The sequence below is a fragment of the Scleropages formosus genome, chromosome 3 (assembly GCF_900964775.1).
Source record: "Scleropages formosus chromosome 3, fSclFor1.1, whole genome shotgun sequence".
Taxonomy (NCBI): Eukaryota; Metazoa; Chordata; class Actinopteri; order Osteoglossiformes; family Osteoglossidae; genus Scleropages; species Scleropages formosus.
In genome coordinates, this window is record NC_041808.1 from 32962802 (window position 1) to 33082891 (window position 120090).

Below are 120090 nucleotides of genomic sequence, written 5' to 3' on the forward strand. Positions count from 1 at the left end.
TACCAGAGAGCAGGACCCAGCCAAACCCGCTGTGCCACCACACCCGCCAATTGCATAAGCATAACTACAAATAAATCAAGGAACATCTTTTAAGCTTTTATTAATGGTGTAGATAATAAATACAGCTGAATGTGGCCCGAAGCTAATTAACCTTGGATGTGTTTGTGTGATGAATCAGTCAATAGCACTGAACGGAAAGTTGTGGAGATGGTCTTCATTTTTTATCTTCATTCATTTTAAATGAGTTTTAATTTAAATTTTCTTTGACTTTTGCAAAAAGAAAAAAAAAAAAAAGTGTTTAATTGCATTGCAGAGGCATCACATCATGCGCATACCTGCCCCCATGGTAAGCTCAGGACACCACGATCCTGCACTGGACAAGTTGTTACTGGTAATGGATGGATGGAAGTGTTACACTGAATTTTTTTTATTTATCATAGCGAATCTAAGATTTTTTAATGGAACATAATATGTCATATAGGTAGAGGGATGTATGTATTGTTCTACCTGTACTAATGGAGACTTGATAACACAAAGAAATACCTAGTATGTCATTTTAAAATAACATTCTGTAGTTACTGGTGATGCGCTAATTTGGATGTCTGTCATTACAGGAGCAAAGTCAAGACCAGGAGGCTGTTGGACCCGCATGAGTCAGGAACAGATCACCAAGAACTCCACATGTTTGGTCCATGTGGGTTCAGACAGCTCACCCCCAGACCGCGTCGCTGGAATTGTTTCCAGCTGCTGAAGCCACTCATGATGCCTTGGGCTATTGGTGCCTGTTTCAGCTCTGGAAAAGTTATGGCAGCATCCCCCACTGATAGGAACATTGCCACCTCGCACAGGTCACCTGCCCTCCTCTGTGAAAGAACCCCCGCTGCACCACACCGGTGACCCCAGAGGCACTAGCACCATCATCAGGGTCATATTGGCTCTTCCTTGTTGAGTGATACATGCCACATCAAGCAAGACCTCACTTTTTCTGCTTCCGCCTGATAAAAGATTTTATTGAGTTTGTTTGGGCGCACAGCAAGAACGTATCCGATATACATTTTCACAATTCATGAACATAAGGGTCTACTCATTCAAAGAAAGCCGTCGATGAAATTTATTGATTGCTTGAATATTTATATTTTACTATGCAACAGTTCGTAACCCACCAAGCAGTGACCTAACAACCTTGACAATGAAAATGTGGATAGGATTGGTGTAATAAATTGCATAACCTGCTATGGCTATTTATAATGTTGTGTTATCCCCTAAGAATACAAATAGAAGGCGTTCAATTTAGGAAAAGACCGGTTCATCTCTTCTAGTGTTTTATAGAATAGGTTTTTTTCCACGATAACGTGTGTGTCCTAGATTTGGCGCATAGCCTACGCTGAAATGCTTTTCTGCTTCTCCATCAAAAGCAGCTCTGAGTCCTGCCAGGAGGATACTAATTGCCTGTCACTCCCATCCTCGAACCTTCCCCTCTCCCCAAGAGAGATCCTGTCTCTGCACTCCTGCCAGGGCTGGACTGAACAGAAGCAGGGAGTAGCGTTGTCATCCGTCAGCACGACACGGCGCCCGTCCTGAGGACCTGTGCGCCAGGTAATCCCAGTTCCAGGATGGGGAAGAAATTTTTAAAAAGGTCTCATTTTCTTCCCAATATGTTAGCTCTCCAAGCCCCACCCCCTCCAAGCCCCCGCTGTGGACCTTGGCAGGGACACCACTCATCAGAAGCTGGAACCAAAGAGCATTACTCTTGTACAGCAAGTTCAAATTCACTGCTGGATGAGGAGCTGTATTCTACAGCACGATAGTATGGGGACCGTTGCGGGAGCTCTGTGATGGAGAGGGGGGGGCCTATGAAACATTGTCCCCCTATCATGTCTCCAGTCACCAGGGCTTAAGTTGACATAACAAGTGGGGCTACTTTTTAGAGGGCTGTCTCTCAAATCATTGTGTATGCAGTTTATTCCACATGGATAGAGGGGTGTCCCTCACCGTCTATGAATGACATCTGTAGAGGATGATAAAAGGAGGGTGGTTGGTACTGATGTTAGAGATAATGGAGTAGAACTGATTGACCCATCAACCGTCCTGACACCTGATTGACATTGTTCTGTCACTTGTCGCAGGGTTCGCAAGGCCTCGGAACACTTATGCTTTCCAGCCCTCAGACTAAGGGCCGCACCTTCGTCGTAGGCCAGGGTTCAATTTCTGATGGGCTCCTGGTGTATCCTGTCCAGTGATTTATTGTGGAATTTCTTCCGTCAGAATGAGCCCCCCGCCCCGCTACTGTCTCGCCGCTTTTGCCCAGACCTGTGCTCCTTCGTACGTCACCAGGTTGCCAAGGAGTTACCGTTCGGCCGTCGGATGAGTGTGTCAAACAAGCACTAACGTGTGTGTGTGTGCCCGTAATATAATCCCTGTTTATGTGGACTGGTTGTAAGCAGCAGGGCCTTTAATTGTTTTGACAAGATTCTATTACCGGGCCCTGAGCGCTGAAAATGTGAGTTTAGCGGTTTGATTTATGTTAGATGTTCCCATTGTCCTGTAGCTAGTTGGTAAAATTAAAGGAAATACAAATAACATATCACCTACCAATAATACGAAATCATCTGAAAGACTCGTGTACCATTTAAGTGCCTTTGAAGATTTGAAAGGCCGCTTGTTTTTGAGCGCGATCTTTACGTCACGATTTTGAGTTTTGCTGAAAAGTTTTCAAATTCAGTTTGAAAGTAAGTTGGAAACTTTTCCTCCTCGACACTTTCCCGTTAGTTTTATGCATGTTCTTTTTGATACTTTCAATACACTTTCTGCTCCCAAAACCGCACTGTAAACATATGGCATCCCTCTCTTCTAACAGCATTCTGAGCTACCAGCTAGAAACCTGGCACACCTTTAAAAACGCGATGCTTCCCCCACATGGGCCTGTCGTACGTGTAGTTTAGCAGGCATGGCGTACTTGGCAGAGCTGTGAAACATTTTCTTTTCTCGGCACCAGATGCCATCGCCACAGATTAAACATACCAGAAACTCCTGGGATACAGTTGTCGCCATAGTTTTCGTATACCATCCAGATGGACAAAACAAGTTCATTTCAGTTTATTACACGTGTGCAAAATACCGTCCGGTTTCTGTGTTAAATGGTTGCTTGTTGAATCACAGCCAGTCACTTTGAAATAATGGCAAAAAGATGTACACCCCTCAGCCTTGCACCCAGGGATCCCAGGATAGGCTCCAGTCCACCGCAACCCTGATAAAGAGAAGCAGTTAATGAAAATGGATGGATGGATGGATGGATGGATGGATGGATGGAAAGCAATGGCTGAATTTTAAGCACGTGGACACGGCTGGCCATAATTTAATTCATGATGATACTCATTAGTCTTCACACTCTAAATTAATCTTTCATCAGTAAGTACATGTGATGCATTGTAATTGCAATGTTGTATTTACTGGCTCACTAGGGAGACCGGTGTGCAGCGACCCTTAATTTTTGGATTCGCTTCATTTGTAAATGAATTCTATAGCTAGGATCAACTCTCACTTGTTCTGTGTGTGCATGAATGACCGAGCGTGTGCGCGTGCGCGCGCGCGTGCGTATTTTCAGTCATATCATGGCAGCCTGGAGGGAGCCGTTCAATAAGCAATTAGAGGGAAACACCTTTTGCTCGAGCGGCAGCTCTAGATGAGCACATCTGGATTCAATACAGCCTAATTACTCAGGACAGTTCTCTGTTTTCTGACCGGGATATTGTGAGAATAGACCTCCCTTAAATCAGTGACCGCCGTCTTCAGAAACTCCGTGGTGGAGCAAGACTGCCCCTACCAGGTCACCCCAAGACCTGCTCATGTAGACAAGTCATACAAAAGTGACTTTTAACCCATTGTATGCATTGTGCTTTTATTATCACCATTCATTTCACTGCCCCCTTCATCCAGGAAAATTACAATGTTAGGTTTGCATATAGAAACTTACGCAGTGTATCGATACATGGTGAGTGCCTTGAAGAAGAGTACCACAGCAGGGGGTTACGATTCAAACCAAAGACCTTCTCATCGCAGCACAAGAGCTTGTACAGCTGTGTTGCTCACTGCCACGTTTAGCGAAAATGACCTGAAACTTTGAACATTAATGCTGCATTTCAGCGTATGTTCATTGCTCAAGGACACTACAGCAGCTGCAGGGAGCGGGACTTGAACCAACAACTTTGAGTTTACAAGTCCCTGTCTTTTACTATACTATGCTACCTACCACCCTATTGAATGAAACAGGTCCTATCCAAAAACACTATTTAATGCAGTAAGATTGATGAAGGACTAAAAACTTTTCATACTTGAAGAATCTGCTTCAAGCCTTTTCAAGAAGACACAAGAAGGCACACTTTTTCTCTATGGCAGGATTTTGTGTTTGTCTTCACCATAAAGCAGTTATTACTAATTTACTGCCCTGGTGACACTTTTATTACCGTGTCCATTTGTACAACTGCTTATTTTTATGAGAGCAATTAAAAGTAAAGCACCTTGATTAAAGGTCCTGCACCTCTAACAGGGGTGGCATTTGAACCTGCGACCTTCATGCTATGCCCTTCTCCACTACAATACCAGTTGTTCCACAGTTTCTACATTCAGAGTAAAAACTTGCAAAATGGGTTTTTTGTAATAAATTATACTTTGAAGTGGTATTACTGTGGTCTTTAGCTTATACATTTATCATTAATGAGTGGGGTGCGGTGGTGCAGTGGGCTTGGCTGGGTCCCACTCTCTGGTGGGTCTGGTGTTCAAGCACTGCTTAGGGTGCCCTGCGATGGACTGGCGTCCAATCCTGGATGTGTCCCCCCCCCCTCCAGCCTTGTGCCCTGTGTCGCTGGGTTGGGCTCTGGCTCACCATGACACGGCTTGGGACAAGTGGTTTCAGCCAATGTGTGTGTGTGATTTATCATTAATAATTATATCTGGGGGGGGGGGGGGGGGGGGGGGTGCGGCGACACAGTGGGTTGGACCATCTCCTGCTCTCCAGGGGGTCAGGGGTTCGAGTCCCGCTTGGGGTGCCTTGCGACGGACTGGCATCCCATCCTGGATGTATCCCCTCCCCCTCCAGCCCTTCGCCCTACTTTGCCAGGCTAGGCTCTGGCTCCCCGCAACCCCGCTTGGGACAAGTGGTTTCAGCCAATGTGTGTGTGATTTATTATTAATGATTATATCTGGATTAGTTCTGTCCAATGAGGTGTTTTGCTAACTATTAATGTTTAACTTAATTAGTATAATCTAATAAGTTATCACATGCAATATGTTATGAGTCTTCATGTGGGTTATATAACAGAAAACATAATGATTACACTTTTCAAGGTCATCAAAGGTCCCTTTTTGCATGATTGATGTGAAGAGTGGTTGTTTTAAAATGAACATGTATATAGGACAGATATTCACGGAGATCAGAGGTCAAGCATGCGACTGGAACACATGGCTTTGTACCAGACGGAGCAGAAGGGTTTTATATGGAGGCTTTAGAAGGACACGCCAACTGTGAATTCCAGAATGTGAGATGTACAGTTCCAAAATGGCAAATAATTAAGAATGTCTCCGCCAGCAGCAATTTTTTTAACCATAACCTTTTACATAATGGGCCTGACGTTACTGACTGACGTTATTTACTGAAGTCAGGGCTGAGAGTGATGTTTAAATAGGCCTGATGATGGAACTCAGGAAGTTGTCCATCACCCGTCCGCTCTTGGCAAGCGAAATGACACTGCAAGCAGCCATTCGTAAAAATTGTACTTCTCATACCCAGCTTTGACATCGAAACCCTTCTGAAGAAAAAAAACTGCAAATCTCACAGCTTTATAATTAACAAATTTCCTGAAATGCTACCCTTGAAACAAGCCAACTCCAAATGTAATTTAGGTTTCAAAATGTCCCCAAAAACGAAGATTCCTTCTTAACACTGAGAAGGATGAAAAAACAACTTTTCCAGGTTCTGTAATGATAGAACAACTCATCAGAACTAATCCAGATATAATCATTAATGATAAATGTATACGATAAACAACACAATAAAACCACTTCTAAGTATAATTGATAATAAAAAGCCGATTTCGTAGGTTTTTACTATAAATAAAGTCTCACAGAGGTTCCTTCATAGGAACAGTGGGTGGGTTCAACAGTTCTAGAATAGAGTCTCGTTGTCTGGTGCCATTATGTGTGTTTTGTCTATGCCAAACCTTATAGGTCGGATTTCTCGGGAGGAGCTGTACCCCGTTGCTGTATCTTGCCTTATATTGTCCCATGCTGGGACTCCAAACATTTGGTCATCTCCAAAACTGGCACTGTTTGGGACAGGATGTGGCTTCGAACGCTCACAGGCTGTGCCCCCTCCCCCTCATTCTTGGGGAATGGTTGAGGTCTGTGGTCCAAGTACACTGTATATTCCATCACAAATAAAAACACAACGTTTGTATGACAATCCAGGCCTGCTGTGCTGTGATACAGTTTGTAGATTCAAGCCATTTTCCAAACATAATGGAGTTTTTATGGAAGAATCTAAGTTGGCTTTTTGAGCCTGCAAACACCAAGTGGGATGGGTTGGGGTACTTTTTACGCTGTGTTACACAGAGTGAGAATCTGTGCATGTGAATGTACACATTTTTCATCTTAGGCTGTTTTCCTACCTCTGACTTGTGTCTTCTGACTTGTATAATTATAACAATAACAAGATGCCCCAAAAATTATGACCTGCAGGTATCTAGACTAGATACCAGTGACAATTCTGAGATCGAAACCAACAACCCATTTTTATGCTTGGTTCGGTTTGTTCCTGGGTATGACCCAGAAAATGCTCTCGTTGGTCATGTACATCACACTGGAGCAGCATACACGATGCTTTTTGATAGCGTTGCACCCGATACAGGCTAGTACATATAATGCAACTGCTTGCTGTCTCCTACTGTCCCTGATGGTTTCTGCTGTGAAGGTGAGACACACTGATAACATGTCTTCAGTGTCTCACACACGGCGTATTCTCAGACTGGTCAGCAGAGTACAGTACATGGCAATGATTAGGCTGGACTGATGGGTAAAGTATTTCCATTGGACATTGAGAATTTTCCCTCATGGCCTACTGGAAGGTAGGGTCAGCTGGCCATAAATGTCTTGATTTCAATCAGAGCAGACATTTGTACGGCCTTGCAGACCACATGTCGAAGTGTACGGCTCTATGTGCATCAAGTGTAATGTGTTTGCATGGTTTTGAATGTCAAAAATGGGATTTGCAGCCAAACTGGTGATGACCCAAGTCTAGCACTACACAATCCAAAGTCAGAACCATAAGCCCTATAAGGATCACGTAGGCAGCTCTTAAACCCCCCTCTGACCTAAAAGACAATAATGCTCTCTGATTAGATGCAGATAGTACCACTACCTGTATCACTGCAAAGGATTAAGGGGTGCAGAATATAAATGAAGAGCCATCCAGGTGAGATAAATTGACATTTTAGTTTTAGACATTTTAATTTTAATTCTGCATGCCGCTTTAGAAAGACACCAGGCAGCAAATTTCAGGCTATGTTTCAAGGTCCTGTTTTTTTGTGTGGGTGTGTGTGTGTGTGTGTATGCACAGGTTTCAGAGGTTGCACGTAGGTGTTTACATGCATGAGAACTGTTTTTGTTGGTCCCCGTGCCAACACCTTCCCTGGAGATACATAGATGTTGTGTGGCAGACTGGTGGAGTCTCGTGCAAACAGCGTGGGAAGTGGTCTGAAAGCAGCTCCTTTAAGTAGGAAGTGATAAAAAGGGCCAGCTAGGTGTCATTGCTCATTCAGCATCTTGCTGGCATGACCCAGGATTCCTCAGTGTCTGATTACCTGAGATTTGTGGCAAAGAAAAACGAGCCCAGCGGAGTAATCTCAGCAGCATGCTAAAGTCATCACAACAAAATGTTGAACTTGTAAGGAATTCTCAAGGATATGAGTGCTTATTTCATTTCATTGCAAGTCATTTCCTTTCTCCTTGGATTTATAGACATTATTTTATATGGTGGGCATAATAGGACGTTATGATCTATGCAGACTGCTAGATTCAGGGGACTGAGACAGAGAATATCGGACTATATTTCGCAATATTTATTCACCTATACAGGCGTTCCTCAAGTTACAATTTGGAGCTATTAATCTGAAATTTCAGTAAAACGGCTCTTGGTATTTTGATAATCAATTATTGATTTACGGAACAATAAAATCGGCGTGACAAAATTTTTCCCAAATGGGTCCAAAAAATTTGAAATTCATGTAGTGCAGTAACATATTGTAGCTGGTACACCTAGATCCAGATCTTTCTGTCTGTGGTGTTGGCAATGTGAGAATGTTGCTTTGAGAGCATGGGGCATTAGGGGAAGTGTGTTAAACTCCACAGGAGTGTGAACCATAGTAGGTGTGTTATTCAATTGAATGACTGCTGAGACAGCAGAGAAATTAGCAGAAAAAGTTTAGCTGATGGTTTTTTTGGGTATGTGTGCACATTTTGACAACAATGCACAGTTTCGGAAAGTCCATCCATCCATCTTCCTCCGCTTTTATCCGGGGCCGGGTCGCGGGGGCAGCAGTCCGAGCAGAGTACTCCAGACCTCCCTCTCCCCGCACACCTCCTCCAGTTCCTCTGGGGGAACCCCAAGGCGTTCCCAGGACAGCCGGGAGACATAGTCTCTCCAACGTGTCCTGGGTCTGCCCCGAGGCCTCCTCCCAGTGGGACAAGCCCGGAGCACCTCCCCAGGGAGGCGTCCAGGAGGCATCCGGAACAGATGCCCGAGCCACCTCAACTGGCTCCTCTCGATGCGGAGGAGCAGCGGCTCTACTCCGAGCTCCTCCCGGGTGACTGAGCTCCTCACCCTATCCCTAAGGGTGCGCCCAGCCACTCTGCGGAGGAAACTCATTTCTGCCGCTTGTATCCGCGATCTCATTCTTTCGGTCATGATCCAGAGTTCATGACCATAGGTGAGGGTAGGAACGTAGATCGACCGGTAAATTGAGAGCTTCGCCTTACGACTCAGCTCCCTCTTCACCACAACAGACCGGTACAATGACCGCATTACTGCAGACGCCGCACCGATCCGTCTGTCGACCTGCCGCTCCATTTTTCCCTCACTCGTGAACAAGACCCCAAGATACTTAAACTCCTCCACTTGAGGGAGCAACTCCCCCCTAACCCGGAGGGAGCAATCCACCTTTTTCCGACTGAGAACCATGGCCTCAGATTTGGAGGTGCTGATTCTCATCCCCGCCGCTTCGCACTCGGCTGCAAACCTCCCCAGTGCACGCTGCAAGTCTTGACTTGATGAAGCCAACAGGACCACATCGTCCGCAAAAAGCAGAGACGAGATCTCGCGGCCACCAAAACAGACACCCTCCGTTCCCTGACTGCGCCTAGAAATTCTGTCCATAAAAATAATGAACAGAATCGGTGACAAAGGGCAGCCCTGGCGGAGTCCAACATGCACCGGGAACAGGTCTGACTTACTGCCGGCAATGCGAACCAAGCTCCTGCTCCGGTCATACAGGGAACGAACAGCCCGTAGCAACGAGCCCCGAACCCCATAATCCCGAAGCACCCCCCACAGGATGCCACGAGGGACACGGTCGAATGCCTTCTCCAGGTCCACAAAACACATATGGACTGGTTGGGCAAACTCCCACGAACCCTCCAACACCCTAGTGAGGGTATAGAGCTGGTCCAGTGTTCCACGGCCAGGGCGAAAACCGCATTGCTCCTCCTGAATCCGAGGTTCGACTATCGGTCGGATTCTCCTTTCCAGTACCCTGGCATAGACTTTCCCAGGGAGGCTAAGGAGTGTGATCCCCCTGTAGTTGGAACACAATCTCCGGTCCCCCTTCTTAAAAAGAGGGACCACCACCCCGGTCTGCCAGTCCAGAGGCACCGTTCCCGAACTCCACGCGATGCTGCAGAGGCGTGTCAGCCAAGACAGCCCCACAACATCCAGAGACTTGAGAAACTCGGGGCGGATCTCATCCACCCCCGGAGCCTTGCCACCGAGGAGTTTTTTGACTACCTCAGCAACTTCAGCCAGGGTAATGGACGAGTCCCCCTCCGAGTCCCCAGCCTCAGCTTCCTCTACGGAAGGCGTGTCGGAGGGATTGAGGAGATCCTCAAAGTACTCCTTCCACCGCCCGAGAACATCCTCAGCTGAGGTCAGCAGCGCACCACTTCCACTGTAAACAGTGTTCGTGGAACACCGCTTCCCCCCCTCTGAGTCACCGGACGGTTTGCCAGAATCTCTTTGAGGCCGACCGAAAGTCTTCCTCCATGGCCTCACCGAACTCCTCCCAAGCCCGAGTTTTTGCCGCGGCGACTGCCAGAGCCGCGCTCCGTTTGGCCCGTCGGTACCTGTCAGCTGCTTCAGGAGTCCCATGAGCCAGCCAGGCCCGATAGAACTCCTTCTTCAGCTTGACGGCATCCCTTACTTCCGGTGTCCACCACCGTGTTCGGGGATTGCCGCCGCGACAGGCACCGGAGACCTTATGGCCGCAGCTCCGAACCGCCGCCCCGACAATGGAGGCACGGAACATAGTCCATTCAGACTCAATGTCCCCCACCTCCCTCGGGACCTGGTTGAAGCTCTGTCGGAGGTGGGAGTTGAAGACCTCTCTGACAGGGGCCTCCGCCAAACGTTCCCAACAGACCCTCACTATGCGTTTGGGCCTGCCAGGTCTGTCCAGCTTTTTCCCCCGCCATCGAATCCAACTCACCACCAGGTGGTGATCAGTTGACAGCTCAGCCCCTCTCTTCACCCGAGTGTCCAAGACATATGGCCGAAGGTCAGAAGAAACGACTACAAAGTCGATCATCGACCTCCGACCTAGGGTGTCCTGGTGCCAAGTGCACTGGTGGACACCCTTATGCATGAACATGGTGTTCGTTATGGATAAACCGCGACTAGCACAGAAATCCAATAACAACTCACCGCTCGGGTTCAGATCAGGGAGGCCGTTCCTCCCAATCACGCCCCTCCAGGTATCACTGTCGCTGCCCACGTGGGCGTTAAAGTCCCCCAGTAGAACGACAGAGTCCCCAGTGGGAGCGCTTTCCAGCACGCCCCCCAGGGACTCTAAAAAGGCCGGGTACTCTACACTGCCGCTAGGCGCATAAGCACAAACGACAGTGAGAGACCGTTCCCTGACCCGAAGGCGTAGGGAGATGACCCTCTCATTCACCGGGGTAGACTCCAACACATGGCGGCTGAACTGGGGGGCTATTAATAAGCCCACACCAGCCCGCCGCCTCTCACCTTGGGCAACGCCAGAATAGTGGAGAGTCCACCCTCGATCGAGTAGAGTGGTTCCAGAACCCAAGCTGTGAGTGGAAGTGAGCCCGACTATATCTAGACGGTATCTCTCAACTTCCCGCACCAGCTCAGGCTCCTTCCCCGCCAGTGAGGTGACATTCCAAGTCCCAAAAACCAGAGTTGGCGCCCGAGGTTTGGGTCGGCCGGGCACTCGGCCCCGACCACCGCCCAAATCACAACGCACCGGCCCCTTATGGTTTCTCCGGCAGGTGGTGAGCCCACCGAAGAGCGGCTCCACGTTGTGGCTTCGGGCTGAGCCCGGCCAGGCCCCGTGGGCATAGACCTGGCCACCAGGCGCTCGCATGCGAGCCCCCCCCCCAGGCCTGGCTCCAGGGTGGGGCCCCGGTGACCCCATACCGGGCGGGGTAAACGGACGCCTTGATTTTTTTGTCATAAGGGGTTTTTGAAGGAGTTTCGGAAAGTTGTTCACAATAAACGCAACATGCTTAGTAGATACCTGCTTACAGTTACTGTACATAGGAGTTTTACAGTGATTTTGTTATTTTTCTGAAAACTGGTTTGGAGTTTACAGGGGGTGTAGTGGTGCAGTGGGTTTGGCTGGGTCCCGCTGTCTGGGGTTCGAGCCCTGCTTAGGGTGCCTTGCGATGGACTGGCGTCCCATCCTGGGTGTGTCCTCTCCAGCCTTGTGCCCTGTGTTGCCAGGTTAGGCTCTGGTTTGCCTCAAGACAACCAGTTTCAGACTGTGTGTGGGTGGTTTTGGGGTTTTCAGATGAGCTGGGAATGCATTATTTAGCAGTTTAAAATAATGGAAAATAAGACCTTTTCATCCGAAACTTTGCTTTCCGCATCATTTTCAGGAACGGATTAATTTAGTAAATGTAAGGATTTCTGTATTGCATGCAGTGCTACAGCTGTACTCATTAGTATGGGTTCACATAAAGACACTTACTGTTAGGGGTGCACTACAAAAAAAATATATAATCCTACTTGGCCAGAAGATCAATTTTTTATGAACCTGTCCCTGGTACTTACTATGATCTAGTCCCTTGACCAGTTCCCAGAACCAAAAAAAAACAGTAAAAATGTTTTTGAACCATAGTTCTGGTCTTGGGGGGGTGCGGTGGCACAGCGGGCTTGGCTGGGTCAAGCTCTCTGGTGGGTCTCGGGTTCGAGTTTTGCTCAAGGTGTCTTGTGATGGACTGACGTCCTGTCCTGGGTGTGTCCCCTTACACCCTGTGTTGCCAGGTTAGGCTCCGGCCCGCTGCGACCCCGCTCGGGACAAGCGGCTTCAGTGTGTGTGGGTTCCAGTCTTTCGACTAGCATGCAGGAAATGTGTAAAGTTTAAAGGGATAAGGAAGGGCTTGCCTTAGTTGGGGTCAGTTTCATCTGGAGTCACTATTTTGTCATCTTCATTTTGCCACAGTTTTTTCTCCATTGTTTTCTTCCAGAATAATCTGAACCCAATTTGCAAGCGGATTTCACAACAGCTCTTCCTCAGCCCGAGATGGTCAGTATTCAGGACCACTGGAGCTGGCTTCCAATACACGCAACTCTGCCTTTTTGGCTCTCTGGCAGAGTGCCCATGCAGGCGGCTGTGTCAGACCACTGCAGAATATGAATAGTGATGCTCAGCTGCGCTGGCATGGTCTCACCTCATGCTTTTCTAAGAACACCAAGGTTTCTTTTAAATCTGTTTCAGGGGGCTCTTTTTTTGACGAACACACGCTTGAAGTCATGAAAAAAAGTCAGGCAATTAGTCAGGCATCATTCAAGTCTAACACTTAGGAATCTTTTTCAAAGCAGTCCTTTATACTTGCTTGCTTCTGGAGGTCATCAATCAGTGCACTGTTTTACCATGGGATGTATAGAAAACCCTGCTTGTTTGACTCAGAGAGAAACGTCAATAGACCCCCCTGCTGTGTATATGTAAGGCTTTATATGAATATTATTTTCCTTGCTTCGCTACAGTATCTGCAGACTATATACATGTCCAAGACCTGTCTTAAAGAATAATCTAGAACAAGAATCCACACATGGAAAAATAGCAGGGTTTATTAAGATAGATTTTTAAATGCAACGCAGGATTAATTTCTTCCATTAAATCACAATGTCATTAAAACAGTCATTATGAGGGGGTTCACGAATAATCCACGATTATTTCTTAGGAAAGTATAATGTATTCCCAGACAAAAAATATAAATTTAAATTTCATTAAAATACCAAAAAAAGGTATTCTTAAAAATGACAATGACATTTACACATTTTATAATATGTCCACAAAAAAATCTACTATTCCTAGCTCATCTTTAAATGTTATATTTTTATTCAATATTGACTACCGCTTTTCCTAATATGGGGTCCTGGAGGTCTGGAATAATTAAGGACCTGAGTCTGGATCCACCATGAATAGTACAGCTGCCCATTGCAGGGCATCATTACATTTTTTCATATAAAATCTTCAGTCTTTAGAGTGAAGTTTGACAATGTGGCTTGCAGACATCCATAATATAAATAAAGTTCACGAGAGCAGTACCCATGCCTTTCATTCTACACAGGACACTGCTGTTCTTTGCATTACAATTGTAATAAAATTAGTGTGTAGAATTAATAATGAATTTTTGACATTATATGATGTTTATATGATCACGAAATTAAATGTAGCCATCACAAGATGCCATTGTTTCAAGGGTAATTTAAAAGTAAATACACTAGGTTTGGGGGGGTGTATTCAGCGGGTTTGAGCGGGTTTGACCGGGTTCTGCTCTCCGGTGGGTCTGGGGCTTGAGTCCTGCTTGGGCTGCCTTGCGACAAACTGGCGACCCGTCCTAGGTGTGTCCCCTCCCCCTCCAGCCTTACGCCCTGTGTGTGGCCAGGTTAGGCTCCGGCTCGCCGCGACCCCGCCTGGGACAAGCGGTTTCAGACAATGTGTGTGTGTGTGTGTGTGTGTTTGTGTGTACATTAGGTTTAACCAGAAGATACCCCAACTGACACCTTAGAGGAACAATAAGCTTAGTGGGTTAGTGACAGCAAGTGAAAATGGTAGTATATTGGACAGAGTGGTTGCCTTGCACTTGGAGGACCTCAGTTTGATTCCTTCCTCATGCTGTAGTACCTTTAAGCAAGGTAATTCTTCTAAACGAGTCTGGTAAAAAAAACAATCCAGCTATAAATGGCAAAATCACTGCAAGTTGCTTTGGAGAGAGGCATCAGCTAAAAATGTAAATGCATTTTATTGTTATGGTGATATGAAAATATTGCAGAGCAAACACCGCTGCATCATGAAAGGCATTAATGGAATGACACATGGTGGATATCAAATGCTTAAAAACTTTAACATATGGGTCAGGGTTTTCTTAGTCCCTGGCGTAAGTCTCCAGGCAGCAGTTATGAGTACTGCACAACTCAACCGCTTGTGTTTGCTCCTACACAGGTAGCACGGGCAGCAATATGAAAAATATTAAAAGGATATTAATTTTTATTCTCCACCTATCTATCCAGGTCTTGGTGTCACAGGAATTACACTAATTATTATTATTTTTTTTTTTTTATGCCGGGGGGAGCTATGAAAACATACAGTTTCAACAATAAAATACCCACTATTTAAATTACATTAAACATTGAACATAACCTTAAATCCTTCCCAAAAGCAGTACAGGTGTACTTTGCTTTACAGAAGGGTCCCGTTGAACGCCCTGAATAACTTTACACCATCTTTACAATTGCGTAACGTAAATTAACTGTTCATATGTTTTATATCCGTTTACTGAACGTTTACTAAAGGTGAATACCCGCATCATAGAATTGCGGTACGTGTTTAGCATATTTAAGACATTTGCTTCTGTAGACATGGATAGCAGTAATGAGGTAAGAGATGAGTTTGCAATAGGTTCTTCTAGTTTATGCACATGCTAAGATAAGCTGACATTAGATGAATTCTGTCTGGTCAGAAGCCAGAGCATATGTTCAGTTTCAGAGTATGTGCAGGAGGCAGGGAGATGAAGAAGTGACCTGTAGTTTCCATTAGATCAGATCTTGGTCTGTGGTCTATGGTCCCATCTCATGAAAGGCTGCAAACTTACCCTTTTCGTGACCGACACTTCATCCCAGATGACATCCCTTCATCGTGTCATGGAAAAGACCATCCTTTAGGAGGGACAACACACCATGGGCATCTATTTAACTTAAACCCACAACAGTGCCTTTGGAAAAGACTGTTTCCATGGTATTAAGGTTTAAAGAAAAACTGGAAAATTACATTTTTAAGGATCTGCAGAAGAGGGCTTAGCTACAACATCAATGGAAAGGCATAATGCAGTATAAACATAAAACCTGAACACTCTGACAACATATCCAGTTGCAAGATTCTGACTGTCTGCATTTCAGCTTTTCCAGAGAGGAGAAGTATTTTTATTTCGCCACATCACAAAGAAGGTATCTGGCTTCTCCCTTATGTGTAAGCGTATCGATTATTTTCCTTTTTTTTTTCCTCTGTCTTTTCCGTGCACCAAAAAGCAATATAAGAATGATTAATCTGCTGCAAGGAGAACACATTGTTCTTGAACTCGATCTAATGTCTCATCCTTGCGCAGCAGGCCGCTGGACCCTGACCTATAAGATGCAAGATTTCCTCGCACCGGAGCCTAGTAGAACCCAGCTGGTATTATTATATGGGAAATGCTAGACATATTTCTGGGCTTTTCAAACAGCAGATCATCTTACTATAACAAGCCAGTTCAATTTTTTTTCTTGTTATTATGAAGTGGAGGGGTGGGATCGTCCGCCAGCGACACATGATTTTGTGCTGAAATTCAATCGTTCTAAATCAACCATTCCATAAAAGCTCGGAATGAGTGCAAACTTTTGCAGTTTGGACTCAGGTCAGCAGCATGCAAGAACCATGATTATTCCTAACCAGACACCCACTCTAAAAACACAAAGTGCCTTGTTCTTTGCAAATGCAATAACAAAACTAAGAAGAAAAAGGCAGAGAGGCTGGTGCTCAGCAGCAAACCTTCACATGTGTCACGTGTTATTAATCACAACACATTTTCTTGGCAAACAACATTTCTTGCTCAGAAATAACAGCATCACAGTGAATATAATGAATATAATGGATATAAAATCTACACTGAGAGGAGTAGGAGATAAAATGCAGCTCATCATCAATGGGCTGGAAAAAATCTATTTAAGAAACATAAAAGAGTGAGGTTCGTGTATTGCCCTAGTGATCAATGTACTTTTTCCACTGCCAGTGAAGAACCACATTTGTTTCTCTTTCATGACTCCATTATGTATTAGGAGGGTAACGCTTCTCCATCATCTGCGCTGGAGATGTAGCGCAAGATGATGTGATTCGCAGCGCCACGTTTTCCTGCCCCTGGCGCCATCTAGTGGACGGCTTAGGGATTGCAGCTAGACGGCAGACTAATATAAATAGTAGTGTTACTAATATATAAATTTTTGTTAATATATATTAATGTTATTAATATGCGTTGTTATTAATATTAACAATGCTGTTAAGTATTTGTTATTAATATAGAGTGTTATTAATTGTTATTGATATGTATAGAGGTGTTACTAATATATGTTATTAATGTTATGTTATTAATATCACTAATATGAATAACATAACATAAAGTGTCAGACACACACTGCAGTCCAGAAATTAGGAAGCACCTTTCTAAATTATTTTAAGTAGTTATTTCAATTAAACAATTTATACAAAATGTGTTTTGTGACTTTAACAGCGTTCTCAGCCATGTCCATCCTGAACACCGACAGATTTAGCTGGATTTTGCATTAACACTGTAGGGCCAGTACTTTAGTAGGGTACAATAACTGCTCTATCCTTTGCCATGAGATCAAGTTTCAGGGCTGTTTGTATCTTTGACTAGAAAAGAGGAGATGCTTGCCTTGTTGCTTTGGTGAGGAGAATTTTGGTGACATCCAGATGATTCGCTCCCTTTCCATACAGTGACATTTAACGGAAGTGCTTTACACCATCTTTACAATTGCAATCACAATTAAGTACTTAGATTTAACTGAGGTGGGGGGAAAAAACATCAATCACACATTTTGACTGTGATGTTGGCCAGAAATCAGCCACAGGCAGGTAGCCTGCGAATTAAGGGTATTAAGAAACACTTTGAAAACACAATGGTGTGTTTACCTAAAGTGGACCAAAAAGCTGTTTTTCCATCCTGACTGCAGGGCAGAACAAGAGATACGGGGAATCCTGAGGACTGGAACAGCCCGCTTTTTTTTTTTTGTAAATATTGGAATTATTATTGGGGCGGGATGCGGTGGTGTTGCAGGTTTTAGCTGGGTCCTGCTCTCTGGTGGGTCTGGGGTTCGAGTCCCGCTGGGGGGGTGCCTTGAAACGGACTGGCGTCCCGTCTTGGGTTTGTCCAGTCTTACACCCTGTGTTGCCAGGTTAGGCTCTGGTTTGCTGCAACACTGCTCATGTAGGACGGGATACCAGTCCATCACAAGGCACCCCAAGCAGGACTCAAACCCCAGACCCACCAGAGAGCAGGACCCAGCCAAAGCTGCTGCACCACCACACCTGTGGGGAATTATTTCATTTTTATTTTTTACTGATTATCATCAGAACAAAACAGAACTGGAGCACAGCAACACAGAGACAGAGAGAGAACACCGGGAAACTGCAGCTGCACGCAGACACAAAATGCAACACGTGGGGAAGAGATTATGATATTTACCAGGGGTGCCCAAGTAGCACGAAGAACTTCCAAAAGGGTGACCAGATATTCCAGAATTAATTTGAATTGCCATCAAGTTCAAATGTTAACTTGTCAGGTGAAAGAACATTAGATACTTGTGTCAACCCTTTATCTGTAGAGGGAGCTTCTACTGCGGAACGTAAATATGAAATACGTTTCTGTGCTCAAAATGTAGCAGTTAACCTATGTTCCATAGTGTCATCAAAAGCAAAATATTGTTTATGGTTTAATGACAGTATGGAGGAGGGGCAAATCGAATGTTTTCGTGATGATCATTTGACTAGTTGAGTGAAGACCGCTCAAGCATGATAATATCCTGTTACATTCCCATAATATAATATCAAAGTGCCAGGAATGGCCTCGCATTTATAACACAGCTGAGACGTCCCTGCGAATATCCCGTTAGACATACAGGAGTAGGACAGACTGTGTGAGTGAACGTAACATTTTGTTCCCTGGATGCGGAGGGATTCGCAGACCAGAGAGGCTTTGGTACGTGGAGACAACCATTCAGTGACGCTAAAGTCAAGCCAAGGTGACGTCTCCATCATTGCATCAAAAGAGCAGGTACTAACGCTTCTTACAGTAATATATAGTGCAGAGATTGTACCCAGGGGACTGAGCAGCGCGATGAGCTGTTTCTCCACTTCATCTAGATCTGGTCGCAGTCTCTTCTCTTTTTCTAGGGCTGTGTCGTAATTGTAGGTGTACACAGAAATCAGTGTTAGACCTAAGTTATTTCTTAGTTGCTCTGGTTTCCTGCCACAGTACAAATGTGTTTCAGGTTCACAGGTGACTAAATTGCCCATAACATGTGTACTGTATGTGTATGGTCACCCTGCAATAGACTGGGGTCTCATCCAAGATGTACTGGTCCAGCACTTGTACACCATGCTTTCAGGATAGGCTCCACAGCACTGTGACCCAGATTTGGACAAGCGGTTACCTATAGTGAGCGAGCGAGCATTCACATTGTTTTTATATTCCAACACATGATCAATTTCTCCTCCTCACAGCTAAATAAATTAATAAAAATACACAAAAATGTTAATATTGTTTGTTCCAGTTCATCACTTGGTTTGTTTGCATAGGACTGACAAGGCTTTTCTTTTTTTTCTGCTTTTAATTTCACTGGATTATGTGTCTTTTTGCACTGTTTTTCCACATAATGCAATACGAATCCTTTCGATGTTACCTTACTTAAGAGTCATAATATCAATACTAAACCCACTCCACACATGCACACTTATTCAGGTCTAAAATCATTTTAGAAAGAAAAACACTTGGGTTGCAGAAAAAATTTATTAAACTTCATAACAGCATATTTTTTAAACTATGGAGTGTAGTATTGGAATGACACATAAGCAGCTGATTAATAGGTAAATCTAAAGCAAAGTGCAAAGAAAGAAAAAGAGCAGAATACGTAATATGGCATCAAGTATTTGGCTATTTCACCAGTGGACCCAAAACTTGAGTATTAAATGCATAACAAGATGCAAAGACACTTGTCAAGAGTGCCAGGAGGCAGCTGTTTTCAAGCTGGACCTGTCAGCTTGACTTAAGACAGAAGAAATCTATATATTTGGAACACTTGTCACGCCGGAACTGAATGAATTCCTGAGCATAATCTAACAACCAACAACACTTTCAAGTCTTCTAGTTACTCTTGAAAAAAACTACACAATTTATGTAAACAAAATCACTCGATTTTCTTAATCAACGGTATGCATTAGGAAGCTGTGCGTTAACACTCCTGGTGGTGTTCAGTAGAACGTGTTTAAATGACCTTAAGATTTTGTCTACCTGTCCATATAGCCATTTGAACACAGTATGTCAGGTTAATATATGGTCCAAATGAATATTCATAAGCCTAGTCTCTTACACTATTTGTTCACAGATATGTAGCTAATTGTTCTGCTTTGCAAGTGATGCCATCTACCAGATGAAGGGAGAAAAAAAAAAAAAATATATCGGCACTGAGGTGAGAGCACCAACGAGGACGTGTTTCTTTCCACGGAATTCGCGCCATGGTTCATTTCAGAATCCGCTCCTGTTTGAACGCCACAGCCAATTTCCAGGCCTCCACAAAGTGCGAGAGACAGATCTCATCCGGGAAGAACTCCTCCAGGTCGGCTGGGACGTCGCACTCTTTCCTCTCCATGTACGACACTAGCGTGTGTTTCAGACTGCAAGCGAACAAGAAGGGGAAAAAAAAAAAAAAAAACCAATTAAAAAAGCGAGCTCTTCCATTTATTCATTTATCTGACACTTTCCTCCACAGCAACTTACAACGTTAAGCTACTTACAATTTACCCATTTGTACAGCAGGGTAATTTCACTGGAGCAATTTCAGATGAGTAACCTTGCTCAAGGGTACTACAATTGGAGGTGGGATTCAAACCCATGACTTTGGGTCCAAAGGCAGCAGCACTAATCACTACACTACCAGCTCTTCCCTGGCTTTCATTCCCCTTCTTTTTAGTTATTAAACTGGAATAGTGCAGCTCCCTTTCTACATGGCTTCCTGCATCTAGCACTGTTACCTTCCAGATCGTACAGAATGCTCTGGCTTGTCTAAGGAATAAAGTTCCCGACATGATGCGCATCACACCTGTCCTCAGGTCTCTCCACAGGCTTCCCATTGCCGTGTGGATTCGGTTCCAGATTCTCACTCCGACCTGCACATATTCCTACGTGCATATTTAACTCCGCAATACCTGATCACGCCTGCACTCTTGAACACAATTGTACTTTTTCGCTGACGCATTTGCCCACAAAGACTATCTGAACAAAAGGAGCAGCGAAATCAACAAAAATAATAACGGTGTAGAAGCTGCATTCTGCTGCAGAGCTCTCATCACCAACACATCAGAGACAAGTAAAGGAATCTGCTGTCCTGTCACATGTGACCTTACGTCCAGGTGGGCTTGTACGTTTCAGCTGAACGAGGGGTCTTCAGGGCCAGCAGCAGAAACTCGTGGGATTCCAGCAGCCAGACGTCCACAGAGCCCTTGGTGAGAAAGTCTTTCAGCAGCTGCTGATCTGTGCCGCTTAGGGGCTTCTTAAAATCCTCTGGAATCCCTGAAAAAGGGTCCTGCACGCAGGAAAACACTAAGTTATTCCTCTCCCCTCAAATCAAATCATGAAAACAAGGTCTCTTGACAACCAATAACAATAACAAGCAGATCTGATCTCTATATATGTTTTTTTTTTTTTTTTTACCCTCTTAAGGTGCAACATGGTCTCTGATTTGAGTGAAGTGAGGAACTGCCACAGGGCTATGCAGTGCTTCAGGCTGCACCGACTGAGAGCCTGCCAATCGAAGAAAGAGAAACGATACCTTACAAATACTCAGCATCCAGCTACAGGCAGTGGTTATACACAAGTCTATAGAGTCCGACAGTGCACTTGGGTTACACCCCAGAACCAACAGTATAATCCTGGGTTGAGGATACACAGCAACTATTAGAGTCCACCACCTGTGTGATCTTAGTGGAAAGTGTCTAAGGATCTCAGCTGCACTGCAACCACCTTGAAGCTGCAGTTAAACGCAAACTAACGTACCGGTTACGAGAAGACAGCGTGAACAGAATTTAAAAGGGATGGTCTACTATACAGAAATAGAAGACGGATTTTGGAGGAACTGAAGAAACACTGAAATTCAATATTATCTACGGCACACAGACCTTGAGGATGTGTGGGGGTGTCTGGTCTCCCATCTGCAGAACGTCCTGCAGGTATCGAACCAGCTGCATATGGGGCTCTCCCCCCGTCATGGCCAGGAAGCCCAGGGCCACTTCTACAACTGTCAGGGCATCACAGACATCGCTGTACGATGGCAGTTCCCCAGCCAGCGCTGTGAGCACCAGGGAGGTTAAAGGCTCCTAAAACACAAAAGGTTCGGACATCAAATTTGACAGTCAGGTCAAGCCATACAATATGACAGTGTATTCCTTGCTTTGAAAGCACACTCTTACTCAAACAATTATGGGCAAATCGCAAAAAGCGATGATAGAAATTTTCAAGAGATATGACTGAGAGCGAAGGCGTTTAAAGTGGAAAATGTGCAAAAGTTTCCTGTGCGAGAGTGATTTCGGAAAGAGACTTGAAATTCAGCTCCGCTCACTCACCCAGCCAACCTTTCTTTTTATGTCTTTCAAAATGTTTTCATAGTTCCTGTCATGTCTGTTCACCAGTGTTGGGATTCCCTGTAACAAAACCAAATCCCTTGCTGTCAGAAATGACTCCACCTCCTAAAACATGGAATGACAGATATACAAGGTGATTATGACCATCTCCCCCATTACTCACACTCAGGGTGATGAGGGGCTTGCCCTGGAGGAAGCGGGTCAGTATTTTCTGCTGGATCTTGGGCAGGTCGTACTCCATCAGGATCTCCTGGCCGCGCTCCATGCTATACTGGCAGTTGGACAGGACCAGGGGGATCAGGTCACGCTCCAGCTCATAGCGGATCACATGCAGGTCGGTCAGATCCACTGGACTGACAGTGTAGCTGTTGTCACAGGACAAAAGGGTTGTGAGACAAATGCAACATGACCATGTCCACTTTCCTTCAATCTGTGTTCAGTGCAGATCATCTGTAGCCTAGTCACCTGTCTGCCTTTGGCAATAGAGTAAATGCAACCAGGAAATTAGCCTTTTGTGCACCGAGACCTTGAAAAGGTACTTCCCAAAAACAGGGCATGCTGTGGGGCTATTTCCAAATTGACTGAATATCATTTACTTTGAGCTAATAGGCAGGCTGAGGCTGGCGTCGTGTGGGGTCACCCACCTGGTCTCCTCCCCCGTGTGCTTGTTCACTGCGTAGATGAGATCGTTGTGCAGGGCAATGAGGTAGCTGACCAGGGCGGTGGAGCAGAGCCCCTTGCCCTGGCGCTGGGGCAGTAGCACCCGGAGGTCGCTGTGGAAGTCCAAGTCCTCACGGCAAAACTCTGCTGGGATCTTTAACTCACCTAAACGCAAGCACACATACAAGACAACATTGAGATGGAAGTTGGGACCGCTTGTGAGTAAAGACATCCAAACACTGAAAGGATGTATTTGGAGATCCAATGAGAAAAGATGTTCATACAGTTTGTTACCCAAGGTTTACAAATCAACATATACTTGGCTTCATCATGTTGCCCTTCACGGCACACGATACTTTGCAAAGTCTCAAGTGCCTGAGTATGTTTACCATTGGTAGCCAGTGACAGTCTCAGCTGGTTCCATGTTGTCAAGAAAACCCTAATCCTCCCCTCATACCAAGCTATCAGAGCTCCTGCGGGAGGGAAACCAAAGAAAAAGTTAAATTCCTACAGGCTTGGGCTCACGCACACTGAAACGAAAGATATTATCAAACTCTGGCACTGTATTTGACTTTATAAAATGATACCGTGAAGCAGCAGTTCCGTACTTGAAGCCGATTACCTGATTTTTGGTTCCTGACAAAGTCATCGATGGTGAGATATGTCAGATCTGTCACATTCTGGAACTTCTTCACAAGGTCCATTTGCAGTGCCAGAATGTCTGGGAGGAACTTAACCAACCGCAGTTCCGCCTCCTATAATCGACAATTCGAAATCTTCAGCACCAGTCATCAAGCACAAAATGATAAACCAACTTTGAACACAAATGACCCTGCTCGTTCGCCTGTATTACATCTCCACCTCAATCCACAACAAACATGATTAAACTGGTGCAGGGGTTCAATAAGATGGATACGTATCTGACCCCATTGCAATAATATCCCGTATAATCTTCAGATCGTACCATCTTTACATGACAATTTTATTTCCAGCCCCTTCATCAGAAAGATGATTTGCTCACGTCTCGACTGTATTTCTGTCTCACCTTCTGCAGGAATCTCCAGAGTAGAGGTACTGTTTCCTTGCCGTTGTTCTGTTCCACAATGTGAGCCAGGCTCACCAGGGACACCCTCTCCCTGCAGCTCCACACGGCCGGCCCATGAATTAGGCTGTCCTTTGGAAGACTGGCGAGGAAGATCCGGGGATCCCCGAAAATCACCTTCATGATGGGATTTGCAGAGATGCGCGAGTCTGTCCTGATGAGGGTGTTAACTTCCTTTAGCTCGTGCTCCAGGTGCTGCATCGTGTCACAAAAGGAGGGTTTGGAATGTGAACTCAAGAATGTGGATGCTGTTCACCAATGCAGAATTCCATGATTTATTCATGATAGAGAAAAGAAAATGATCCCACTAATTCTTGTCTCAGAATGCAGCATTGCTCCTCTAGTACACAGTTATCTAGTTCTAGAGCTTTTCTGTTCTCACCTTCAGCTGAGGAGTAATGATGTCAGTGGCAACAGCCATCTCCCAACCATTTCTGGCTTCTTTACTTGATAGAGTGTCGTCATAAGGTACAGGCCCTGATGACAGAATTATTCAAGTATTCAAATAACATAGAGCAGATCTGATTAGTGCTAATCATTAGCATCAATTATAAGTTGTTTGCTGTCCAGTGGAGATTGCTTACACTGACTAGGTTGGTATGGCTCCATGAGACGTCTCAGTGTGAGGTGGACAGCACTGATTGTCCCATCGACACCATTCCCCAGGGTTCTGGTCAGATGCTCCACATCCTTCAAGAGGTGGCCCATTAGGAATGTTCTTGGGTCTTGAACTTGAGGTTTGATGATGTTTATGATGTCCTAAGAGAAATGGAATGTGATATTAATGTGGGTGAATAACGTATCACCTAACCTTTTCAAAAACGCACAACCGTAGATATCCATTGCAACACAGAGAAAAATATTTTAGCACCCATCGTTAGTGCTGTTTTAGATTAACAGTAATTCTTAAACGATTAAACAGCAGATGACTTGACTCAAGTTCTGGACTTATACCTGCTGGCGGCCGTTTGCTCCCAACAGCATGGCCATATGGGTCAGGAGCCTCACGATGGTGAAGGGTCCCAGGGACATGCTCTTGGTGTCCAGCATGTCTGGGTTGTCTCTCCTCCTGGGATCTCCAAGAATGTGGCCTGTCTGAGTGCGGTCGCCCCTGTATGATGGCAAGCCCACATCTCAGACTGGTCTGCCACACTACCAACACTATCCATCAGCATAAGCATGAAGGGCAAATATTTAGAACCAGTGCTGTAGAGTAAATGGTGCCTTAGCAGGACCCATGAATCGTCCTCCTTGCCATCTAGCTTTAGGTGGACAAAAATGATGAAACACACTGCCTTCAATAAAAACTGCATTAAAACTTATCTACAGGTAATTTTGAGGCTAGGCAACTAATCCCTGCTGAACTTACTGGATATTAGCAACTCTGAAATTAGCTACAGGGTTGTGGTTTATTCCTCCAATCTCTGCACCGCAGTCCAGACAGCGGCCCACCTCCATCGGCCTACCACACTTGAGATAGAAAAGGACACATGTAAGTGAGATACACCAGTGATACAGCGGGGTAAACATAGGGTAAACATCCACATGGATGAAACTAGGGCTTACCTCACCGATGGTGCAATAGTGACCATTGGGACAAGCTTGTGGAGAGAGAAGAAAAACATCCAAAATAATTAAAAAAAATACATTTTTAAAAAAAAAAAAAAAAAAACTGTAAACTTGATACTCTCAAAGGTTCCAGGCTTATTAGAAAGTCTTCTCTAAGTTTTAGATGTATAACCATGGGGGCTAGTGACTTTAATAGTCTTTCCTACAGTCACACATTTTGTTGACTTCACATCCTTTATACACAATTGCATAAATGGTGAACTAACCAACTAATTCACTGAGGACTGTGTGAGAGACTGATCCATACACATCTGAGTAAAGAGTACTCACAATACCACTGCAACTGCCCCATCACCTGTTGTGCCACAACAAGCATGTCCTCAGGCATGGTGGGTATGAAGGCTCCCTGGACAAAACACCGCAAATTACACATCACAACATGTTCAAGAGCCTGCAAGCAATTTGGTGGTTAAGGAATTGCACTTCTGACTAAAATTTGTAAACTAAAACATTCCAGAACTTGGACGGACATCCTATTCAAGACGCGTTCCTAGATTTCAGCGTAAAGGCTAAATAAAAGGCAAACCATTTTAATTTATCTAATTTAAAACTTTTGCTAAATTATTATCTAAGAAAATATGGACATCACATTGAACGCATGTTGCCCATCCAACTGTACATAAACAAGATTGCTGGTGGAAGGTGGAGGGTTCTGAGGGCTTACCTGCATTTTTGCAGGCTCCTGGGCCAGCATCCTGAGGGGCACAAGCACCCCGTTAATACCACAGTACAACACTGCAGCCAGGTGAATGGTGAGCTCTGTGACTGCATGTCCTCCATCAGGGGCATCTGTTTGTACACTCAGACTCCCAAGCCTGTTGTGCACCAGGTCCATGGCAAAGGCCTTCAGCTCCAGACTGGCAAGGAGCCTGGAGGTCTGGATGAATGCTTCTAGAGCCTTGCATTGCTGAGAGGGGGAAAAGATATGGTTCAATGCAGTTATATGTTATGGTTAGTATGCATACATACATACATACATACTAGTACTACTATTACTAATAAAAGCAATAATAGTAACAATAACTACAATGACATGTTCACCAAGTGAATGTGCCATTACTTGTGGTTTGGGGTGGAGAGTGGGATTGGCTGCTTTGTAGAGACAAGTGACTTCTCTGAAGAGTGCCAGGAGCAGGTATAGAATTCTCTTTCCTGGGGAGCATTTACATTTCTGCAGGAAACAGGAGAAGCACTAGCTAAAACACACGGATTTCCATAAACCTGCTAGAAGAAGAATCAACAAATTGCAGCTCGGTAGCATTTTAGGAGCGACAGCATCTTTCATACACACCTTTGACAGAAAATGTTATGGACTACGGCTTCTAAAAAAGTCAAAGACCAAGTGAGATACTTACCTCACAGGCCTCATCAATTCCTTCCATTTTGGTTTCAATCACTGCCTTGGCAACGGCCTCACGGACATCCTTGTATTGCTCTCCGTGTACAAGGTACTGGTCCATCTGCCCACTGCCTTCATCCTGGAAAAAACGAGTATGTTAGATTAGACTTCTCTCTGAGCTACTGCACTCGATTGCCACATCTGTAATAAAGAGAGAATCATCCATCAAAACGACTACCTGCAGGTGCAACTCCTCCGGAAACAGCCACTTCAGATCAGGCATCTTAAGCAGCTTGTGAATGAAGTCCACGCCATGCTGGCTGCACACCTTGCGGATCAGGTAGATGCGATACCAGTCATTCCCACTCTTCCCACACAGGTCCTCCACGCTTTCCAGGAAGGGTGCGACCACAGTCTGATCCTCCGCATTTGCTGGCAAAAACATTCCATTTACAGTATAAAATTTACATAAAATAATGAAAAATGTTTCTCAGCTATCATCCTATCCTTGTAATTTTTTAATTTTGCAAACATGTTTCTTCAATAAATACACGACACTGTTCCAAATAAGGGGGGCGTGGTGGTGCAGCGGATTTAACCGGGGACTGCTCTCTGGCGGGTCAGGGGTTCGAGTCCTGCTTGGGGTGCCCTGCGGCGGACTGGCGTACCGTCCAGGGTGGGTCCCCTCCCCCTCGAGCCTTAGCCCTGTGTTGGTGGGTTAGGCTCTGGTTTGCCGCGACCCTGCTTGAGCCAAGCAGTTTCAGACAGTGTGTGTGTGTGTGTGTGTTTCAAATGATCCAAAATGAAAAATGCTAAATTTTTGTTTTATGAAGTTTAGTGAACAAAACACCGTTCCACAGCTGTGTAAAATGTCACCATAAACATATTTGCTCAGTTGTATTTCTCCCCTCAAACACTTTGTCACAAAGCACATTTCACATAGATCTGCCAACAGCCTATATATTATATGTCTTATTACCCGAGCCAGTGACCTTGTCCACCAGAAGCTGTGTTGCCAAATCCAGCGAAAGCCGCACCCTGGCAATCTGTTGCAGGTACTCAATGGTCGCTGTGGCTGGAGAACTGCACTCTATGAAGTGGCACAGGAAGCCCCTCTCATCTTGGAGATGAACCTGCTGCTCTGTGGTCGTTTGACGCTGTATTCTCTCAAACATGGAGTCCTGGGAAAAGACGGGGTGAGGAGAGGGAGAGGAGCTGGTGAGTGGGGATAAATAGGGATGCAAGGCTACAACATCACTGCATAGAGAGGAAAGCTGAGCAAATTAAACAAGTAAAAAGCAGAAGAGCAACATGCGGGTGATGAATGTATGGTACCTCAAGGCAATTTATGTAAAGACAGTAAAGCTCAGTTTTGTCCTTTTCTTCCAAAATGTTGCTCTGTTCAATCCCAGCCAGATGCCTCTGCAAGTAGTCTTTCACATTCTCAAAGCTTTAAGACACAAGAACACATCTTTATTTCAATACATGTGGCCCAAAACTCACATTTTTCATCTCACCACAAGATTCCATCATCAACAGAATAGCAGCGAAAGACAAAAAGCATGGGTTCCTAGGGAAGGTGGTGGCGTAGCGGTAAGAGCTGCCACCTTGAAGGACATGGTTTGAATCCCACCTCCTGTATCCTTGAGCAAGGTTTTGAACATTGTTTCGCAACGATAAGACCTGAGGAGGCCAGCCAGCTATGATACCAGCACCCAATGCTGACAGAAGCTCATGACTGCCTGCTGTGGTGGATGAGATGTGCTTATGTGAACTGGGACATCAAGTAACACAAGTTAACACTCAGCTACAGTGTTATTATTGGCTGTAAATTGTATTTTCAAATCTAGAATTTCCAAGAGGGATGGGCAGCCACTGGCACTTGTTCCGCAAGGTTTTTATTTCCCCTCCCTCACCTTCCAGGTGGGAATTTTTTGTTTTTTTCTTCTTCTATATGGCAAGTAGGCATACTTACAGCTTTAATAACTGCACTGATATTGCAGTAATTTAATATATAGCCAACTATCCGCCGCTTTGTCTTATGCCTTTGTTCAGCACTCTGTGTCACTGCGTGAGAAGAGCGCTCTATAAAAAACTGAATTGAAGGTACTGACCTTAAATTTCTCCAGTGAAAAATAGAAGTGAAAATTAAAAATGAATAATTTAGCAATATGACTTGCTTTGGAGAAAAGTTAAATGAATAAAAGTAAATTAGGGTCACATTATTAAATAAAAAAAAAAAAAAAATATAAAGGAAAAAAAATGTAGTGTTACAACACTGATATTGAGAAATAAGGATAAAAAATTCTGCAAAATTCAACAGCTATAAAGGAGTGATATCTAAACAAGGAAGAGGTTTGGACTGCCCAATATTGGGCAACAACAACTGAGACACCTGTAAAGAAGAATTCCCAGCATATGTTTTTTTTTTAATCCATATTAATTTTTATTATTATTATTATTTTTATTTTTTATAGAGCACTCTTCTCACGTAGTGACACAGAGCGCTTTAACACAGGCATACAGCAAGAAAAATTGATACAAACAAAGAAGGCAGTCAACTAATGACTGCCATAATGAAGAACTTATTATAGAGCTTTCCCACACTTATCCAAAATATTTGTCAAATTTTAATCCCACACAGGAGTACTCACCTGTACTTGAGAAGGAGTTTGAGGACCACTGAGCGCACCACCGGATTTTTGTCTGCAGCGTCATCAAAAGGTGAGAGAGCTTTGGTCAGCAGAAGCCGGCGTTCTGTTGAGGGAGAAAGAGAATGTGAAACCAAATCACTCTGCCACTGGACTCACCTGTAAGCAACTTTGTTTTCATAAACAAAAAAAATTTATATATTTTAAATATGGGGGCGCAGTGGGTTGGACCACGGTCCTGCTTTCCAGTGGGTCTGGGGTTCGAGTCCCGCTTGGGGTGCATTGCGACAGACTGGCGTCCCGTCCTGGGTGTGTCCCCTCCCCATCCGGCCTTACGTCCTGTGTTACCAGGTAGGCTCCGGTACCCCGTGACCCCGTATGGGCCAAGCGGTTCTGAAAATGTGTGTGTGTGTGCATTTTAAATATTTTCTAAAGAAAATTACACAAGCCAAATCGAAATACCAACATTCCTATGCAACTCTGACAAAAAAAAGAAAAAAAACACTGCAAAGCTCTTTATGTTTGACAATATTTATATAAAACACGGAAACCCCTGACAAAAATAAGAGTATTTGTCACAAAAACGCACTACTTCTGTGACTGCAGATTCATGCTGTTGGGTTGAGAGCCAACAAGAACATAATGAGTGTAAGGAGAGGACACCTGCTGACACTGCTTGCACAATGGCCTTGGGAAGGATGAATGCGTTTTGTGTAATTCAAAACTCACTTCGTACTAAGGGGATGACAGTGTTTACTTCCACCGTGAGGAAGGAGAGCAAATGTAGGATGATGTCATGGGAGGGAGGAGTGTTCTCCTTGAAGCATACGGTGGACACCAGGTCAATGAAAAAGGCATTGCATTGCTTTCTGAACTGGGCATTCAGATTGATGAGAACTCTGCCACAAGGAGAAAAGAGAATAATAAAATGTTAAAAATAAAAACAAAGGATGGGTGAATGGATTTCGCACAGAGAACTAAAATACCTGGATGTTTTGCTCCAACCTTTATATAGGAATATAGCTAATTGTTTGACGCATATAAACAAGAATCCAATCTGTGTTTTTCAACAAGAGTCCATGGGAGGAATGATCATAGTCACAATTTTGAAAAAATATAGCTATCCCCCTTACCCTATTGATCATTTGTTCTAGTTTCTTCGTAAAAGGGTCTCCCAGTGAAAAGCGGTCATAGTCGTACATTATGCAGCAAAGTAAAAAAGCCCCTTCCGAAAGAACAAATGTAGTACAATGTTCCCCACTGAAAAACTATCAAGATCCAAGTTGCTTCGGCTCATCGATTTTACGTGACATGAACTGACCAACTGTTTACTTCTGTTGTTTACTGTCCAAAATGGGAGCATAGAGAACACCACAGCTCACTGACCGAAGAAACGTAAATTTAAAGGAAAGAATAGGGTTAGAAGTAGACAAATTCGTAAGCTTTAAGAACATTCTGCTGGCAAAGACTGCAAATGCAGAAGACTTCAGTGTTTTTTCCGGGACCTCAGAAGAAGAAAGAGCAGTGTTAGTGAAGCACCTGAACAAGATGAAGACAAAAGTTGAACAAGACAATCTTATTGCCGTTTGTTTCAAGAACGTAAACAGATGTCATCTGAGAGCAGGATCCCAGGTTTCTGCCAAATGAATATTCTTATGACTATCATGTTTATGCCAAGAGAAATTAACATTGTTCATTAACACTGAAATGAGCGTTAAGGTGCCAGTATGTGCAAGAGTTCATCTCCATCTTCAGGATCTCCAGTCAAAGACAGATCACACTCCAGACAGTCGTGACCACTACAGGTACAGTACTTCTCCTACTAGTTGACATACATTTTTAGATCTGCTACCTTTAACAAATCTTGTATTTTCTTCTCTTTTCTAAAGAGACTGTGTTTCAACAACATCTACTCTGTACCATCGGTTTCCAACTTGGGCTATGCATAACACTTGAGAGTCCAGGGTGTTCGCGATGCAAGAGCACTTTAACAGATTTCTACAACTATATTATATTTTGCTAAACACATCATATTTCTCAAGTGCAGGTATGACTATTGTGAAAGAAATTTCCTCTTTCCTGTTCAGCCATAGGAGACACTGAAAGAAATACGCACAGACACACAAAGAATTTTCACGACAACATCGGCCGATGGGCGAGCCCAAGAAATTGGGTGTCTCCTTGATCAGTTTCTTGCTGCTCTTTTTATTCATGTAATCATTTACATATTCATTAATGGGCGTTTACCTGGTATTTTCCAAACTCAGCTCTGTTTTACACATGTGCTCCTTCACCTAGTTTTATGCCATTTCTTGTCTTCCTCTTTTCACATGTCACAACTAGAACTTTTCTCCCCTCAGTGTTGCCTTGACCTTAATCTCTCGTGCATGCAAAAAAGTACTCTTCTGAACATTTGTAGGTTTAAACATGCGTCAACACACTTTGTTTTGCAATCTATATTACATATTTTCTGCAAGCACAGGATATATCTTTGCAGCCAATGGTCACAACAACCCATTTACTCAATCGTTGCATAGTCTCTATCCTACTAATGCCTTTAAGTTTAATGCACTTAGTTTAACTCCACACTATGCAAATGGGCAATTTTGTCTAAAGGGTCAATGGTCGCAAAATAGGTTAGGTTAGCCTACCACAGCAGCTCTGTACACTTGATAGCCTACCCTGTTATAAATTATGCCTAGCCAGTGTTACTTATTCATGCATTTATAATAATAAAGGGCAGGTTCTGAAAAAGTCAATTTTTCAGTCACACATAGAAAAAAGGGAAAAACGATCCATGTCCAGATTGTATAACTTTTAAAATCATCTCCAATACCACAATTACTGACTAAAATGCACTAAAATGCAATACCCTACTGCCAAATATCATGTGTTTGTGTTATCCAATTTTTATGCACTGCAATTATATATTGTTTCAAAGTTAAAAATTCAGTTGTTTTCTCCATATAGACATTTTGTGACCTTGATTGTTCTTCCCATGGACTCTTCAAATAATGTCTCAGGCTGAGAAAATTAAATTAATTACATGACTACATGTACTGACCATCTGTAGCCCCTTACCGTACATCCTCAGACACCGTCAAAGCAAAATCACCAGGGACCTCCTGCTTGCACACTGGGCACATCATCTGACCTGGGACAAGAAACCACTGCTTGATGCACTTCAGGCAGTAGATGTGTTCACAGGGCAGACTAAGGGGATCCTGGGGATCCCCTAAGCAGACTGGGCAGGGCCGAAACCCAAACCTGGAGGGGGAGGAAAAAGCTCATAAACAGCCTGTTCACACCACACTGTTAATGAAGATCTTCAGAAACCATGGTTGCAATGAAAGAGCAGTGAAAATGGAGTTTACCTGAAAATCTGTTCACTTGCTCCATCCTTACAAGCCTTGAGTACTTCAATCACTTTCTCAAAAGTTACCTTTGCCTTCAAGTCGGAGTTCTGCTGTAAAACCTAAAGAATTTCCAAAAGCAATGCATTAGGAATGCATTTCCTTCTTTATTGCAGAATCTTCAGGCAGTTTGGTTATGCCAAGAAAAGACACATCCATCTAATTAATATAGAGGGCTTGGTACTTCCCTCAAAAAGAAGTCAAACATTTTCTGTACTCAATTTTTCCTTTATCTCATCATTTCTCTTATTTTCTTTTTAGTGCAGATTTTATTTTTTGTTTTACTGTATAAAAACAGCATTTTTATTGTAAAGTGGTCTAAGAATCTGCTCTTCAAAGATGCAATTTTTTTTAAAGTTTATTATTAAAACATTAACATTTTGATAACAAAGAGGCCATTCTATTTGCTGCATGCATTTTAAGCTGTGAACAGAGAACTAAAAAGACAAATGGAGGGGCCAAAAGGCAGCCACTCACCTGGCCCAGTCTTTGCGTGTGCTCCAGTACTACTGGTTGCAGCTTCGTCTCCAACTGCTCAATCCCCAGCAGCATGTGCTCCACAAACAGAGACAGAGAAAATATGCGATTCCAGCAGCTCCTACCAGTAGGCAAAAAAAAAAAAAAAAAACAAACAAATGCAAAGAAAAAAGTTTTTTCTTTAAGAAAAAAAAATACCACTGGGGAAATGTACAGATTTCATTTTTAGCTTGTCCGCAGACTGGATCGAAGAAAACTGTCCGCCCCAGCTCACCGGACAAGACGGGTCATCTCCTGGCTCCTCTCCCCGCAGCGTGCCAGATTCTCCTCAGAGCAGACCAGCTCGATGGGCACTTGAAGCCTCTTCACCCGTCTCAGCCAGTCTAACCGCTGCCTGTCTGTGTTCAATTCCAGTGGTTCCAGGTACTCCACACTGGCCAAGGCAGCATATACATCCAAAATCTAACCAAAGAAGCAGGAAGGGTAAACATCTGGGGGTCCACACAAGTTCCAAAAGTACAAAAAAACCTCTCATGGCATACTAAATCACAGAAAGCAGAATATAAAAGATTCTGATAATGATTCTAATGAGTGGTAAAAATAAATGTTTTGAGCTCTCTGTGCTTTCAGTTGGTGGAAATTAAACTGACACAACTAAATCAGAAGCATGGTAGCTAGACCTGCTACACTGTAAAGACACAGACTTGAACCCTAGCTCCTGCTCTAGTAGCCTTCAGGAAAAATTTCCAATCTATATAAATGGGTAAATCCTTTTAGGTAGCGTCACATCATATGTCACTTGGAGAAAAGTGTCAGCTGAATAAATAAATGTAAACAGAAGTTGCCAGGCAAGAGCCTGGAGAATAAAAGTAAGGCTTCTTTTGCTGTAAGATTAACAGTACGAATTGTCAAAGCAAACAAAAACACATGCACTTCTGCGGAACAAGTTGCTTTACAATAGTGTTTCTGCTGATAACACAGCACCATCCTCACGTAAGCCATCAAACCTATTCAAAACCATGAAAGGAAGCTACTCTTACATTAAAAAAAATAAATAAATAAATAAATAAATAAATAAATAAATAAAATAAAATAAAATAAAAAAAATAAAGAGGGACAGGGATGTCTGCACTGCAAGAGCAATGAAACAAGTGGTCAGCTGCAGTTTTCAAAAAATGGTCAGCTTGAGTTTGAGGAACGCTCACCAGTTCATCCCCTACTGTGATATGCTGGTTCCTCAGAAGAGCCTGGGTCATTTGAGGCTCAATAGTCAACATCCTGGAGAAGTTCTGCAGGCGGTTCTTGAATTCCTCATATGCAGCATGAACCCAGGGCAGGGTAGGAGCCTTGTCGCCATCTACTTCAAGTCGGCCTCTCAACTCATTGACACAGCAAGCCAATGCTCTACAGAGCAGCTGAAAATAATGTGTTTTAAAAAAAAAAAAAATGTTTTCCATTCAGGCATATTGTGACAACCCTTCAGTCAGTAAGTAACATACAGCATGTTACTTAAAAACTTGCAAAGAGATTTGTCAGTACAGAAAAATGTTACACGTTCTCCTTCCCTGTATATGGAAAAATGTAATACGTTTCATGTCAGTCTGCCATCTATATTAGAAATTACGAAGGCAAAGTAAGGGATACTTCAGGTAAAAGTATCACGGGAATTCGGAATTCAGAGCAGACTCAGGCTCTTGGGATTTATCAAAACAATTGATTTTGTGATCAGGTAGAATATACTTGCAAAGCTTCATCTAGACAGAAACAAGTTTAGATGCAGTGCTCCGTTTCTAATGATGAGGCTTATGTCTTTTGTTCCACTAAACTGGTTTTCATGGTTTAAACTAGTACATTGCTGAAAGCAAAGGCTGGAGATTCCTACCTGCAATTGTTCTTCTGAAGTTACCTTCATTGTCATAGAGATGTAATCCTGAAGGTATCGTTGGAAAAACTCCCTCTGCATTTCCTTGTCTTTATCCACTATGTACCTACCCAGGGGGGTCTTGGTGAAAAATTCTTCAAACTGTCCCAGGCTCTGGCCTTGATATCAAGAAAGACACTGTAAAATGCTTCTGAAATGGAGAACTGAGAAAACTGTGATGGAACATTTCAGCTTGACTGCCATTACCTTCACGCTGTAGGGCATAAACCCACAGCTCATCCAGATAGTCCTTAATCCTCCAGCTAAAGGGCATATTGCAACCCATGTTCTTGTCTGACATAACATGCCTCTGAACCAGGATTGTTTTTGTCTGGGAACTGTAAAACAAAAGCTCCATAAGTGTACATTTTCAACACAAACTCCTGTTTCACGGAATTCAAGTGAAACATTTTAAAACACCAAGAAACAATGGATGTAACTAATACAGCAATGATGCACTGAAAACTTTGGAAAGATCACTAATACTGATTTTTTTTTTAGCCATCAAAAATGTACAGGTGATGGAAATTAGAATAAGACACAAGATATACTATCCATTACATTTCTTCAGAAATATAGAATCCATAACCACTTCACTGTTACTGGAGCTCAAGACTAAACACATAAGGGATCTTGAATGGCACTTCAGGTCACACACCCCATAAGGGGTGAAGGCCTCTACATGCACATACCTGCTGTCCACATTAGTGTATGGAATGATAAGCAGCTTTTCATTTGTAAAGATGTCCAACCAGAGCCTCTTTACAGCTTCACCAGAGTTCATGTCAAGCAATAGGTCGAGGTTGCAGTCACGGTCAATGACAGAGATCAGCTGGGCTAAAAAGGGGATGAGCACTGCCTGGACTCTCTTCCACAAAGTGTGCCTGCAAACATTAAGACACATGGTTTACCCACAAGCAACTTTTGTGTTGTACTACTACAGAACAAATGTAAATGATCTATATACCAAGTTCCAAACTACAGACATCTCAAACCTGACATTATTGAAGAGTGGCTATTTATCCACTTTCATTACCTAACCACTGTTTAGATTCTTTTTTTATTTGGACCCTCTTAATATAACTCTCCCACCTTTTATCTCCATATCAAAAGCGAACTTAATGATGCTATTGTGGATCTATATTTCCTCCTAACATCTAACAAAAAAAAAAAAAAAAATTAAGTTACATATTCCAAACACTTATTTACATCATCCTTATTAAATGTATATAATTAACAGAAATTTAACTGTAGTCAAGTTTGTCTTAGTTTACAAAACACATAATTCTCCTTCTTCTATATACCTTCAGTGTGGATATGTGTTGAAAGAATAAAAGACATGCAAGCATACATATGACAAGGCACACACCTGAAAGTCCCTCCTTCTTGCAGGGCATCAAAGTTGGACGCCTCCTTGAAAACCCAGTTCTTGAGTAAGAAGGTGTTTTCATCATGCATCCGGAGCAGAGAGTGAAGGCGTTTCTTTGTAATTTTCAAAAATGTAGCTGTACACATTAAAAAAATATTCTTTGGTTATGTTGAAAACACAGACTCTTTATAATATACAGTATACTATGAATGCTGTAATAATTTCAGAAAGGCATTTTCAAAATATTATACAGTGGGCCCTCAACAAATTAAATAATGGAAACAAAGTGTGTTCTTGATCTGTAAGTGAATCCAACCAATCACAGTTAATAAAAGCTTCATAATAGAGACAATCCTTAATTTATTCATGGAATAGGTTTTATAAAAATCTCAGGTAAATCCCTAGTTAGTTTTCTGCAAGACATTTACATTTATTTATTTAGCAGACGCTTTTCTCCAAAGCGACTTCCAATGAACTCTATGTAGTGTTACCAGCTCACACACCTTATTCACCAAGGTGACTAACACTGCTAGATACACTACTTACAATGGGTCACTCATCCAAACATCAGTGGAACACATTCTGTGACTCACACACTATGGGTGAACCTCAACAGCATATCTTTGGACTGTGTGAGGAAACCAGAGCACCCAGAGAAAACCCACACAGATACAGGGAGAAAATGCAAATGCCACACAGACTGAGCGGGGATTGAACCCATGTCCTCTCACACCATCCAGGTGCCGTGAGACAGCAGAGCACTACTCACTGCGCCACCATGCAGCCCTAGACTTTTATTTGTTTATTTATTTTAGATTTTATTTTATTTTCGTCCACCACATGTCCTATATGGGGCTGCTCTGTTACAGAGTCTGTACTGGAAACAGGTTCTGAGGCAGGGAACACCATGGACAGGGCACTTCTGCATTGCAGGACTTCTAATCTCTCTACATTTTATCAACATGAATCAACATTTGTAATACAGAATGGTCACATTAGACTTGCTTTATTATCAATGAAAGTGTAAAAAGATGTATTTAAATAGGTCCTGTAAAAATCGGTAAAATAAGAAAACATGCTGTAAAAATTAACATTATTAAGTTCAAGCTACCTTAAAATTAAAAAAAAAAAAAAAAAAAAAAAAAAAAAAAAGTGACTGAAAATTAAAAGATGTTTCCACAAATTGTTTTTTAAAGCTACATGTTGAATGATTTAACCCATAAATGCATGCAATGTTCATTATCTTATCACTGACCACTACCACCACACACAACTTTAAATACTGTGGTAGCCAGTGGCATTAATACAGTTTGATATTCAGTCCCTACTGTCTGGGTGCGTTTTATTGCTAACTATGCCTGGATGTGAAATGTAGCTGACATTCAATCTGCAACAAATTTCTGAAGTTATGACAACAGAAGACGACAATTAAAAATAAATGTAAATCTGTTTGCAGCGTCAGAAACGAGGACCCACTGTAAATGTACTTGTTTAGCAAGTGCTTTCAAATTTCACTATTTACGTAGCTCCATATGTCATTTATATTTTGATTTGAATAGAAGCACAGCTTAAGGCTGGGGAAAACTAGGAAAGAGCAACACATATGAACACACAAGCACCTTTCAGGTTGTCGTTGTCACAAAGCAGGGTGAGCAGGATCTCGACTCTCCTGGTGCTGCGGGTCCCATCATCTACTTGGTCCCTGAGCATCCCCACAGCACTTTGCACAGAGCTGCGTACCAGTGTAGTAGTGTCCAGCACAGCCTCCAAGCCCCTCTACAAGAACACAGTAAAGACATTGCCTACTGGATTATATTCAATGTTTTTTTTTTTTTTTTTTTACAGAGCTATTATAAATAGTCCTGTTTGTCCCTTACCATGTGTTCCATATGTACCCTTGTTCCCATCTGCTGTGTCTCTGTGTGCATTTCTTGTGGAGTTTCAGTCTGTTCCAGACCCATGTCTTGCATGGTTTCAGTCTGCTCCGCCTCTCTGTAAATGTCTTCCATGGTCTCAGTCTGCTCCGCCTCTCTGTAAATGTCTTCCATGGTATCAGTCTGTTCCGCATTTGCATACATGTCTTCAAAAGTTTCAGCCTGTTCTTCCTCCATGTTCATGGGTTCTGTAGTCTGACTCTGTTCGTTCTTCAAGTGTGAGTCTTCTACCTCAATTGCTATGAAAAGCATAAATTTTACAGTTTAAGGTTTTGGATAAATTTCACTGAATAGCAGGGCCGCTGTCCTAATGACGGCATACCTATGATTCCCCTTCCACATATCGACATTCGGAGCAATTGCAAGTTTGGCAATCATATTAATTTATCACAATAGAAGATTTTTGTGATAATCGCAATTATGTGTGAACAACTGGGAATTACAGCAAAAGTAATTAAAATTACAAAAATGCCAAAAAATATCTTAAATCGGAACTTCTGGATGAAAGCTTGACCCACAAGTAAACATATAAATGACTTGACCGTAATTTTTGGGTGTTTATATCTATGGACATATCTAGTTGACATATCGACCCAGATAAATATTATGAATTTGTATTGCATCACATTTAAAAAGTTCAAGAAAAATAACAACTGACATTCAGGCTTATCTGACATCTCCTCAAAAAGCTGGCTGATGGTCAGTCCACTCAAGGCTTTGATGTCTGAGACAATATCTGTGGATTTCCTGAGGTCGTCAATGTGAGCTGATCTCCAGGGGCCTAACATCCAGAGAAAGTGAATTTTGAATACAGATTTTATAGATTTTTTAAAATTCAGTTATTAGTCTTATTCCAACTAAAATCCTCACAAGGAAATCATCAACCACTATATACCTCCATGAAATCCAACATAGGAGGTTCCGCCTCCTATTCTGGGAAGTTTGGTGATGAAGTACACAAACACTCCCTCTCTTCTCTCCTTTTCTCTTGATTTATTAATTTCATTCATGGCAGAGTACCTACAAGGAAGATGAAAATCAGTAAAATTAGTAACATTATTTTTGACCCACTGTAGAAGAAAGAAGACACATGAAGAGTCAGGCTAAGGACACAGCTTACTTTGCAGATCCAATGAGGTTTGTGCTCAATGAACCTTCATCAAATTCTGTTTGAATGATAAGAATTTTGTCTCCATGCCCAGAGTCCAGAAAATTCCTGTATTTTAAATAAAAAAAAAAAAATAAATAAAATAAATAATTGTAAGTAACTTAATTTACATTGTATGTATTTCGCAAGTTCTTTCTGCAAAAAGTACACTCTACAAGAAACAGAGGGCTTACAATTACTGAAGTATAGCCTGCTTGTTACACAGTATAAAACAATATAGCATAGCAGGACTTTCTATCACCTTTCATCTTTTACTGTTTTCTAATTTTGCTTGTTTCTTCTGTATTTCTTAAGCAGCACAGTGGCACAGCAGGGGCCTCACATCTCCAGTACCGCTGGTTTCAGATGTGGGTTCCAGTGGCCCAGCTTGTGAATCCAAGTGTTCACATGCTGTCCAGGTAAACTGGTGATTATGAATTGCCCTTAAGTGTGTGACTGTGGGAGCGAGTGTGTGATAGCACAGCATAGAGGTATACACTGACTTGCGACCTACACTTATAGGATCAGCTCTACGTAACCACAGCCATGCTTTGACAAGAGGTTATTAATGATGGATTATGTTCTTTCACTGTTGTAATTTTTGAATGCCGAAATTTACTGTAAATTTCTGATTTTGAGAATCAATCCATGTATCCTTATCCTTTATTGCACAGTGCTTAGACAAGCTTTTAAAGAACACTATCTAATAAGGGAATTCTCAAAATGCAATTGCTGTAATCACCTGCACCCCTTCTCTGCTGAGCAGGTAGATAAATGAATTGGAAATTAAATTACAAATCATGCAAACTTATGAGTTATGATGTTCCCTTTTATGAGAATTCTAAGTATTTCATCACTTGAAGTTTTAATCTAAGTAAGGCTTCCTTTTGCCTTTCAACATCTGTGAGCACTTTTTTGTCACAAGATTTCTGAGAGATTTTTGGGAGCAAGAATACAACTACAAGGCAAATGAGGTGGGAGGGGGAAGCCATGCCACGCTTGCCTTGTGTGGTGCTCGTATTTTGAAACGAAATATGAACAGGTGTTTCTTGAAAGAGCTGACAGCTTATCGTGCAAGTTTTACCTACAAATGACACGTACTTTAAAGTCCAAGTTCTCGCAATATGAGCAATCGTTATGCAAGGCAAGACCATAGTCACTTTAAAATGAAGCACATACAGTACGTACAATAATTTTTAAATGTGAACAAACCTGATTTTTTTAAGAAAAGAGTGTTCTGTGTCAAACTGTTGCAGTGAGAGCAGTTCAACATTGCCAACTATCTTCTGGAGCTGTTCTACATCAGAGGCTGTCAAAAGCCTTGAGAATGTTGTGACCTTAAAAAAATAATTTGAGGAAGAACAAAAAAAAAAAAAAAAAAAACATTTATTACGACATCATCCAACAGTAACCTAAAAGGCATATGTGCCTTAACTGAGGTTTGTTTATTCATTTATCTGACACTTTCTCCAAAGCGACTAACAATGTTAAGCTATTTACAAATATTTACCCATTTATACAGTTGGGTGATTTTATTGGAGCAATTTAGGGTAAGTACCTTGCTCAAGGGTACTACAGCGGTAGATGAGGTTCAATCATTAACCTTTGGATCAATAGGTAGCAACTCTAACCAATATGCTATTGGCCAGCTTGTACAGAAAGAAACATATGACATCTACCTCTGTGAAGGAAGTACAGCTTGATTCCTCCAGCCACCTATGAGAGTGAATGAAGTCAACCAGGGAGCTATGCCTTTGTTCTTCAAAATACATCCTGGTTAACTCCTCAGTCTCAACCCTTGGAAGTGTGGTGCAGTCTAGTCGGACTACAGAGTCTGGAGTGGCGCAGTTCAGAAGGATGAGCTTGGCCTTTTCCAAAATTCTTTTCTGAGTGTCAAACTCAGATTGCTCTTTCAGGCTCTCAGTCACCTGCAGGACCACGGAGGCACAGGTGTCGGAGTGGTAGCCAATGAAGACATCAGCTGGAGCGTATTTGTACAACAAGTTCTGGCTGTTCAGGGATACAAATAATCGCACCCATTTTTCAAGTTCTTTCACAATTTCCTTTTGGTTGCTCCTGAGGACAGTATTGATGTCCAGGTAATGTTTCTCAAGTCTGTTGATGAGTGGGATTGGAAATTGCTTGTAGACCACCTCCTTCTCTTCAATGACTATAAGCCTGAAGTCTTTATGCACTCGGCATTTGACACGATGGGTTCCTAATCCCAAATCCACGTAATTCTGCCCTCCCAAAGAGACATAATATTGGTTGAGAGCATCATACAAGCTTTCGTAGAGATTCTGAAGGTTCAGCAGCACAATAGTCTGACCCGTTTCCATACAGATCTTCACACGATTGATGTTTCGGCAAATCTGGGTGTACTCCTGGTCCTTGGGAAAGCTGGATCCAAAGATAATCTCAGGCTGACAGCGTTCAGAAAAGAATGTCTGTTGTAATATCTGGAGGGCAGCATAGTTTTTGGTTAGCACCAAGAGGTATCGGCAGTCTTCTTGTCCTATAGAAGAGATATTTTGTCTCACCAAATCAATTTTGTTTACATTTTCCAGAGTGGAACTGAAATTCAACCATTCAGCAAACACCTGCACAGCATCAATATCATCTCGGCCACTGAAGTTCCTGAGCACTACTTCCATAATTTGCTTAGGGGTTGGTTTCTGCTTCGATGTCCTTGTGACTGCAAACATCATTTTTATCGAGCTGTAGTAATCTCGCAGGCCGAAAAAGCCCTTGCCCTGTCTTTTACTAATACTCAGGTAGGCTCTGGCAAAAGGCCGAAAGAGGTCTCGCACCTTCTGTTGAATCATCTTGTCAGAGGAGCATATTCCTTTGGCACTGTTAATCAGTTCCTTTTCATCAGGGTCACCTCGAGACACAAAAATACCTCTGTTCATCTTTGCTGGGTCCAAAGCCCAGTTGGAAATACCAATGAAGCCAACTTTCTTGTGAGGCAGTGGTTCATCATCAATGCATCCTTCTTCCAGCAAAGGATGAAGTGTTTTGAGAGGCATTTTTGGTGAGTCTTCTGCCAATCCAATCTCATCCAACACTACAACAGATATATACTCCATCAGGTTCTTGCCCTCCTGGAAGCGAGCACACTGCTTGAAGGTATTGATTATACCCTCCGGGGTGGAGTGAGGGCTGCACTGGAAAGAGACCAGATGAATCTGTTTCAGCTTTTTGTATAGCTCTGAGTGTGCAGCTTGACCTTGCATAGCATCTGCAACCAAGGTCTTGGACAATGACTTTGAGCTTCCAGGTTTGCCAACTAAGAAAAGGGGGATTCGTAGCTCAATGCAGATGACCATCATAAATACATTCTCTTTAAGAGCATTATTTTTTGCAATTGTTTTCCCCAGAGGAACACCACTTAGGAAGAGGTCCTGCATGCGTGAAATTTCTTGCAGTACATTTTGATGGCTACTGTAAGATCCAGGAAGGTGCCTGCAAATTTTAACTCGGTACTTCTGTTTATCTTCCAGACAGGCATGATAACAAACACCAGTGGCCATTACTAGAGACCACAGAACAGGATTTCTATCAGCAGACAGCCTTTGGTCTTCCTTCAGAAATTTCTGCAACTCATCTAGGAACATACTGTGGTTTTTATAGAACCACACAAAAGTCTGCATGCAACGCTCCACATCCCTTAGACTAACAAAGCTGCATTCATCTCTTCTTGTCCTCATGTACTTCTGTGATGATGACAGGACATCAGTGATGATCTTTATGTATTCTTTCTTAATTGAATTAGCTTCGACCACTCTTTGAACAATTTGGTGGATGTACATTTTTTCAGTGCCATCATTGAGCTGCCCAAAGTCCCATACCAGGGGAATCATGCTGGGCGGCAGTGCTTGAACACGATACACTAGCTGGCGGAGAGGAATGGATCCTAGTTTGTCCTCGGTATCTTCAACTCGGACTCTGTAACCCAGACCTGCAGATTCCAACCTAGAAATCATCTGATCTGTGTGCTTCCTGTAAGGGTTGCATGCTGCAATAATCTGCAGACCTGTGCCTGGCTCCAAAGACTCTCCTTCTACAGTGTTGTCACAAACTATTTCCTTGATGCTGCTGATTGCCTCTGTTGTATTAGCTTCATCGAAGAAGAGAACAGAATCAAAGTTGTAGTTTTGCTTGTTTAAAACAGCAATAGCCTGAGCTTCTCTAACTTTGCAGTAGATCATTTCTGAGCTGGTTCCTCCATGAACCTTGACAAGTTTCATGTTTTCTGTTTCAACACCACTTCTCCGCAATTCACACAAGAATTTTATGAGCCTAGTTTTCCCACAGCCAGTCTCCCCCATGATAATGACAGGGATGCCACACCTAAATCGCATGTGAATGGCAAGCATTTTCAATATGTTGTCGGTTGTGAGCTCATAGGTTTCATCAGGATCCAAAGGCCACTGTATTCCCAGTACATTGCACAATCGCTCAATCTTCTCTCCTCTGGGCAAGTCGTCAAAATTAATGTTGAAAGGGACTCTCTGAAGTCTCAGACCTTCATAGAGCTCTCTGGTCATGATGTTTTTCTTAATAACAGTTCCTTTCTCTGGATCAATGGCATCAACCAAATTGCGCTCATTGACTTCAAGGTGAAATCCAATGAAAGTCATGGACTCCTGGTCATCATTGAAGAAGATGTAAGGGTGTGGTTCTCGCTCCCACCTCTTTCTGATAAGGAAGGGAGCCAAATCTTCCTCATTTACTCCAGCAAGGTCCACCTGCTGTCTACCAGGACTTTGATCAGAAATGCTTAAAGAGGGTGTTGCAAAATCTTTTGCCATGAGAATCATGAAGTCCACAACAAAGTTTTTAAATCCTTGAAGAGTGTCTCCAATTAAGTTTACATCACAGAAAACTGACGTTTCGCAGTGCCGGAGCTGCACATTAAGGAAATACGCAAAGTTCCTCAGTTCAGCCCAGGATGGGTCTACAATGCCACAATAAACAAAAAACATCTGCAGACACTCCACATGCGTTCCTTCAACACCATTGTAAAAAAAGTTGTCAAGGCATTCACCATTATAGAATCGCTTAAGATACTGATAAGGCCTTTGGAAGGCCTCACTTCTAAACTCTTGATCATCCATGAGTGGGTTATCAGATTCTCCCATGGCTGTGTCATCTTGCATTCTCATTTCTATCTCAAGAACCTCTTTAGGGGAATGGCAGAAGATTTTTGGAAAGACATCAAGGAAGGCATAGTGGGCATTTGGATTCTGTGGAACCAGAAAAAGTTTCATGAAGCCATGCTAATTTTACAGAAATACAGACATTGCAGAATGATACCATTTAGATGCAAATGGTGTACTACTACTTGTCCTGATAGACTTACAGGTCTTGAAGCACTCTTGGGTAAATTCCCTGTAGACTCCAGAATCTCTACTACATACAAGTGATGATTGCTGCATTTCCACATCTTTCCTTCAGAATTCATCAAGTAGCGTAGTACCAGCAGCTTGAACAGGAATTCATGCAAGCCTTTTTGGACCTAAGTAACATTTAAATAACAAAATACTTAATTAAAAAAAAAAACACAAGATCTGACACATAAATAAATCTTAAAATATTTTAAACAAATTTTAAATATTGTACAGTTACAGTAAAACTTACTGAAGATGTGACATCAAAATGGAAAACTGTGAGTGCCATCTGGGAATTGCTGCTGAGCAAGGACTTCATGATAAAATTTTCATCCACCCTTGGCTCAATCAAGCGAATACACTTGTGCATCGTTTCTTTGCTTGTCTCTTTCTTCAATTTTTCATACAGTCTCTGAATGTAAAGTGATTTACCTGAAAGTTTGGACATTTAGTTGATCACCACTGACAGTGTAATTTGTTCAGTTAATGGTGACTAAAAATTTATCTGGTGCTCTTTATGTCACCCAAAAGGAGATTTTGTCCTACTTACCCACTCCAGCTCTAACAGAAGATACAATTCCCACACACAGACTCTCTTTAAACACAGCTGCAGCACTGGACTGCTCCAATGGCACTGTGTAATGTCTGCAGAGGTACCTCTGGATCCTATCCAGGGGCTCTAGAGGGATCATGTGTAACCTGAACTGACTGAAAGCTGAAGGAAGATAAGCATGTTCCCGTTCAGAGTTACAAATGATCACTAGCCGATAGTCCTTACAGCACTGCGTTTCCAGTCTTTGGAAGAACTGCTCAACCTTATAGCTGACCTCATAGGGTAGCTGATCGGCATAGAGCATAGTGTAGATTTTTTCTCCTTGACCACCATGAGTGAGGCAGCGTCTGAGGAAGAGTTCAGCCTGCTCCAATGGAGTGCTAGCAGTACAAAGCAGAACTTCATCATAGGTGGGCAGTTGCACATGCTCAGTGTTCATGTAGATGGAGATGCAGGACAACAGGATTTCAGCATTTGGGCAAATAATGAGATTTGGTCGTCCATTCATTAAGCCTTTTGGCAGGGTCCTGAACACAGGATTTTCCAAAAAATCTTCATCCTCATTTTGTGCCAGTATTTCCAGCAGCATGCCAAGACTTCTGATGTCAAGAAAGTCTGGCAGAAAATGTTTCATGTCATTCATGTAAGCATTCCACACCAAATCCAGTTTTCTTGAACCACAAGCTTGCTCCACATGGCTTAGCAAATATAAGGAATGGTCTTGTTCTACAAAGCTAGGGTCTGTCTGCATGCTTTCAGTCACATCAAAAGACATCTGAAAGTCAATTTCTTCATTTTGCTTAGGCTTTGTGGTGAGGATTTCATACTGAAGCTGGTGCCATGCCTGCCTTAAGTGCAAAATGCTGCAGTTAGGTTTGATAAAAGACAGCATCATTAGAACTTGGTCCTCTAAACCCTCATTCATACTTTTCTGAGTAAGATTATTACACAGGTACACAATCTGCTCTGCTGTGTAATAATTGAGGTAATAATACAGACTTCTTTGCTTGTCCATGAAGTTGTTCCAGAAACTCAAACATTTCTCCATCTTTCTGCACAATTCTGGAAGCTGATCCACCATATTGCCCTCTACCATGACATCTTTCACGATGCCATCCAAGCTGAAGTCCATGATGATTCCTGCTTCACTGTGTGGGCTACAATTAATATTAGCTTCCCAGCACCGAAACAGGGGGTTCCCAGCAGCAAACAAGTCCAAAAATGCCTTAGCCAGTCTCTGGACATTCGTAAAAACCTAAAAAAGGGAGGAAACAAATTCTAACAAAGCAATTAAGTCCAGAATCTAAAAGTGTAATATTAAACCTCATTTTGAATCAATACCTTAATTACTGAATTCATCACATAAACTAAAAAGTCATGGTGTCAATTTAGAAAAATCCTTGTTGGTTTAAGCTGGTGAGTTATAGCTTAAACATTGAAAGTCATGGGTTCGATTAAAAAATATTTACTGAGACATTTATCCTAAATTATCACTGCATGTACCTGGTTCAGCCAAATGGAATTTATACTGCATGAAGCAGTTTCTAAGCTCTCAATTTATGAAGACTTGCTTTTATCAGCAGTCACATATTATGAGCTTCTTACCCCACAGATATGAGAACTCTAAAATACTCAGACTCCTTTATGAATCAGTGGAATATGTAAAGACTAAAAAGACACCACACAAATATATTTCCTCATACACCAGTTTTCAAATACAGACACCCCTGGATTTACGCAAACAGACTGTTCAACCCCATACGCAAGTCAAGAGTTATTTATGTCAGATTCCTTTCTTCCCATCCTTTACTATCATATTCACAGTCAATACGGCTAAACCTGGTTCCCGTGCTTTAGACGATAATCTTTGTCCATCTTCATACTTCCTTATTATTTACAATTTCATCTCCAAATCGATTGCTGTACGCTTGTGAGACTGTTCTCATTTTCCTTCAAGTGCACGTTTAGAACCAGGTATTCTGAATAATGAAATGAGTAAAAAAAAATATGCAAGAAAAGCAAGACACTAAGAAGAGGAGATGCTTCATGACTCAAAACACGGAAGAACTGGGAAGATGCAGTTTCCTGCCTTGTCTGGCTACGTCGACTTGCAATTAACGTATTTCAGATGTTTTCCAGAAGCACTACCTGTACTGTATATCATGCATATGCTGGGAGTTTTTTTTATGTAAATAGAGGGGTGTCTGTACCGATCTGTTCATCATAAGCCACCCTTAAGAGAAGAATTTTCGTTGCATTTATAACAGTGCACCTTTTTTTTTTATGAAAATTCAAGAGTATCTTTTGTAATCCTGTAAATCCACAACAGTGACAAAATTGCTTTTAGATTTATCATAATGTGAAAGTATTGTGATAGTATTTTTGGGTCATTTTCTCAATTTCAGTGTTCTATTTTAAATGAACTCCAAATGTCTTATTTAAGTCATTGATTTTTGGGAAGGATATAGTTTTGATGATCTAAATGTTAAACTGGGACCGAAATAAAGCATTCAGAACTTTAAATCTATCAGCCAGCTTGGCTCGATAGACTAACAGTTACTTGTTATGGAACCAATACAATCGCTAATTATGATTTAAAATTATATCCCTAGTGATAAAGTACAGAGAGCTTGAAGAACAACTCTTACATATTCCAAAAAAATGTGCTTTTGCTATCCTCTTCTTCACCCTCGAGAACATCTAACAAAATCTCTCTAGCAGTTACAATCCAACATATAGTGCAGTTATACGAATTATGTCATTTATTTTCTGTCAGAAAAGGTACGACAGACAAATAATTTGCGATGTAACACTAAAAGGAACCTGGTAAAACCTGGGACACTAAGAAGAACAGGAATTTCCTCCTGAGTTAGATTTAAGGGCGAAGGGGGGATCTTACCTCTGCAAAGCGTTCAACTTCGCATTGGCCCTGCTCTCCCTTCCCAGACATCAGCATTAGCTTGTTCTGCAGCTCCCTTAGGTCCTCCAGGCTATAGCAACGCATCTCTTGCCCCTCCTCATGCTCCTCTGGTATCTTCAGTTTCACTACTGTGTCCAGACACAGCTACCAGGAAACAAGATGGTGAATACCCTAACAGAATTTTACAGCCTTTTTGGAACATACTTGGCTTAACGTACCAATAAATAACATGCTGCTTGTGGTACTACTTTAAGGTGATGCATTTATCTTCCTTTTAATCATTCGTGACAATACCCAAAGATATCTGTATGATTTAATATCAGAACACATACACCACTTTCCTACCAGAGTGTTTTCATCTATCTAAACTGCCTTCTGTGTGTACCTGATGAGTGAATGTGTGTGTGTCTGATTTCCCTTTGAGGGCTTTGCATCCCAACCAGGGTGTACCCTATATTGTGCTTCTTAGGACTGGTTCAGGAACACTAAGACCTTAAAAAAGAATTTGTTTCTGAAAACTGATGGATAGATTTAATTATGAGCCATTATTAACCAACATTAGAGAGATTTACAAACCTTTGAGAGGTTCTGAGCACTGATTATGTAGATGCCATTCTTGTTGATAGCTGAAGCCAAGGAGAGGGAGGACAGCTCCACGGAACCATGGCTGTCCTTCACAGTCTTCAGCCATTCCAAGTGGCGGGCAGTGTCACGCTGAAAACAAAGAACACTTGGTTTTGCTACCTCTCAATTAAAAGTCAAATTTGTTTACTAGTTAAAATATTTGTTTACACAGATTGTTGTGTCACACCACTGGCACAAACATTGCACCACCACATGTTTACGGTTTTCTTCATGTGTGCATGGATCTCATTACCTCTGTAAAGGAAAGGAAAGGATATAAATCGCAAGTACAAAGTGCAAACTGTCTGCAAAGACAAATGAAATTTATGGAAGTGGTAGCCAGAAGAAGATGTCACCATGATAGCGTGACCTTAATACCAACTATGGGTAACCAAGTTCAGTTTTTGAATGAACACACTTATACCTACTGACAATATAATGCACACACACAAAAATTCCCTCACTTAACTTGTTAAATGAAAAAGGTGTTTTAGTAGTTTTCTCCTCATTTCCTCACTAGTTATTTTTAAGTTGTGTTACAACGCGGTCAAATTGTTATTTGTGATTGTAACCATGATGTTGACTTCCATTTTTCATTTCCACTGTTGTTGGTAATTCTTGTTTCACATGTTTCCAGATTGTTTATTAGGCAAAATCACTGCATAAATTTACTGATACACCACTTGTTAAGATCAGGGTCATAATGGTAAACAGCCTACTGCAGAAGCTCAGGGCACAAGACTAGGCTGGGTACATCCTGATAAGGACACCAACCCATTGCAGACCAGCCAAAAACAAATTTTCATTCTCTGGGTAGTCACTAATTCACCTGGAACACATCTTTGTGTTTTTGGGAACCCCATGCAAACATGGGGAAAAAAACTCCACACAGACTGAGCTGGGATCAAATTACACAGACACTGTGAGGTACCACCTATAACTGTTGCACCTCAATTACTGTTTAGATGCATTTTAGGAAGTTTGCGTGATGTTTCATGATAGTTAGCTAGAGGTGAAGTGGTACAGTTGGGGTGGAATGCATCATAATTTTCCCACACAATATAAGGACAAAGGTTTTTCAGCTAACACCCCGTTTTCGAAGGACACATTACTATGTTATGTGAGTAAAGCCTGCATATACACGGTCAAGTCACATTATTATGACCACCAGCTAATATCCAGAGTAACCGTCGTGTGCAGCACGGACAGCAGCTAGACGGGCTGGGAGTGACTCAATAAGGTGCTGGTAGGTTGTCACAGGTATCTGGAGCCATGACGACTGCAGTGCATCCACAGCTGCTGCAGGGTACGCGTGGCAGAGGATCCACAGAGCGAACACGACGATCAAGGTGGTCCCACAGATGCTCAGTTGGGTTCAAGTCTGGAGAATTAGGGGCCAGGGAAGTACTTGGAAGTCTTGGTCATGCTCTTCCAACCACTGTCGGACATTTCAGGAATACTGCCACCCTTGGCCCGAAAGCCGATAATCATCCCTTTTTGCAACTCTGATAAATCGCCCCTTTTACCCATGACAGCAACGAGTGATATGTGGGCAGACGGCCTATCGCACACCTTATACCCACCAAGCCAGCTCACGACACGTGATGTACTTCATGGGCTACGTGCTGACGATGTCAAATGCAGGAGGTGGTCATAATAATGTGACTCGACCATGTATGCTGATTTGGGCTTAGCTGTATGATTCAAGTATTGTTCAAGAACATGTTCTCTCATACAGAAATCTTACCAATTTCTTGGGTAAGTTGAAGTCATTCTCAAGAGCTTTCCACAATTTTTTCAGTGCCTCATTGAAAGCTGTGGAAATCTGCCTCGGGCTTTAGATCATACAGCATGGAGGAGTAGCCAAGGACAGCATCATGGAAACAGGCCACACGGTCAACATCCAGGTCATTCTCACCAGCAGAGATGGACGCCAGGTCTACAAAAACCTTCAGCTCATTGATATCTGTAAGAATAAAAACATCTATACTGTTCATTTTCTCCATTTTAATCAGCAATTTTTTTAGCCGAATAAAAAAAAATACATTCAGTTATACAGATACAGTTGGACAGATTTTAATTGTTTTTTTCCATTTCATTTTTTCCCCCTCTACATCACAACTTTCTCACCCTCAAGAGCCTCTTTAACCCACACCACAAAGTTTCTTCTGATGTGAAGCTCTTCAAGACACTGCCTTCGGGACTCTGTGATATCCACCAGAACCTTCTTGGCCTGCATTAGGTCACTGTCAATGCGGTCCAAGCTCTCTTGCTTGAAATTCACATGAGTCTGAAAGGAAAAATTGAAATTAAAAGTTAATACACTTGAATGAATGAATCTAATAAAGAGTTTTAAAGCTTTTTTTTTTTTTTTTAAAAAAAAAAAAAAAATTTTTTTAAAAAGAACAAATGAAGACAAAGGTATATGGGACTTACAACTTCAAGCAGTGTGTGAAGGACCTTGAAATTGCCTTGGAGGCAAAGTGTGTCCTTGACGTTCATAATGACCTTGGCTGAATCAACAGCCAGGTGAAGTTCATGGTACTGTTCAATCTGCTGAATCCTTCTCTCAATCCATCTTTTGTCATCAGACCGGTCCATTTGGCACATGATTTCCAGATGTGCCCTCAGCTCTTCATACTTATCCTTATAGGCTTCAAAGATGTTATCAACATCCTGTAGTTTTAGACTACCATTCTTCAGGTTTACATAGATCCACTCATATCTCTTGTAGCATGGTGTAAAAATTCTTTCATGTATCACATCCAGTGTGTGGATAACTTCACTTTCATCTGAATCATCCTCATCCTCCACCTCCTCCTCCTCCTCCTCCTCCTCCTCATCATCATGAGTTTTAGACTTCTGTCTGGCCTGGCCTTCCCAGCACATTTTAAATATGTAGCTGTCTTTAACAGTATGCAGGACCTCTGCCATCTGTCTCACATCTTTATCAATATTGAAGAATGTCACCATGCCTGTCTCCAGAGAGACAGTTTCATCAAGCAGATGAACTTTCATGAACTGGTCAAGGGTCATTGTTTCAATATCCTCCTGCTGCTTTTTCTCCAGGTCAGCCAAATCCACTGCAATTCATACAAAGTTTTAGAAATATTAAAGGAACCTGGAAGTGATTCACTGCAACATCGAAGTAAAACAATTGCCAACACACAAATCCTTTCCAAAGAAAACAGAGATATATAGGTATTCAAATAAAAACCATATGAAAGTACACACCTTTGATGTGCTCCTGGAGTGTGCGACACATAACAAGCAGGGTCTCTACTAAATGTTTCTCATGATAAATGTCCTTCACCTCCTCTTGCCTCCATCGCAGCAACCTCCCCATAGCTGAGCTGTCCTTGCAATGTTGACTGTTAGACAGACAGTCTACAGAAAAAAAACAACAACCATCCTTTGCTTTTCAGATACCCTGTTAAAGTTCAACACTCAGAAATTAAAATGTATTCTGATAACATTTAAGTATAACATTATACACAAGTCATGTTACAGCAGGTATAACAATATCTTTGCATTCAGTACATTGGGTCCCCAACTTCTAAGTAAACTTTTCACTGTTAAATATTAAATACTTCTCAAAGTTTGTATTTTTTCATAAAAAGACCTAGAATACCAGTTTGAATCACATGCAAAAGCTTCACCCAGTGCACCAAGACAGTAGTATGAAATGCTGCCCGGCTTGCTTTTTTCCAAAGAGCAAAAAAGCAAAGAGAAGAAGCCGAAGATGATCTTATTGCTTTTAGAACTACTATTTCGAGCCCGTCTGTGAAGCGCTGCCTCTCCGTCAACCTGCACCTTCATGTAATACAATGCAAAGTTACTGCCTATACTTCAAAGAAAGCATAACATTTACAGTGTTTTTTCTTATAATGTATTATAATTGTGCTTTTTTTTTTCTTCCTATTACGCTTGTAGGACTCAAAAGGAAAAGCAAACCATAGATACACAGTTCTCAAAGGTACAGTGACTTAGTCCAGTACTACTCTGTCTGGCAGCAAACATTACACGATCCACTGTTACGTTCATCTTACAAACATCTTGAATAATGAACCAGCTCTGTGTCCTAATTAACTTCATAAGTTGGGGACCAACTGCTTTCATACACATGCAGATACACACAGCTGTGGAACGTCATACTCTTACTTTGTTCAGCGGTTACCATTACAGCTACATCAGAAGAGAACTTAAGGGACAACATGGTTCATTTAGTCACCTATCTTCAGAAGTTCTACAAAGATGTCCTTCTTCTTCAGGATATGATTGAGGAGCTTAATGGGGATATGTCCACTGAGAAACTGATCTGAAACTGATGCAAAAGCTGAACTTGCAATAGCAATCCTCTGGGCGGCGTCTTCAGAAAGTTGGCTTATGACCTTCTCATCTGAACCTTATTTGGGAGTATAAAAAACAAAACCGGTAAGAATACATCCTGGCAAATGTTCCTGGCATGATGAAAAACGTTAGATACATGCACGATTACTGTATTACTTCATAGAATTTCTTAGAAGTAAATAAAACAAAAAAAAAAATCTTTTACAGTACTCTGTCACTCCAATGAGAAGAGCACTCTTAAAAATAAATTGAATAGAAAAAAGCTTATTTTTTTATCAGTTAATTGCTGTTAGAGCTAATTTCATGGGACTAAGAATAACATTTATCAGATAGACAGCAAAGACAAGAAGAAAATACCATGTAGCTGGAAGATATTCTTGGCAGCATTCCAGTTGAGAAGGTGCTGGAGGACCACCTCATCTCCATCCAAGTAATGCCCACTAGAGTCTCGAGGCCAGGATTTGTGAATAATGGTGGAAACCAACTTTCCGAACCTCCAGTCTATTTGGAAATTCTCAAAAAGTTTTTGCTCAGCCTTCGCCTGTTGAAATAAATTCCGATCAGTGCATTTCCAACAGAAACAAAGTTGCTCTTAAAACCATTTCTTTCAATTTAAACATTAATCTAAAACATTAACAACTTAATTCAACCAATTTGCTTGAATATAACCTTTGAACTAGTTTTCTGCTTCAAGGTCATTCAGACTTCTACTATATTTTTATCCACCTAGTCCCACATGATTATTAAATATAGAAACTGATCTGCTTCACTCAGGGTCCATGAGTCATTGTTACCTGACAAATGCAGCTCACTGCCTGGAGGGCACATTCTTCTACAGCCATTGCAACATGAGGATATGAATTGTTTATCTCTTCAATGTTAACGCAGTACATCTTAATTTGAACCAAAGGAGACTCCTACAGTGAAACAAAGTGTTTACAATGACATTCTGAGAATGAAAAATTGAAAAACTGTAAAAAGAAAAAAAGATGGCTAAATGGTAAAGACCTTTTTCAGTTTTCCCGCCAAATCTGTTTTAAACATTTGTCTCCATTCCTCTGTGAATTCTTCACTGCCAAAATTGAGAGAAATCAAGTTGTTCCAAACCTAAGAATAAAAAAAATGTAAAAAGTATCAAATTTTGTACTATACATATCATAAATTCTCAGTGTTGTATGTGTAAACTGACTTGGTAATCAAATTCATACATTAAAGAATGATCAAACAAACCCCAATTACAACTTAGTATGAGTATTTCTGTGATTATTAAACTTGACCATTGATTATACACACCATTATCAGTTTTTCTTTAAACAAACTGTAATAATTTATGAAAATCTTTCTGACCATACCTCAATCTCTGACGTAAACCTAGAAGAGAAGGTAGAGCTTTTTAACAAGCTGCTCCTGAAATTCTGTGTGATCCAACTTCTCATCGTCTTCATGGCCTCCGAGAGAAGATGTACATCCTTGGCATTCAACTGACTCCTGCTTATTTCCTTCTATTAAAATAAACAAGATTATTGAAATGTTATTAAGTATAGAAAACAGCATTTAAAATAAGAGGTACACCAGATAGCAGCACCTTGCACTTTGTTCACTATCCATCTGAAAGTTAGGTCATAATTTTATAGTTTATCCATATTTCTCCAAGTCATACACACCTGCATTTCTCCAGAGTGGATAAAGTGGGAAACAGAGGCAACTAGATTAGCAGCCATCAGAGGGATCTCTTGAGAATAAGTCTGGAGTTTAACCCCTCTGCAGATCTTCTCCAGCAGTTTTACTGATGTTGCCAGGCATTCCCGTCCATAACCCTCATTATGGCAACTATGTGAAGGCACAGACAAAACAATTACATTTTATGTGATAATTGTTAAAATTTCTTCAATCAACAGATTAATCAATTTTCTACATTTACAATACCACTAGGGCCTTTTTCCCCCCCAAAAAAAAAAATCATCAACAGGTGTAATCTTACAATACAGATATAATCCCTTCCCCCTCTTGTAAACAGTTAATGAAAATAGCAGAGGAATTGTACAATTTAAAACTAATATTTAAAGTACAGAAAAAAAATCTTTATATTATAATGAAACCAATGCAACAAAATTGAATAATTGATAAAATAATTTCAATATACCTACCATACCGCAGTCAGTTTGACCACCCATATTAATCAATTTCCTATAGCTAATATCCATCCAAAATCAATTAGTGCTTATCCCAACTAGGGCTGCAGTAACTATAGAGCCTTTCCAATTTACCCTGGATGAGATGCCAGTCCACCACAGGGTGGCTATAAATAATATATCCTTCTAAATCAGACTTTATTACTATTTTATTCTTCTACATTATGCTGAGAAAAATACAATGGCACTTTATATGCTACACTGAAGATAACATTTTTAAAAGATATAAAGAATGACTATGTTTGGTTACATTTTCCGCAAAATTCGGCTTTCTAAAACTTCTTTCTGACCTATATTTCCACCTGCCACCATTAGCTGACAGGGGAATATATTCAGATACACAGGAACACACCTTAATTCCAGGTGCTTCTATAGTGTTTACAGGTTCTGTCTGGTGTTCTTGATTTTGACGATCAATAAGAAGATGACGAATGTTACACCTGTTTCACAATCTTCAGAATAGGGGTTTGTGGAAAGAATGTCTTTTTTGTAATTACTTTTAATGTAGCTCAACATCAGTGAAAATGTTTTACAATGCATTTTTATATTTCTAGCTTCAGTTCCTCTAAAAAGTATTCAGCTCAAATTTAAGTGTGATATTGTAACAAGTCCAAGAAGGGGTCTATTTTTTTTATATAGGTACTGTACACTCAAGACAATTACAGATGCTTACTGGTAACATCTGTTTTGCTAAGCTTTTAATGATTTTGTAAATGATAAAGTTGAAAGTAACCCATTGCTGACAAACATAATAGATCAATCCACCTGATTATTATAAACAATTATTTTATTAATTATTTTAAACAAGTTTTCTTCATTTTAACAGTTTTCACTTTGTAAACCGTAATAAAAAATAAAACTTTTACACTGCAATGTGTCTGACACCCTACTTCTAGAAGGGGCTGTAGACACCACAACATTGCACAGGATAAGTGCATGTGCTTCTGTTTTTTTTTTTTAATGACTTTGTCTGAGCTTTTCATGGGGCATATTTTTCCACTTTTATTGATTGCTACATGGTAAAATTACTTTTGGGTTATGAACAGGCTTTCATTCCAGTTGTGCTCATAAGTTAGGAACCCAGTGTATTACAGACTGTGACGTTCACCAAGAAAAGCAGAAGGGAAGGAAGACAAGACAATCAGAACAGCACTGTCAAGCATACTGACTTAAGACTTTAAAAACTAAGAGCAAGAAAATAATTAGAAATACAGGTAATAAAATGAAAACAGCTACCTGTATCTCTCTTCAATGAGATTTTCCTGAATATACTTCAGTGTATCTGACACTTCCTATGAGGGAGAGGAAAAAAAGGTTATCATTGTGATCATCATCACAGTAAAATTTTTAAAACCAAGCCAACAAAACACATAAACATACACACCGAACTGTTGCTATATGAGATGTCAGCTGGTGCCTTGGAAGTGAAGGCGTGAAGTAAGTTCAGAAGGTCAAATGGTACAATGGAACTGAACTCGACCAGAAGCTCCAAAGGCATCAAGAACATCCAAGAACGCACCAGCAGTTGGTCTGCTTCTACCAGGTGTGAGTATTTTTTCATAAAATTTAGCAGTTGCCTGAAAAAAAATTCAGTATTTTCAATAAGTGTAAATTATAACTGCATCACATTTGAATCTGCTGAAGACTACAAGAAAATGCAACTTACAATCTAATTTTATTAACTAAATCCTAAAAATACAAACCACAGATTGCTTTGTCTCAAGTGAAATACAGATTCCAGTCTGGTAAAGTGGATTACTTTCAGATGCATTACATTTACTACTTTTTGTATGCAAGGACTCAACATTAATTTTCTGTGTTTGTTGCATCGAATTTGGAATGTATTGGAAAGTCAAAAATAAGTAAATGTGTAGGTTTCAAATATCCTAGTAAATTCTAAAAACAGCAAGACATCCAAGGTATCATGTCAAAGGAAAAACACTTACAATGAGGCTCCAACAAAAAGAAATCATTCAAAAGAGTAAGATATTGGGACTATTTATTTTCGACAAATGTGGACACCTTCTAGTAAGAAATAATTGAGATGAAAATGCAGATGATGCAATAAGTCATGACACAAGGTTTCTTATGACAGTGATTATCATTTTGCATCAGATTTTTTAATACTTCATTTTAATTTCTTTACCTGTCCATCAGACAGGTATCAGAACCACCCTACCTGTCTATGAAAATTTAAACAAATAACCTGTCTCAGACAGGCAGACAACTTAACACTGAGCCCAGTATAACCCATACTCATACAAAATACTACAAATTACTGTTAACGTACCTCATGTTTCCACTTGCTAATGAAGGCTGGTCACCTAATTGCAGGCCCTGGAGCCCAGCCCAGGTGTAGTAGTAGTTGTTGGAGGGAGGAGTGAAAGAAACTGGCTCAAATGGTGAAGAGGATCGTCTCAGGAAGTGAAGAAAAGGAATCACGATGACCCAATGAGGCATGCGATTTTCCTTCACACGTATCATTAGTTCCAAAACCTTCTCAGACAAGCTGGCCAAACCAAAAAAAAGTTCCCCTGTTACTCAGTTCATACTTTTCAACATGAACTTACATTCTGGCATATTAAATAAGACAACAAGAAATATCATAATGTAACAGTTAAAATATTATGTTATGAACTCCAGTGTAAGCAACAGGGCACAAACCACTGCAAGGGAAAATACTATATTGTGCTATTTCAGCCTAATCAAATTCCCTGAAATGAGAAAAAAAATATTAAAAGCCTGTTAAAATATTTACAGTCACATAATGGGACTGCTTTTTCAAAAATCACTTTTATACAAAGTAATTGATTTACAGAAACTTAAGAATGAATACAAAAGAATACACTTCGATCCAGGAGTCCAGTCCATTGTAGGAGGGTTAGGGTTCATTGTAGGAGGGCTGGATGATATCCCGCATTATATTAATATCACAAAAAGCAAAAGATATACAATACTGTGCAAAAGTCTTAGGAACTTAGATGTTTCACAAAAATATTTGTTTTAGACAGTTATTTAATGTCTTCTGCATTAGTGTCAATGGGAAAGAGCATATTTTAGATTTCCAAGCATTCCTTTTGCAAAAAGTTAAAGTATTAGAGTGAGGGTTGTGTATGTTGTTAAAGAAAATACACACACACACACACACACACACACACACACACACACACACACACACACACACACACACACAGTCTGAAACCACTTATCCCAAGCGGGGCTGCAGTGAGTCTAACCCAGCAACACAGGGCGTAAGGCTGGAGGGGGAGGGGACACACCCAGGACGGGACGCCAGTCCATCGCAAGGCACCCCAAGCAGGACTTGAACCCCAGACCCGCCAGAGAGCGGGGCCCGGCCAAGTCCGCCACAGCCCTGCTCAGGATAAGCGGTTGTTGACGATGGATGGTTATTAAGCTTTGTAGGAAATTTATTAACTAAGAGCATTATTTTTGGAAGCATTCTCACTTTACAGCTCCCCCCCCCCACCAAGTGCCTAAAACTTTTTACACAGTACTGTAGAATGGCGCTTTAAACAGCGCAAATGCAGGGCTAAAGAATATGCCTGGTTTTGCTGTTGTAGAGTGACTAGGTGACACAGCTTGAAAAAATAATTGATATCAAAACAAAAAAGGCATGAATTCTAATGTTCATGTTTTTCTGTGTAAAACAGCACAAATGCAGCATTGACAAAGCACAAGGGATGTTTTTGTGCTGTTCGTGGGGGTGAACTTCACAAAGCTCAACTGTAGCTACAGTACATATGAAATATTTCACAGAAAAGAATAAAACCCCAAAGTTACAGAACAGAGGCACATTATTAGACTAGTTCACACAAGGAGAAAGACAGTAATATACTTACTTGTGGAAAACTGAAAAAGATTCCACCAAGCTTGCCCAGTAAACCAGAAATTCTTCTTTTGGCATTTTTGGTAAGCACAGAGCTGTACATACTCGTAATAATTCTGTCCTGTCCAGCTTTATGTAGGTCTTTTCACAGACATACAGCACTATTACAGCAGCCTTTAAAGGGTCTTGAACATAGAAGGCCTTCGCTTCACGGTCCTTCGTGTTAAGAAGTAGGTTGTCTAGTGCAAATTCCTTAATGAGGTTTTTGACCTACAAAAGAGAATTAAAACGGGTAAAACCTTTTTTTTTTTTTTTTAAAACATCAGCTTAAATGTTCTACTATCTTCAAAATCTATACCTATGATTCCCCCCACCACCACCAAGCTCCTAGTAACAGTGGTATGATGGATGGTGGAATGACTACAGAGCAAAACTACAATTTGAAAAACTTTCAGAAAGGCACTTCTTCCAAATGAATCACTCTGACAATATAATGACAGACCGAAAAGTTATTTCCATATTTAAAGAGTGCTTCTGAAAGCCTAATTTCAAGATGTACATTTTAAAGGACATGGGCTCCCCAATTCACAAACACAGTAGGGTCTCCTCATAAATCTGTATCACTTAAAACTACATAATACAGATGTCAATCCATTTTTATGAAAGTTACATTCTGATAAATTCTCAGATTAAACTGTAAGAAAAATCCTCTACACTTTTTTTAAAAATCAAAAAGCAGCTACATTACAATTTTAAATTATGGACAATAAAAGTAATGTCCACAACCTCCTATTGAATGCTGCCAATTTCTCACATACACTTGTTCAATGTTCTTCAGTTTCTGGACACTTTCAACTTTTAATACTTACACAATCAATGAAATTTTGCTTTAGTGAGTTCAAACTAAATTAAAATGAATACTAATTTAGAGGGACTTCTCCATGAATTTGTATTCAATGCAGATTGTGGACGGGGGCGCGGTGGCGCAGTGGGTTTGACCGGGTCCTGCTCTCAGGTGGGTCTGGGGTTTGAGTCCTGGTTGGGGTGCCTTGCGATGGACTGCCGTCTCATCCTGGGTGTGTCCCCTCCCCCTCCAGCCTTATGCCCTGTGTTGCCAGGTTAGGCTCCGGTTCCCCGCGACCCCATATGGGACAAGCGGGTCAGAAAGTGTGTGTGCAGATTGTGGACCAACTCATCTTACAAACATGTACAATATTTATTATCTTGTTAATGATTACCAACTCCCACAAACACCAGACAAATCTGTAATCCTGGGGAAGGTAGCTAAATTAATTTGGTCCCAAAACCCTATTCTGTTTCATTGTATTTTACTGCGAACTGACAACTGTGTATGAAAACACACATTTTTGCTCAGCTACAGAGAATTTTAGAAAATAGATTTTTAAAGAAAATGCAGTTCTAAATAAACACATTGGAAAACGTCTATACTCTTAAACATACATAAATGTTCATATAATTACCCCTCACTATGTATGACACACAAAGTCAGCGCCCACTCACTTCTTTTTCACCATATTCTAGGGTCATCCATTTTTTATGCATCCCCTCATACACAAAAGGATTTTCATAGATCTGTTGAAATTGCTTCAGCTGGCAGAAGAAATTATTGAGGTTAATGTCACTCCAGCTTCGCAGGAGTTCAAAGATGGTTCCCAGCATGATCTTCCCTGCAAGATCTCGGCCTTCGATCAGACTTTTACGATGTTCAGGCCATATGATACTTTTGAGTTGATTCAAAAAGCTTTTGCTGGGAGGAGCACAGATGATGTCATCATACTGGTGCCAATCCCCTGGGGGGGGGGGGTAAGGAAAAAAAAAAAAAAATCAAGTTTGACTGTCCTTTTCTCCATATTGTATAATAGCACACTTGAGAACTGTCATTACCAAAAAAAAAAATAATAATTTCTTATGCATGTGTCTGAAATGCATTTGCCAAGCGCCAAACAAGGTGATAATTCAGCAGTAAAAATACTGTACCTTCTTTGCTGAGCAGGTGCGATTTGACAAAAAGGCATCGATTTGTTATGTCTTCAGTGTCCAGTTTATAGATATACTCATAGTGGTATTCCTTGTCTTTGGCTTTATAAAAAATGTATTTGTATGGGATAGAAACAGTTGCTGCCAATGTTTTGGTTGTTATTAGCTTTCCTTCCACAAGAAATCCATGATCTCCTAAATCCCTGCAGACAACAAAGACACAATTCTACAGTTCTAATCTCACAAAGAGTCGGAATATACCTGTGATCCAACTACGGGTTAATGAACAGCTTCGCTGTAAATTTCACTGTGTAGTAAAACACTGATTTTCAAAACTAAGCAAAAATTCCAAGGAACAATGCAACCGAACATATACGTAAATGTAATATCTATAATATGTACAGTGGCATACATAATACTGTGATCATTAACCAAATTTACCGAGTTGGGAAAAGTTCAATTAAGTTTTTTTCCCAGGAACCAATAGGACGATCAGCCCTCAAAAAAACACGGTCCTCTTTCAGGTCCATTTTGAAATCCTTAGAAAGGACTGCGTGGAAGAAAATAGTGAGCCTGTCATCTGCAGGAATTGGACTCTCGGGCAATATTCTGTAATGAATAACAAAAATAAGAAAAAAGCTTGAACAGCATAATGTGTCTCACCAGCTTTTCACAACAATTCATCTTTCTATAGCATTCTTCTCAAGGCAAAAACAGTAGAAAATAACTAGTAAAGAAAAAAGTAAGGTCAATAGTTTTTATAAATCAACCAACAACTGATAAAACATTTACAGTTCACCTGTTAGGTGGTGGTAAATCTGTTTTCTTTGTTTCTTTCTTTTCATTTCTGTCTTTTCTCTGAGTTCCCTTGTTGGAGTCTTGTGGAGTCTGGGATGTTGGAACAGACTCTTCACTTGAATGCCCAGTCTGTTGGACCAGCATTTTCTCTACTTTTGTGTCACTTACAGCATTTTTGCCTTTGCCCTATTTGGAAAACATAAACCTTTATACATCATCTGTACAATTAACTGAGTTTATCTAAATTAATTCAGTAAATTATACAGGTTAGAATACAAAATGATAAAATGTTACTAAAGATAGGCCAGCTTTCAAAGCTGTAGACCTTGATTTACATGCTGTAAAGACCTACAGTAACTTGGGGTAACAGGTAGCACAGCATTTAAGGACAAGACCTTAAATTCTGACCACATATTCAGTCACCAGTTCTTTAACAAGGTATGTACCATGAACTGCTTCAGCAAAACTACCCAGCTGTATAAATGGGTCAAATACCAGAATTTGCTTTGGATAGAAGATGCAGCTCAGCTACAGCTGAAAACTTATGCTTGGAAATGGCCAAGTTCTTGATCTTAAAATAGGATTATTCTTTTAAAATGTTTATGAAGACAATACCTACAGTATATAATCACAATTATTTGAGCTTTAAATCTGTGCATGATAGAATTCTATCAAAATGCAAATTCGAAACTTATGATAGATCAAAATGTGATTTTATTCCATTAACTGTAAAAAGATAAGTCTTTTTAATATTAAAATACCTCTGACCTTTTGCTTACTTCCTGCAGACTGTGTCTTCTTCTCCTGGCTCTGCTGAGCATCTTCAGCTTTCTGTCGGGTTTGCCTACTTGTGCTGCCGTTCTGGTCTGCATTACCATTCGGGTCTGTGTTAGCCTGCTGTAACTTTTCTGCATCCTTTTTGTCCTCATTAGCACTGCTGCTTGGTTTTTTAGACATCTGTGAATCAAGTAGGTGATGGGTTGGGAAGTCAATAAGAACTGTGTTTTAGGTTTACCATAAAGCAGTTTTAAACTGTGCACTTATATTCAGTAAGTACTAATTTACAAACAATACAAAACAATCAGAAGTCCAAAAACAGCTTTTAAAACAACACTAAACTTTCAAAATGTATAAATTATTGAATGTCTAACATATTGCTATTCATTATTGGCAAAAAAAAAGAAAAAAATTCATTACAAGGGCAATCAATAGTACAAAAGATATACAAACAAATTATGATCAATCTTTCACAAACAACTACTAAGTAACTGATCGGTATGATGCATCAATTGCCTTAATTAAAATTCTGACAATCCAATACCTCTGGCTCGCTCCTTGGGCCAAAGACCTTTTGCTGACTTTCTGCAGGCTGTGTCTTCTTTTCCTGACTCTGTTGAGCACCTTTAGTTTTCTGTCTGGTTTGCCTACTTGTGCCGGCGTTCTGGTCCACGTTAGAGTCTTCTGTATCCCTCTTAGCCTCATTAGCACCGCTGCTTGGTTTTTTAGACACCTGTGAATCAAGTAGGTGATGGGTTGGGAAGTCAATAAGAACTGTGTTTTAGGTTCACTATCAAGCAGTTTTGAACTGTGCACTTATATTCAGTAAATACTAATTTACAAACAATACAAAGACAACCAGAAGTCCAAAAACAGCTTTTAAAACAACACTAAACTTTCAAAATGTATAAATTATTGAATGTCTAACATATTGCTATTCATTATTGGCAAAAAAAAAAAAAATTCATCATTACAAGGGCAATCAATAGTACAAAAGATATACAAACTTAAATTATGATCAATCTTTCACAACTACTAAGTAACTGATCGGTATGATGCGTCAATTGCCTTAACTAAAATTCTGACAATCCAATACCTCTGGCTCGCTCCTTGGGCCAAAGACTTTTTGCTGACTTTCTGCAGGCTGTGTCTTCTTTTCCTGACTCTGCTGAGCACCTTTAGTTTTCTGTCTGGTTTGCCTACTTGTGCCGGTGTTCTGGTCCACATTAGAGTCTTCTGTATCCCTCTTAGCCTCATTACCACTGCTGTTAGGTTTTTTAGGAACCTGTGAAGCAGAAAGGAGATGGGTCAGGACAGTCATATAGAATTGCATATTTTATATTCACTATCAAAGAGTTTTAACCTGCGCATTTATACTTAGTACATACCAATATACAAGAAATAAAAACACAAATAGGAAGCCCCAAAACAGGTTTTTCAAACATCACATTTCCAAAAAATGAGAATAAAATAATAATGTCTATATAGAACACATTGCTCATGTATTACTGGTAAGCATACATAGTTTCTTCGTTAAAATACAATCAACAGCACAGAAATACATACAATTTGTGATGAACCCTTTTACAAACCACTGAATGAATAACCAGTTTATCAGTATAATGAATCAATTGCCTTAACTAAAATTGTTACAATCCAATACCTCTGGTTTGCTCCTTGGGCCAAAGACCATTTGTGAATTTCCTGCCGACTGCGTCTCTGATTCCCGGCTCTGCTGGACAGTACTGGTTTGACTAGGTGAACCAGCACTCTGACCCGTATTAGCATTCTCGTCTGTATTATCCTCCTGGGACTTTCCGAAATCCTTCTTTGTCTTATTAGCATTACTGTATTTCTCATCATGTCTCTGGTCTGTGGTCTGAATTTCTTCCACCACGTCCTCCTGACCTGTGGGTTTTCCAGAATCTGCATGCAAGTCACTGGGAGGGGCATCCAAATTGGGCTCTGAGGTTTGCTTCCTCAGAGGATCAGCACCTTCTGCCACATTCTGATTGTCCCGTAGCCTCGGAGAATGGCCCTCTTGTGTATTGCACTCCTGCGCTGGAATGCTGAGCAATGGTGAAGGCAGGGTTTGATTGCCATTTGTCTTGTCTGATATGCTAACGTCAAGTAATGTTTCTGAAACTTCACTCCAGCTTTCAGTTAAAGAGGAAGAGCCAGCAGAATCTACTAATGAACCTGTGGCCTCATCCATTTCACTGTCTGAACCCTCACTGTGCAAGGACTCCATTGTTTCCTGCATCTCAGGTGTTTTGTCTTTCAGTGATATTTCAGAGAGGTGAGAGGTCACCTGCTGAGATACAAGAGAATCAGGACCCTCTGTCTTTCCAGACTTCTTCTTGTTCCTCTTTTTTCTTCTCTACATTACAGAAACATTAAAACAAATAAGATAAGACATGTCATTATACCTGACAGTTAAAGTATATTGTATTCTGAAGACTAACAAATTATACAATTAAAAATAAAAGCCATTCATAAGATGGGAACTGTACACACCCAAAGCTAAAATTAAACAACAAGCAACGAAGACACTAACAAATATTCTACCATCTGATATAATGCAAATGCTTCCAACATGTACGCAACTTACAAGCTCTCAGATTCACACAGGTAACCTCCAATTTTTTTGGTTAGAGAAAAAGCATGCCAACCACTTGTCTCTTCACAGGCCTAACTACAGAATTCATACCATGCAAACTTAGCTAATGAACGTATACTAGCACTGTCCCAGTAACTCATGATATTAACAAATACACTTTTCAGTGATATAAATGTAGAAGAGATAAAAAGGTAGAAAAAAGAAGAGAAAATGTAAATACATCAGTATAACACAGGGAACTACATTGTGTTTATTGGGGTTTTAGTGCAATTTCTTATTTTATAAATTATGCTGGCACAGTGAGTTGTTCCGCTGTCTCACAGCATCTGGGTGGTGCGAGAGGATTTGGGTTCAATCCCTGCTCAGTCTGTGTGGAGTTTGCATGTTCTCCCTGTGTTAGTGTGGGTTTCCTCCCACAGTCCAAAGATATGCTGTTCAGGTTCATCCATAGTGTGTGAGTGACAGAGAGAGAGTGTGTTCCACTGATGTATGGATCAGTGACCCAGTGTAAGTAGTGTATCTAGCAGTGTAAGACACCTTGGTGAATAATGTGTGTGGGCTGATAACACTACATATAAGTCACTTTGGAGAAAAGCATCTGCTAAAGAAATGTAATAAATTACAATGCATTTTTCATAAACATGATTATTACAGTACACAACAGTTTATACTATGATGGCACATATATTATATTCCCTATAAGTGTTGGATATATATGAAGTGATTTTCATGGCAAACTGATTATGCCCAATTTTTGGCTTTAATCACTTTCAAATTTCCTAATCCCAAACATTACAACTCGAGTCTGTTTTGACATTTTAAACAAGGCTTTCATAACTTACTGAAGTAAATTAGCTTTTGCAACACCATTTTAGTGGAACAAAAAGATGACAAGAAATGGATAAGGAAATAAAATACAGCCGCACTCCTTAGAGCTTGCCGTGACAGGCCAACGAGACTAAGTGAAAAAACTGATTTCCTGACTGATCTAATGCAGTCATCTCTTCCAGTCTTAATCTGTCAAGCTGTTTATGGGGAGCTGTAAAACCCTTATACACACCAGCCTGCCAGGAGAAGGTTTCATAAACCTCACAGTACAATTTCTGAGCTGGAAAAAAGACAACATAGCACCAGAAACCATTTGTGAAAATCACTGATTAATATAACATGTAATAACAGCAACAACAGTAATAACATCACTGTTTATTTTCTGCTTTATCCCACAGCCCACCAGAACCTGAGCAGCCAGTGACTTAATGATAGCTATTTAACATTCAAATACCACAAAATTAATATATCCTACATTATGACCCACCTTACTCTTCATGTTGCCACTGGGTTCTTCAGAGGGTCTTTTCGGAGATACTCCGTCAGCTTGGCCTTCAAGAGAGTTTGGCTCACTCTTCATTTCCTGCTTTGTCTCACATCCCAACTGAACCTGAGCTGTTTGGGGAGACTCTCCTGCAAATTGATAATACCAACAACTAAAGTTAAATGGTGTTGCAGAAGGTAAAAGGTAGCACCTCCCAGCTGCTGAGGTCATTGTTCAACCAGAGGTTTGAATCCAGCTCAGGGTGTGTGGACCATGTTTTCCCTGCATTTGTAAACTTAAAAAAATGCATGGAAGAAGGCAATGATAAGCAATTTTAGAGTTTTCCTAACCAAGAAATGTATGCCAGAGGTCATTATGAGTCAAATTTAACTCCACAGCAATTACTTACCCGTACCCTCATCAACCACTGATTATGCCGGAATGTCCACCAACCTCCGTGCCCATTTATATTGGCAAAAGTGAATGTACAATCAATGGTCAGCATCTGTCTTTACAAAATTTTACCAAAAAAATTCCCTCATTAATTATACTTCTTTTAGAGTACCAAAATATATGTTATGTATTTTAGACTTATATCCCTAAATGCAGAAGCATTAAATACGACACAAGGTATACCGATGCATATTTATTGATTTAACTCACTTTTAACAAAGTGATTTCACACTTTCATGTGAATTTAAGAAGTTGAATATTTCACCAAAAATCCAAAATGGGCCAGATCGCTCAGAACCAGACTTGGACAAGCAGTTAACTGCAGAGCAAGGGAGTGATTACATAGTTCATCAAGAAAGTTATCTGCATGCAGTACTTTGCACAAGGGACACAAACCTGTCTATGGCTTGAAATCACAAGCTTTAAATCACATGACTTCCTCCTTAGCTACTAGTCTGGACCTCAGCTTCTAAACTCGCAGGTAAATGTTCACACGTATACACTGACAACACTATATTAGCCTACATATTGAACAGTAAGGTAAAAGTGAAATTAACTGCTTTCATTTAGCTTGAATATTGCAGAGACAAATATTTTGAGGTGTTTCTGAATATGACCAGTTTAAGCCATGTCATGTGGGCTGACACATTTTACAAGCTATCAGTTGTCAGTGACACACAAAATGCCTGGTCTGTGCCACATACAGGTAGGCTGATCAACTCGACGGAGGGGTCCCATACCTGCGGAGGTGGGCTCTTGTGGAGGCGCCAACCTGCTGCCGCACTCACTGCAGAACTTGGGCTTGAGCTCCACCAAGACGTGGCCGCAACTCTGGCACTTCATCTTCAAATGTCACCAGCAGGACCCTTCTGAACCTCTCTGGGAGTACACAAACAAGTGTTAGGCTGCTCACTCGACTCGGCCACTTCTGCAATGATTAAGATAGGACGCCCAAAATCCCCGCTGCTCTGTTTGCTTTCGCTTTCGTTTCTTCCGTTTCTCCTCAGCCACGGTTACTGCTGCTGTGACTCATTCAGGACGCAGTCTGGTAAACTTCCATTTATTTTATGCGTGCTCCAAGACATTTGATGAATCACGTTAGAGAAACACAGTGGAGGTTGGTTCTGAGCAACAAAAAAGGAAAATCGCAATCGTTCCTCCAATTTCTGCTTTCTGTGCCGCAACTTCATGCACAAGCGGCTTAGCGACTCGCTCTCCTGCAGCTTTCCTCCCCAGAATACCTTCACGTAAAGTCGCTCGAAAGAGGATAAAAACCGAACGGATTTTTGTCCAATAGGAAGCGGGAAGCTGAGCAGCCATCCAATAGGCGCCCCGCGTTGCTCTTCACATCGTTTACTTCCGGCTTCGTACACCGGACTAAAGCAACATTTCCTCGTGCTCAGTATCTATCATTGCTAATGTACAACGTCGGCAGTGAGCCACATAGTTCCTTACAATTATAACAATTATACATTTAGTGCTTTACGCAAAAGTAATACTATGCAGTATTAATATAAAAGTTACACACGCTGTAGCACCGAGCGAGTTCGCAAAAAACGTCAACAAACAAACTCGTCAAGTTAACCACTAACCGTAGTCTAACCACTACACAGACAGAGTAAATAATGAAACAAACCCATATATATCAGTACTAGTCTACTGTGTTTATTAACAACTAACTGTCATCTGAAGGTGGGTGCGTCGACCTTCAGAATCAAACTGACAACATAATAATTTATAATTTTCTGAATAAGCGGTGCAGTTAGGTAACTTACTGTGGAACAGTTTCGGAATTCAAGGCTGTCACGTCGTCCAGAAGTAGAGCATTTTTACCCGATTTCAAAGACAGTGAGTGCAACGAAAAAGGTGCGAAAGAAAGATGCCGACGCAGTCAATGAATGCGCACACTGTATTAGGCTACAGACCAGTCTAGGCGAGCAGGAGCTGGACAGTGGTGGCACATGATTTCCCTGTTTCCGTTACAGCTACCAGATCAGCGTTATTATCGTGGTAAAACACTAGGGGATCGGATCCCCCACTAAGTTTCTGAGCCACCTAACTAGTCTAATGTGGCCCCCCGACTTTCGTTTCATTAGAAATGGGCGTCATCAGTTCTCTTCCTTCTTTTTCTACCCCCCTTGGGGCTTCGACCATTACGTCCGATTTTTATTTTCGTTTTCTTAGCGAGCTCAATAAAGAGTGGCGCCACGGTTAGTGCTGGTGGTCATTCCAGAAACGACCGTGTCCCGCTATTCAACCCTGAGCTACTGGGGTTGGTCTCCAGTGTCACGTGTGCTCTGCAAAAAAAATAAGAAATAAATAAAAATAATGGAAATTATTTCTAACATGTTTAATATATTTTCATATATTTCATATTTTATACTATAGGTGGAAGTGTGCTTCCTAAGATCAACGAAATGTTTATTTATACAAAGAAGTTCTGAGCGAGCCGTTTATTTACGATGCCTGTTTTTGATAATTGAACAAGGAAACTCCATTTAATAATTTAAAACATTTATTTATGAGATGAGCGGCGCAGCAAGTAGCGCCTCTGTCTCACAGTGTCTGGGTGGTGCGAGAGGACGTGGGTTCGATCCCCGCCCGGTCTGTGTGGAATTTGCGTGTTCTCTGGGTGCTCTGGTTTCCTCCCACACTTGAAAAACATGCAGGTCACCCCTAGTATGTGAGTGACACGGAGAGAGTGTGTTCCACTGATCTATAGAGGAGTGACCCATTGTAAGTGGTGTATTTAGCAGTATAAGTCACCTTGGTGAATAAGGTGTGTGGGCTGGTAACACTACATAAAGTTCATTAAAAGTTGCTTTCTAGTGTCTGCTAAATAAATGTATTAAAGCCTAAGCAATATGGTGCTTTCAACATTTGACTCAGTGCAGGTTTAAGGCTGTATACATACTATCTGTCTATTTAGAATTATGGATTAAACTAAACGCTTATAAACAAAGGTCTAAACTGAAATATAAGACTCTATAAACATGGGATCTTGTTGGTTCTCTTCATTGGAGAAAAACGTTATAATAAACATCAAAAAAAGTGACTCTAGGGTTTTTTATCATTGCAGATGTCAAAAAAAATCTGGGCTCCATACCATCGTGCCTGCAGGAGTTTTAGAAATATCAGTTCATGTATTGACTTCTTAGATTATCATATGGATTTCAACTGTTGCTGAGTGATAAGTCATTATTCCTGCAAAGGCAAACATCTGTTTAACGTAATTTTTCCATATAGGTGCCTGTAAGTTGACCTTTGACCGCAAAACACAAAACTCCTCAATGTTGTTCTCAGAGCACAGGTGGGTGGCCACAGTGCAGCATGGTGACCTGCTGGCTGGGTAGGATCACCTGGTTGACCTGGAAATGGGCTTCCATTCACTCTGCTCCCAGAGCTTCAGCTGGTAGCAGTTGGATCAAATCCCACCTCCAGTTGTAGTACCCTTCAGCAAGGCACTTACCTTAAATTGCTCCATTAAATTACCCAGATGTATAAATGGATAAATTGTGTAATTGCAGAGGCTTGAACAGGTCACCACTTGCCGCTGACACAATTAATCTAGATCGTTAATGTGATGGTGGTTTTTGGGTGGGGGTCATGTATTCAGCATGTTTCTGTACTACTCTTACTTTATTTTTTTCCATCTCACATGCACTTGGAGTACAGTGTGGGGAAAAGTAAAGCTTGAAGAGACCTACTGTACAAAGCTTAATTTTTCTAAATAAAAAGTATGATTTATAAATTAAAACATTAAGAAGTAAAAATTGAGTAATTACACTTTGTTTAAACCAGATATTTATTCTATAAATAACAACCATGTATCAATAACCATTTTATAAAAATAATGCCCATTTCAAACAGAGATCCCAAAAGTTACTGAGCGGAAGGTCCTTATTCTAAGTTTATCTTTTTTTGGCTTTGCCAAAAAAGAAAAAAAAAAAAAAAAAAAAGCCCTTCTTGAGGTCAGTAGCAGTTTATCTTGTCTGTTTACAGCTTTATACTTCACTGAAGCAGCTATAGTTACCGCAAACCTGCATCTTTTTTTCCACAAGGGTTAGTTCTTCCCGCAGTTAGCTGCCATTCACACACATCTGTTCAACAGTGATCTGACTTCATCTTTCAGAGACCAGTAGCTGTGCATTGTGCACCCTTCAGCCGCTTAGCTCTTTGTAATTCAATAAACATCACGTTTAAAATGGAGAAAGTCCATTATAACTTAAATGTTCTATGAGTGTCCTAATGTCTTCAGAGGAACGTGTGAAAACTTCTTGTATTTGTATATATTGATCACCCCAGACACCATCACGCCTCCCACAATTCCATACGGCACCTCCCAGAAACTAATGAGAAAGGTAACCAGGAAAGGCAGCAGGTCCAGACCTGGAGAGAGAAAGAGAAGCATAGGAGGAATTTAGAGTGTGACTAACCATTTTCAAAAACCCTACATACATTAATTTGAACCTTGACCTGAAGGTATAATGGAAGTGCTGACAATTGAAAATGCAAGATCACAGTCACTGAGACCTGCTGGCATTTACAGATTTAGGCCAGAAGGGGCAACACTCACTGCAGTTCTGCCACAGGTCCTGGAAGACACGGTAATCTGCCATGGGAGCCACAGAGCAGATAATTACAGCAGCCAGGGATGCCTTGGGGATGTAGTGGAATAGGGGCATGAAGAAAGCCAGGGAGAGAAGCACGATGGTGCCTGCAGTGGGGAGAGTGGCGAAAATATCACTCACACTGTACTAAACCAACTGCAATAGATTGTCTACCAATATATATATTTCTTACATAGTTTTCTAAAAAAAAAGTACTAAACATCTAAGAGCGCATTCAACCAAGGACCATAAAAGCAGTTCAGTACACCGCAGTACAGTTCCTTCATGACATCAAAAGTACACAAACGCACCAGTCACAACTCCGCCTGCTGGGGTACACACTCCGGTCTGTGAGTTCACTGCACTCCTGCAGAAAGACAGAATTTATTTCACAAACCAAAGATGATCAGTTCACACTGCACCCAATACAGACTCCATACATACAAATCAATTACATATCCAAAGGTCTGGGGCTGAATTTGTAGTCTAAAACATGTTTAAAATCAAACAAAAGGAGCTTTTCCCCCTTTTATGATGGTAATGAACTCTGATAGCCTCTTAAGACATCAAATTCTATTAAATAGGTAAAAAACAAGGAGACACTGTGTACATGTTTCACTTTGAATGCAAATGTATCACACTAGTTTGTTATATTACAGTAACACCTCTAGTTATATCTTATGTATCATATAGAGTTTAAACTAAAAATCCTTAGCGTCTCACCTGCCAAAACTTCCCGTGACAGGATAAGAGGAGACAAAGGAGCCCAGGATGTTGGTGAGTCCTGAAGGAACAGCACAGGAACTTAAGTGTTAAAAAGGTGGTAAATTAACATAGTCTGCTCTTGCGACAAGTCAACAAAAGCAGTTTCATACATACCAATTGCAAATATTTCCTGGTTGGTATCTATCCGGTAATCATTCTGACTGGCTACAAGAAAAGTAGAAATTGTCACATGTCATCATCATATCATCACGATGTAATTTTTTTTTTTTTTTTTAATGGCAGAAATTCTTTGAGCTGGCAGCTAAAAAAAAAAAAAAAAAAGCTACTGATATTCTCCCAGCTTATCTACAACTACCCTATAGAACCTTATCAAAGTCAGGACTCTGATCGTATTGTATAGCACATGGAATATAATATTAATTTATAAGAAACAGAGGTAGAGCTACACAGGATGTCAACTGTAACGGAGCGTGATGAGTACGACTCAGCAGTTTCAATTCTCACCATAGGCTTTGGCTATAGCAATGCTTTCCAGCAAGCCCATGAGTGGGACGATGACCAGCCCCCCTTGTAAACTCTGTCAAAGAGGGAGAAATAAGTCACCATGAATCCCAAGTAGGCTAGCACAGATAGCACTACAAGATTCTGGCATTTTTCACATATTATATATATGTTCTACTTCAGCTTATTCAAGTCTTTGGAATCTTTGGTCAAATTATAGACTCCTTGAGTCTGTTATTCAGCCGAAATTCATAACAACATAAGCTTGACTGAGCAGGCTTTTTTCCAATTTATTCTTAAAGAAATGTCTCTTAATACCTTCGTACGCAATTACGTATTGTGCTCAGACGAAAAATTAGAACACACCAGTTGAGGTACCGAATACCGATACCGTGGTCCACTTGACATTGTAGACATTGATTCACCAAAAACTGGAACAGCTGCATACCTGTGCAGTTTGACTGAAGGAAAGCACAGTGCCGTTTGGAGTTTTTTCAGAGAAGGGCGGAGGCTTTACTGGTGGGAGGCCCTGGGAGGTCTCGCCTGTCATGGTGAAGGGCTTATAGCCCCAAACCTCGGCAAAATACACCAGGAAGGTTGCGCCAACCACCACTAGGGCACTGCGGGCTAACGGGAACATGGAGACACAGTCAGATGTGGGGTAAACTACCTGACACTGCTCCTTCAATGAGAAGAAATTCTCACTAAAAGCACAAACATTCCCACAAGGTCACTGGTTGTACATGAAATTGAATCAACAGCTGAATCTGCCCTGAGGAAATTAAAGTGCAAATATTAAATTTCCACATATCGTCTTCTCCACAAATAATGGTATCAAGTAACCAAATATATAACGTTAATCACAAGACTCCAGAATACAGATGTACATTCTTAGTTGTATAGGATACTCTTTTGTTTAACTTGGATCTTACACGGATTATAACCCACATATTTACATCGCTGCGTGTTTTTTGCACTTACATTAAGCACCACTGTCAAGGATGCAACAGCTGAAACAACTTTTTAGTCACTTGCAGATAGTGCAGCACAGGCAATTACATTGAGACCCCAACATACCTCAGGTAAAGAGGAATGAGTTTTCAGAAGGACAATATTAAACAAGAGCGCTTTTGGAAGTTGAAAACTAACCTGTGACAAGGCCCCAGATGAGGCCTTGAATCCTCTTGCTGCTCACAGGGTGGTCCTCAGAACCTGCAGGGATCTTTCTAGTAAGGAGCACTAGTGTGCCGATACAGAGTAGGCCCATGACAACATCACACAGCCTAGAAACAAGAGTAAATGTTGAGAAAATTTAAGATGACCCCACTCCATCTCACCCCACACCTCACAGGAAAGGAAGCTTACCTGGCCTCAGGGATCTTCAGGAATGTGTAGTAGAGCTGCAGGAGGAATTGTTGAGGGACCTCGCCAATACCAAGTATGTTCTGTAGTCCAGAAACGCAAAAAAAAAAAAAAAAAAAAAAAAAAGACATTTTCATCAACAGAGGACAATTCTCTTAGGCAAGATCCACCCCATTAGCTCTGTGAGTATAGTCTTGTTTCCCAGATACCATCTGTTTGAACATAAGGACAAGCTGCTAGCCCATGTTCTACAAAACTGCTCAGCCTGGTTTTTAACTCACTCACCTTCAGCTGTCCAAAGACAATGGTGACAGCGGCTGCACAAGTAAAGCCTTTGATTACAGAGTCAGAGATGTGGTCTAACAGGAATCCTGCAGAACACATGGCACCATCAGGAGACAGATGAGAGTCTCAAAGTTTACACCATACGCTGGCACTAATCTTACTACTGAGAACTTTTACATGTACAAAATGCATTATTAGCAAATGAGTTAGGTCCTGCAACGCTGGCTCTCAAATACCCTTCCTACACAATGTACATCTTGAAGAACAGTTGTAGAGCAAAGTGAATATCTAATTTTAACTGATCACCTGATGTTTTAGAAATACACATGGCTCTTTAATGCATACTCAGAACACACTGTGTTGATCCATCAGTGTTCCTCTGTTGAAGGCATTTAGCAAAAGGCCATTCATAAATGAATGAACAGTCCCCAAACTAGGATTCAAACTCAGAGCCACCTGGTCAAGAGTTCAGTGGTCACATTAAGGTATTGTGCTTCACTGCCCAGGCACCCTCGAATCTTACCGAGCCTCAACACAGACATGATGACCTGGATGACACCACACAGGAAGGTCAGCAGCACAGCATGGCCTGGATGGTGACCCACATGAGGGGCACACAAAAGTGACATAATGGCCGTTGGGCCCAGCACAACATCCTTCGATGTTCCGAACATGCAGTAGATGAATCCGCCCATGAATGCAGAATATAATCCGTACTGGAGAATGGAAAGCGTGACAGAGAACATTCCAGTGAATGGGGAAAGAACATGAAAGATGAGACTGTAACAATGATTTCTAGAAGGTCACTCACAGAGTAGAAAGGCACTGATTCAAACAAGGCCCAAATTATCCAAATCAACTAATGCCACACTCCTGCGCAGAAAAACACACACCTATAGGGGCAAACCACCACGTTTTACGTTGGAGCAGCAAAACTACAATGATTTTTTTTTTTTTTTTTACCTCAACTTATCGTTATCTGAATAAACTGTAAACTACTGTTTCAAAAAAAAAAAAAAAAAAAATTATCAACTTGAACATAAAGTATTCACCGAGCTGACTGTTGTTAAAAATGTCAACCAAGTTGAATAACTTGGCGTTACTGTACTGCAACATGAGTCTTCCTGGACTTCAAATGTGTCATTTGTGCCCTTAACCACAACCCTAACCACTGCTACCTAACCAATACAACTGACAAAACCGACTCACTATGGATAAAAACTTGTCCTTATACAGGGTCAGGGTTATTCAGAACCTATCCAGTAAGCACATGGCACTAGGCTGGGCAGGGTACACCCTTGTACAGTATCCACACACACATTAAGCTAAATACATTTACTTAGCAGACACTGTTCTCCAAAGCAATTTCCAATGAACTCTATGTAGTGTTATCAGCCCACACAACTTATTCACCAAGGTGACTTACACTGATAGATACACTACTTGGGTCACTCATCCATACACCAGTGGAACACACTCTCTCTCTGTGTCACTCACATACTATTGGGAACCTGAACAGCATGTCTTTGGACTGTGGGAGGAAACCAGAGCAGACACGGGGAGAACATGCAAACTCCACGCAGACTGAGCTAGGATCGAACCCATGTTCTCGGCAGCAGCTCACTGTGCCACCATGCCTGCTGTAAAGACAAGTTCCCCAAAACACATGTCTCTGGATTTTGGAAGGAAACCAAAGCGCCCAAAGGAAACCCACGCGAACATGAGGAGAACATGTAAACTACAGAGCTGAATTCCAAATGCACAGCTCAGGCAGTCGTCTTTGCTGCACCACCATGGTGCCCACTTATATAACGACTGATATAATTAAAAGTATTCAACAAGTTTTACAGGGGCCCATTTATTTTTTTTTTCCCCACTTGCTTTTCCACTGCTTCTGTGCTTTCATCATCATCACCCAACTCTCTTAAGAAAAGGAGTTGAGAGGGAAGAGAGGAGGGAGCCGGGCTTACCTGGGGGGGGAGGCCGACCACCTCGGCGTAGGCCAGGGACTGGGGCACGGTGGTCAGCCCAACGGTGATGCCCGCAATCAGGTCCATCTGCAGCCAGCTGAGCCGGTACCTGGGCAGCCACACGAGAATAGGCAGCCAGGTCTTCAGAGAGGCCTGGGGAGAACATACCCCTCCACCGCTGGACATGGGCATGTCCAACACTTGGTCCATGCCGGTCTTTTTGTCACCAACGTGAACGTACAGCCACCAGGTCACCCCCAGCGGTGAGGACAAAGCCCGTCTGCTGCACCCAGGAAACATTCCATTAAGAAGGGAATTATAACACATTAAATGTTGTTGTGCAGCCAATATTAAAGAGATTCAGTGAGTTAAAATCCCAGGTTTATATCCACGCGACATAACACACCTGTTCGCTGGGAGCGTCAAAGATCGATGCGTGTCGTCATCATCATGTGTCACACATATCCGGAAATCAACACTTTTTTTAAATATATATAAGTATATTATTATAGATTATACGTGTCACACTCTTTGAGCTTCTTCGCGGGTAGGGACCGGGTTTCCCGTGTTCCTCCTGTGTACCAAAACAGTACAGTTTTTTCTTTTAAAAAAGTTCCCGTAAAGCATCTTTTCCCAAACGCAATGATTAACTGATCCAGCGGCTGCACGTGACCGTCTGCGATAGTGGCTTTAGACGATCACTTACACGAGTGGATAGTAAATCAAGAAAAAAAGCACAAATGTGACGAAGACTCGGCAGTGAATATCATCATCATGTAAATATTTCTCCTTCAGTCAGTACAGCAGAAGCACCTGTTGACTTGTCAGCGAACAGTACACAGATTAAGTTCTTGAAATGACGTGATTTACGCATAATCATTTTTAATCGCTACGAAGATTACACCTACTTTTTTCAGAAAAACAAAAAAAATAAAAACTGGTTTAAAAAATTAGGGGAAGTTACCGTCACCGGCGTACTGTATCCAGCGCGGCCAAAATGGAAATGAGCCTCCAGTCACCTTGCTCACTGCGATCTGTTAAATATTTACAATTTCAGAATGAATTAATCAATATCTTGAAGGAACAGTACCCCTTGATTCAAGCCGCTTGAGCCGGTGTGTACGCGCGCGCGTGTCGTGTGTGTGTGTGTGAGTGAAGAAGCCGCTCATCGTACTTTCGCTCTGGGAAAGTGGGTCACGTGACCCCGGCGGCTTCTTCCTCCTCGCCTCGCGTGGAGCTCCATGGCGGAAGCGCTGCCTCCGTGTCGCCGTACCAGACACACTGGCTCTGCCACATTTTCTGAATGCTGGCTGACGTGGCTCTCCTTTTTCACCGACCTGGATTGCTTCACATATCTTTGTCTTAAATGACAGTCAGCTAGATCTCTGAATAGTTTTATTTCCTGTGTTCCTCATGTCCATGGCCTCCCCTGGCACCCCCCCCCCCCGAAATCCCAGTCCTCACTCCAGCTCCAGCCAGCAGTCCTTAAGCAACGGCAGGTACAAACACTCCCTGCCACGACAGCACCACAACAGGGCTCTCCGGATCTGAACCCGGCTATGCAGAATGGGCCGCTCCCAAGTTGGACAACTGCGTCGACGGCTGACGTCAGTTTCTGAGTGTTTCCATTACACCCAGTTGTGTGACAACATGAACATGCAAATACAATGGAGGAAGCGCAACTGTGCCTTTATGCAAAGAATGAGTCGACTTGCAACGTGTTCTACTCTCATTATTTGAAAAGGCCCAGCCCATGATACATCCTGCTCTTAAACTCCTTTAATAGTGTTCCGGGTCCATTTATTCCTTCTAGCACAGGTCTGTTTGTCCAGTCTTGATCTGCTCAGATATGTAAGTGCAAAGGTCTTCTTCTCTTGGCCCCATTGTTACTCCAGCCTGAGAGCTTGCCTGAAGAAAATGGCAGCAATGTCGGAACTTGGGGGCATGCCTTTGTGTACAGTGCTGCAAAACTCTTTTTCCACTTTTCTTTATTTCTGCTTTTTTTAATATTAAATTTCATCAGAAATTTTGTCAGTTCTAGTGGCATATGAATGAAGCCTAAGAGAGGAAAAAAGACACCAATGTTTTTACGTAATTTTCTTGGTGTTTTAAGATAAAGTAATTGCCCTTCAGAGTCAGGAACTCCTGGTACTATTCTCTGTATCTAAATGTTTCTTGTAGCTGTTGATCAGGATCTCACATTACTGTGGAAGAATTTTGGCCCACTGCTCCATGCAACGCTGCTTTAACTCAGCAATATTTCAAAGTTTTTGAGTATGAACAGCTCAGGTCTTGCCATAACATCTCTTTTGGATTCACGTCAGGTTTTAGTCTAGGCCGTTTCCTAAATGTATTTATTTTTCCAGCCATTGTGATGTTGACTTGCTTGTATGTTTTGGATCACTGTCTTGCTGCATGACCTGATACAAACAAGACTTCACAGTTCCTTCAATGATAACAATGCACCCAAGTCTTTCGGCAGCAAGACATCCCCAGACCATCACACTGTCACCACCACCCTTGACTGCAGAATGTTCTTACTCTGAAATTCTCTATTTGGTTTTTGCCAGAAGTTAAGGGGGGACGGGAGGTATCCAAAAAGTTCTACTTTTGATTCATCAGTCCACAGAGTCCTGTAGTTCCCTGGAGGTAAAAAGGCTGCAAAAACAGGGCAAACACTTTTTCGCAGCACTTTACATTTCTCAAAAAAGAAGCATAACCAGTCTCATCACCACTATTGCACATCATAAGATCTATCACCAAATACTCACTGCAGAAAATATGACTACAGTATGATTTTTTACTTGCAGTGGGAAGACTGCAGGTTCAAATCTATGCTCCTGCTGTAGTACCATTTACCAAGGATTTATTCCTCAACTGCACCAAGATTATACAGCTGTAACCCACTATAGGTGGTCCCTAATTTACGATGGTTCGACTTGCGATTTTTTTCAACTTTACGATGGTGAGGTGGCGATAGACGTGCAGTAGAAATCGTACTTCAAATTTTGAATTTAGATTTTTTTCCGGGGCACACGGAGTGATACTCTCTCACGATGCTGGACAGCGCCCGCTATCTACATCTCCCAGTCTGTCACGCGTAGGTGTGTATAAGGTGTATTAAATGCATTTTCAGCTTATGATATTTTCGACTTATGATGGGTTTCAGTAACATAACCCCATCGTAAACTGGGTACCACCTGTATACTGTATGTGTGTTGCTATACTGTACATCAGCCACACGGTGGTGCTTCAGGATAACCAGGTTCAGGTGGCCCTCTGCTGTAGATAGTTATGTGGGTTGATAGCACTTCTTGAAAAAGCAAGTCAAATTAACTAAGAAAGAAAAATGTGTATTAAGCAATACGATAGCCAATGTAATATATGTAGACTGGCCACAGACTTTATACTAGTATTTTAAGACAAAAATTTGAATAATCTTACTTCATCTGTCCTCAGCCTTGTACATTCCAAGTTATAAAAACATATGTAACTCTCTGACGGGTAAAAATATTCCACCTATATAATCTTTCCATCATTACAACCTGTCATCAGGGTGTACACAACTTTGTACCCTCCCTATTAATATTCCCAATTAAAAGAAATACATAATCAGCCATAATCTTTAAAGCACAGGGTAACCTTGTCATCAAAAGGCTATTAGTCATGCAAAGAAATAAAGCTTTTTGAAGTCGTTGCACAAAAGATATGCATTCATGGACGACTGTATTAAATTTAAAAAGGCATGTATTCATTTAGCAGATGCTTTGCTGCCAAGCAATGTACAATGACTACTATGTAGTATTTGGCTGAAATATTTAAGTTAAGACAACTTACAATGCAGGGGATGGGGTGGTGCAGTGGGTTTGGCTGGTGCTTGCTGTGTGGTGGGTCTGGGGTTCACGCCCTGCTGGGGTGCCTTGCGTCAGACTGGTGTCCCGCCCTGCATGTGTCCCCTCCCCCCCTCAGCCTTGTGTCCTGCGTTGTCAGGTAAGGCTCTGGCTTGCTGTGACTCCACTTGGGACGAGTCGTTGTTGACATTGGTTGGTTTTAAAATACTGGGTACACTACACAAAATGTCCTTTAATCACTCACCTTACTTAGACTTAGGTCCACCTGGGCACATTGGGCAGCAAGCATTCGCCAATGATTTTGATTGGCGCCTATATTTTGTGCATCTGCAAGTTGGAGGCCTTCCCACACCAAATCTTCCTTGAAGGTGCTTCGCCAGGTCTTTTTTGTCGGCCTCTTCTCATTCTTTCTGATAGTGTCCAGGTCATTGCCATCAAAGGGTGCCGATTGTCTTGCATTTGCAACACGTGGCCTGCCAGCTGTAGTTGACGTCTTGCCACTGTCTCGGATAGCGGCCGTGTGCCAGTCCGTGTTAGGATCTCTTCGCTGGTGACACAATCCCGGCATGTTACTCGCAAGATTTTTCAAAGACATCTCTGGTGGAACACATCTAGCTTGTGGGTTATTTTTACAGTGTTCTTCCACGTTTCGCTGGCATATATGGCTGCTGGTAATACGATGGACAAGTATAGCTGAATTTTCCGAGCTGTTGGAAGACGTCATGCTCAACATCGCCGTCTGCTGTAATCATGCTACCTAGGTAGGTGAAGCGCTCGATTGTTTCAATCGCCTCATCAGCAACTTTCAGCAGTGGGTGGATAGCTGTATTGTCACCGATTTTCATCAGCTTTGTCTTCTCTGCGCTGATTCTCAGACCAACCTTGTATGTTGTTTCTTCCAGTTTAGTAGTCAATTTCTGCAGATCTTCTTGGTTCTCAGCCAGAAGGGCAATGTCATCTGCGAAATCGAGGTCCGTCAGCCAATTTTGATCTTTCCATAAAATTCCAAGGTGCTCTGTATCCACCGTTTGCCTCATCACGAAGTCCAGTGCTAATAAGAACAACAGAGGTGACAAAATGTAGCCCTGTCTGACTCCATTAATTACATCAAAAAAGACAGTGGTCCCATTGATTGTCCTCATGCAGCATTTGGAGTTGTGGTATAGGCTCTTAAAGGTGTTGACAAATGACTGCAGTATGCCATAGGCTCTACAGATGTTCCACATTGCCGGGCGATACACGCTGTCAAACACCTTTTTGAAGATGATAAAATTGATTGCCAGGGGACGTTGAAACTTGATACATTGCTCAATAATGTTACGAAGGGTGAAGATTTGCTCGGAGCATGAGTGCCCACTACAGAAGCCAGCTTGTTCTTCACACAGCTTCTGATCAATCGCATCGCATAGTCTTGTAAATAGTATGATGCTAAACACTTTGCCAGGGACAAATAGCAGTGTGATACCACGCCAATTGCTGCATTCCATGATGTTGCCTTTCTTTGGCAACTTGACGATGACTCCTTGCCTCCAGCCTTCAGGGACACACGTTTCTTCCCAGCGAGGATATCTAACTTGTATGCAGCAAATTCTCTCGTCAGCTGAGCCAATTTTCCGGTTTGGCACAACATTTGTACATTCCATGTTGTGATTTTTGTTGTGGTCTTGGCTGTCAGAATTCGACTGTTTGTCGAGAGCAAAACTTCCGTATGACTTTGATTTTGCTCCGTCGTCATAACTTGGGGCAAGTCTTCATTTTCTTGCTGATTGTTTGTATTATTTATATTTCTGCTTGCTGTTTCTTTAGCGGTGGTAGTTTTTACAGGGTCGGGTTGCTTGCCCAATGCCCAACCCTCCTCACTTTTTCAACCAGGCTTGGGACCAGCTTAGGCAGAGTTAATCACTCCCCAGAATAATGTACAACATGAACTACAGGCCATTCGAGAGCCATTAATTCACCCAAAATCCACATTCAGATCCAATCTTTGGAGTGTGGAAGGAAACCCATTGGGGCAATCAGAATCATCTAGGATTCCACATAAGTACAACCTTATGACCCAGGTACTGAGAGACACCAGCTGTGCTACTGAACTGCACATTTGCTTAAAAAGTGAGATTATGTATTTCTTTCTCTTCAGACCCAAAATATGTAGATGACCCTTGAACAAAAATACTGACACCACAGAAGATGTTCCTTTCCAGTGAGAAGTACTTTCTAAAGGGACACAGCTAGATGTGCAGGATAATAACTAACCTGCATGATTCTTTGAGGGGAGCCTAACCCTGAGAAAGGATACCCCTGAGCTGTCCTGCTCTTCTTTTCTATGTATTGACTTGCTGTTCACAGTCCTGAGCTGATAGATGCTCTGCACTGCTAAAAATGACATATAGTTAATGATGAAAATTCCCCTTCATTTTTGACCAAGCAAATTAAATACACAAGTCTGTCCATGCAAACAAGGAACCACTCAACTTACTACCCTCAATACTCAAAAAGCACCACACCCACACCCACACCCACACACACTGTCTGAAGCTGCTTGTCCCAAGTGGGGTCATGGCAAGCTGGGGCCTAGCCTGGCAATACGGGGCATGGGGCAACGCACACCCAGGGCAGGATGCTGGGATGTCAGTCTGCCGCAAGACACCCCAAGCAGGACTCGAACCCCAGGCCCACCAGGGAGTGGGACCCAGCCAAGCCTGCTGTGCCATGGCACCCCCCAACAAAAAACACTAATTTATGGTAATAATTCTGACAGGTTGCATTAGACTAAGCCAGCTATATATAATATACATATATATATTTGTAGGGCATTTTGTGTAGTTTAATTTAACATTGAAAATCACCTTGGATAAAGCTATCAGCTAAATAATACTAAATAATCAGTGTATGTTACTTCAGAGATTTAAATGAAAAATGAATAATAATGTAAATGAAAATATTACATTATATACTGTAAATATATTATATTCTACATTATTATTACACAAGGCACAGACAAGAAATAGCCAAGTGGTTAAGAACACAAGCTTCCTGTTTCAGCTAAATTTGCTAAATTAAGCTAAATTTCTCCAATGTAATAATGTAGTTTTTCATTGTGTAAAGTAAAAGTCGTTTTTGGAGAAAGCCAACCATGTAATAAAACAAAATTAATTACTGGGATTAAAAAGCAAAAACATTACATCAAAACTGTAGTCTGCATGAAGGGTATTCATTTGCATGAAAGCCGCACTGAACGTAGAGCTTTTAAACGGCGTTCAGAACTATGGAAAGTGTGTATTTGCGTGGCTCGTCCATGATGTGTTTCCGCGGAGGTCGGATTTTTGCTGGAAGTGCAACAAAACCTCATACAACACATGCACCCCGGAAATTGCCCACTGGTAAATTTGATGTCTAAAAGCTGTTATTTACCAGGCAGGAATCAATCGCTGCTATTCAGCCGTGCCGGTCGCTGTATTGGTCGCAAATCGAACTCGGCAGGACTGAATAAGACACCATAAAAATGACGATATCACAGAAAATCGGGAAGCCACTGTAACTCTCTACTCTAGTCAGTGTCCCTTTTCCTGCGGCCATCATGCGTACAATGTTAAACGAGGTACACTTAAAATCTAGCGTGTCGTGCATCCCTTCAGTTGTAAACCGTGCTTAATTTATGCGATTCAACGCAAACTGTGTGTAGCAATATGGGAAGGCGGACACTGTCTTCTGAAGGCACTTAAAAATAAAGATAAAAAATAAAAAAACAAGTACTCGTATTCGCACCCACCCCTCACACCTGGTCACACCCACGGTCCCCTGGGTAATCGATTCACATTGGACGTTTTCTCGGTGGAAACATGAGTCACCGGCTCTGATTAGCTTACCAGTGACTGCGAACGCAGGATCTAGTATATAAAAGAGGGAATTTAGGAAAGAGCGCTGAGCAGTTGCTGCGAACGGCTGAAGGGCACGTGCGCTCGCACCCATCAGCTGCGCTGGCCATGGTCATGGAGAGGTCCTTGAGATTCACCCTGCTGCTTCTGGTAGCCATCTCCACGCTCGTGCCGTGGTGTCCCGCTGACGCGTGGTACAAGCAAGCCACCGGGCCGAGCTACTACTCCGTGGGCAGAGCGTCGGGCTTGTTGTCCGGCATCCGGAGGTCACCTTACAGCAGGAGGTCCGAGCTGGAATCCGGGCTGGGAGTCGACGGATCTGATCCGCCTCCAGAGTCACCAAGTCAGCAGAACTCAGTCCTGAAAAATATAGTAAGTTGCCTCCTTTTTTTCTAAAACTAACACAGTACCTCACCTACCTGTGACGGATTTAAGAAATTAATTTAAATTTACGTTCATTCATCTAGCAGACGCTTTTGTCCAAAGCGACGTACATCTCAGCAAAAGTACATTTTATGCATTACATTAGAGAAGGAGACACATAGCTGCAGGCAAACTAGTTTGTTCCCTACCACTTGCTGCACTGAGTTTCATCGTTTAATTGTCATTTTTCCCCAACTCTTGAGGAGGGGTTTAAAGCAGATTAACTGACTTTCCTCCGGATTCTGATTTACAGTGTTAGATGAACTTTCCGGCGATTTACGCATTCATAAAGCAGGGTGCTCTTACTACTGAGTATATCAACTTAGAGCTGGTACATCATCGCCCAAATTGAACCACACTAACCACTAGGTTACCTGCTGCTCTGTGCGCAAACCAGACGTGCTTTTAAATTGCTTCTCTTGTTTTCCTTCAAAGTTTAATACTACGAGAAGCTGCTCATTTTGTATGACGTTAGATAAATTACGCTTTGACTGCGCTTCAAAAGACCAAGAGTTCAGTGTAGCAGCTGCTGTCCGTTCAGCACCAGAAAGACAAATTCGTCCGGACTCATTAAACTTTCTGAATGTGCTAATTGGGGGGGTTATTTTGGTTGAATCTGGTGTTTTTTCTTTCCTCTGCTGCAGGCTGTATGCGTGAAGGACGTTTCTCCGAACCTGGAGAGCTGTGTGCTCGCGCAGGACGGCTCGAGCGCGTTCCAGTGCAAAGCGGAAGTGCTGCTCTCCCTCGACCCGCAGGGCTGCGCGAGAGCCTGAGCAGCGCGCCTCCTCGGCTCGTGCCCTCGGACAGACTGGAGCGCGAGGGCGGTGAGTCACGGCGATGGACGGAACGCTCGCAATTGCTCTCATTTTACGAAACGAAGCGAAACGAAATAAAGCTGGGCGTGTGAGAAATATCCGACGCCGCCACGAGCTGGAAAAATGTACTTCTTACTGCAAAATGTACGACAATAAATTATGTACTGTTGCGCATTCTTTCACTTTGGCTTTTCACCATTGAAATATTACATTTAGACGTGTGTGTGCAGCGACCTTGCCCAACTTGAAGTTATTCTGTAAGATCCTGTTTCTGTCAGGCTGAGTTAGTGCTTGAAACCGTGTCTTTGTTTGTTTGAAAATTATTTTGTACCGAGTTGCCACCCATTTTCACTGTAGAACGTTTTTATTTTGATGTAAATTATTGCATAACTGAAGGTATCGACTGAAGCACAATGTTGTATCACACAGCCTTTGATGATATTGTAAACACTGCAGCAAAATTCATGTGATTCAACAAAACAGCACATTCCATCAGTGCTTTAGTATCTGGTCATACTTGAAAATATACAGAACCCGAATTTTAACATTTTCAAACTTGTATTTGAAAAGTGTCAGTAAACTGTATTAATAAAAAAAAAGAAACTGATTCATGAGTTTATTTATTTATTTATTTATTTATTTATTTTTACTTTATGGAATCAGAGAACTTTCCAGCACTCAGTGGGAATTTTGGGGTCCAACAGAAGATGGACAGAGTGCCCGCACATTCAGGCTGCTACAGCACCATACATTCCCATTGCACCAAGTCTACTGATCTCTTGTTTTACGCATCGCATCAAAGCCACTGGAAAAAAAAAAATACTAGTGAGGAACTGCAGTCTGAGACCTCCTCCTGGCCTAGCTAGTTGATGTCCATTCAGCGTTAGAAAAACAGTCCGGAGCAGAAACGGATCCTATATTTTCCTTCCATTCTGTAAAACAGCAATTGCAGTCTCTCCACCAACAGACATATTTTGGCAGTAAAACTGCAGAAAACACAAGAGGTAGAGCTCACTGAAACTGGGCTGCTGGACACTTAAAGCTAATTCAGGACATAGACAACAAGTTCGCTTCCTTCCAAACCACAATAACATGGTAATTCCATACCACCGCATATGACATACAAATATACAAAGTACTATTAAAATTACGGGAAGAAATCATATAAAACAAAAATACGCAGCTACATGCAACATTCTTTTTATGTGTACAGCAGGTAAAAGAGACAAGTGTGACACCACAGAACAAAAAATGAAAATGCATGCAGATAAGCGCACAAATAATTATGAGTTAATTATGAGAGTTAACTTCAGTATTTTCAAAAGCCTCAAGAGAAGCAAAGCAAACAGTAATTTGGATTTGATTTTTTTTTTTAAGTCCCTTGTGACCAGAGAGAGGGTTGTGGAACAGATTACCACTAGTGAGTAATTTTTAAAAAAAATTCTGACTGAACAGAGCTTTGAACAATATTGTGGCCAAAATCCTCCAGGGAACTGACACCCACAATTTACTCTTTTCACTCCCATTCCAAAGAAAAGAAGAAAAACAAAATATCTGGGGATTTACAAAGAGAGAATAAAAATGTGGGGAAAAGATGACACATGCCTGTCTTTGATGTAGGAAGGAAGTTATGAAAAGAGTGGTTTGAATGATTAATTTGTTTTAATTACCTTAACATACATAGGTGTAGACCTTTATAATCCCTTTAAAAGAAAGCTTTTAAATGCAAGAGCTGGACCTCACGTTTTCTCAAACAGCAGGATGCCTCCTGTTTCAGATAAACAGGGCTGCCATGTTTCTAAATGTTTTTTGGGTCAACCCCAGTGTCACACCATAGTGTGTCACATTTTGAGGGAGCATAAGGATGTACTTAGACTAAGGGAAGTGTGAACCTGTACTTCGCTGTTTGTTTATTCACAGAGAAGCCATGTCCCTCAATAACTCAGCCATGTTCCACAATAAGCACCATGCCAGAACAGGGCAGTCTATTCCAACTGCTACATCTCACAAAATATTAGTTTTCTGCATCTTTCGTAATAGCAAAACTGTCCAATAGCAGTGGCGTGACAACTTTTTAGGCATGTAGGGGATCCAAAATATAATAGCTATGGAGTTATACACGAATATTGAAGGGTTCATTATGCTTGTCTGAACATTGGAGAACACCTCCTGGCTTGTTTTTAATAAAATTTTTACTTGTGCCAAGTAGGTAGGCCTTCAGTATGGTAATTGTGGTAAACAGAAACTGCTCCAGAGGGACAGCTTCTGTTTGAGTTCGAGAGCTATGGATGAACAAAGCTTATTAGAAATAGAGAGATAAGTGGATGTTATCAGGGGGGTGCAATGGTGCAGTAGGTTTGGCCTGTGCCTGCTCTCTGGCAGGTCTTGGGTTCAAGTCCTGCTTGGGGTGCCTTATGACAGACCGGCATCCTGTCCTGGGTGTGTCGTCTTCCCCTCCAGACTTACACCCTGTGTTGCCACGTTAGGCTTTGGCTCACTGCAACCCCTGCTTGGGGCAAGCAGCTTTAGTAAGTGTGTGTGTGTCTTTCTCTTCATAATCCTGGGGTACCAGATGACTAATACTGGGACTGTATAAAGAGATCAGTGGAAAGTAAACTAATGACAAAAAATGAATCTAAATATCAACACACTTCTGCAACTGGACAAAGTGTTGCATTTACAATTAATTGTGCAGATGCTAAAGTTAGAAAGGCGCATTAATCGATCAACCATACTGTTAGGAGATTTCTTGTTGAAAGGCACAATAACTTCAGTCAGCTCTTATATACAGGCATTTCACTGCAAAAGGTCACATTCAAGTCCAGGAATGGCTACTTATTACATGCAAAAGCTGATAAGTGGCATTTAACTGTGATTTCTTCACACTGGCAATATACATCTAAAGTCCCTTTTCCACCATCTAGCAATTAATACATAGCCGGCTGTTAATTAACAGCATCACGTGACACTACGCACGCTGACGCGCTGGCAAATGTCTTGTGCTTGCAACCGACAGTTGAAAAATCCTTGTCTCAAACACGTCCATTTCCACCCCTGACACAGTACTTTACAAACTGCACACTGTTGTAGGTGTGGCTCCCTTTCCTCTAGTTCATACGCAATCAATGCTGTCTCAGACCAAAACAGGGAATCGGCATTCAAAATGCAGCTGTGAACCCTACACAGATTAGAGACCTTTGTTATTCTTTCAAAGCCCAAAAATAACAAAGGACACCAACAACAATAACAAGGGCAACCACCAGTGACAGTTTACAGCTTCTTTCTTTGGATCAATATAGAAAATCAGGAGCCATGTATTGACATTGGTGTTCTCATTTATAATATTTCCATGTCAAATCAACATCCCCAGAATTACAGTATTTGATTTTGTTGCACATATTTTGTGCGAAGAAAAATAAAAGAAGCCGGTTTGAGAAAATTTGTTTCAAATGTTTCTTTTTTCCCCCTTTTCTTGTTTTAATGTCCCAGATAGTCATAGACTTTGATCCAGCTTAATTTGTCATGAAATTGCATTCTGTCATTTTCTTTTTGTCCCATTGTGGTATAATTTTGCATGGAGAGTTAACTATAAAGGCTGTGTCAGCATTGATCTGAATTCCAATTTATGAAAAGGTGAATGAAAAAAATTTCGAAAGCTGCTTCTGTCTGTCTGACTCACTTCCATATATTATGTATTCTGATGCGGTAAAATACAGTATTGAATGCAAACAATGTGTGCTTAGTTTGAGAGGGGAAAAAAAGGAAACCCTTCCCACAATTTTTTCCCAAAACGGTTTAGCTAACTAATCACTGCCAATTAAGACTTAAAAATGATATTAAAACATTGAGATTAATTACCTGAAGGCTGCAAATTCCTCAGTGACACATTACACAAAATAGTTTGTAACAACCCATATCTGTGCCTCAATAAATAAGAGATTTAGTATTTAAAACATCTGTCACACTGGATCTATCTTTTTTTTTTTACTGGAAAAAAAAAAATCAAAAGCAGTGATTTACAATGAACTAAAGAATCTGGGATACAAATGAATATATTAAAGCATGTTGCTTGCATGTTTGAAATTAAAATTTAACAAGCCAGGTAGCCAAGAATAACTGATGACTTGATCATTCAATAGTAGGAACAATTGACCAGTTGGCAATAAATGAAAGATGACAAGTTACAGTTAGAGTTAAGGGTTAGGTTCGCTGGACATGGAAGGGTGCAGGCTTGTGGCAGTGGGAAAAAACACATTAAAACAGGCTTTTCAACACCAAGCCAGTCTGGAGGAGTCAAAATGACTTCCTTACATTTATTCAGTCAGCTGATGCTTTTCTCCAAAGCAACTTACACTGTTAAGGTTACAATTACTATTATTACAGTTCCAAACTTACTATTTACCCACTTATACAGCTGGGTAATTTTTTACTGAGCAATTCAGAGGAAGTACTTTGCTCAAGGGTACTACAGCCAGAGATCAAACCTGCAACCTTTGGGGGAAGTCACTGAAGGCCAGTGCCATTGACCTGTTGAACAGGGATGAAAAGTACAAGTTATGACTTTATTACAGAACAGTGCAGCCAGCAATAGAAGTGGACACTGAACCTCAGACTGTGCATCCAGGAAACTGACCGAATAACAGTAATTTGTAATACTTGATCTAACATGTTTGGAGGCAACTGATGTTTTTATACCTTTCATTTCCATGACTTTCCCAGTTATAGCCTTAATTATAGATACATAGATAGATAGATAGATAGATAGATAGATAGATAGATAGATAGATAGATCACACATCAGAGCTGCACTTTCACTGCACACTGAACTCTAAGCATAACAGGAGATTGAATTAAAGGCTGTTATGGAACGTGCTTAAGAATCGAAGCACCAGATCAAATGTTAAAAGTAATCACTGCTACCCTCAATTTGGCGAGACAGGTGACCATGTTCTATTGGCTAGTACGCAATTATACGAACGTAGCAGGCATTCAAAGAGAAGGAAAACTGAATAACTGAGGATGTCAGAAAAGCGATTGACGTCCGTTATTAACTGCTTTTGTGCGACAGTAGACTGCCAGCGATAACTGGTCATCCGCACTTGCTCACCAACCCCACTCAGCACACAGCGGTGGATGGCAGCTGTGTCAATGGATCCATTTTCTGCCAGGTTACGACACGAGCCTCACGCGGCCCCGGTAACTCATTAACCAACAGCTGGCCCTTGGAGTCGGCCCCGCTGCTAGCCAGGCACTTCTCTGCCACCTCACACCAGGCCTCATTGTGGCACTGAAGAAGTGACACAATAGAGCACAGGACAACCAGGGTCCAACACAGGAGCGATTCATTAAAAGCCATTTTTTTATAGTGACTCTAAAAATCTCCTGTTTTTTGCGTATAGAATTGGCTGCCGACTGGAAAGCAGCCCAGCCAGTAAATTGCTCACACCTGCAAAAGCCAGGTGATGTTATTGTCTCTTCAAATCATGATTTCAATTAATGGAATGAATGCTGGGGCACCAGGAACACCCCCGGGCACCCCTGCCCTTGCAGGACACGATTGGCCACTGCTAGTCTAATGTACAACGTTGTTAATGTTCAATAAGTAAAGTAAAAAAAATCCAGTAGAGCTGTGTACAGGAGCTTGTGCCAAGCCTTCGCTTGTGTGGTGTGAGATTTATCAGCAACAGGTGTGCGTGACACCTAAATTGGCCTCGATAAATTCAGCTGGGACCTAAAGGAGCTGGACAGAAGTCAGTGAATTTGTCTCTGAAAGTGACAAATGCAAGAACTTTACATATTGCTGTTCTGATGCTGCAGTTACATGTCTTCACTCTGTCTTTAGCAAATGTGTCTTAATTTGCCTGGGCAAAAGGAGCTTTTTTTGACAGATTGACTATGTCATTTCCACATCTTCTCAAACACCAATTAATAGGGCATTACTTCATTTAGCTGATGCATTTCTCCAAAGGGACTTCCAATGTTAAGGTTAGATTTTCTACAAACTCACAATTATTTACCCATTAATACAGCTGGGTAATTCTACTGGAGCAATTTAGGGTAAGTACCTTGCTCAAGGGTACTGCAACCAGAAGTGGGGATCGAATGTGCAGCTATCGGATCCAAAGGGAGTAGCTCTAACCACCACACTACCAGCTGTCCGCTGGTAATAGAGAAGTCTTTTGTCGCTCAAGAACGCATTATTTATTTTCCCCATTTAAATTCATGGTAATTAAGAGATTGTTTTACAAGAACTCACATTACCAGATCTTTATGCACAAATCACACTCAAAAGCCTCAAGCATCGCTATGTTATTGTTAATATTTTATTGCCTACCTACACATGCATCAGTTCAGGTACATGGCTCTTTTAGCAATAGTGACTCATTCAAATATCTGTTTTTATCCATTTCTAAAGTCTGGTAATATGCTGGAGCAATGTAGATAAAGTAGCTCCCTCAATGGTATAACAACTGGGCTAATCTTGCAATGTGATCAGTGCCCATCAGGTTACATACCCCTGTCTTCTGTGTGCAGCATACATCAAGTACAAAAAGAACATGACAGTTTACAGCGACATCAGGGATGCGAGACAGCAAAGGTCATGCTGTCACGCAGGACGACACCCTGTGATTGCTGATTTAAGTAACAATAACAAAAAATAGCTTCTGTTAAGAGTATAAATATTCATATACAGATCATCCAATGACATGCAATGGCAATGACTTTGTTAAGAGACAAGATCATAGGAATACAGTGAAGTCCTATATTCTGAAAGGGAAAAACATTCCAAGGAACCTAAGAATTTGCCTCAGAACCTTTAAAAATGATTCACATGCTTAGCAGACATCGTGCGAAGTAAAATACATACTGTTTCCCAAATGTATACAACTAAAACTGTACTCACCAAATTCAAGTACATTTTTTAAAGGCACAACAGCACACCCATTATTATTTATGAAAAAATACTGTTGAGCGAAGCATTTACCATGCATTACAAATTACCCAGCTATAAAAAGGGATAAATCATTGTAAATACCTTGACATTGCAAGTCGTTTTGGAGGAAAGTGACAAAATGAACTAACAACACCAATGGTATCAATTCTTCTGATTAAGCTAGAAATTATCTTTACCGATTGTGACTGGTTGAGATTGTTAATGTGACAGGAAGTGTACAGTGGGCTTTATTATGGAGGAAGCATAGTGCCTACGTGTTTGCAGAGTGAAAGGGTTCTGGAAGTACTATGGTCACGTAACTGGGCAAAAATACTGATATACTGAATGATAAGTCCCTTGTATGCAAAAAAAGGGTATATATTTTCATCAGCCGTACAATCAGTACACATTGCTCTGAAAATTGAACCTACAATCTGATGATCATCATTCTAGTTCCTTATCCGGTACACCAGCCAACGTCCAGAAAAGCATATCGAGCTCTACTTGTACAAATATTAACACTACAAGACAACAGTAATGTCAAGTAATCAAAATACATTTGATAGAAACTGAAGTCAGCAGCTTCCTCTTTACCAGAGTAACCTCAAAGGGCAAGTTACAGATTATTTACAATTTTCACTTAGTCACTGCAAAAATAAATATAGCCTGAACATGAACAAGTAAGAGCAATTAGAGCCCTTCCCCAGAGGGACAACCACCCCTTCTTGGGGAAGGAGAAGGTACCAAGGTAAACACTCACAGGGTGTTGGAGTCCCTTTGCTGCTACCTCCAACCATAATCAGTAAATAAGGGATATTGTAGTGAGGTCTGATCTGGCTCCATCCACTACAGAGATGTAGTATGAGTCCCGCACTGGACACCCGGTATCAGATGGAAGTTGATCCAAACCAGCTTCCACGCAGCCCGTTCTCCATTAAGAATGACTAAATTACTCCTGCTCCAAATGAGCCATTCATGAGGGAACATGGCGATGCAGATTGCTATCGGCATCCGATTCTGCCCAGACGCTGTGACCTGAAGGGTCTGTCACTCAGCCATAGAGGAGCCCACCATGCTGGAACTGCACAAGGTGACATCATGGCCAAATGACACTTCAAGCCTCTCACTACATCATGACAAACTCGGTCTTGTTACCTGCTCTCAGAAGTAGCTTTTCATTACTGCATCTTAAGATACATTATAAATTTGCACTGAAAACAAATCTATGGAATTCCATAGAATTTAACAGAGAGAAATTTATTATTGCCAAGGACTGTTGACATCCATCACAACATAAATTTAACGTAAATAGATACTGAACATTTTGGCCAAATCAATGGATAAAACCTTGCAAAAAAAGAATTTTTAACTAGTGAAACCTAATGGTTATGTGAAAGTCTGATGTTAAAACCCATAGTGTGTGAGGGACAGAGAGAGTGTGTTCCACTGATGTATGGATGAGTGACCCAGTGTAAGTAGTGTATCTGGCAGTGTAAGTCACCTTGGTAAATAAGGTGTGTGGGCTGATAACACTACACAGAGTTCATTGGAAGTCGCTTTGGAGAAAAACATCTGCTAAATAAATAAATGTAAATGTGTGTGGTCTGCTGGAGCTATACCCTCACCACATCTCACTCCCCAGACTCACAGCCACACCCAGTGATATCTTGTTAACAGCAAACAATCCCAGGGCATGGTTACTTCATGACCTGGGAAGGATAAAATATAAGATCTTACTCTGAAAGACTTTGTGAGAAACTTGAAAATTTTCAGTACTGTTGGTTGTTTCAGTTGACATTATCTGAAAATTATGGATATGTATAATAAAAGCTACTGGACGTCCCTCCATTACAGCTGCATACCAAGTCATAGCCCAAAAGTTCACTTTACTGTCATTCTACCTAACTGTTAACTCCTAAATAACTCATCCCTTTCAGCATTGAACTCGCCACAAGGTGTTTTATTTTCCCTAAATTGGTATTAAGATAGGGGTGCGCGATGGCGCAGTGGACTTGGGGTTCGAGTCCTCCTTGGCGTGCCTTGTGACAGACTGGCCTCCCATCTGGGGTGCATCCCCTCCCCTCCCCTCCCCTCCCCTCCCCCCCAGCCCTGCACCCTGTGTTGCCGGGTTGGGCCCCGGCTTGCCCCGACCCCGCTCGAGAGAAGCGGCTTCAGATTGTCTGTGCGTGTGGTATTAAGATCATTTATTTTACACCCATGTGAAAATCTGTCAGCTTGAAGTTGAGTCATTACTTTAAAGCAGCATCCAGACAGCTGTTCCAGCTTTCACCTGTGTACATCATAAATAAAGAAGATTCAAACTTTAAGGGGCACATACCCAGCTAAAATTTAAATAAACGTCCAGAGGTTTCTTGTCCATTAGATACAGCTGGATTCTCCTGAGAACTCTAGGAAAGAGCACCAACAGCTCCTGTGCATTATCATACAAATATAAACCCTCATCTCAATTACAGATGCCTTCTGCCTTGGACTCACCCGGTCATTTACACCAATCAACCAGAACATTAAAACCACCTGCCTAATATTGTGTAGGTCCTCCTCGTGCTGCCAAAACAGCTGTGACAGATCGAGGCATGGACTCCACAAGACCTCTGAAGGTGGCCTGTGGTATCTGGCACCAAGAGGTTAGCAGCAGATCCTTTAAGTCCTGTAAATTGGGAGGTGGGGCCTCCATGGATGGGACTTGTTTTCCAGCACATCCCACAGACGCTCAATCGGATTGAAATCTGAGGAATTTGGAGGCCAAGTCAACACCTTGAACTCTTTGTCATGTTCCTCAAACCGTTTCTGAACAATTTTTGCAGTGTAGCAGGACACATTATCCTGCTGAAAGAGGCCACTGTCGTCAGGGAATCGCGTTGCCATGAAGGTGTGTACGTGGTCTGCAACAATCTTTAGGTAGGTGATACGTGTTAAAGTAACATCCACATGAATGCCAGGACCCAAGGTTTCCCAGCAGAACATTGTCGAGAGCCTTCACCTGTCAGTGGTTTTAATGTTGTTGCTGATCGGTATATCTAAGCTAAGAAAATACACAAGAACGTGCAAAATTCAAAGAAACATGGTTTCTATGACAACAGTATGGATGAATGTAAGGCTTAGGAGCAAACAGTCTTCACAGCCATTTCTGGTACAGCCTCTTCTCCCACCAAGTACCCATGTATCCAGAGCTCTTGGTCTGCTGTTCCTGGACCTCTCTGGTCTACCCCAGGCTGAGTTTAGAACATCCTCATATTATCAAACACAATGAGCACACCCTGAAAAAAAGAAACATAACTGTGCAGGATAAGAATTCTCGTGTTGGAGCCACGCACTGAATAGGATGGAGTTTATATCGAACAGGGCGCCCTTTAATGCGGAAATGTGCTCCTCAAACCTGACTGACCAACTGCTGCATGACGCCAATTGCCCTTTACAACCCTCCTAAATTTCACTGAGAGCTCCCACCACTTCCCCCCACCCTCCTCTCAGTTGACCCATCACACACTGCCACCACGAGGCCCGTCGCTACCCGTGCTGTGCACTTTACTTAAAGAAGTGCAGCAAAAACAACAAATTGAGCATGGCTACATTTATTTCCCAACACCAGTGGGCTTTCGCTGAAATGTGTAATATTTGGCTGGAGCTAAGTAGTGTATCCAAGATTGTATAAATACATAGCAGTTTGAATCTCCCCGCGATATGATTATGCTTAGTAACGCACTTACCTTGAATTTTTAACTGAACAGTAAACAGGTATAAGGCCATCCAGCAAGCAAATAGCGCAGAACTATTTATTATTTTACCACTAAAACTGGAAGGATGTTGAAGGGACATTCAACAAACAAAAGAGCAAAATGCTTAATTTTTGCACACGAGTATCAGTGGCTCCACCTTGTTGAAGTGGGCTCCTTTTTTTTTGGAAGAGCTGTGCTTTCCATGCATTGGAGCTTATTCCAGCTACTGGCAAAGGACCAGATCGCTGCCCTTATAAATGAGTCTGAATTATAGTAGCACGTTGGATTCTGTGAAAATGGCCCGCTACAACTACCAGGTTAAATGTTACTCAGAATAACAGCCTGTTTTTATTAAAAATTCAGCTGGGGGGGCAACATTAATCAACCGTACCGGATAAGAAACAAAGCATTTAAAAGCTGGAATATTTTTGTTTCTACTATGAATTTTATGCACCAGTAACCACCGTTTTCCAGGACAATTTATGACAGTGTTGATTGGTTTACTGCACGGTCTTCCTGTGACTCATTTATGCATCCCTATCCCTCACACACGCACACACACACACACCTGCCACTTTAGCTCCCCTGTGACATGCACAGTACGCGTTCTTGCTCGAGGCCAACAGGATATCTGCCACCGGCCCGTTCTAACAAGCCGGCAATTAAGAAATGTGCAATTACGAGTTCCAGCAAATGTCAGAGATGTTTCTTGGAAGTGAAGCATCGGTGATGGTGTATCGATGTGGTGACCGCTGCAGGTCCTGCTCAGATCCCACTCCGCGTGGACCGTTTTGGACTTTGCGGACACCAACGGAGAGGCTCGCTGGAGGTCCGGGAACAAGCTAACAATTCTTCTGTGAACATTTGTGGAATGTGGGCGAAATCCAGGAAGCACTTTTGAGTATTAAACTGAAGTGCAGGTGTCTGGGAATCTTGTTGTGCATCGTGACCTTGAGCACAGCAGTCAGGCCTGCAAAACAGGATACCTTAGCATCTGCTCCAGCACACACACAGATTTATTAAAAACTACAAAAGTGACTTTGTAGACCTCTGTAGATCTTCCAGCTCTCTGGTTCCATCCCTCCGTTGCCAAGTTGCTTTAGCTCTTATGCTAACACCACCACTGAACCTCTTCAGTTAACACATTACATTGACCAAAAACATGGGTTTTCGTTGAAATTATTTATTTTTTGCTTTTACTTATCAGATGTCTATTATAAAGTGCTCACTTCATCATTTAAAGGGAAAAATTAAGCTCTGTAAAGCAGACTTTTAAAACCCTGTACACCTGCACGTCCCAGGGCGTCTCCTAACATCACACTAAGGCCTACCTTTAAGTCACACACTGGGACAAATTATGTTAAATTTAAAAAGCATGGCGTGTGTACTAGGGATTCAGGGGCTTTTATAATACGGGGATACTTATACTTCCAGTTCTGAGAGAAATATTCATGTTTAAAAGAATAACGCGTTAGAAAATGTCGCTCTGGGGAAATATTGCATTGTGTCGCCCTCTAGTGGCGACGCCCGCGAATTAACAGTTGTCACAGGACGTTGCCATGGTGCGGGGACACCCGTGCACAACTGTACAGGGTGGCGTTCACATGTCATATGTATAAAATCGCAGGACTGTCATTAAAACACACACACAGACACAGAGAAAACACTTTCGGTTATATATAAGACATTGTTATTGACAATGATCATCATCATGTTATCAAATTCCACAGCGTTGAAGACAAACGAATAATTGTTGAGTTCATCATATACAGAAGTTTCCAAGTGCCTTCGGAGTGTGTTAAACTGGGGAAATTAAAAATGTTCTTTAGAATCACTGGAGCTATTAAAAACAAACCAGTTATGGACTGTCTCTGTTTTACAATGAAGGCAAAGTTCAAACACTGATTATGGTTTAACAAGAGTATGACAATGATAATTACATATTAACCTGTCGAAAGGTTCATTTTAGCTCAAAAGTCCATTGAATCATTGTCACGGGTTACACATCCTTAGTATAGCCACGCCTTTCCGTGTCTGTGGGTCTTACATATGTATAGATATATATTTATAAATCGGTATAGTCCAGGTATTTCCCAATATGCTACAGTGAGACTGATTTCAGTAACATTTCAAACTAAATTATAATGCAATGCAAGATACACAACACAAAAGTACAAGCAATGCAGATAAACAGCAGCACATACCTTGGAAAAGGTGGAATTCAGTGCATTTCATTGGAAGCACCTGTACGGAATACTTCTAGTTCCGAACAGTCAGATTTACGAACAAGTGACATTTCAAAAATAAACCACGGGGCCCAAACACTACATCAGATTAAAATATATATGTATAAATACACGAGAGGCAGTGCAAGTACATATGATCTGTTCTTGCTGTAGGTGGAAATTGTTGTTTTTAAAGAAAAACTTTGCCATTTTGTACTTAAAATGACATCTGTTAAAAACATAAGCTCTTATTATACACGTATTTCGTATATGTGCTAAAATACAACCTAATAAAAGTGTACTGCATACTGCGAGATCGCTTTAAATTCAAATTTAACCTTAATCTAAAACCGCATTAATGCGACTGGCGCGGCCGAGCACGCGCTCCGCCCAGCAGTGTGCACATATCGCCCTCTGGTGGACGCTTTGGCTACAGGCTGGTGTCGCCCAGCGCAAGACGTGATCAAGTCAGCAGTGAAACGCGGTCAAAGCCGCGGTTTTCCCCGAACTATGCGCCTTGCTTTTGTCGCCGTTTTCCATATACGGCGCTGCCACCTCTCCAGCTGCCATTTTATCGCTGCGCTGCGCTGCTCTGTGGCGCACGCGGCGCTGTTTTTGGCGCGCGTTCGTTGCATTTACCAGTTTTCCTCAGGATATCATCCTAAAATCTACTGTCCATAGACAAATTAACATCTGTGACGACATGGACCTGTACACCGCGTTGAATATACTTACATTAGCTTAAATATATGTGATACTCTACCTATGTGTAGTGTTAGCGTGTTTCCTGAGGCAATGTTGAACGTCCTTTGAAAGGAGGCAGCAGCAAAACCTCTCTTCTGCAATGAAGCCACAAACCCCTGGTCACACATCCAGTTTCTCAACCGCTACGCCTGCTTCGGCGTTCTCTCGAGCATTACCGCCATTAATTTGTAGTTAGGTCAACAAATTCCTTCAGTGAAGGTCTTTAGTCGTGATGAGCAGAACGCATGTGCGTAAGGGACCAATGTGAACTGCCACCATGTCCTCTCTCTCAGGGGAGAGCTCCTTATGCTTCGGGTCCCCTCGCTGTGAAGGGACTGCGCTGGCACTGGTAAACCCTTTTCTTTTGACAGTCCCCTTAAATGGAGGACTGCCTCAAACAGAATGACGCAGCCAGTTCTGCTCACACGTTTGAGACAAACTGCATGTGAGACAGGTCTGCAGAGCGCATTGCAAAATGTCAGATCCTTCTGAAATTAAGACTCTTGGTTGGGGAAGCATGGGGTCAAGTAGGAAGTAAGAGATTTGGAGTCCTGGGGAGAGGTGGGTTGGTTTTGTATCCTGGTTTAGTTGGTCCCATGTGACCCCTGCCAGTGTATGAGGGCCTTTCGAGAGGACTTGGTGCCTACAAGATGGCTTTTGCTCGTTCCTTCATCCGCTCTTCCTCACGGCGCTTCATAGCCTGGATCACCGCCATCTCCTTTGCTTCCTTCTTCTGGTTGCGGGCCTCAAACTGTAGCCTGGGGCACAGAGGCCCAAAGGATAAAAGGGGGGGGGGGGGACAAGGAGGGACTTGTTGGTCAGGTGAAGCAGAATATAGAGCTTCCACACATAACTGTAAGGGACTTTTGTGTTCACTGTGACGTGCCAACAGCACCCGTGGTACATCACGTCACCTCACCGGTTTTTGATTATTCTCTGCACAATGTCGTCAGTGGTGAGATTGTTGCCGCTGTCCACGGTGCGGAAGATACCCCTCTTCTTGGGCTCCTGGTGAATAGAAACACACTGTCAAACAGGTAGAAAGGCATGGACACAGCACACTGAGGTTTGTGTCTCAGGAGCCAGTACTGCTGCCCAAACCAAGGTAAAAACTTAAACGTGACTGAAGTCTGAGTGATGTCAACACCATCTAATTTCAGAGAACAGCCAACACATCACTAACTGCTTTTTAACAACTTTTTAACTAAAAGGCTTCTGCCAATGACAACACCAATGAAGTGACTGATTCACATTTGACATTAATCCAGGTGGAAGGTGTGTGTTGTGTAAGTCAGTATGCGGAGTGGTGTCTCACAGCATATGGATCAGATCCGTCCTTATCTGGGAACACCTCTGTCCTTCCACAGCACACCATGTCCACCTGCAGAGGGAGGGTGCGCATGAATTCTGCCTATCACAGACTCAGAATGTCAGTTATTTCGCTGGAACCAAAGTCCCGTGGCTGTGTACCTTGAAGTGGTCCAGCAGGTCTTGCGTGACGGCATAGGGAGCTCCAATCACCACCTCAGAAACATACTGGGGAGAACAAGATGTTGCTATTCCACAGTACAACTGATAAATAACTGCAAAAATCTACTACTTCTATGTTCTTACTCATAACTGCAAGCAACCTACTAACAAGCATTCAAATTTTTTTTAATTAAGTTTGATTTTTTTTTGTCTGCGTGTGAATCTGTGTGCATCAGTGTCTGCGGCTCCTTAATAAAGTGCAATAAAGTCATAATGCTTAATGGGAATACAGTTGACATGATAGTCTCTTGTTAGTTGTTAAGGGAACAATCCCAAGAGGGGCCCCGCTGTAGTACAAGTGACAAAAGATTTGGAAGTGGTTTGGTAAGATATCCTTTTTCACTTTTTTTTTTTTAAAAAATATGTTCTCTTTGGATTTAAAAACATAAGCTAGTCAACAAAATAATAATTGCATCTGAGACAGGAAGCCTGTGTGTGTGTGTGTCCCTGTGTGTGTATAGGCGATGGAGGCATACCCTGCAGGCTAGCACGCTCAGGGTCCGTTCATGGATGTTCATAATCGGGTAGTTCTTCCCTTTGTAGCGGTTCACCTCCTGCAACAGACACACACGAGACTCACACACTGCTCAGCCACCCTAAATGATGAATGAGTAGCTGGCATTTAGTTCCCTTATCATTTTAGTCCTTACTGTCATAAGTTCCTTTACTGCTGCACATTAGTATCAGATGGTCTTGTCTACACTTTGGCAAACGGCACCGTGTGCTATTTTCATTTCATAGGCTGGTTGAGTTTGTCAGCTCTTTCGGAGAATAGTGAATCATTTGTCCAGATCTGTCTGCAAAATCTTTTTTTTTTTTCTTGAATGTCAGACATCAGCAACAGATAAAGAGACGAGCAAATCCGAAGCGGAGAAGCTGCGAGGAGGTGGGACGCCTTGACAGCATCCTTGCCAACATCTTATTCACCTGGTCAAAGTGCAGGCCAGCAATGATGTACGGCTTCTCTGACTGCTTGTGGACTGCCTCCAGGAAATCTACGTGGCCAATATCTGACAGTCACAGGTCAAGACAGACACACATTTAAGGCGGGCTGCACGTGGCTTCAACTGTGGTCAGAGTTTAGCCAAATACTACAGAGGATACGGAAGAGGTCAAAGGCCCCAGCCACGTAGATGATGGTGTCGCCAGGCTGTGGCTCCTTCCCAGAGGCAAACTGGATGATTTTTCGGGAGGTCTGGAGGAACTGGGACACCCCTGTCCAGGGACTGTGGCCCTGGGGGCCCTGCCATGGTCACAAATATAAGAAAAGATCTAACACAAATACAGTGCATCTTAAAGTCATGACAACCTGGATCCCCTAATCCCACTTCAGGACCTACCTATGAAGTCTGACACCCTCCCCTCATCCATATAGCAAATACCATTTCTAGTGGGACATTGACAATTAACATTGGTGGATATGGTGGAAAGAAACAAACTGTACTTAAGAATCACACATCTGCAATGATGTCTCCCTTTCTGCTAATGTAATGAACACATTGTATTTTCTATGAGATGTACGTCGCTTTGGAGAAAAGCATCTGCTAAATGAATACAAGTAAATGTAGTGGCCAAGTGCAACAGCAGCCAGAAAGATGTGATTATTAATGTTCAGATACCTGTACGGACATCTGTAATGGAAACAACACTAAGACATGTTATTAAAATGGCAAGAATGTGCAGAGTTCACCTTGAAAATACTACTTTGTATTCATTCACAAGATATGCCCTTGAATGTTTACTAAAGCTCTCGTGAAGTGAGATTACTCAGTTAGCCAGATATCTTAAATAAACAGGCTGAGAACAGTCTGCAGTGTTCTGGGGGGGGGGAGGAGGAGACCAGAATTATTCCTGTTGAATCATTTTGACTTTCGTCAACATGTTTAATAATTTACCATAACCTGGGTAAATTGAGTAATGCTGCTACGAGTACTACACCACTGCACTGATGAGCTTCAAATGTAGCTGTTACTGAACTACAAGTAGCAGCAAATAAACCTGGGTTCTTCAACTTGTACCTCAAAGAAGGGACCAATTTCAATGCTCTTTCTTTCGTCTATCGGAAACAAACACACATCAACAAAAACATTTTGTGATGCGTTATAAGTCTGCCAAGATGATTTTAACCATGATTTGTCAGTGTCCAGAAGGTCTACATACATCTAATTCCAAACTGCTCTGTTACAGTTACTACAAAGGATCACATGCGGTCAGCTCCCGATGAGGAAATTGTATTAACTGGACTCTAGGTTGTGAATTATGGTACTTGACTATGGTACTTGCACTTTGTTATGCCCCAAATACAGGCTTGTGTTTTAGATTACACAGCTTCAACAGGTGTCAGGGCATAGAGATGGAAATGCCGAGGAGTCAAACTATCACAGGCCAAAAAACTTAAAATTTTGTTTCTTGAGAGACAGGCAAACTTGGAAAGACCCGTTGAAAAAAATAACCCTGGTAGATTCTGGTTTCTTTAATACATCAACAGATTTTTTTGTTAATCACAATAAACCAAAATATGTGTTGGTATTTTGTATGTTCTGTGACCTCTCAGTCCCATCTTTTGGCAGTCCAGTAACATGAAACATAAAAGAAACAACAAAAGACCCACCTTTCCAAAGTTGTCAGTATGCTGCTGGTAGTCTGAGCTTCCCTATTTAAAAGAAAAAGATTGAAAAATAAACAGCATAGATGACGATGAAATAAGCTTGACACAAATCCAACCCCTGGGATGACCTCCCATACAGACTTACGATGTTGCTGTGGTGGGCTTTGGTCATCAGGAGCATGCGGCCCACGAGGTCAGTGGTGGACACGCCCTGGGTGCGCTTACATTCCCTGAAACACAGTAACCTCACGTCACCTAAATGATCACACAACTCTTATTTACAAAAGCAGAAACCTGAAGAAGAGCACCTATCACTATGCAATATCACCATTCCCCAATCCAACACAGTGTTTAGTTATTACACAAGTAGTAACATCAATTACAATACAGTCTACAATTATGGGTGCAATGTGGAAGTCTAATGTAATGAAGGATCATAAAGACAAGATTTTAGCTCAAATGCTTCACTATTCATTGTTACTTGGCAACAGATAGAATTGGTAAACGAAATGTACTTGATGTAGTTGCGTGTCATAGCTCTCTGGGCAATACCTGTATCGACCTGACCGCTTCACTTCTTCATATGTGTCCTTCCCATCCACTGTTAGAGTGATGTCATCTGAAATGCCCATGTACAATGCTGCTCACTCACATGTCAAATACATAGATCAAGATATACATGGTACCATAGACTGGTATACAGTTTCATTCAGCCAGTGAATGCAATTAATAAGAATATAGCAAAATGATAGAATCCATAACAAATGGTCAGATAAAAGGAATTAATTTTATTAGTAAAACTGCACAAAGAACACATGCAACATCTTCACCATGACAAGTGTTCGTCAACAGACACTTGGCTTCACCCAACAGGGAAAGAAATTAGTTGTCGCCTATAGTCACTTGGATTAAGTTTTTGAATAAAAAACAGCTCAATCAAGGCTATTCAATTAAGAGCTCCATCTGAATGAGAACTGGCACACTGAGCTAACAGGACTGGGAACTACTTATTTAGAGCAAACCTCCACCCTCCAACATCCTCTGTCCCACTGGAAGGAACCAAACACCTAACCTCCATGGACACAGAAGTCACAGTTGTACTTGTCCAGGGTCTCCAAGGTGGTGACGTAGGGGGCCCCTTCCACAATCTCATCCACCCACTTAATGGCACGGACCATCTTGTAGCGTTCGGCCTCCGTGAACACGGGCGGGCCCTTGTGCTTCGAGATCTCCGCTGGGTCCATGGGGGAGGAAGGAGAGAAGAGGTACGATGCAAAACGCCTTTGAGTCAGAACGTGTCACTGTAATTATTAGACACCCACACTCCAGCCCTCATGTGTACGAAGTCACATGAGCACATGCGCACACACACACGGACTACACAGAGCATAGAACATTTCACAGCTCAGTCAAGGCTAGCAATAACTAGTTCTCTAGATGATGTTCAGGAACATCTCAACTAATGGATCTGCACTGTGGAATGTCGTGGTGGCACCCGTACATCTGAATTTCACGGGTGATGTGGCTTTACTACCAGAGTCCAAACCAAGCTTACAACACACAACCACGCATCTTGAATGTGAGGCAGGAAAAAAAAATGTCTGCGTATCAGCACTGAAAGAACCAAAGCAATGAAGATAAACCGACGGTCAAAAACAGACGTCACCATTGCACGGCATTGTTCAGGAAGTGGATGAATTCACTTATCTTGGCAGCATTATCACAAATGATGGCAAAACTGAACGTGACGTCCAGTGTCGGATTGGGAACGCATCATCGGTATCTCAGCGGACGCGGTCGATTTGGTCTTGTTCCTCCATTAACACAAACATCAAAATCAGACTGTACAACAGCATCGTGACCCCAACAGCCATCCCTGCCAGTGAAACCTGGAAGATTACGAAAAGGGTAGCCCACAAACCGAATGTTTTTCACCAATGGAGTTTACATCAAATTCTGGATATCTCCTACCTCGATCAGACCACAGACAAAGAGGTGCTACCACGTAGTGGTCTGCTGCGGCTGGAGGACACTGTTGCCAAACGACGAACGCGACTAGCGGGTCACATTTTGCGACTTCCTGACTAGAGACTTCCAAAGGTGGTGATGCAATGAGTGCCACCAAAGTGAAAGCGCAGACAGGGTCGACATCGAAAACGTGGCGTTCCACCTTTTGAGAAGCCCTCAAGACCATGAACATCAAATGGACAGATGCTGAGATCATTGCTGTCAATAGAGCCCATTGGAGAACACTCGTTGTCCGATACATCAACCGACGTGGGAGGAACTAACTAACCAACCAACCCCCTACGTCACTTATGCCTAGAGCCAAACCTGACTTCAATACACTCAATAATATCATCTCAGGGATGGTTCCACCCTCAGGCAGAAGGCGTACTTCGGCTGGGCCTCAACTGGGCCTGGGTGCTCACCATCAGTGTGGACCCCGACAATGAGGTAGTCGCCCATGGCCTTGGCCTGACGCAGCTGGTTGGAGTGACCGTAGTGGACCATGTCATAGCTGGAAGACAAAGAGAAAACAGAGTAAACCTAGACTGTATGCTTTTGTCAGCACTTTTGCACCCTGTATTAACCTGTCACTGGAAGCAGGCGCCACATTGAAAAAAAGTAATTTGTTACATTTATTAATTTTGCTGATGCTTTTCTCCAAAGTGGTTTACAACTATTCACCCATATGGGTAATTGTACTGGAGCAATTTAAGGTAAGTACCTTGTGCAAAGGTATTAAGGCAGTAGATGAGATCCGTAACAGCAGCCTTCGGATCCAAAGGCAGCAGCTCTAACCACTACACTATCAACTGCCCCTAACATTATTATTATTACAAACTTTACACATTTCACATAAGATTCAGATAAATTTACGCAGCATTCCAAACCAGGTCTTTGAAACTTTGGGTGTTTTATTTTGGGTATGGAGCACAACCTGCTCTTTAACTGACAGTGTACAACCACATGCCAAACGTGAGTGTGAAATATACAGAGTTGGAATGACTTAATGAGTTTATAACCTCTTAGCTAAGACGCAACACCAGGTAATAAGTGAAATCTCCTGCTTCTGACTTAATGCCCCAATTGAGATTTTAACTGGGAGTTTGGGACCCCAGTCTCTTTGGGCCAACTGTGATCCGACAGGCTCAGTGCCCAGCATGTCCCAGTCATCTGGGGTCTGCGGCCGGGCAGCACCAACACGATCCCAGGAACCTGAGCCACTTTGTTGCCCTGGCGCTCTCTGGCCAGATAGTAACGCGATCCCGCTGGCCCCCGAGGCTACAGAAGTAAGACTAAGCGCAGTAATGGAACATAGACTACACTGCCGTGAGGCATCGCTTTACCTGTAACACACACAGAGCTGCTTCTGTGAGCGACGGCAGCAGTCATGTCCCAGTGCAGGTACCCCTTCACAGGCGAAACCCTGCTGTATACCTAGTATAAGTCTTGTCCAGCATTATATTGTGTTTGTAACTTAAAAGCTTGTTGCTTAAGTCCCTTTGGCTCTGCTTAGTACCCTTGAGCAAAATATTTCCCGTTTTGGTAACAAAAAAATCTGCAGTTTAAATGGATGAGGCTGTAAGATCTTGGGATATAAAAATAGCTACACATGCCCAACCTGTAAGAGAAAAATAACTGGAATATTGCCGAAAACCGAGAATAATTCTTGCAATTACAATGTGACGACCGCATATTCAGATGATAGCGTTACTTCTTAGTCGTGTGATAAAATTTCACAAGAAAACAGGACCGAGCGCACGTATCAGAGCCGTAAGGTGCACGAGAGCGATTCCTGTCTCAGGTGCGACTCTGCCTGGCTAGACAGCAGAGCTCTGGTTTCACCAACCTTGTTTTGACAGGTTAGGATGTCATCGTGAAAGTGACACGGAACTCGGGGAGAGACGCACGATCACACAGAGCTGCAGCCACTCAATCGCCATGAGGTGGTCGCAAAGGGGACACACACACACAAATGCGGGGGAACATCTAGCCTGTGCTCTCTGTCCACAGTAACAACGGTTGAGGATCATGCTAGCGTTGTAGGATCAATTATTTACAGCACTGCAAGTGATGATTCTTTGCTTCCATCTGGAGTTTTCCCCACTGTCAGGAGTTAGATGCCAGATAATTCCATTCAAACGCGGTTCGCTTTTTTACACTGTGTCACGATCCCTCCTGATCGCCAACGCGCTACACACCGCTTCACGAGCTCCAGTCATCCGGAGGTCAGTCGATCGATTGATTCTGCGCTTCGCGGGATTGTTTTGGTTCATGCAAAGGCTGGAGTCTCAGGCTTCCTGCCCCATCAGAGAAAGCACACAAGCACTTTGTCCTGCAAGCATCTCGTGGCAAAGCAAACAACACACGGGCACTGGCTGGCAGCTCTGGAGGGATGATGGAAGGTGAAAAAACTCTTATTGCCGGGACTATGTCATGCCGCTCAAATGACTCCTCATGGAACGTAGCGGTAAATAATTATACCCAGATGAAGAATGGTACTATGACAATTCTGCATGTAGCAGGAAAACAAGACTTCATAAACCAGGAGGGGGAACTCCTGACATACATCGTCACGAAAGACCCGCCTCCTGACATACACAGCATCTTCGGAACATCTACAGAACCGCACTAAGGCAGCGTCACATAATCGAAGTGTTGATTACTACTTTTCGCAGCATTGCGAACAGGTCCCGGCATCCTCCCGTGCGATATAAGAAGCGTGGAACCGAGCGCAGATCAAACCCACACCTTAGCCAGGCATCCAGGATCCAACGGCGGGCGATATTAACTTGCTGATGTAACGATCCGGTCACGCCACAGTCCCTCCGCTCAGTTGCGCACTCAACATGCATCGCTACGTTGGACGTAAACAAGCACACAACAACAATAGGTGGTAAAAGCTTAGAAAGGTTTATAATTCAAGGGGATTCCATGCCGCTGTCAGTTCAGCAATGGGGGAATTTGAGCTATGCACGAGTGGGCAAGAGGCAGGAATCGTGGGTGCGCACTCCATCCCAGTGTTTTCTTTCGCTGGTATTCAGAACATTCCACATTCCAACACACCACATTGGGCCAAGCCAAGTGGAAATGGCTGGAATTTCCACGTTATAAAAGCAGCTGTAATCCCACTCTTCAAACACATGGATTTGGAGCCTTTTGAAGAGGGATCACCTGCAGAGTGCTACTGATTCCGAAACAACCAACAGCATTCCAGATCACAAGCGACATCCACCCTTCGCACCTAAAGCGCGGTGCCTTTAGAAAGCACTCGCGTCTTTATTATTTCTTGTTTTGCTATGTCAGAACAAGATATACGGAGATGGATTTTTTTTAATTCACAAAAATTTTTAGACTCATACTAAACGTAAAACCACGAAAATGACAGCCGATAAGCATTTACTGCCTCGTGTATCGGGCCGTAAGGGTATTCCATCTTCCAGAGCAATCAAACTAAAACACAACCAAGGTCCATTTGTGTTTATCTGGTTTAGGAGAATCGGTACTACTCCATTTACAGTATCTTATGGGTGAAAGGGCACATTAGATATGACCTTATGAAGAAAAATAGAAGTGCCCATGAAACGCCGTAGTGGAGAAGTTGAGAAATGCATTAGGTGGAGAACATCATCACAAACTGGCAAAGCTCCAAGGTTCCAGAGCACAGTTAGACTTATTGTGGCTAATGCACAACCGAGACACGACCAGGACCGGGCCATCCTACCAAAGTGAAGAACTGAATGAGAAGGACAATTGTTCAAAAGGGAGCAGGAGGCCAGCTGCAACACACAAAGCTGCAGAGCTCACCGACTGAACTAGAAAGCACTGTGAGGACATAAATCTTTTTGGCTCTACAAAGATTTGGCCTCTTATGAGACAAAATCTGAGCTGTGGTCTGAAATCAAAGCACAAACCAAACACATCCTAACACCCAAGCAGCACCATCCGTACCGTCATACATGACGGCATCAGCAGCATTATGCTGCGGAGATTTTTCAGCAGGAAGGACTGGGAAGTGTATTGACGTCAGGATGATGAAAGACAGCAAACCCTGCACAAGAGATCTAAATTTCGGGTGAAGATTTCTGATCCATGAGGATAGCCGGAAAAATGTACCCATATGTAAATAAGTCAAACTCATGCAGACATACCATGAAGATTCAGAGCTGTTATTGCTGCGACAACGAGTGAGGTGACGGTAAATGTAACATTTTACCGCAGGGATATATTAGTTATCGCATTTAATGGATGCAACTTCAATGCAGGGTTATAGCAGCTATAATGCAGGACTACAGGGTTACAATAGCTCTAAAAGTGTACAGTATGGTTAAAACATCTTAATTCTCTACTGTTATAGCAACTTTGCATTTCAGAAACTGCTTAAGTATTAAGTTTGTAGCGCTATTTTCCAAGGAATCGGAAGGAAAGGCAAGAATCATAATCAGTCTTAGCTCTTGTAATGATGTTCTTAGAGTGGAAAGTGAAGCAGGTTCAAGTAACTACAAGTAATGTTGAACAACAGAGCAGATCATCCAAAAGAGCCGAGCTCTGAAGGGGGTTCATATTGTATTTTTAATATGTTCAGACCTGTCCATACAATGTTTGATTTGATTTAATCCCCTGTCCAAAACTGTATGGGGAAAGAGATTTATCCACACATTAAAATCTGTGGAGAGTAATGAATTCACACAATGTACACAGCAAATTAAGATTCTCAGTAAGATCATTAGCCACCGCCCAAGGTAACATACCATATTCAATTTGCAACTCTGAATGATCCATTTATACCATCAGGATACTCTTACCAGAGCCATTTAGCGTAAGTGCCTTGTTCAATGGTACTACATCAGGAGTGGGATTCAATCCCAAGGCAAAAACCCCCACCACTGTGCTACCTGCTGTTCCAATTGTATTAATTAAACCCTGCCTATATACTGTGATGAGGGGTGAAGTGGTGCAGTGGGTTGGACTGGGTCCTGCTCTCCGGTGGGTCGGGGGTTCGAGTCCCACTTGGGGTGCCTTCCGACGGACTGGCGTCCCGTCCTGGGTGTGTCCCCTCCCCCTCCAGCCTTACGCCCTGAGTTGCCGGGTTAGGGTCCGGCTCCCCGCGACCCCGTATGGGACAAGCGGTTCAGATAGTGTGTGTGTGTGTGTGTGTATATATATATATATATATATATATATATATATATATATATATATATATATATATATACATACACACACACACATACTGTGACAAAAGGAACAACATAAAAAGGTTCAACTGAGCTGAGTGTAAACATGCTACATTAAGATATCTGCTCAAGAAAATAAAATTATGGTAAAGCTAAGATGGTTAAAATCCAAATTATCTGACACCTGTCACTTTAAAACTGCAGTTCTGTGAGTGTAGTTGGGCATCTGAGAAAGGCTGTGTGTTTATTCTACAGTGAGGCAGTTCTAGCGAGAGGTAGGTGGGTAGTTACTCATGTCCTTACATTGCACGCAAGCTGATACTAAAAATGAAGAGAATGACAAATAGCAATAATAATGACAGTTGCAATGACATGGTAAATGTTTATATAATTATTCTGTAGAGCAGCATAAGTACACGCTGTACTGTATGGACAGCGATCACTCAGGCTGTGTTTAGAGCATCAGGTCCGCTTTTGGTTAATGTTCTCTGTGTGTGTGTATGTGTCAGAAAGTAACAATGCGTGAAGGTGGAATGAGTAGCCATATTACAAGGTTTTACCCCGGTTTGGGAACAGAGGAGCAGCACGCAGCACCTTTAACCTAAGGCCACAGTGGCACAGAAAGTAGTGCTGCTGTCTCAGAGTGCCTGGGTGGTGCAAGAGGGCATGGGTTCAATCCCCACTCAGTATGGAGTTTGCATGTTGTCTGTGTGGGTATCCTCTGGTTTCCTCCCACAGTCTAAAGACATGCTTCTCAGGTTCAGAGTGTGTTCCACTGATGTATGGATGAGTGATCCAGTGTAAGTAGTGTATCTAGCAGTGTAAGTCACCTGGGTGAATAAGGTGTGTGGGCTGATAACACTACATAGAGTTCATTGGAAGTCACTTTGGAGAAAACTGTCTGTTAAATCCATGCATGTATATTGTAGTGTCAGACAGCAAAGTCCTGCTTGCAAAGAAGTGGAAGAGGTTGCAAGCAAAGAAATACTTCCCCCCCCTGACCACTGCAGTGTTAAAAGACTTCCCAGGTGGATGAGCACAGTGCTGCTACACAGCCCTTACTTGGAAAACTACATACAGCAAGACTACAAATCCTTTATGAAATTACAAAAAAAAAAAAATTGTTTTATTCAGCCCCCGCCCGTCAACGATTATGTAATTTGTAACAACGTGTCACGAAAGTGACCTTCATTAAAACGATGTGTGAGGTGCAGGTTCCTCTACTTTGTCAGGCGTCAGTTACCAATTAACTATTACTAACTTATTCAGAAGGATCGTTTGATTGAACGATTCATCCTTTCATACAGCATCCGTCTACAGTAGTAAGGGCTTCGATCAAGGGTACAGAGCAAGGATGAGACACGTAAAGGGTGCTGCATTCGAACCCGGCACCAGGCTTCACGTTGTTAAATGGTGACAGCTCGAAGCGCTGCGATGCCCGTCGCTAATGACACACACTGACTGTCACAAGAACCTGGCACCGCCGCGTCACCGAACGGAACAGCTTTCCTTCGGCAAGGGGGCGCCACAAAAAATGATCGATCATCTCTGCGCGCGCAGCAGCTAAGCGACCTCGACAGGAACATTTCGAGAGAACACACACACACATACACATGCGCGCGCGCGCGCACACGTCAAATACACCCAAAACCGCAACAAGGCACAATCACAACAGGCCAAGTCAGGTGCCGCGATCACGCACGGCGCGTGACGGATGTTCTGATTCGGGCTCGTGCGCGATTAATACTAGTTACGTGGCACACGCGGGTTTCTCACCATCCGTCACACCACACCCGGACTGTTCGTCTCCGTTTCTCGGGACTGCACGCTGCAGCGCCCGGGTTCGCCCCCGTCTCCTTGCCCTGCTGGTTCATTGCGTGGTGCCCGTTGTGGATCATCTCTCCTCCTGACCACACGTCCGCAGCGCCAAAGTACGTGAAGATTAACAGCGATACAATTAAAATGATGCTGCGACCGCTTCCCGGCGAGGAGGACTGTTCACACACTGTCTGCTCCCCGCTTGCCGGTATCTGCAAGGCTGCAACGCTTCGGCAACGCCTCCCTTCGCCGGTGGAAGTGGCGTCACGTGACACTGGATCGTACGATGGGCGCACGCCGTCATGCTCTTACGTAACCCCGTGTCGGTGCGGCGTCGCGTCACACCGCGTGCCTCCCGCGAACAAGGTTACTCGGTCGGCGCGCGCCGCTTGACGTAGCGTGAGTTAAAACGCGTTTGCGTAGACTTTTCACATAACCTATTAAACAGAGTTTCGTTGCGGGTCATTCTTGACATCGCTCCAGATAACTGACTGTTGTCATGATTTACTCTTCCGCGTATCTTCAGATGTTTGCGTGTCTGTGTGTGTGTTTAAATCCATCGCAGACATCGTTGATTCAAAAATGTCTTTTGGGTATCGACTGTACTTCCAGTGTTTTTGACTTTTTTTCAAATATAAGCTGAGATTCTTTTATATTTAATTCCCCACCTCTGGCTATAGTACCCTTACATAAGGTACTTACCCTAACATTACCTAGCTACATAAATGGATAAATAATTGTAAAAAAACACCTTAACATTGTATAGAAAGTCACTTTGGAGATAAGTGTCATAATACCCCTTGTGCCTTTCCACTTCATTTCCTGTCTGCCTTACTCAACTTGTATGTCATAATTTCCATGGGCAAATTAGCAAGTGAAAAGTAGTTCCAGGCACTTTGAGTCATATGTTTTTGGAACGTGACAGAGTACGAGCTTAATTGGAAGAGATGTAAATATTCGAAAGTCCTTCAATATAAAGCTACATTTGTCCCTCTCAGTCCAAATACCAGCTATTCTATATATGGGCTGTAATAATTAAAACTTGAAAAATGTATGGCCACTCATGGCATAATGATTCTCAGTGGACTATTTGTGTTTTTCTACTGCTACTTTACTGTGTGTTTATATATACATTTATTTATTTGTCAGACATTTTTCTCCAAAGCGACTTCCAACGAACTCTACGTAATGTTATCAGCCCACACCTTATTCACCAAGGTGATTTACACTGCTAGATACACTACTTACACTGGGTCTGATAACACTACATGGAGTCCATTGTAAGTTGCTTTGGAGAAAAGCATCTGCAAAATGAATGTAAATAGTTTCTACAGTCTTATAAACAAGTTAATATTAATTCAGTTGTATCATAAGATGGAAAACACAAATGCTCTTACACAATGAGCATGTCATCAAATGTGTTATCCGAAAATTGGTTCTAAAGGTCAAAAGCTGTCACTGAGGCAAGGTGCGAAGAGCATGATAATGTTTCATGTGTTTCATTATAAAGGACATGTAAAAGGCTATCGACATCCTTCAGTTTAATTTAAACCTGACTCAATGTTTATTGCTTTTATTATGAAAAAGAAAGTGCCTGATGGCTCATTTTAGACTATCAGTTAACCACAGGACACATCCTGAGAATCACTGTGCTATTAACAATCCACATGCAACCTGTCTAATGCTGCCAGGTTTTTGAAATTCCATTCATCTCAGTGATTAATGTGTGTGTTCTGTCAGACTCTGCACCATGACAATTATACAGTCTTGCTTAGCTTTGCTGGATATTTCAGGTTTGATTAAATGTATTCAGTGTGACCTACTTGAGAGTCTGTGACTTCAACCTGCCCACCGCCTTGACCCCCATGTCTCTCCACTGTACTCATCCATTAGACCCCTCTCTCTACTCCTACAATTTGATGATTGAAAAAGTCACATAATCATGGTGTTTTAACACTGCAGCATCAAGGCAGGACAGAGGTGTTGATTGTATGGTGATGCACAACTGAGAAAACATGTATAGAGATAAAGACTAGAGGCAAAAAGTTCCTAGGAAGTCTGCAATGGGCTAAGGATCTGCAGCTACTTGTGTCCACACATCATTTACATTTAAGGTCTTATTTGCATATTTAGCAAATAAAAAGTAAGGGAGATTATTTTGGCATGAAGGAATCAAAGCATAATATTAAGTCAACATATGTCCTCTCCTTTATTGCAGATATTTCAAACCACCACATGCAAGTTGAAGATCAGTCCAGGATAACAACAAAAAGTCTTAAAATTTTTAAAAATGGATATACTGTCCCTTGGGGGTGTGGTGGCGCAGCGGTGCAGCAGGCTTGGCTAGGTTCTGCTCTTTGGTGGGTGTGGTGTTCAAGTCTTGCTTTGGGTGATGTGTGACGGAACGGCGGCGTCCTTGGGCCCCGGGTTAGTCTCCGGTTTGCTGCGACCCTGCTTGAGACAAGCAGGTTCACTCTGTCTATGATGTCCTATTCAGTGGCTGAACTGTGACTGGCACTTTTTTTTCTCTGAGTCATGCAATAAGTGGATAAAGGGTTGTGCTGGATGAGATGATGAAAAGTTGAGGAATTTAATAGTTTGTATTGGAGTGGATTGGATATGGGGGGTGCGGTGGCACAGTGGGTTTGCCTGGGTCCTGCTCTGCGGTGGGTCTGGGTTCAATTCCTGCTTAGGGTGCCCCTTGATGGACGTGTGTCCCCTCCCCCTCCAGCCTTGCGCCGCATTGCCAGATTAAGCCCCGGTTCACCTTGGGACAAGCGGTTTCAGACAATGTATGTGTGATAGGTCAAGTGTCCATAAAATTAAAGAACAGTTATGAAATTTGTCAAATTTATAGCCACATTCAGTCTTTTTTGTGGGACTGTCTAAATTAAGAATGTTGTAAAAATCCACACACTGACACAATAAATCCAACACATGAAGTTTAACTCCTAAGTGATAAACTTCACAATTCATTAATTTTACTCTGTATCTACTCCAGATAAATTGAAGTGAATGTTAATCTCTATGTAATTTTGTCTGAGAGTAGGTGAATATGGCTAGACTTTACAACAAGTCTGCCTGCATGGGAACTTCAGTTACAGATTTGTGTTTGTATAACTGAACACCTCGCTGCCAAAGCAGTGCCTGCTGTTCTCCATCTGGTCATGCCATTCAAAGTCTTGTCAAGTGGTGTACAAGCGTAATGAACAAAAAACATTCAGGTCAGGAGATTGTGCTCTACAGGCCTTGCGGCTTCAATACTGACACCAAGTGCTCATGATTTGTAACTATATTCAAAAGACAAAGCTAGGACAATTACCATTATTCGTTGCTTAGTGAACATCTTGGTCCAGAGCTACATTTGTACTCCCACTTTAATGTATCCATTGTGAGCTGCCTACTCTGCCACAGGATACTGGTGCACCAGCGGGTTTCTAACTAGGGGATGCACTGGACAAGCAGTCATTAATGATGATTGTAGGGGGTGGACATCCATCCATTTCCTTTACCGCTTGTCCTTCTAGGGTCATGATGGCAATAGGGAGAGCAGAGAAACTCAGACATCCCTGTCCCTCACAACTTCCTCCAACTCAACCCAGGGATCCTCAGCTGCTCCCAAGCCAACTGGGAGATATAATCTCTCCAGCACGTCCTGGGCTGACCTTGGGATCTTATCCCAGTTGGCTGTGCCTGGTATACCTCCAAAGGGAGGCGCCCAGGGGGCATCCTTACCAAATGCACGAGCCACCTCAACTGGCTCCTCTCAATGTGGAGGAGTAGCGGCTCTACTCTGAGTTCTTCCCGGATAGCCAAACTCCTCACCCTGTCACGGAGCACGAGTCCCATCACCCTGTGGAGAAAACTCATTTCATTTGCTTGTATCCGTGATATTATTCTTTCGGTCATGACCGAGAGTTGATGACCACAGGTGAAGGTAGGGACATAGACTGGTAAATAGAGAGCTTTGCCTTATTGCTCAGCTCCCCCTTTACCACTACAGTTTGGTACAGCGACTGCATTACTGCTGCTGCTGCTCCCAGTTTGTAGCCGATGTCACGCTCCCTTCTCCCCTCACTCGTGAACAAGACCCCAAGATACTTAAAATCTTCCACCTGGGGCAAATCTTCTCCCCTTACCTGAAGGGGGCATTCTATCCCTTTCCGTAAAAGAACCATGGACTCAGACTTAGAGGTGCTGATCCTCATACTAATTGCTTCACACTCGGCTGCAAACTGTTTCAGTGCGTGCTGAAGATATCCATGTGAGTCAGCCATGACAGTTTCACAATATCCAGGGCCTTAAGCAGTTCCAGGCGAATCTCATCCACCCCTGGCGCTTTGCCACTATGGAGGTTTCCAACTACCTCAGTGACTTCCACCAGGAAATGGACTGTGATACCCTGGAAGCCTCTGGTCCTGACTCCTGTAAGGGAGGCATATCTCTCGGGTTTAGGAGTTCCTCAAAATGCTCCTTCTACCTCCCAACAATGTCCTCATCTGAGGCCAGAGTTTCTCCACCATTGCTGAGCACAGCTTGAGCGAAGCTTCTCCGATCCCTCCTAAGCTGCCAGATGGTTCTCCAGAACCTCTTTGAGGCTGACATTTTCCAGGGCCTCCCCAAACTCCTCCCATGCTCTGGATTTTGCTTCTGCAATCGCTGCCACCTTTTTTGCCTGCCGGTACCTATCTGCTGAGTCAGGAATCCCCAGAGCCAACCAGACCCTAAAGGTCTCCTTCATCAGCTTGACAGCTTCCCTCACCACCAGTGTCTACAAGCGGGTTCTTGGGTTACCGCTGTGATTGGCACCAACAAGATTTTGGCCATGGCTGCGCCTGGCTGCTTCCACAGTGGAGGTTTTGAACAGTGTCCATTCAGACTCCATGTCCCCTACCTCTTCTGGGACATGAGAGAATTTCTCACGGAGGTGGGAGTTAAAATTATTCCAGACAGGGTCCTCTGACAGTCGCTCCTAGCACACCCTCACTATGCGCGTGGGTCTACTGGGTCTGTCCGTCAGTTTTCCCCGCCATCTGATCCAGCTCACCACCAGAGGGTGGCTGGTTGACAGCTCAGCACTTCTCTTCACCCGAGTGTCCAGAACATGTGGCCTCAAGTCAGATAAAATGACTAAGGTTTAAGGACCTCTGGTAGCAATTACACTTATGAGCATCCTTGTGTTCAAACATAGTGTTTGTTATGGACAAACCATGACTAGCACAGAAGTGCAGTAACATTTCATAATTCGGGTTTAGATCAGGCAAACCATTCTTCCCAGTCACCCCACTCCAGATTTCCCAGTCATTGCCAACGTGAGCATTGAAGTCCCCCAGCAAGACTATGGAGTCTGTAGGTCGGGCCCTGTCCAGAACCCTACCAACCTTCTCCAAGGTTGAATACTCTGAACTGCTGTTTGGTGTATAAGCACACACAACAGTCAAAGTTCTCTTTTCAGCGACCTTAAGTCGCATTGAGGTGACCCTCTCATCCACCGGGACAACCTCCAACTGTATGGCAGCCAGCTGGGGTCTTGTGAGTATCCCCACACCCGCCCGGCACCTCTCACCCTGTGCAACTCCTGAGTAGGGGACAGACCATCATCTATCGAGGAGTTTGGTTCTAGAGTCAACACTGTGAGTGGAGATGAGCCCAACTATATCTAGTTGGTATCTCTCAACCTCCTGCACCAGTTCCGGCTCCAGGGATAATTTCGTAGAGACCCTATTCCAGGCAGGGTAAACGTTGCATGGGTGGACATCAGTAGGGACAATTCTGAGAGATGAAGTTCTGGGCTACGTCACTAATTATAACTGCCATGTTTCTTGCTGTCATTATCAGTTTAAGAAAACAGGGATTTAGATTCAGATAAGACCAAGTGGAAGGAAAATACTGCACAATGCATTTAACAATAGCAAATGACCCATTCAGAAATAGACCTAGAGGATGTGCTGTAGTACTGGCAAGAAGATGGTATGAGTGTGTGTAGGTTTCACAGCAGTGCTCAGTCACTGATATATTCTGATAGGCACTTCTTGGTATGAGAGATATGTGCATGGTGACTGTCTTACAATGCAACAACAATATTAACATTGTATTGCATGCATACTTTCAACACAGGCTTGCAGAGTTAATATATGGTCAGTATATTGAAAAAAAGAACAGACATGGAAACTTAAAAACAAATAACCTATTAATAGCACATAAGCAAGAGGGATCTCAAACAGACTGTCTACAACAGCTTGTCCCAAACAGGGTCGCATCGAACCAGAGCTCAACCTGGGGTGCAAGGCTGGAAGAGGAGGGGACACATCCCAGAGAGGATGCCAGGCCACCGCAAGGCACCCCAAGCAGAACTCGAACCCCAGACCCACCATACAGTGGTCACTGGTTGAACCCACCGTGCCACTAGGGAGCAATAATACTCAAAAGAACTTATAGTCAATAAGGGAATATAACTGCTTAATAATGGGAACTGAAATAAGAATGAATATTTAGTATTTTTCAGATACTATTCAAAAGGCCAAAATACTTAAATAATCCTCATTCAGTTAGTAATGGGTTCTACCGTTCTTTTACCAGAGGAGGCGTGGTGGGTCTGGGGTTTGAGTCCCGCTTGGGGCACCTTGCGACAAACTGGTGTCCCATCCTGGGTGTGTCCCCTCCATCTTTACGCCCTGTGTTGTCAGGTTAGGCTCCGGTTTGCCGCGACCCCACTTGGGACAAGCGATTTCAGACAATCTGTGTGTGTTCTTTTCCCTAATACAAATTAGCTTACCCCTCAACTCAGTGTGAAGCCTAACCAGTTGCACTTTGCAGTGATGCTGCCACTGCTGAGCAGTTTATCACCACAGTACTTAGTGATAAGCTAAATCTGAAGGTTTGAAGATTATTTTATGGAATTGGAAATAAGATTTTACTGACCAGCCACTGGTGTGTATTGGGTCTATGTTGTAGAGGTTAAAATTATTCATACTACACGGTTACGGACGCGTGTAGCTGTTACGTCCGTAGACGGACGAAAAATATAATAACCCCACGTGCAGCGTGTAGTGCAAAGTACCGGGCAGGGGTGAAATAATGAACGCAGAACAAGGAGACACACAAGAGAGTATATTCAAAAGTCGAAAAGTGAAACGTGAATCATTCTGTGAGTAGGACTCCAACGGAGGCATGACGAAATACCGGAGTGGAACAAAACTGAGGAACCGCCCCTGGTA

At 42.2% G+C, this 120090-nt stretch overlaps 4 protein-coding genes and 2 long non-coding RNA genes across 7 annotated transcripts; 1 reads left to right on the forward strand and 5 right to left on the reverse strand.

Moving 5' to 3' along the window:
• Positions 1-19341: 19341 nt before the first annotated feature.
• Positions 19342-65616, reverse strand: LOC108940791 (E3 ubiquitin-protein ligase rnf213-alpha-like). The gene is given in 68 exon segments (XM_029250258.1): positions 19342-20234; positions 20964-21142; positions 21271-21360; positions 21735-21932; positions 22179-22256; positions 22360-22561; positions 22841-23021; positions 23246-23329; positions 23479-23611; positions 23902-24153; positions 24341-24435; positions 24543-24717; positions 24913-25069; positions 25328-25428; positions 25525-25559; positions 25858-25933; positions 26252-26494; positions 26648-26758; positions 26943-27065; positions 27165-27358; positions 27906-28107; positions 28262-28376; positions 29581-29683; positions 30307-30476; positions 32659-32844; positions 32952-33052; positions 33468-33588; positions 33742-33929; positions 34673-34882; positions 35350-35507; positions 35596-35726; positions 36081-36272; positions 36758-36893; positions 38377-38533; positions 38635-38930; positions 39350-39472; positions 39587-39711; positions 39812-39907; positions 41051-41175; positions 41518-45087; positions 45204-45359; positions 45482-45663; positions 45782-47039; positions 48684-48848; positions 49281-49418; positions 51076-51135; positions 51137-51294; positions 51459-51618; positions 51765-52411; positions 52563-52715; positions 53560-53733; positions 54036-54219; positions 54473-54595; positions 54687-54785; positions 55031-55180; positions 55343-55508; positions 57107-57162; positions 57255-57447; positions 58161-58379; positions 59731-59987; positions 61239-61528; positions 61716-61918; positions 62157-62324; positions 62515-62699; positions 63282-63470; positions 63835-64023; positions 64387-64575; positions 64954-65616. Coding segments are annotated over 68 exon segments (16077 nt in total). The 5' UTR covers positions 65554-65616; the 3' UTR covers positions 19342-20080.
• Positions 65617-67250: 1634 nt separating this feature from the next.
• LOC108940927 (uncharacterized) lies at positions 67251-69850 on the reverse strand. The gene is made up of 3 exons (XR_001966597.2): positions 69451-69850; positions 68416-68554; positions 67251-67371 (listed from the first exon to the last, which is right to left on the reverse strand). It is a non-coding gene; the product is annotated as an uncharacterized LOC108940927 (long non-coding RNA).
• A 1612-nt stretch (positions 69851-71462) lies between these two features.
• On the reverse strand, positions 71463-77354 carry LOC108940783 (sodium-independent sulfate anion transporter-like). The gene is made up of 12 exons (XM_018763146.2): positions 77130-77354; positions 75683-75875; positions 75160-75245; positions 74878-74957; positions 74662-74795; positions 73961-74139; positions 73516-73588; positions 73165-73215; positions 73009-73069; positions 72597-72652; positions 72252-72392; positions 71463-72064 (listed from the first exon to the last, which is right to left on the reverse strand). The coding sequence occupies exons 1-12, from the start codon at positions 77337-77339 to the stop codon at positions 71910-71912; spliced, it is 1419 nt and encodes a 472-aa protein (XP_018618662.2). The 5' UTR covers positions 77340-77354; the 3' UTR covers positions 71463-71909.
• Positions 77355-77363: 9 nt separating this feature from the next.
• LOC108940775 (uncharacterized) lies at positions 77364-78297 on the reverse strand. 2 transcript variants are annotated; one of them, XR_001966591.1, is made up of 3 exons: positions 78094-78297; positions 77536-77703; positions 77364-77412 (listed from the first exon to the last, which is right to left on the reverse strand). It is a non-coding gene; the product is annotated as an uncharacterized LOC108940775 (long non-coding RNA). The 2 variants fall into 2 exon arrangements; XR_001966592.1 differs by having other exon boundaries at positions 77365-77409.
• A 6506-nt stretch (positions 78298-84803) lies between these two features.
• On the forward strand, positions 84804-86625 carry LOC108940878 (neuropeptide B). The gene is made up of 2 exons (XM_018763284.1): positions 84804-85227; positions 85923-86625. Exons 1-2 carry the CDS (start codon positions 84964-84966, stop codon positions 86049-86051), a joined length of 393 nt encoding a protein of 130 aa, XP_018618800.1. The 5' UTR covers positions 84804-84963; the 3' UTR covers positions 86052-86625.
• An 11530-nt stretch (positions 86626-98155) lies between these two features.
• Positions 98156-113120, reverse strand: LOC108940747 (ethanolamine-phosphate cytidylyltransferase-like). Its single transcript, XM_018763114.2, has 13 exons — positions 112832-113120; positions 106304-106392; positions 104944-105105; positions 104424-104490; positions 104017-104101; positions 103875-103916; positions 102368-102506; positions 102191-102273; positions 101740-101817; positions 101204-101269; positions 101049-101114; positions 100653-100741; positions 98156-100491 (listed from the first exon to the last, which is right to left on the reverse strand). Exons 1-13 carry the CDS (start codon positions 112951-112953, stop codon positions 100377-100379), a joined length of 1203 nt encoding a protein of 400 aa, XP_018618630.1. The 5' UTR covers positions 112954-113120; the 3' UTR covers positions 98156-100376.
• Positions 113121-120090: the final 6970 nt, after the last annotated feature.

Coding starts and splice junctions, on each gene's coding strand:
- LOC108940747 (XM_018763114.2), bottom strand. CDS start 112,953: ATGATCCACAACGGGCACCACGCAATGAACCAGCAGGGCAAGGAGACG. Junction 105,106..106,303: donor TGTCGGGGTCCACACTGATG/GTGAGCACCCAG, acceptor CCATGGACCCAG/CGGAGATCTCGAAGCACAAG. Junction 100,742..101,048: donor ACGGATCTGATCCATATGCT/GTGAGACACCAC, acceptor TCTATTCACCAG/GAGCCCAAGAAGAGGGGTAT.
- LOC108940783 (XM_018763146.2), bottom strand. CDS start 77,339: ATGGACCAAGTGTTGGACATGCCCATGTCCAGCGGTGGAGGGGTATGT. Junction 75,876..77,129: donor TGGTCGGCCTCCCCCCCCAG/GTAAGCCCGGCT, acceptor TCCATTCTCCAG/TACGGATTATATTCTGCATT. Junction 74,140..74,661: donor CATCTGGGGCCTTGTCACAG/GTTAGTTTTCAA, acceptor TGTTCCCGTTAG/CCCGCAGTGCCCTAGTGGTG.
- LOC108940878 (XM_018763284.1), top strand. CDS start 84,964: ATGGTCATGGAGAGGTCCTTGAGATTCACCCTGCTGCTTCTGGTAGCC. Junction 85,228..85,922: donor ACTCAGTCCTGAAAAATATA/GTAAGTTGCCTC, acceptor CCTCTGCTGCAG/GCTGTATGCGTGAAGGACGT.